At 45.9% G+C, this 144,179-nt stretch overlaps 1 protein-coding gene across 2 annotated transcripts; it reads right to left on the reverse strand.

The window, feature by feature from the left end:
• Positions 1 to 1,410: 1,410 nt before the first annotated feature.
• NRP2 (neuropilin 2) lies at positions 1,411 to 118,880 on the reverse strand. Of its 2 annotated transcripts, XM_004459897.5 has the most exons (17): positions 117,877 to 118,880; positions 104,052 to 104,229; positions 84,200 to 84,381; positions 78,628 to 78,858; positions 77,394 to 77,549; positions 74,543 to 74,712; positions 72,537 to 72,692; positions 59,806 to 59,950; positions 56,902 to 57,251; positions 54,691 to 54,835; positions 49,980 to 50,096; positions 46,870 to 47,007; positions 35,351 to 35,613; positions 33,679 to 33,775; positions 32,513 to 32,533; positions 7,034 to 7,084; positions 1,411 to 4,682 (listed from the first exon to the last, which is right to left on the reverse strand). In XM_004459897.5, exons 1-17 carry the CDS (start codon positions 117,947 to 117,949, stop codon positions 4,378 to 4,380), a joined length of 2,778 nt encoding a protein of 925 aa, XP_004459954.1. In that variant the 5' UTR covers positions 117,950 to 118,880; the 3' UTR covers positions 1,411 to 4,377. The 2 variants fall into 2 exon arrangements, with proteins under 2 accessions (XP_004459954.1, XP_004459957.1); XM_004459900.5 differs by lacking the exons at positions 1,411 to 4,682; positions 7,034 to 7,084 and adding an exon at positions 20,094 to 23,577.
• Positions 118,881 to 144,179: the final 25,299 nt, after the last annotated feature.

A 144,179-nucleotide genomic window follows, 5' to 3' on the forward strand; every position in this document is an offset into this window, starting at 1 on the left:
GGGGCTTGTAGTAAAGCTTGTCCCTCCTCCTTGCTTGTGAATTAATTGTACTAATGAGGAGTGCATTTGGTCTCTTTTTGCTTTCACTGACCAAAGCCTGGCTTGTTTTGAATCCAATAACTAACAGGCGGAAAGAATTCTAATCACATTGTGAAGCCAAGCTTCTTTTCATTTCTCCTAGACCAGTGACTTTTTTTTTTTTAACTTTTTAAAACTTAACATTTTTATTCTCCTTCCCACCCTCCCCTGCTTCCTGTGCTCATTGTCTGCTTTCTGTGTCCATTTGCTGCACGTTCTTCTGTGTATGCTGGGAGGCACTGGGAACTGATCCTGGGACCTCCCACGTAGGAGAGGCACTATTGCTTGAGCCACCTCAGCTCCCTGGTTTTCTGTGTCTCTCGTTGTCTTTGTTCTGTGTCTCTTTTTTGTTGTGTCATCTTTTTGTGCCTCTCTGCAGCACAGGTCAGCTCTCCTTCACCAGGATGCCCCCGAGACCGAACCTGGGACCGCCCCACATATGGTAGACAGAAGCCCAGTTGCTTGAGCCACATCCGCTTCGAGACCAGTGACTCTTTAAACTTGGACATGCCTCATAATCCCTGGGATGGTTCGTTAGAACACAGATCATAGGGCCCCGCCCCAGAATTTCTGATTCATTGGGTCTGGGGCAGTCCCAAAATTTACATTTCTGACAAGATGCTAATGCTGCTGGTCCAGGAAGCACACTTTGAGAAGCACTGTCATAGGCCCCGAAATCCCCAGAGATATTGACAAGCAAGTGTTTTGGAAGCAGCAAAGAATCTCAAATTGCAGGGGACTGATGAAGTCTAGGGAGGAGGAGGGTTTGGAGGGCCTTTCGTCTCTGAAATCTACCAGGCAAGACTTTGAGTTAGAGTAGCCCACCTGGCCAGGTGGCCTGTACCCACCCCCATCACATTTTAATTTTATGGAAAAAACAATCAGGGGAGTAGATATGGCTCAAGTGGTTGAGCACCTACCTTCCACATGGGAGGTCCCAGGTTTGGTTTCCTGTGCCTCCTGAGAAAACAAACAACAAGCAAAGCAAACAGAAAAACCAACTCATGGAAGCCGATGTGGCTCTGTGGTTGAGCGCCAGCTTCCCACATAGGAGGTCCAGACTGAATCCCCAGCCCCAGTACCTGAAAACAAACAAAAAACAAAACAAAACAAAATCCAAGCAGCCAATCAACCTCCTAGCTCCATTTGACTGTGTTGAGAAACACTGTTCCAAGAGAGAAACCAGCCATCCCAGTTTACCCAGGATTGAGGGGTTTCCCAGAATGTGGGACTTTTAGTGCTAAACCCAGGAAAGTCTCGGGCAAACTGGAATATTAGTCACCCTAGTCCCAAGTCTCTTTGTCTCCAATAAAGAATATGCAGAAAAATATCTCTGGTATAATAATGTTTATTTAAATAGTAATCTTAAAAAGGCTTTATACAAATCATATAAACACAGTTTGACATTGCTGTTTATTTTTTACATTGAAGAATCACAGTAAAAGCTCTCAAGTTCCCGTGATCTGGCTCAGCCAGCGAATGGTCGAATACCTTTAACTGCAAACCCTGGCAGAGTTAGCCTTCTGTGGAACAGTTTAACTTTTCCCCTTGTTTTCTTGTCGTTCAGGCCCATCCCATTGCCCCCACATCCCTGCCAACCCCCCAGCCCCACCAAAAAAGCAGCCCTGTGGTCCTGTGACCCTAGTCTGGGAGAGCATGGAGGTAATGTGTCATTCAGAACAAGGCAAAAAGGAGATCAATACTGTGAGGTGGGTTTCCCAAAGGGAACTTCTCAAGGAGACGGGTCAGCTAGTCTACCTGCAGATGAAGATAACCAGCGCACCAAGGTGCTCCCTGGCCAAGTTGGGATCGGCACAGCTGTTTGTCTTTCTGTCTTACAACAGACCAGCCTCCAGCCTTGGTGAGGTATCTACATGTAGCCCTGTGGAGCCTGCTTCCGCTCTGCACTGAGGGCCCACCCAGGGCCTCAAATCCGCCAGTGGTGAATGGATATGGGACTTTTAGGGGAACGCAGGTTGAGGGGTACCTAACTTCGAGGCGAACTGCAGGCTGGAGATAGGGCAGGTTCTTTGGGGAATTGTGAAATGGCCCACAGGGCATAAGAGGAGCAGGACACTTTCAGATTTCTCTTCTGCAGGACCCTCCTGGAAATCCCTAGGACTTGCCAGTTTCCTGAATACTGAGCTGCAATGGGAGGGTGAAGAGCAGGGTGGGCTAATTAAAATCTTGTTTCTTCTGCCTGCCCTGCTCAAAGGGGGCCTCAAGCTAAGCCCTTGAGCTTGACAGCTTTACCTTTCACCTCTAACTACCACTGTGCCAACGAGTGCCGAGATCAGCAGTACACTCAGGCCTTAGGTCAAAGTCACAATAACACCACTGAGTCCCACGTGACCACTCACATACACAGCAGATACAGAGAGCTCAAAGGCGCGACAATGACACACACATATGAATAAATAGCTGTCGATATGAACTCTCCCTCTCTGCATACAAAACACTGTGACATTACCATTTGAACTATAATTTCCATAAGTTAACATTTAAAGGAACCAGCTAGTCCCATTCACCCTTCCCCTTTCACCTGGAGTATGAGACAAATGAAATTGTAGGTGACCATAGCAGCAAAAATGGTCTGACAGTTATCCACTGATATGTAATAGGCTGGGCATAGTGGTTGGGTTTCAAATGTTTCCAGCACACAGGCAATCCTTATGTGTTAATACGGAATCAAGATTTGGGTCTTGATGTGGACAATCTTATCCTTTGCACAGTTTCATTCTATTCCTGATGCCTCCCTTTGTAGAGCAGTTGAGAGTCATCTAGGGCTATGGCTGCAGATCAGTAGCAGGGCTCATTCCATTAGCAGGTTCAGCGGAGAGTTGGGGGGGGGGGCAGGAGTGGAGCCACTGGGGGTGGGGAAGGAAGAATGCCTTAACTTGTGTGAAATTCACTGATTTTCACATAGAGGGAAAATATGTTTTTCTTCATTTTTCAAGGCACTTAATGAAAAACACGTAAATGTGTGTGTGTGTGTTTGTAAGAACTTAAGTCTCTCTGGGATGGAAGTAGTGTTAGCATTTTGGTCCACAAGGCTTCTGGTTAGAATCAGCGTGTGTATACCTTAGGTCTGACTCTCCTGAAAGCCTGCAGTGGTAGCTGTAACCCAAAGGAGAACTCAGTGTTTGCTAGCCTATCTGGAGAGACGAATTCCACAAAACGCCCCTCTCTGCACTCTGCTTGGCTTTTGCCATCACATGATCAGTTTGGACTTTGCTTTCCCTACCCACTGCCCTCCCTTCCATCCAGTCATCACCAGTTACAACACCTCACTGATGGAGAAAATACAACAATTACCAATATTCCCCTCACCCCACATCTGAGAGTATCAAACAATGCTACTTCCTGGGGCTTAGGGACCCGACAAATGTGTGTGTGTGTGTGTGTTAGAAGAACAAGGGGATGGGAAAAGAAAAGGCAAAACCACTACCAGAGGCCCCACAAGGCAAGCCCCACGGCCACACGGTCTAGATTTAACGAACGGCTCCTATTCACAAAGCACTTTAAGGCTTGTCCGCTTCTAACGTGGAGGTGCTTCTGTGGATTCTGATGTGTGAAGTTTCCGTTCTGGTTTGTTTCGAATCCCTTATAAGAAAGAGCTGTTTATGCTGACCCTAAAATGGTAATTTTCCCCTGGATAAGAAAAGTTAAAGGCAACAACATCCTACTCCAATGCTAGGACTGGAAGTGGCAGCTTGTAGGGTTGGCTGGCAGAACCTACACCACAGCAAATCCCTTAAGTCATAAGACGGTCAGGGGATGGGATAAGCTGGATGGGGGTTTTTTTTGTGTTTCATTTCTAAAGAGGGAAAGGCTGAAAAGACCCTTCACTTTTCAAGTGTTGATTAGAAAGAGAAAGCAGAGACTGAGAGCAATGCTCTGGTTCTATCACTGGAAAGGTCATTCTCCTCTTCTGCCTCTTTGAGTTACTCACAGACCAAAGAAATCAACATAAGAAAAAACTCACAAAGAAAATAGAACTGTGACCCCAAAGAGATGAGCTCCTGTCTTTGTCCCAGCAGAGAACGAGAGAACGTGGCCCCGTTCCTGCAATGTCTCGGCCACCACGGTCCTTGTCCTTGGTGCATGGCAGTAATCCCCTGTGTGGGCTGTGTCTCCCCTCCTCCCTCCGCTCGCCTGTCTGTCTTGTCCACACCTTCGGTATTCTGGATCTGTTTGATCGAGATTATGGCATTCAGTTTCCAAAGGAAAAAAAAAATGTAATCTTCACCAGCCCGTCTTGCTGGAATGAAACATCAGATGTGATTCAGGTGCAATCCGTCATGCCTCTGAGCAGCACTTCTGGTGGTTCATCTTGACCTTGTGCTTGAGGCCGTCGTAAAGCTCAAAGTTGTAGTTCTCCAGCGTCGTGCAGCTGCGGGAGCTCAGGCCTGAGTAGGAGCATGTGCAGTAGAGCAGGAGCCCCGCACATGTGGCCCCCAGGAGGACTCCAAGCGAGCTCAAGGCGATGATGGTGATGAGGATGGGATCGAGGGTGTAGAGCCAGCTCTTTTCTTTGTTGGCCGAGGGGATGCCAGACCCTGAGGTTGGGGAAGAAGAGTTGCTCCAGTCCACCTCGTATTCATCTACGATGGAAAACACATGTGAGATCGCAGGTGCTGCTGCTTTTAAAGCAAAGCCCCTGCCTGAGACTCCCCAGCCCAGCTCAGAAGCTCTTCAGAGCACGGCTGTAAGGAGCAGGAACTCGGGCGCTAGACTGCTGGGGTCCAAAGCCCAGCCCTGCCGTGTCCTAGCCATGGAAACTTGGGCAAGTTATTTAACCTCCCTGCGCCCCACTTGCCTCATCTGTAAAGTGGGGCTACTAATAAACATCCCCCTCATTTAATTCATAGTATGAGTTAATATTTGTAGAGCACTTAGATCCTGTGTTCTGGCACCTGTCTTTCTTTGCCTCCTCCCCCCTTACTTCCAGCTAAGTTAAATCAAAGGACAGGCTGGGACTATTTTCATATGTTGGGTTTTCCAAGTTAGCATTTCAGCCACACAAGCATTCGATCAACATACTAGACCTTGCTTGATATACATCTTATCTTACATTTCTGTAGCATGGCCAAGCCATGGCCACATCCATGGCCCATTTATTTGGGTCTCCTAAGAATCCCCTGGAGAAGACATGGTGATATTAAACATTTTTAATTTTTTTTACTTTTATTTTTTAAGCTTGATAACTTTTGACATACTGCCTTCCCATAATTGAACCCTAAATGGTGTCGTCTTTTTTATTTTTTTATTTTTTTTTAAAGAAACTAAGATTACAAAAATGTTACACAGAAAATATAGGGGATTCCCATATGCCCTGCTCCCTAGCCCTCCCACATTCCCTCATCAGCAACATCCTTCATTAGTGTGGTACTTTTGTCACAAGAGATGAACACATCTTGGAGCATTGCCACTAAGCGATGCTTATAGTTTACATTGTAGTTTACTCTCTCCCACGATATACATTTTTAAATAGATGAGGAAACTGAGGTTTAAAGAAGTAGGCTTGCCCGGGGTCACAGAGTTTGCAAGCAGTTAGACTAGGATTGGATCTGAGGCTTCCTGCGTCCTTGCCCCTTGTGCCTGCTGCTCCGCCATGGTGCTTTTGCTGCTTGAGCTCTGGCAGCTTCTCTGTGTAGGTCAGTGGTGCAGTTTTGCCCATAAAAGGAGTGTTGGCCTGGGCTTTGCAGAGAGAGTCTGCATTCAGTTAGCAAGGTGCTGTTTGGGTTAGTCACTCTAGTTTCTATAACTACACTTGAAGTTTTGATTAAGGTCAGGTTAAAAGCAGTTGCTGTACAAACGGCTCCTCTTAAACCCATCACTCTTGGTCTAAAGCTGCACTTTACATGGAATGCTGGTGTTGACTCTCTTGGAGCTCTATTCCGGCTCTCAGAGAAGTCTAGGGAGACCTCTGATGCTCTGAGTCTGGGGAAGAAATGACAGCTACACCTTTGCTCAGTGGCCTTCCAGGCAGCACTCCTGCTTCAGCCTCTTGAAGTTCATGCATTTGATGAAGTGGGAAATTACGGTTTGAAATAAATATGAAAAGAGAAGATGGGCAGTGTGGAAAAGAAACTTCAATCTTGCAACAAGCCCGACTGGGAGTTTTGGATAGTGTGAGAAAGGTTCTCTCCAAGCCCGGGAACCAGAAACCATGGCAGTCCTGGAAGAATATTCACGGGGACACTCGTTCATTTAGATCCTTTTTGAGAGGAGGCCAAGGGTTCAAGCAGTGACACTGACAGGGGAGCTAACCTTTCACTTCTAAACGATTCATCCAGATTTGAAGACAATCAGCGCACAACATTGCCCCAAGTGGGGAATATGTTTTCGATCAAGCAGAGGGGACTCAATAAACTTTCTAAACCTCTACATTTTCCCTTGCAAGAATAACTTACTATTTCTTTCTTCATTCTTCTCTAGAATCTTTCCACTTATATTTCTTACTGCTAGTTCTAAATTCTGACCTTCTAATTACCAGATCGTTTTTGTTGATGTATTTATTTTTTTTAAAGATTTATTTATTTAATTAATTCCCCCCCTCCCCTGGTTGTCTGTTCTTGGTGTCTATTTGCTGCGTCTTGTTTCTTTGTCCGCTTCTGTTGTCGTCAGCGGCACGGGAAGTGTGGGCGGCGCCATTCCTGGGCAGGCTGCACTTTCTTTTCACGCTGGGCGGCTTTCCTCACGGGCGCACTCCTTGCGCGTGGGGCTCCCCCACGCGGGGGACACCCTTGCGTGGCAGGGCACTCCTTGCGCGCATCAGCACTGCGCATGGCCAGCTCCACACGGGTCAAGGAGGCCCAGGGTTTGAGCCGCGGACCTCCCATATGGTAGACGGACGCCCTAACCACTGGGCCAAAGTCCGTTTCCCCTTTGTTGACGTCTTTAAAACCAACTTGAATTTCATGACTATCTGCTAAATCACAGCAATACTCACCATCAATTTCATCTTCATAGCCGTCTCTCCCATGAAGTTCTGGCATGTCCACTAAAATAAAAAAGAAAACAAACTGAATGATCAGTGGTCCTATCACACGGTTAAAAGGCAGAGATGCAATCTTTTGAAGATAGTGCCTTAGTATGGTGAGCAGTTAGAGAATCACCATCAGCTTCTAGATCATTTAGTATATAGCTCAGTGTACCCTTGCCTCTGCAAGTAACCTGTCTTTACTTCCGACAACAACCAGATGAACAGAAATAGTAAGAAAGGCCAAGTCTTCAGTGCCAGGTCAATCCTGTCACTTGCATCATTACAATGACTGTCATTCATTACCAATACAGACCTAGGTTTTATCTTAGACACCTTCAGCGGCATCTTATGGCATGATCAGTCACCATCACGATGACGTTCATTTAGGGTTGCACATCGCACCTCCTCATATGCATGCATCTAGTGGACACAAGGTACAAAGAAGGTGTCTCCTCTGATTTTTAAATAAACATGGTAATTTAAAGAGGTCACATCTCATAATTGTATATTTTAATGTAGGAGTATAACTGGAAAGAATGTCGTACAGCCTGTCCACCTCTATGAATGTATCTGTGCTAGCATCTTTTGCCTTTCCTCCCTTGGCCGTTTTTTCCTACTGGCTTTCTTAATGGTTTAGAATAGATCAAACATGGGCATCATCTGACTAGCCCAGGCTTGAACAGAGCTAAGTTGATTTACTCTGTGCTTTCTCTAGGATTATTACTGCCTATCTTTTTCTTTTTTTGTGGTCAAAATTTTGGGGGTAGTACAGTCCTCTCTATTTACAATGCTGTCCATCTTATAGAATTCGAAGCCCATGAAAATTACCTGTCAAAAAAGAGAACCAAAGATGCAGTGAAGAGCAGGTTATTATCTTTTTTTTTTGGTCTCATAAGCTAATTATGACTGTCTAGGCAGTCAGCTCAAAATGGCCCAAGTGAGTATAACTGGCTCTTTAGGAGTTTTGTTCAACTTAAAATCAGGTAAACAATCTCATGTTCAGCACTATAAATTGCTATCCAAATGTCAAGGCTTAAAACAAAACCCCAAGCCCCAAACCCAAATAGCTAAAGTATACAAGAGGAAAAAAGATCTTGAGACCAGCCCAAACTTCTCCCCCATCAGTGCATCTCAGGGAAGAGGTGCTTGACTATGACCTAGACGGAGGCTTGATCCATCACTGCCAGACTCGAAATGCAGTCTTTTCCTGGAAGCAGCGGTTTTAATCATGTTAGAAGTCTTCCTCATTGCTGGTGAAAGCTCTAGAGCACATTCTCACCCCCTCGGACTCTAGCAAGGGATGCACACAATAAGTTGCCTAGCCCCCACTTGAAAGGACCTTGGCTTTGCTGACCACACCATGTGGCACTGATCCTCCATAAATCCAGCCTGTTCCTGGCAGGCTTACAGCACAGCAACTGGCACCTGCAGGCCACGCCAGCTTCCCCACTCAATTCCCATCCTCTGCTTTATTCTCCAGGCCCCTATAAAGCAGGCTGTTTCCTTGGAATGAAGACATGAGCATGAATCAACAAGAGGCAGGTGGTGTCTGTCACAGGGATCAAATCAAGCTTGTGAAAGTCAACCCAGAGCTTTTTTTTTTTTTTTTAAACCCTATAAAAAATGAGCACAGAAGAAAACCATCACATTCCCAATAATTAATTATTTTGATGGGCTGCTCATATGTCTTAACACCTTCATGGTTCAAAGACGCAGAACATTGGATAAGAATATGTGAATCAGCAGAGGATAAGAACTGTGGGGCTCCTGCCAATAGCTTTTGGGCCAAATCCTATTCTTGCTTTTAGGGATTCTGTCCCTGCCAAGGATGAGATGAATTCTTGGAGGCTAGAATACCATCCTGCTCCATCTCATTCCCTCAGGGAAGAATTCTTAGGACACTACTGATAACCAGCTGGAAGGGGCAAATGTAGCATTGATCTTGAAGGAAGGTGAAAGGATGGTCCTGACTATGAGAACATCTTGTCCCAGGAGACCACAGCCTCCTGTCTCTGGGGCTTCTGGTCCATCCTTATCTGGAGGCAGGGGACTGGACAATATGATTGCTCAAAAACTGGTCCAGTTCTAAGGTTCTAGAAAACCAATTGCCTAGACATGACCGCAATGTCTGCACCTGGAGAATCAAAGGCTACTTAAGGTGAAGGAGAACATTTGAGAGGCTTTTTGGCGCAATGTCTGCACCTGGAGAATCAAAGGCTACTTAAGGTGAAGGAGAACATTTGAGAGGCTTTTTGTATAGTCATTGCTCCCAGGGGTTTGGGTGAGTGGGATGGGGTCGAAAAAAGGATAAGTTAATCAACATTTTCAAAAGCACATCTGTTCACCAAGCCTTAAAGGAAGAATGGCACGCTGGGGAAAACCCAAATAAAGGGAACATTTGTACAAAAAGCAATTTACTTTGATAGCAATTTTCGGTAGTCTCCTTGCTAATATTCCTGATATCCATGTTTGATGAAGAGCTTTCTCTCTCAAAAGCCTCTTTGCCCTTCAAAGACCACTTTCCTTTTCTGGTGAGCCGGGTAGATAAACCTCAGCCTGTTTCCTCAGGATGCTGGCACAGTGGAGTGTGATTTTCCACTAGGTCCCCATGGTTCTAGCAAAGAAAAGGCAAGAATGGAGTTTGGTAGCTGCTGGGAGGAAATCCAGGGGAGAAAGGTATCCGTCCTGCATGTGGGACAGGAGAAAGAAGTGATGAGCTAGGAGTTCAAGGCAGGAAAGAGAGGCATAACCTTCCCGGGTAGAGAAAATGGCTGCCACAGGACGGTAGACCATCTGGGAAACTGAGGCAGATAGCAAGAGAGAGTGGGGGCCATGGACTTGGAATTTTGTTTTGCGTATTTTTTTTAAATGGGGAAAAACTTGGAAAGGACCTTCTAGGACTCTGTTTTAGTGGGTGGGTGGGTGGTCTGTGAGTGGGAACTAGGCGAAGGAGGGTGGAATGGGTCACGCTTCTAGGAGAACACAGATCAGGAATGGGTCTTACCACCCACATGACTTACACTTTCAACCTTTGTGCTCACATGGCCCCGTTTCCTTCTGGACCGCTGTGTAGACTCAATCTCAGGCCAGTCTGTGTCCAAAGCTTGAATCCTGACTCTCGATACTACATTAGGACCAGAGGAGATCCCTACGACTGGCCTCAAGTTCTTCTTCTGTCGGGGAACACCGCAGCTACCACTATATCATCACTACCCCCTCCAGTAGGGAAAAGGGTCAGCCTGCTCTTGAACCACAGCTTGCTGGATACACATTCTCTGGCTGTTCGCTGCATCACTGGCTCAGAGGTGTGGTTTCTCGTGAATGTGAAAAGATGGTGATTTGAGATTTGGGGCTTCACACTTACCCCTCATAGGCCTTATTCAGAGAGGGAGGGTTGATTTACATTGGTCTTCAAAGGACAGTCCTCATTTACCAACTAACCAACCAAACATCACTTAGCGAGAGGGCTCACTACGTGTCCAGGAACCATACTAGACTCTGGCTGAATAAAGATGCCAGGGGCCAGTCTCTACCATCAGGGACCTTCAGTGTGGTTGGCAGCGAAGACTTATCCGTGCCAAGCCAGCATAAGGGAAGGTGGGGTGTTTGTGGATGAGACTCCACATGCTGCCAGAGTCCACGGAAAGGACTGTGCCAATGAGGCTAGGCTGTTGAAGGGAAGGAAAACTTGGGGAGCCTCAGAATTGAGGGGGAGTACCATTCCTTTATCTGTTCTCTTGGTAGGACTGGGTTCAAATGAAGCAACTGAGCCTTTACCATACACGGATGATTTTTGCTTGTGTTCATTTTTACCAGACCCACTAAGGAATTCAAAACGATTGCCTTGCCAGGCCACAAATCTTCCTCCCTTTTGTTCTCTCCGTGCATGTCCCAGCCCCCTCTCCCCTTCACCAGCTGCTGAAACCAGCATAGTGAGAGGAAGAGGTGAACCAACGAGGGACTGGAAGGGTGGTTAACAGTTAGAGTAATCAATCGTGGCAGAGTGGCCGCTGCCTAAAAAAAAAAAGAAAGAAAAACCCAACTCAGCAAAACCTGTCATTGTCATCCTAAGATTGAAGTCTCCAGGCTGAAAAGCCCCCTTGTTTCCCCAGGTGGGTTAGGTACATAGTGAAGACAGATTCAAAGTCTCGCCCATCTCCTATTGTCCTGATTTTTCAGAGTGAGAGACTCACAGTGACTAGTTATTAAAACACTCACCAGACTGTTTCAGGAACTCCCTCCATCCTGGAAAAGTCAAATATTCTCTATTGTCCTTGGAAATAAATTGCAACACTGCAGCACAAATGGTGAACAGCCATACCCAGACACAAACCAAACCTACTCAAATGAAAGACATTTCTCCTCGAGGGGTCTGGAACCCTGCCTGGTGTTGTAAGACCACACATGCTCTTCGGGGGCAACGCCCCCGTGACACTTCCAACCTGCAGCCGGGAAATTCCCTACCGAGTGTGATTTAGATCTCAAACAAGAACGCTTGCTCTCTCACAGCCCTTCTCAGTCTGTGTCTCTTACACACACACATACTTTATCTTTCCTCTCTCCTTCATTTCCTTCCTTCTTTTCTCTTAAATTAAAATTCTTTGGGGTTAGCATGGCTTCATTAGTTTACTTTTCTACTGTTTCTTACAATAAAAAATCCCAACTTCTTCTTTCACCACTCCTTCTATGTTGTGGTTTGCTGCGAGGGTATTGGCCTTGGCATCACTCTGTTTGCTCTCTGCATTGTAAGGGGAGGTTCACAAGATTGCTAGGAGAGCAAGAAGCCACCCCAAACCACTGTCTCCTTTTAGAGAAATGATTTATGACAGCTAGTCCTTGGGTCACTTCTATACAGACAATCTCAGGACATTGATCTGCATTGCTTTTTGGGTTTTTTTAAGAGTCCCTTCCATGCCGACTCTGAGCAGTGGATTAAGAAGCCTGGTGGAAGCTGATGATGGGTTTGCCATCCAGAATGTGGAGCAGAGACACTCAAAGACCCCTTCAGCACCAGCCTTGCTGAGCAGGGATGCAGCACAGGGTACAGGGAGCACTGGGCTGAGAGCAGGGTGCCAATTTCTGGTCTGGGGCCTACTACTTGCCCTGGTTGGAAGAGCCTGGACAAGTCATGGAATCTCTCTGAGTCTCAGTTTGGTTCTATGTAAAGTAACCTCTGATGGTCTTCCCTGTGCTAAAATCCTGCAGTTTTACAGGAAGACAGTGAGAGGCGTGTGAAGACCTTTCCCATGAGGGCCATCTGAAGAGCACTGCTGGAGCAAGGTGGACAAGGTGCCTCTCCCCAACCCCGAAACGGCTCCCTTGTCTGTCTGTTCACTGTTTTGCACTTGTTGTCTGTTTTTTTTTTTTAATCTTTAGGAAGCACTGGGAACTGGACAGGGACCTCCCATGTGGGAGGCTGGCACTCAGCTGCCTGAGCCACACTCAGTCCCTGCTTGTTTTGTTTTGTTTTGTTTTTGCTTGTTGTCTGCTCATTGGTTTGTTTGTTTGCTTTTTTCGGGCTCACTGTCTGCTTATTGTTTTTGCTCATTGTTTGCTTGTCTTTTTTAGAAGGCACCGGGAATTGAACCTGGGACCTCCCATGTGAGAGGTGGGTGCTCAACTGTTTGAACCACATCCACTCCCTGACAAGGTGACTTCTAAACAAAAGGGTTCCATTGTCCCACACTGCTCCTTGCCCCATTCTTCACCCCAGGTCTGTCATATTCCAGAAGTAGCAGCTCCCTGAAGTCTTTTGTCTAAGGTGTGTGTGGAAAGAGAAGATCATAAGAACAGGTGAAGGAGAGGCATGAGGGTCCGTATTTTCAATACTTGCCATTTTTGCTTAGGAACTAATCCTGGTAACTGGTAATCCAGGAACTGATAAACAGGCTAAATTGTGTCCCAAGGTTCATGCCTCCACCTTAACTGAGGTTGGGCTGATAAAACATTATGAAAAGCTAGTCTCAACGTGCCCACTTAACCCACCGAACTTCAACTAGTCTTTAGAACCAGGATCTAAGAGCCTCTTATACATAGGAAACCATTGAAATCACTTACTTTCAACGTACCAGGCATCATCACTTCTATTTTAAAGGTGAAGAAATTGAGGATGGAGGGTAGAAAAATGCAGTAAGTCATTTGAAAAAATCATCGGTAGAACTGAGCGTAAAGCACAGATTTTCAACACCTTGTTTAGGGCCTGTGATTTATTTGGGATAAGTTCTTGGCCATGTAGAGCCTTTACTGAATGTCATTCTGAGTTCCTGAGACCCCTGAGTCAGCTAAATCACTGGCTTATTCAGATGGGAGTAGCCTTCAGAAAATTCTCTCAGCCATTTTGTTTTGATCCCAGCAGGAAACCCAACACTGAAACCTAAATAAATGAGAACTACTGAAGGACTAAGGAGCTATTTCTTGGCCTTTCAAAGTGTTTAATTCAGTTTAACATTTAGTATTGGCTGAAGTCCCCTCTCCCTACCAACACACACTTAATTTCCCTAATTCAGTTTGTTCATCCCCAGTTGTGATAAGGAGCCAGAAGTTCAGATGCTGATCTCAACTTTGCCAAGTCTCCTCCATTAGAAAGTCGGGCTATTTGAGAACCATTCATCCCTTGCTGGGTTTGGCTTGAGTTTAGAAACAGCATCAGAAGAAGCTTTATCATGGGTTTTTATATCTTGGGACACAGCCATATCTATGCAAGGTCATGGAAAAAAAACATTTCAAATGTTTTCAAGCTGAAAAAGAAAAGGGGGCTTGGTTGGAGATTATTGAAAGAGTTTGATCTTGAATCTAGCCATTATATTCTATTATTTCTAGTTGGATAACTAGAAGGAAAGACAAAAAATGGATTGGAAATACTGACTGCAAACAAGAAAGCTGTGAAATGACCTAATAATACTTTCAAGTGTGGAGGTGGATGAGCAGCTGAGGCCAGAATGGCTCCACTGAGTCCCAACAATGGCGTGAAAAGAAGAAAAATGCAGCCAGAGAAATGTTTAGCTAGAAAGATAGGCTTCATGATCATACGAGCTGGAAAAACCCAGCAGCACTGATGGAGAAAAGTCCTGGAATCTCTCTTTTGCCTTAGGTCTTTGAAAAGTCAGAGACGTTCTCTATTGTTATAGATAGTCCTGTCAATCAAAAATAGGTTCTTTACACTTTCGTTAAGGAAAAACAGCAAATTTCAGGGAAAAGTTTTCCCCACTCCCCCTCTGTGGTTGAATTGTGTCCCTCCAAAAGATATATTCAAGTCCTAAACGTTGGTACCTGTGTATGTGACTGTATTTGGAAAAGAAGGATCTTTGCAGTTAGGAGGAGGTCCTACTGGATTAGGAGGAGCCTTAAATTCAGTGACTGGTAACCTTGTAAGAGGAGAGGACAAAGAGACACAGATACACAGTGGGGACATCATGTGATGATGGAGGCAGCAACTGGAGTGATGCACCTGCAAGTCTGGCAGCCACCAGCGGCTGGGAGAGAGACAAGGAGCTGGCTTTCCCTCAGAACCCCCAGAAGGAACCAGCCCTACTGACATCTTAATTTCAGAGTTCTGGCCTCCAGAACAGGAGAAATTTCTGTTGTTTTCAGCCACCCAGTTTGTGGTACTTTGTTACGCAGCCCTAGAAAGCTAATACACTCTGTAATCTTATTTTTTCCCCCATGAGATGTTAAGATGTAAGTTTTATTTCTTTATATTTCAGGGAGTTCTTCTCAGAGGGCTTCGGTATGTCTCTTCTCTGCCAGTGTCAATATTCAAGAAGACGTGTGCATACTAGAAATACTGCTCAGGTGGAGTAATTTGGAACTACCTAGATCAAGGGAGAGCATAGAGTCAAAGAAACAAAACTACACCCACTTACACTGTGGAAAATGATGTGAATTGCCTAAGTTCAAAAGCCAGACTCTTTTTTTTTACCCCTTCTGGACAGGAATGAATGAATGAAAAGTGGTAAGATTTTAGAGGTGCCAAAAAGGTACTCTCTGTGCCCATGCAAGAGGAGATTTCTCCAGCAGATTGCTGATGACCAAAGGACTGAAATTATACCACATTAGAATAATCCCTCTGGCTTTAGGTTTGGAAGAAATGACGAATTAAGTCTGCTCAGACATTTACGCCTTCGTAAAAGAATCTAACCCAGGCTTTTCTGAGAGATGGCTTTGGAGGAGGGAGGACAAAGAAAGGGTTAGGATGGCAAGAGCAGAAGAGAAGAAAAGGGATCACCTAGAGAGGTGGAAGGTGGAGAAAGGGGAGGGTGGTTGAAGCTGAACTACTCTTGGCACAAAGGACAGAAGACCATGGTCTTCCCTGGTGGGATGGTGGCCCTACCAGGTCCAGGGTGATGCCAGCGTGTGGGATTCCCAGGGATTTCCATGAACACTATTATTATTGAGCATGCACTTGGCCTGTAGTTAACCAACGCTAATGAGGCACCTCTGGGGCCTCGACACACCTGTGCTGGCCCATCCAGCTCCAAATGACTGTCTTTCCACTCTCAGTAACAGCTGCCCTAGAGAAGCACTGGCTAAGCCCACACCAGCCTTCACTGTTCTTAGGCAATAAGAAAACACAAAGGGACAAAAAAGGGACTTTAACAGACTGTGCTAAAATGAGGCCTCACGAAGCAGCAGGCCAGCTGGGAGCTGGACGTTGGTCAAGGCCATCCCTGATCAAAACTTTCTCCTCACTCCCAACATTACTAGAGCTGGCTACTCTTTAAACGTTATAGAGAACTCTAGTCCAGGCATCCTGTTAATGAGTCCTGCTGCCTGAGAATGAAAGTGACTGCTGTTGTTGAAAGTCAAGACATGGGACACTATCGTTCCAGTTCTGGACCAACATCTTTGCTTTTGAGAATGTTAGTTAATCGCATTAAAAGGGCTCAATTTTGTACAACTGGCTTTTTCTTTTCACAAGTTAGAGTATTTCTAGTCCCTCCAGACCACACACTCACACTGCTTTCTTTCCCATGCCATCCAGAATTATACACCTAATCCTGATGCCCAAGAGTGGCACATTCTCCTGATCCTCTCATCTTGGTGCACAAGAGAGATTAGGAAGTGCTCTTGGAGCACTGTCGTTTCTGAAGAACAGGTCCTTTGGCTTCTCCTCCACCCATTACTCCTTGCCGGAGCCGTTTGGGGCTAGTAGCTTTGCCTACACATATAAATATCCCACCAGAAAACAACCTCGCTGCCTGGCGCATTTCCTCGGGGGACAGCAGCCCTGAAGCACCTCCCAGATGCCTTCTTTCAGCCTGGAGGACCTGCTCCTCTGGAGTGGGGCCAAAGGAATTGAGACTTTCTCTTGACCTGTGGGTCGGCCTGTGGCTGCTAGAATATTTTAGTCTGCAGCACAATATTGTGCACTGACCTTACAAGATGTTTTGTACATGAATTTTTTAGTAGAAAACATAAATAAATAACAGTGAGGCACAGCACAGTCACTCTTTGAAGAAACCAACCGAGTGGAACTCATTAATCATGGAAAACAGGACTGCCCGCTGAACCCGGGGAGAGAATGAACCACTGGGCCACAGCTGCCACAGCTCTGGTGAGCTGCCACACAGAGCCAGGCCCATTTTCTCCACAAATTGGTAGTGTAGGAAAAGAAAACAACAAGTCCTGGAAAAACACGCCCTGTGATTAAAATTCCCTTCAGCTAAAACCACTCTAACCTTCCTTGCCCATTTAAGAGAAAGAGAAATAGTCACAGAGATGATGTGGCTTGTGCAAATGTTGCAGGAGACATAATCCAGGATGTCCGCAAGTCTCCTTTACCCTCCCAAATGGGGGTAGGTTGATTTTTAAAAGTAAACCTCAACCATTTGCAGCATCTATTAAAATAGAAACAGGTATGCCACCTAACCCAGAAATTCTCTGCTAGGGAAACAAGTGCACAAAGAGGCAAATTCAAGGATGTTCATTGCAGTATTGTTTATAACAGCAAAAAAACTAGATATAACCTAACTGTTCACCAATAGGGGAGCAGTTAATAAACTCGGCACATTAACATGACAAGAAATGCCATGCAACAGCTTAAAAAGATGGGTAAATGTATATTATTGAAGTATCTTCGAGAAGTTGTCAAATGAAAAAAAGGAAATTGCACAACAGTGAGAGTCAACACTGTGATACCATTTATACAAACAAAACAAAACCCCAAACATCAACCAAACCACCTAATTCTAGATGAACAAAATGTTTTGTAAAGCAAAGACAAAGGCCTGGAAATGGATTAAACCATCTCCCAGGGTTACCTCTGAGGAGGAGAATGGAGTTGGTTAACAGTAAAGTGGAGTCTTGCTTTTTCTTTATTATTTGCACTTTTTAGGGATGTAGTCATGTTATCACTTGTGAATTGGAAAAAAAAAGAAACCCAGTCAATTACTGTTCTGCAGTTTTCCACAACTTTCTTTAGTATCAATAATCACTATGGAAATGGTCCTCCAAGAAAAGTTATTTCCCCACCCAACATCCAGTTCTGTCTCCTGCTCTACTGCTGGAACTGTTTCCTATTTCTTCATCCAAAGCCCCTGGGCCTTGACTTCATTTTTTGGGGAACGGGGGATGTTCAGAGGTCAGTGACAGCAATGACTAAGAACAATTACTTTGCCCACAAGAGAGGGGATTTTCTGGGTCTCCTGCCCCCTGGGGCAAGAGTGGCTTCTGCTGGTTAACCTGAAGCATTGATTCTCCATTGTCCCACACCATTGCCAAACGGGGTTTTGCTCTCTGACAATTTCCCCAAATCTTATATATGTTCAGTGCCCAGGTTTGGGGCCAAGCAGACTTCCTCCAAGTAGTCAGTGCAAATTCTGACTGGGGCTTTTGTCCTGATGCCTTCTAACAGCTTAGGTTTCTGATTGTATCTAACCTCTCTATATATCTGGGGACTTGATCTGCATAAGGCATAATTAAATCCTAAATTATTCCTAGCTCTTACTTTATTTATGGTGATTCTTTCCTCAGCTTATTTTAAGACCATTAGCTGGTGCCCAGCTACCCCCAAATTCCCCCCTCCCCTTTTTTTCCTCCGGTGGATTTGTTTTATGTTTTTTTTTTGAGCCATCATTGAAGTGGATGAAAGGCAAATTACAGCTGTAAGAGCCCCAGTGGTTTGCACAATTAAAGAGAAAAAAGAAGCCCGCACCTACGGATCTTCAGTTTGGCTCAGATGTGTAGCCCACAATGCAGACAAATCAAAACTTAAAAAATGAAGCCCTTTTCATCATGGATTACAGAATGGCCACACATTTGTGCAAAACAACTGCAAAGTCAGTGAAGAAGGGTAAGGAAAACAAGCACAGAGCCACATGAGGTTGGCTGGGCTCCTGTTATTCTGACTTGGAGGGCAGTGGTTGAAGCAGGCGTGCACATTGAAATCACGGTGGAGGACCTGGTAGGAGCAGAAACAGATTATACTGAGCCTTGACACCTGGTATGCATGATTCATGGAAAACCCAATTTCTGTAATATTTATGCTTGGGCTAGGTCTGAAATACTACCGTGAAGGAAATTTACTGGTAACAATTCTGTGTTTGCTGTGAAAGACTGCAGCCTGAACAGTCTTTGTCCTCTTGGGGGAGAGAGAGTACCTGTAAAATAAGCCATGGGACTAGAACAAAGGTGGGAAAAGCAATGATCAAATTCCCCAGCGTGGCTCAAAAGAGTCATGTGGACAAAGCATTCCTGATGGCTAATTTAAATCAGCCTGGCAAATCTGGTCCCAGGTCAGCAAGTGTTGACTGAGCCTGGGTCTTCAGAGGAAATAAATACATTTGAAATGGCCTTCATTTCATCCTTTAGTAATAGGGACAAATGCCTTTTAAGAAAAGTCAAATGTTACGTAGAAAAAATGGAGGAACAAACAATGCTTTAAGCATGGATATTCTACTCTCTTCTCCTGCAGAGGAAAGATAGTGACAACTATAATGGGCCAACATCACTGACAGGGCTTCCTATAAAGAAGATTTGAGAACCAGAAACCTATCTCCATTTAGTACCACTTGGACCAGTTTTACAAGCACTTCTCCCCAGACCTCGGTTTGAATAGGAAGAAAAGCAGGACCCTGGTAAAAACAGGGTTTTCTGAACATTATCCTTTCCCTGGGTCCTGCAGGGATAGTTCCTGGCTTCTGGAATAAGACTGCTGGATTAATGGAAGGCTCTTTCATGGATGGGGGGTATTTGGAAAATCCTTCTATGACCTCTTCTTGACCACCACCTAGAAACCTAGAACAGCGGGGAGGTGGTCTTTTCCTATTTATCCTAATTCTCCTCTGGTAAAATAGTTTTTCTACTAGATTACTACCTAGCCAAAGAGGAGCAGCAAAGAAAAATGCGGATCAAAATAGGATCTGGCTTTTCGAGTAAGGTTCACCAAGCCCCTCTTTTCAAAGTGTTCCTTAAATAAAAAGTTTCATCCTGATCATTCCAGGTTCAAGGTAACCATACAATTATTTTCATTACTTGCTTTAAAATGAAGTCTTGAATATCTGTGAGTCCTGGACATGCTGCAAGTTCCCATTTTGTTTGGGAAAGGGCTCATAGATTGGAGATCAATGTCCCCGTGGAAGTAATTTGGTAGCGGAGAGTTAAGGCGTCGCCGTTTCTTCTCCAAAGGAAGCTATCTATCTCAGTAGAACTGAGTGCGTGATTCAGCTTAGCTGGTCCCACTCCCGCTGGGGCCCTTTGAAAGCAGAGACCTATCTCTAGAGATTTACCATCAAGAGAAATTTTGTGGAATCACATTTAGCAATTTAGCACTTAGCAACTTTTGCAAAATCCCACACCAATCATAAAAGTTGGCTCAGCTGCACAAATTGGATAAAACTCCTAACAAGCAGCAAGGAAAATAAAGGAAGGAAAAGCTGGCATTCAGCCTCAAGGAGAGCACCCTACCTCCCACAGAAATGCCCTGTAGCTCAGAAGGCGATGTGTAAACTTTGGAAACATTAATTTGTTCAAAGCCTACATTTCAACTTTGTTCTCACAGGCAAAGGAAAAAAAAAAAAAAACCCAGATGTTTGTATAAAAATATCATCATTTTATTAACATTCCACACAATACATTTTCAAATAGTTTCCAACGTCCACAAGTTATTTTGACACACAGGCAAGTGAGCAAATGCAAGGGATGTCACAGTTATAGGGAGAGGGATAAGAATAGGAAGTAAAAATCTTTAAGTTTTCTTGTTTTGTGGTTGTTCTTTGGTCATTTTTGATTATTTAGGTGTTTGCTTGCCTGCTAGTGGCCTTTTAAAGACAGGGTCCTTTTAAAGATGGGGTGTCAACCTCAGGAACATTACTGAATTTCCTATTCAATTCTGGCTTTAGTCCCAAAAATGTGGGGTAAGGGGAAAAGACAATTTTATTTTATTTTCAGCATCATGTTTTGCCAATGGGAATGCTATGATTATAATAATTTTTCCTTTTTATGCCTTGGCCAGCAATTAGGTGATAGCAACTGCTAGTATAACATCAAGGAAGGAATTGACACCTCAGAGTCAAGGGTCTCCCTCCTGGAGGTGTTGACATGAAACCTCTACTAAGGCAAAAAGCTTTACCAGCTCAAGCTTGGTTTTTGCGCCATTCATTCCTTTATTTATATTTTAATAGTTGCTATCACATCTTTATCTTCTGAGAAGTGACTCTAAATACATGCATGCATGCATTCACCCATCTAGCCTATTTTTCCAAGAGAGGGTGACCCTTCCCTCCCTCTGTGAAATAAAGATTTTACTTTTTGAAGCTGCAAGGCATGATGTTTCTTCAGAAGAACTGCCCTTTTAGAATAGTACCTGGATAATACTATGAAAGTTGCTGGGGAAGAGAGGGGGTGGGGAAAGAGTGGGAGAGAGAGTGGAAAGAGAGAGAGAAAGATCCCCAGCTGAACTGCTGCCTGGGATTCACAAAGATTTGAGCAGTCCCATATTCTCAACTTGTCATATATATAAAAATGATGTGTTTTCCACACATGGGGCATTAGATGAAGATGCAGCAAGTTCCCAAAGTTGTTGTCATCTTTTAAAGAAGGGAAATCCTCAAAGGTATATGGTAACTTTGCCAGTTGCCATACTGGCTAGAAATCTAGGTGTTATTTCCTAACTCCATGCCTCTATGGATATCAGTCATTTCAAGGGAATGCCTGGCCCCAAACAAACTAGATATGGACACCTGAGATCAAAGCCCTTAGTGACTTGGCATGGAAGTCATCACGTGGTATCCTGGGCTGCTGCCTGGCCCCCTCCCCACTTCTTTCTACCTCTTCAGCTGGGCTAGGACACTTATTGAAGTCTCAAGGTAGCTCATGCTCTAGCCTTTTATCTCTTCTTTCCTTGGCAGGGCCGCTGTGGTGGAGCCAGAGTAGCTCTTTGAAATAGAATAAGAGTTGGGAGAGCACAATCCTTTCAGGAGGATGAAACAAACCAGATGCGAAAGTGAGTGTGTATGCTGGAGAGACATATTTGGGTATTCCAAAAGAATGCTAGAAGTCTCTCCCTCCCAAGCAGCCAAAAAAAAAAAAAAAAAAAAATTAGTATTTTCTTCTCAGAGGGTACCTAGAGGTTTTTAGCTCAGGCAACCATCTTTGGAGAGAATTTTACACTTCCTAGTGGATTCCTAGCAGGAAAATGAGAAACAAACGCCCCCAAGGCTGTGTCCCAGCACACTAAAAATCTTGTTAAAATATGCATTTTCTGTGAATGAAACTTAATTCATTTTTAATCCATCCTTTGTACAGTATCATTAGGCAATTTCTCTCTAGCATTCATCTCCCCGTGTTGCTTAGCGAGGACAAATGGGCAGTAGTGGATTTATCTTCATTACACTTTCTCTCTTACGATGCAGCAACATCTGGATCGGGCAGGCCAGCCTGCGAGGGCGTATTTGCCAGATGCCACTAATGCGTTAAGGGTAGCACATTTGTACATTTAAAAAAACGATGACTTTCTATTCTCTCATAACATTTAAGTCAGGTGCACAGCTTTATATTTCAGTGGCTATTGATTCAGGCACACATTAACACCATGAAAGGAAAGCAAATGATCCCTTTACCCCGCTATATTTTACAAATGCTATTACAGTGACCTGGAGAATACCAAAGAATATGGCATGAAACCTTCTTACTCAACCCCTTCCCAAGGTGGGCCCAAGGAAGCCCCTGGGTGAGGAGACTTTCAAAAGACAACAATTTAGTCTTTCCCTCTCTTCCTCCCCTCCTCTTCCGCCAGCTCTCACCTTAAAACAGACTACTGCTTTCTATACATCATTCTCAGATTTGTTATTCTGTATGACTTATTCCAAGATTGAACTTAACTGATAAAAGCTAAACATTCATTATGAGCTTTTCTTTTATAAGGCAACATGAGACAGATTTGCTTCAGGGCTGGAAGTAGAGACAGTTCCGTATGCACCCAATGGCTGTTATCTTGCTACTTCAAAGACACCAGGAGACATGATGTGGGATCATGTGAGGGTCCACTGGGGGAACCGTCCTCTTGGTCAGGCGGGATGGGGGGCAGGGATGGGAGGGGCCACACTTCATCCCCTGTGGCCTCTATTTTGTTAGGTACCTGGAGATGACAATGACAGCCAACAGAAACCCAGCCGGAGCTAGATAAGGCAACAAAAAGCTTCAATCTCTTCTCCAAGTAAACAAAACTAGCACAGTATATTATTTTTTAAAAAATGTACCCCAGGAGAAGTAACACAAGAGTTAAAGAGAGCCCTCACCGAACACACCCACGCACAATGAGCCAGTCTCTCTCTCACACGCCCACACTCATAAAGAACTATTCACACACTCAACTCTAGACTATGTACATAGACACAGATCCAGGTTCCCATCAAGTCTCCTGGCAGACTGCCCACCGAGAGGAGGTATGGGATAAGGCAAGGGGAAAAAACAAGGGAACCAGTCTCTGGAACAAAACCAGCTGAGCCTTGAGTTGTGAAGCGCTTAGAAGTGTATCTCTTCTCATCCTCCAAGATGCAGCATTAGAGTTGGGTTTTGTTGGTTTGGAACAAAACAAAACACAGACACACAAACCGAAAAACAAAAAACCCAAGGAGAATGGTTGGGATGGATAAGAGAGCACAGGGTTTGGGGACTCTGGAGAGAGAGGTCTGAGGGTTCCCACAGAGACTAGGCGAGGAGAAAAAAGTGCAAAATCGAGGCAACGTGTTTGCAGTCTTTCTTGTTTGTTTTGGGTGCTGTCCTTGCTTCCCCTCAGCAGTGCGGGCCGCGGTCTTGCTCTAGCTTAATGGTTAGGGTGGGCTCCACCGCCAGAGGGGCCCCGTTGGTGTAGTGGGAGGTTTTGTAGGTGATGGAGTGGTCAGTCTTCTTGGCCGCATAGCGGAACCGGTGGTAGTGGAGCACCAGGGCCAGCGCGACGGAGACCAGCACCAGCACGGCGCCCCCGGCGGCCATTACGTAATACCAGTAGGCTGGGATGGGCTGCACGGGCACCGTGTCCACTGTGGGCTCGGTCCCTGGTAGGAGGGTGCCCCCTGGTGGAGAGACACAGAAGAGTGTTGCTAGGCTGAGAGCATGCAGACTAATAAAAAATCAATTAAAAAAAAAAAGAAGAAACACACACATGCTTTGGAGTGGACAGGGAAGGGGGCGGGGACTGAAGGGGCAGGAGTACTTAGTAAGTGCCAAGCACTTCTAAACAGTGGCTATTATTTCCTACTCACAACCTTATGAGGTAAGTACCGTCAGACCCATTTGACAGATGAGGACTCAGAGGCCCAGAGAGGTTAAATTATCAATGGTCATACAGCTGGTAAGAGCCAGAATATGGGATTCAAGCGAGAGCTGTGTGATTAGAAAGCTCCTTTCTTTCTGTTAAACCACAATTACTCTACAGTATACAGAAGCATAGTAATTAATGCACGCACACATACACACAGGTAAATGATGCTGAAATGACTTCTGGGATTCAGTAAGGTGGATTCTCCGAATGGGTGGAAATACCAAATTTGGCCTGACTGGCCAGCATTCAGAAGCACTGTATTAATTAGGCTGGCTAGACTTGAAGGTAAATTCCACTTTGGCTTGCCAAGCCTTCCATGCCCACTGAAATCAGCCTGGTCTTGTCCAAACAGGTTAAGTACCACCGTCGAGCAATGACTAACGCAGCTTCATATTTTTTATGTGGAGAGAGGAATTTAAGAGCAGATGGGCAGAGAAGTTGCAGCAGAAAATGTGTGCACAAAATGATAGTGGATACGTGAGAGTGAGAGCAAGAGTGAGTGAGTGAGAGCAGAGAGAGAGAAAGATCATTCTTAATCATGGTTAAGACAGAGCAGGGAAGAGGGGCAAGCAGAGGATTTAGAAGGCAACCACGTTCGCTGGCTGGCCTCTGGTTACCATGGAGATGATGGAGTAGATTTAAGCCCAGGCTAACTCTGGGGAAAGACTGGCTAGAGTCCCATTCCATGCAAAACAGTGCTACAACTCGATTCTCCCAAAGATTTACAACAGAAGAGAATCTGGCCCAAAATGGGGCTATGAGCTTTTGAGCCTGCCAAAACTGACATGATTTTAACTTCTGAAAAATGATGTATGCTTAACCTATGAAAAATGCCTCCCTAGCTGCTTGCATCCAGTAATGGAGGCATAAAGAAGTGTCCTCTCTACCCATGGGACACTCCGGGAGGAGAGTCGTGGGTAGGAGGTGCTGCTACCTTCTTCTTGCTCACACCTCTGCTCAAGATGCAGAAAGGGCTCATTTATATTTTCATGCCAACCCCATGAGACTCTGTGCTCCTCAGACAGAGGAACTCATTCTCATCTTGTTTTCCACCTAAGGGTATTCACAAAGAAGGTGCTCAGTAAATGCCTGATGGATAAAAAGCCTGCACTGAGCCTAAAACTCCTATTTCTAAAGCAGTGTTCACCTAAGGCAGCCCGGAGAGCAGAACTCCTCTCTCTGATTTGAGAAATAGCTGTGGGGTGGGTCAGACTTTCTAATGTCTTCTCAGAAGTGGTAGAAAAAGGAGAGCGTGTTTCCTGCAAAAATCGTTGAGGGCCTGCCCACTGTCCCAGCTCTTTGTTACTGGTTCCTGCAGATTTAGGGATTCCCCTCCACTAAGGTGCAGGGTTCCCTGTTGCCTCTTGGACCACCCACATCACCCACAATATTGGAAGAGCTTGGAGGAAGATGAGCTGTTCAGTATACACCTTGGCAGTCACGGGCCCCGGAATGGAAAAGGATCCCTGAGTCCCAGGGCTCCGCGAATGCCACTTTCGGCATCCCTGTCTCCTCTCACATCACCACCTTCTCTTATCTCTGCCCCCAAACCACATGAGGAATTTCCATCTGGTAATAATTTATTGCAGTTGAGAAAGAACTCTCTCTTTCTTGGCCATATTGGAAATTATGCATAAAAATGGAAAGAGAAAGCAAGGTGCTGAAAATGGCTCCTTGAAATGGCCAGCTTGCGAGTCACAGTGAACTGGTGTCAACTCATTATTCAGGTCACCAAGAGTATCTGCTGCCTGGCAACCATCGTGCCGGTGGATTTCCAGGCAGGCTCACAAGAACGCAGGCAAACAACAAAGTGTGCAGGGTTGGGACCGAAGTTTCTCAGAACCGTCCCTTCTCTCCTCAAAGGGTGCCCTTGGGTTTACCTCTGATTTCGACCTGGCCCCACGGTGAGGGCCATCTTTTAATGAGGCTGTGGCTCGCCCATCGGAGAAGAGGGAGGTGATAAATCCACAGGGATCAACCCCCAGCCAGAGCACCTGACCGGACCACAAAGGCAGGTGCACACATTTTTGTCAAGCAGAAAACAGTCACAACTGCCCACGTTCGCTCTGTTGCCACACATTCTCAGTTCAAAGGTTTGCCTTCCTTCAGCCCAAATGCTCGTTTTCAACATTAAACAACCACCCCCCACCCCGTCCTCCCTGCCAGGCCTCAAAGTGCGGGGTTGGGGAAGATTGAGGATGGCTGGAGCCTTAATGCTACTGTTAAAGTGTTTCCTTAAATAGAGACAAAGTTGGGGCACCGTGGGGAGAGTCTGGCGGACCCACTGGGGGGAAGGTTAAATCACAATATGTGGATCATGTATTCAGCATCAGAGATGTGACCCATCACCTCAGAATTCTGCTCTACTGTGGAGGACAAATAACTTCAGGTCTAAGATCCTTTTCCCTACCGATCCTCCCCTCTCCCCAAAATTATTACTTTGTAGAACACTTTAGTGACAAAAGCCATTTGTGGGGTATTACATGGGCTCCTTGAACATTTTTCTTGGGCATTTGTCTGGAGAAATAGACCAGAAGTTTTTCAGAACTTTCTCAGGTAGAGTCCAGTTCCCAAGGGCAGGTGGTGGCAGGTGGTGGTGCAGGTTGGGACTCTGGCCTGGGGCAGCCTTTGAGGGTTGTATGCTAATAAGGGTGTGGCTAGCCAGTGAGAGCAAAGGAAGCAATAAATCAACAGGGATCACATCTCCACCTGGAGCACCTTCCCAGACAGCAACCATCCAAGGAATGTCAAAGGGATGGACAGAGGGACACAAGAATGTATTTTGGATAGACATTCAGAATTCCTGGGAAACACTGATGATTCACAGGTACTTCCTAGAAGTTACCCTTGGAAAATGACTGTTAAGAGACTCTGCTAGCTCACACCATGCCTCTATGTGAAATGGGAAAAAGGTGCCCCCTTCGGACAGATGGACCAGGTCCCCAGGTTGGTGAGTGGCTGAATTTTTGCCCCACTTGCCCTGTCAGCCATAGGGTGTGGGCAGACCACAACAAGGTAGCCTGGGCTAGAGCCCCCAGCATGGGAGAAAGAGCATAGAGATAAGACTTCTAACTTTGCCCAGATATTGTGATGTGCTGACCTGAACTTTCCCTTTGATTATTCTAACTTCAGCCACTTACTCACATTTCTTTCTTTTTTTTTCAGTTGGAAAATGCTTTCAACTCCTGAACTCTTTTTCATTAATTTCTACCCCCTATTTCTCCACAAAGTTTTCTCATTGCATGAGATAATGAGAAACATATTTAAATAGTCAATAACTCCAAGAGTACTTGCAAGGTTGAGCAGGTTCCCATCTGTAAAAGTTCTGAGCCCCCTGGAGAAAGGGGCAATGCAAACACAAAGAATTTGAATTTTAAGGAACAGTGAATTCTGAGAAGCCATGCATGGGAGAATATAAGGAAAAAAATTACACAGTAGGTCGTTTTCCTTCCATTGCCACTATAGAAAAAGGGTTACTTAATTCATAAATGGGAAATGTGGTCATAATAGCTACAGTGAGTGGACATTTCTTGTATTCTAGACATGGGGCTATGGGCTTGAAATAGGTCATGCTTACTCATGATCACCTATGAGGTAGGTACTATTATTATCCTAATTTTCTGACAGGGGACCTGAGGACTTAAGAGGGTAAGTAATTTTCTTCTGGTTTTTCCTGGAGGAAAACTGCCAAGAAGCAGACAGTAAACCTAAGAGAAAGCCCAGAGCCCTCAAGGGAAGTTCACACCACAAGTTAGTGGCAGAGCCAGTTTGGAAGGTGGGGGACCAAATCCTCAGGCTAAGCTCTAACCCAGGGGTCAGCTAACTCTGGCCTGCAGACCACATGTGGCCTCCTGCCTATTTCTGTAAATAGAGTTTTACTGGAACACAGCCAGGCTCATTTGCTTAGCTATTGTCTCTAGCTGCTTTCCCACTACAATGGCAGGATTGAGTTGTTGCAATAGAGACCGTATGTCCCACAGTAAAATATTTACTACCTGACCCTTTCTAGAAAAAGCTTGAAGACGCCCACCCTAACCAAGCAGGGATGCAGCAGGAAGCAGCCACCCCTTTTCCTGCCTCCTACGCCTGCTCGAGAGGATTGCCATGTCACGCTTGAGTCAGAGTCTCAATGAACCACTGAAAAGAGAAAGCTTCTCCCAAAGGTAAATTTATGAAGTGGCATCAGAACCCGGAGGCATCACCCAGGTCTCCAAAAGAAATGTTTTAAAAGACATCAAGGATGAGGCTTCTCTTTCAGAAGACAGAGAGAAGGAAAAAAAAGAGGCTTCTGTGCCCTTACGATGATGTTTCTGGCCTGGCGGATCTGCAGAGCCCTCTCTGTGCAGGTTGAAAATGAAGTGCCAGTGAAGGGGCATTTCAGATAAAGTTTTATTTAATTTGTGAGATTTAAGAAAAGAAAAAAGATTGGCTCCTCCAGAAAAGTTTACAGAAGATAGTAGAAGAATGCGTTCAGGCCCACTGATGTGTTTGGAAAAAGAATGTACAAGTACAACACATCCCTGAGAAATGACTTGCTGGATTGGCCTCACAAGCTGTGGACGGAGGGTCATCAAGAGGTTTCCCGGAGGCTGGCAGAAACCGTGCTCATCTCCCAGGTCTAGCTGAAATGCCTCTAAATTCAGATCCACGGCCGCCTCAAGTCTGGGACCCTTCTCATCCCTTGCGTGGGGCTTATGCTACTTTCTTCAAACCATGATTTGTCCTTTGTGTTCTTCCCTCCTTAGCCAAGTTGAGGCTTAGATTGACGTGCACTTGGTGGGGAGGGAGCGGGTCAGGCCTCGAGAGCAAGCGCACCTCACCAAGGAGGCAGCAGGTCCCGAGGCAAGCAGCCGAGCCCTACCCGGTTCACACACTTCCGAGCTCCAGGCCTCCCTGCTCAGCAACACCTAGCCTTAATCTGGCAGCTGGAGACCCACGGTGGGGGGCGGCGGGGGGCCACCGAGCAGGAGGATTCGCACCCCACAGCTGCCTATCTGGAATTCTGGCAGGGCTCAGGAATACTTCTCTGCCTTTCATCAGAGGATTGCGGGCAAGAACACGGTTTAACCCTCGCCGCGGCTCAGGGGCGCTGCTCGCCCAGAGCGGGGGAGAAGAGGGCTCTGAGCCCCAGGTCCTGCGCCCTGGGACAGACCGTTACACCCGGTGGGCAAGGTTTCTGGGAGGCAGCCCTAGGGGGTGGGGGTGGGCTGGGGGAGGCCGTTGGCACTGAACGAACGCCAGAAGCTAAACAGAACCTGAGGGATACAGTCAGCTCCATCGTGCCCCCAGATGGGTCGCTCAGGACGGCCCTCCCTTTCCCCCAGGCGGCCTTTGAGGTTCACTGTCTCCTGGTTTTACCTGGATGAAAATTGTGGAGGACTGTTGAAAAGCCCCCCAGGAAACTCAAGAGATGGGCCCCATTGCAACCGTCAGACATGGTCCGAGCCACAAACCCACGTTCACAACTCTTAACGAGTGGTGTGGACAGTTCTTTCAGCGTCCGTGGGTGGTGTGTGCGTCTCGCCAACAACCACCGTCCACAAGTGCGTCCGAGCCAGCCTCTTCCACGGGGCTCTATGGGGAGGCTATGAGACCCATTCAAAGCCCACAGCCTCCAACCTGAGCAAGAACTCTTGCCTCTATTAGCTGATGAAAGTAACCACCTGGCCAACAACTAGAGTGCTCTGATTATGGGCTTTATATATTTTTACTGGCTTCTTTATTTTTCTTTTATTGAAAAAAAGAAAGTATTGGTTAAGGGGAAATAATCCATCACCTTAATTACACCACTTTTCGTTTTTTTCCTCATTTTTTTCCCCTTTACATACAGTTTTCATTTGTTAAAGCTCAAATCCTGGAAACAGATACATGACGGCACAGTGTTTATAGCCACTGCTTTAAAAAAAAAAAAAAGGAAGAAAGGAAAACAATGCATGCGCAGGCTACATTGTTTAAAATGTGACTCATAACAACAAAAAGGGTATTTTTAAAAAATCACATGACAACATAGCTTATTCATTCTCTTTTCTTCCTTCTCTACGCAGTTTTCTTTTTCTCCATGCCTTATTTCTCTTCATTTGTGACTCACACCCTGGTATATAATCAAAGTATACCAGGTGAGAAGAAAACATAAGGCGATTTAAATAAAAATAAAATGTTTTATGGCAAAAAAAGAGAAAAGGGCAGAAAATGAAAGCCACTTCAAAATCTGAAAGATCAAGAATACCTACTAAGTTCAAGCCTGAAGGCCACCTTCATTTTCGTTTCCCTGAAGATTGGTTTCTTAGAATGAGGTTATTTCTGCCTCAAGGTTAATTTGTAATGGAGAAGAAAAATAACCAAAATTCAAAACATACTAGCAATGCAAAAGCCTATTGTTTACAGTGTCCCACCTTCAAGTGTCCATATCTCACTTGCCCAAACCTGAAATCTCTTGAAATGAAAATGGTGCTTGAACCCTAAGGCATTCCCAGCCTTGGGGGAGGAACTCCATGCCAGCCACCTGCTCAGCCGGAGACCATGGCTTCTTCTTCCTCTTCCAAAAGGAAAACTTAGCTTGACACAGAATTGCATACCGAGGTCAATTAGGTCCCATGCTAGGCAAATTCATATAGGTGACTACCAACTTGAATAAAATGTAGAACTTGCCAATATGATCAAAATTGCCCATTCTCGATGCCCATCCTTTTCTTGACCCTGCATTTCTTGGCCAACTTACTGCTCCCCAAGACTTGACTTTCTCCTTCCAGAGATGCTAATTATCCTCCAAGACAACAGCCACAGACCAGTCTATTCACCTCCTTGCACTGCCTTTGCTTCATCTCAAACCAGCCCATCGTGGGCGCAATGGAAATGCTTACCTTCAAGTCACTAAGCCCTCTGTTTATTTTGGCTAAATGAGCACTACTGCTCTGATGATATATTATTTATATATTTTTAAAAAGAGAACATGACTGGACTGTGAAGCCTCATGGCAAACACAGCTTCAAGGAGAGCACATGTGCCCTGGTTTGTTTTTTCTCTTACGGAAGCAAAGCACTTAGCCACTGCACTTGTCAGTCAGGGACCAAGACATGCATGCTCCCATAAGAACTGTGTCTGCAGCAGTCGCCGGCAAATTTTGGGCCAGCTTTTCCTGGGAGCTTTGAGTCTCAACAACCCAATAAGAGTCAGATGAAAAAACCATAAGCAGGTTTCACTTCACCAACACAAGCATTACCTTGGGTCCTGAAGGTTAGAACTTGACCTCAACTGTAATCCCAGTCGTTCAGCTTTGATCTCAGCTTTGCTTTCAATACTTTGGATTCACAGTAACATAGATCTCACACCCAAAGAGTACCAACATATGCACGTGAATACTCTGAATACTTTAAAATGTGGAATGGGGAGAGGGGATGGGATTCAGGGAGATGTGGTAGGGTAAGAAAGAAAAATAATCTATTTATAGCTGTCATGCTCCATTCTGCTGCTTTCTTCCTCATCTATTGTCTTCGAGCTGTGGGTGATGAGTGGTGGTTTAGGCAAGATGATTTGGAGTCAGAGAGTACATTTAGGTGGCAAACCAGGAATTCATCTCTCTCTAGTTGCAAGCCGGACAGATTAATGAGCATCAAGATAACAAGTCTAGACTTCAGATATAAAAATGACTTCCCTTATCTCTGAAATGATATCACCTATGGGGTTAAATCCAGTCAATACAAACTGGGCCCAGCCACCCCTTAAAATTGTTTGTTTGCATGAAATGGGTTATGAAAATTTCATTCACTGGGTGAGGTGAATAGCTCCAGTGTGGTTTTACACTCAGGCCAACTGAAATAAAGCAGTTAGAGTGGCTTCTGATAATATTTAGCATTAGAAATCTGGGTGAAAACTTGAGCAGTATCAGTTAAGTGGATTGCAAAGACGGGAAAATGTAAACTCCATTGCATCACAACAGCACAAACCTTTACCAACACCCAAGGTTAGAAGTCTTTTTTATTCCTGGGTGAGGCAAGCATCCCAAATTCTTCTCTCTTTTTTGCAGTGTTTTCTGTTTCCTTTATTAGAGAGACAATGTCCTTCTCTGTTGCTTAGTCCTGTGCCTTAAAGTGCTCTAACTGTAGCCATCAAATGGGCCTCCTTGTTCCCTTTACCAGACACTGGCTCCTGAATTCTGCAACTCTTCCTCCTTACAATTATTCTTTAACTTTCTGCCTTCGCAAAACTGCCTGTCACTGTACCTCACTGAGGGTTAACTGAGACGCTGCCTTGGTACCCTGGAACTGGAAAGAAACCATCTTCAGGCTAAAATAAATCATTGCCACCTCATTTCACTTTTAATTTACTACTGATTTTGTTGTTGTTTTTTTTCATTCAGTCTTCCCACAGCCTCTCCTTTCTCACCACTCATGCATTTTCAGCCTCATTGCTCCCGTTGGACAATGCAAGGCTGAAAGGTTTATCTGTAACCTATTTGTCTCTATTATAGGTTTCTAAACTTTAATTAAACAAGAGACAGTGAGGATCTCAATCCCCCTTTCCCAGCATCTACAGGTGTTGTTGGTGCCATCTAGTGTTGGGAAGGTGTGGAGTTCCTTTTTCTTTTACCAGATTTGTCAAATTTGGAGGTTTAGTCACCCCACCAAATTCATAGCACACGAGGGGAAGGAAAAGGCATGCAATTTTTTTTTTACCTTTAAAATTCTCACCTGCAAAAGCTGACATGGGTTCTGGGGGAAAAAAAGAAAAAAAATTAAGTTAGTTGAGGGGGAGAAATAGGTGAACATAAATTATGATGAAGGTGACATGTTAGATTTTTTTAAAAAAATTAATCATTGGAAATTGGCCTATGTCCTCTACGAGGTCTACCACAACATCACCAATGGAGTGGGTGGGGAGAGACTCTCAAAGTTATTTTGGAACAAGAAGTCCTTCCTAGAGTAATGGGTCCCTGAAGCATTGTAATCAGTCACTTACCACCGATTACTTTCTCAGAGCCTGGATTTCTTTTAGACGCAGGGGGCCTGAGAGGGGCCCGAAGAGACTGGGGTGGTCCCAGGTGCTTCTGACATTACCAAGCACACACACCTGGGACCCATGTGCCAAGAAAAGCATTTGGTAAGTTATTAAAGTCCTTCTGCCGACTGGAAGCAGGACCCTCTCCTTCTCAGGATCCCCCTCTTGATTCGGGGAATGCCAAGGCTCAGCGAGGGTGACTTTGAGTGCCTGCTTCTGCAGGAGGAAGGCTCTGAAGAAAACGTGTACGTCTCAGGCGGCTGTCAGTACAGGTGTCCTTCCTGAGTCGGTCACCTGCACACAATATTCACTCTTCCAGCCACCCTGGGCTCTTGGGCATCCGAGTTATTAGCTTTAATGCAAAATCTAAAGTCTTAACATCACATGGGGTAGGTTCGCCCTGCAATTCATTCATGTAAAAGAACTACTCCAGTAATTGTGTTATCACTCTTATATAACATATGTACCATTTTTGCCTACCAGTGAAGGCTGCCATTAAATCCGTCAAACCTTCCCAGCATGTAATTCTGACTGGCAGTTGCTCTCATCCTTGAGCATTTTCTTTGCTAAAAGCTGGAGTTTGATGACAGGGTCTCTGCACCCTGGATCTCCATATATTTAGCACATATTTATTTCCGATTTGGAACAGGGATATAAGACTTCGTCTCATCTCACACCCTTTCTATCCTGAACTCAGCTTAAGATGCTACAGCACCCACACTTCGCCTCCTCAGGGACTGCTGTTGCCCCACCTATGGTGAAGCAACCGTGTCTGAAAATGGCATGCTGCCTCCTCTGGCATATCCCAGCCCTTGGTGTCTCATTTGGAAGAGCCAAGAAGACATGGACATTCACGTACCCATGCAGTTCTCCAGTGGGACATCAGTGCTTATCCGAATATCGTCAATGGCAATCTCTCCTGGGCGTCCTTTCCCTATCACTCCCTCGAAGACGATCTAGAAGCAGAAAGCAAATCAGTCCTTGTTAACGGAGTTTCCTGCTACAAACCGGATTTCCAATTTTCTGTTAACTGCAGCTTAAAATGTATGTGTATGTGTGTGTAGGTGTAGATGTATATGAATGTGTGTGTAGATATATGTGAATGTGCGTGTACATTTTATTGCACCTTGCAGACATCTGTTGAGCACATGGCTATAGCACTTGAAATCTTAATTTTAAAAGAAGTGGTTCAAATCAAACGCATAACCGAAGGGATAAAAAAAACATATAACAAGGTGATGGATAGTGTTGTCCAATAACTTGAATGTATTGATTAAAAGGACCACAATCAGGGAGTGTTTAAAGGAGGGTTGAAATTTTCCAGGCTATTTCTGAGGTTCCTTTCTCATCAATCATTAAAATGCCCAATTCAGGTATGTGAAAACTCAGAGGGCCAGAGCAGGTGGGGGTAACTTGAGAAATACTGCAGGCAGATTTGCATTGCTTTGGCTTAGGAAATGTTGCCTTATGGCTCCATTACCACCACTAGGAGGGAAAGGATGTGCTCTATCACCAATAGTTTACTGAGCACCTCCTATGTATGTGTAAGGCACAAAGACAGTTACAAAGAGTAATAAGGGAAACAAGACCCTCTGTTGGGAGCAGCTCACCATGGGGGCGGGGAGGGGGGCGAGATGAAGATGCAAACGGGTGATGACAACACAATGCGTTAAGGGGCAAATCTGAGTCAGAACCCAGGTGGGGGTGGGAAGGGTCTCCAGACACCTTCCAACCTCAAGAGAGAGCGACTGCAGGCTGCACACAGAAGCCCCTCTGCTCGGTGGTCTTAAATCATTCCTCATTCTCTCCCTCCCCAGGTTCTCTCTGCAAACTAGCACATGTCCTCTGGCAAGCTGAGCGAGCAGTTGGCTGCCTCACCAGCCATCTGTTGCTGCTTCTCGTCTGGGGAGGAGGAGGTTAATGCTTTGGCTGGTTCTCAGTCACCTCTTCAGCAGCATGCCCTATTCCCACCCAACTTTTAGCCACAGCTGCTCGTACCCATCTGTGCCTCAGGCTCTTGCTCGGTGGGACAGAGATAATAGGACCCAACTAGTGGAGCTGCTGAGAAGCCACTCGTTTGGGACTCTTTCAGGTCCGTGGGCTACAGAGTCCCTGGAACCCATCTGGGAGGTAGCTCCCACTCCCTCTGATGCTGAGGGGCTAGACAGGCCTCTTTGCTTGTGTGTGGAGGGTTTGTTTGTGTTTATTTCCTTGGCATTGCTGTCCCTTTGTCAGTCTACCTGATAGCAATCTAAAATAAATGGAGAGAAGAAACATTTGTTGGAGAAGATTTCAGCAATATAAAAGGCAATAGGAAGAACAAAGAACTAAGTCTGGGTGTAGAGATAGGCACATTCTGAATAACAAATAAGAGTTCATTCAGTTGCCATGGCAACAGGAGAACCACAATGAAAACAGCAGCGCTTAACCAGGTTCCCTAATGATGAATGGGCACCGCCCTTTGAAATATTGAAATACAGATCACAACAATTCCCGCGGACCTCCGCGCCCAACTCCCTTTACCACCCCACCTGATATTCCATGTCGTAGCTGGGCAAGATGATCCGCCCGTGTTTCCACTCGCCGCCCTGGTCCTCGCGGATGACCCACAGGAGCTTACTCTCCTGGCTGGCTTCCCGCAGCACCTGCAGCGCCACCCCGCGGCCGCCCGTGGCCTGGTACTGGAACTCCATGCACACCGAGCTTTGGGGCAGGTGGACGGGCGGGCTGATGAGCCGGGCATACTGGCCCTCTCTCCGGTCATCGTTCTGCAGCCGCAAGAAATTCCTGTCATCTGGGGGAAACAAACCCAAACAGAGGTTCTTGGTAAAATGCTTGGGCTGTGGTCTCTTTGGGGAAAATTTGGGACCCGAACCTGGGTGTGTTTCTTATTCCATGTCTTTGCTCTCCAGGCTCCTTGTCCCTTTGCTAAGTCTCCTTCCAGGCCTTGGTATCAATGCTGTGTCCTCCTGAAGCCATTCTTGGGATCTGAGTCAAATCAGTGTGCCTTGCCTATTCCTCTATATCAAGTTCTCACATGGAGCACTTGGCACAGTGTGGCTTATATCTTGGCCTGATTGTGTAGGTGCATATCTTTTCCCACTAGTTGCTAAGAGGTAAGACCCACATCTTGTTCATCATCGGCTTCTCCCAAAGCCAATGAAGTCTGATGAATTGAATTATAAGGGAAGAGCTTACAGATGAACAGAATTTGGCAGATGAATTGGAGAATCACCCTGACCAAGTGGTTTATGCATCAAGCCTTTGTCAGCTTGGCTGGGTATTGCTCAAATGGAAGACATTTAAAATTTTCTGTCTTCATCAGTGCTCCTGATGAGGAATGGAGGACGAGTAAGGGTGATCCTGGGAGCCTGACACCCCATCTTCCTTCCTCGTCCAGCCTGGGGAGGCCTGAACCTGATGGCCTTTCTCCCACAGACAGGCACACACAGCTCCAAGGATAACAGGCGCTGTCGTTATTGCACATGAAGGTACTGCGTGTAGCAGAGAATGTACATATTCTGGGAACACCAAGGATTTTACCCATCCAAATGATCGGGGAGTGGTTCTTTTGGCTGACTGGCTTCAAATACATCAAACACAATGTAGAAGATTGAGTTCCCATTACTGCTGGCAGACCCATGCCTTGCAGACACAGGCCAGGGCCAGCACCTGCAAATCCAATTTGTACAGGAGCCCTTGGGCCACCGGGATGGAGGGCAAGGTGGCATTTTAGGAGGAAATCTCACTGCCTCTTCTTGGCCCTGACATTGAGGGGGGCATCTTCCTCTGAACCCTTTTGCAGAAACCCTTCTGCAGATGGTAGGGATATTTTTCATCAAAGTCCCAGCATGGAAGGCAGGGCACATCGGACGCCTTCGCACTGGCTGCATCACATTAATCTGAGGCATGTGCACAGAGGATTTTTACTCAAGAGGAACCACGACTGTCCTGGGCTTGTCAGGGGAGGCAGGGTGGGGACTCAGGAGTCCTGACTCACCATGGCACTTCTTAGTTACTGGTTGGTGGTTACTATGCCTGCTGAGATCATCTTGCTAAGGGAGAAATGAGCCTGTGACAGACCTCCCCAGTAGTGGTGGCACAGAAGCAGCTCCTCCTTCCTCTCCTTCGGCCCCCTTCCCCACCCCCTCCCTGCCACCTGGCCCACCTCCCTGGCTTCCTTAACTCCTTTCCTGTTAGGCTCTCTGGGATTACTGCTCCAGAAGCCATCCTCCCCTGAGGTCCCATTAGACCAGTTTAGGATGCATATTTGGGATTCCAGTTTGGTCTCTTCAACCATCCAGAGCCATGTCTGTCTCTATAACTCCTCCTCAAGGCCCAAATCAGCACAGATTAATAAAAGGGAGTTAGTATCTACAGAAGAACATTTTGATGGTGGTGGTCGGCGGAGGGAAGAGACACTGATGCCACAACCAGACACTAGAAGACCTTCTAAATCTGTTCTTTCCCCTATCAGATCTTATTACTACCGCTCTGTTAATGATAATAATTACAATTCATATTTGCATAATGCTTTGCAGGTTAGAAAGCACATTTGTATGCACTATTTCATTTAATCCTTGCAACAAGCTTGTGAACAAGATATTATGAATCTTACTTTGCTCCTGAAGAAACTGGTTCAGAAAGGCTAAAGTGACCTATCCAAGGCAGGGAGGCCAGTAAGTGGTAGAACTGAGACTTGAGCAGATTTCCTACCTTCAGACCAGAAAGAAGCTCCTTGTTTCACTGTACCCAGGTGCCTTGCCCCCCAGTTCTTGTGGTCACACTCTGTTCAAGGAAAACTGGCTTCCCCACTGAACCCATTGCCCCCTTTTCTGCTCTAACCTGTAATTCTGCACAGACACCCCCCACACCACCCAGCCTCCCTCTTTAGCTGGCACATTCAACGTCCACTCCCTCTTCTCCCAACCACTCTAGCACATACTGCCTGCACCACTAATTTTACCTTGTTTTTAAAAGAATTTGGGGCCATTTTCTCCTGTGGATTTCCACAGGTAACTACGTACTGTCTTGCACCATCAGTTAACTGTTTGATGTGTGATTTTCTCATCCCCCTTATACATGTACGGCTTAAGGCTGATTCTTCACCCCTGCCCCTATATCGTGTCATATATATGCCACTACTCAAGAAAATCTAGTTCCCGGGAATGAATGAATGACAAATGGATAAAGAATGATATGAGGCTAAGTGTTGGAAACAGGGACAGAGGGAGAACCAGCTAGCCTCTGGTAATCCCTCAAATTTATATAATTTCTCCACAATTCATGCCACTCTCTTGAGCCAACAGCCCTTTCAAAGGTGAATAAATAATAACTGGGTGTCCTGTGGAAGTATCCAGTCCATAGAGCCACTAGTGAGAAGCCCCCCCAAATGCTCCCAAGCTCCTGGTAACTTCGAAGCTTTAACTGCTGCCACCTCATATATAAAGAAAACCAGATTTCAGAGACTTATTATTCAGCCTTCTTCCTTCACAATTTCACAAATAAGACCTACTTGCTGACTGAAAATTGCTTGGCAGAAATACTGTCACTTGTGTGAATTTACAATCTTTAATGGCATGGGAATCATAGCATAATGGTTAGAATTTAGTAAGTAAAACGTGTGTGGAGGTGTGAAGAACCCAGCAGACTGGATTTTATCTGGGTTGGTTCTGTTTACCCACCCTGTTACTAAACTTATGGCACAATTCCGCCAGGTGTTTCACCGACTGCATCTCCCAGGGACCCTGGATAGCCAGTCTCCCTTCTTACTCCCTCTTCTCTCTTCTGTTGCTTGCAATGAGATGATAATCGCTATGCATGATTTAAAGGACCACGGGAAGACCAGGGAGTTAATGCTAGTGGCGTGCTAAGCACGAGCAGCTGAAGGATCATAATTCAGTGCTGACATCTGAGCTAATCCACTAGTTTGCAGAATCTCAAGACAAGCAGGCCTCTGAATTTCACTTCGTTAAATCATTTGTGCCCCACTTGTCTGTTAAGTGCTATGAGCTCCAGGGAAGAAAGATGATATGTAAATTTCAAGAATTAGCAGCAGCCATCAGTCAGAGGGAGCCGAGCTGCAAAACGTTCCCTCCTGCCTGTCCCTGAGAGAGGCCTGATTAGAACCAGGGACATTGTGAAGGAAAGGCTCCGACAGGTAAATCAAAGCCCAGGAAAGGAGGACAAAAAGCAGAGGAAAGAGGACTGACATTAAGGAGCACCTACTACTATGTGCCAGGTATTGCACTGGAGCAGGGTTTCTTAACCTTTTTTGTCCCACGGACCCCTTTGCCAGTCAGGTGAAAACCACAGACCCCTTACTAAGTTCACACTATACTGTGTAGTATTTAATAAATACATCACACCCATACCAACACGTCCCCACGAGAAGGTTTTTTTAAAAAATTCAGTTCAAGCTCATGGATCCCTTGTTAAGAACCCCTGCACTGAGGCTTTAGCTACCTCGTCTTACGTAATTCTTCCAATCACCCTGTGGAATAGGGATTTTTTTCTCCGTATATACTGTTAGTAAAATGAGGTAAAAATAGTAACAAAAAGTAAAGAAAAAAGAAACTGAGGCTCAGAGAATTGAAGTAATGTGTGCAAGACCACTGCTAGAGCGAGCTGGAAATAGGATATGAGCCTGAATTGGCCCGCATTTAATCATCATAGCATGGGCTCTCACCTGCAGTGGAATTCTGGCCTAATGTTCACTAACCTTTTTTTTTTCTCTCTTAATTCAGTTTGGAGGGAGTGGTCTCTAAACTCTTTATTTATTTTGAAATATTTCAAAATTACAAGACAATCGCAAAAAAATAATACAAACCCCACACAGAGAACTCCAACATACCCCCATACCCCCTCTTACACAGACACAGCAATCTAACGTTTTGCCACATTTGCCATATTCTATCTATCCATCTAGCTATATCTGTCTTTCTATGCCTTGATCTATTTTCTGAATATATGAGAGTAGGTTGTATACATCATGCCCCTTGAACACTTAATACTGCCTAAGAACAAGGCAGTATGTAACCACCTTAAGTGCAGCTATTAAGTTCCAAAAACTTAACACTGCTATAAAGTTTACAGTCTCTATTGCAATTTTTTTCATATATCCCAATAACATCCTTTTGAAATGCTCACTAACCTTTGAAAGCCTCAGTTTCCCCATCTGGAAAATGCATATAGTGACAGTATAACTGCCTAGGGGTATGGGGCGAGTAAATAGAACCAGCAATGGAGTGTGTTTTGCACGGTAATAGGTACAAAGTAAGGGCACAGGAAAGATAATTATCATTACTATGACTACTGTCACTATACATACTGCCTCTTGCACCTGCCTTTATTATACAAAAAGAACAAAGGTAGAAGGAAAACAAATGACCTGGGAAAGGCAGCCCAAGACTCAAAAGGAAGTATGACTTGGTCTGACTATAATAAAGATAGTCTTCTGAAGAAGACTGCATCACCTCAACTGCCCTCACCCCAGAAACCAGCAAGCCCCAACTTGTTCACCACGCACTGTTTACCCAGATGCCTTCTGTGTCAATCCACAGTAGAGGAAGTAAAATATCGCATGATCCCGGAACGAGAGTGGATCTTAAGAGATTATTTTGAGCAAGCCATCCCTGCATCCCAGAGGAACCAGAGCTATAAACATCCCCAATTGTCTACCCTTTGCTTTAAATTCTCCAGAGGTTTCACGTTGGCAATGTGTTTTCTGGGTTACAACCCTAATCACCAGGAACTTCTTAAACCCAGTTTTATGTTTTCCTGCTGCCATTTAGATATATTTTCTGCTTCTGTCCCTGATGGAGCAGTTTCTTTCCTCTGAACTAGAAACATTTTACTTGTGAAGACGAAAACTTTCACTCTTCGCTTTGCCAGGAAACACTACTCTCACCCTATAAATGTCTACCTTCTGTGATTTTGGTCAGGTGGTGGGTCTCCATTGACCTCTTCAAGCTTATCGTTTCAACACTTTTAAAGTCAGTCATGGCACCCACATGTGGACATGTGCTTCAAGTGAAGTTTGTTCTTCCAGAATATCCCAGCTTATGGCCCACCACTGAGGAACACAGAGGTAGTTCTAAGCACAGTGACTATTGATTGCTTGATAGAGAACAAGGAAGCATGGGATGGGTGGGCTACTTTATTGATTTACTTGGACCTTAAGGAAAAGCCCTTTAATTATATCCAGAGGCTGCCCAAACATGACAACTGACCAGCTAAGCATTAGCATTGTCTGCTGGAAGCCAATCTTTTTGTTCTTGATTGTGATGCTGGCAGTGGATAGACCAAAAAAAGACCCTGGAAAGCAAATATGTTCAGTTGCTGAAAGAGAATTCAGAAGGAAATGTCCCAGAGATATAACCCTTCTCCTCCAAGACATGACATACTTGGGAGGTGTGTTGTTAGGTCTTTGACTCAAAACATCTGTTGTTACCCCTGATAAAGGGAAAAAATCACATGGGAATGAACAACAGGGGTTCAAAAGGGTGGAGAGGAAGCTCAGGACAGGGTTGTTCAGGCATTTCAAACTGCTGCTGTCTCTGGAAAGGGTCTCCTGATACTTCCCCTGGCGATTTAAGGCTACCTCTGGCTCCAGCTGAACAAGTGCAGTGTGAACATGTGACTGCGAATGGTCAAACAATAATGGAATCAATTGTGTCTACACCTTACCAAACCCTGAAATAAATCACCAGCCTGATCTTTCTGGCTATCACAAAGCCAAACATACCATCTGTCCAACACACACATCTCCTGGCTAGCATCTTGCCCTCCTACTAGAACAACCATCTGAAAGAATATTTAGTGCTGCAGGAGATGCAGTCTCTTTGGATAGGTCATGCTTAAAATATGAGTCAGTTCCTCAGCTGGCCTCCCAAGGTCAGTTTGTCTCTGCTAAGGTCCTCAAATTCACAGCCAGTTAAGGGAAACATTGACTTTGGAAGAACTCAGCAGGATGTTCCCGAGGTTTACAATAGACCAGTTTGTGACGTCTGAGGTGTGAAGCCAGGTCTTTGCAGTCTACCTATAGCTGTTTCCGGTAAGCTAGGTTTTCATGAAGGTTTTGCAATTGAGTCTTATTATTATTCTGCCTCTATTATCAATCCCACACTGCTGGGGAACTTGATCAGTCGTGACTGGAAAAAAAGGGGTAACAGCTTCTATTCTTGATTGTTTTCTTTTTTATAAAGGCAGAGATGTTTCCCTCCTTCCTTAAAGAAGGGCCTCTTTTCTTTCATTTTCCACTTGAAAATATTCCTTGAAAATTGGCTTTCTTTTAGCCAAGCTGTTCCTGGTCTTTAATTATCTCTCACAGTCCATGGCTCAAGAAATTCCTGCCTCTGTATTTGGAGTGGCTGTGCCCCAGCCAAGCCACAACCCCCTTCTGAAAGCAATTCACACTAAAGCCTATCCAGTGCCTGCATTGTCTGTTGCCATCAGCCCCACCTATGGGCAAGGTCTTTTCAGCTCAGAGAGTTGTTTTTTTAATTCACAGAGTCACCACTAACTCACTGTCAACAATCAAACCCATCATAAGCCAGTACACCCATCAGTTATTTCCTTTCATTTTTCTGCCACCACCCACTCTCACCCACCCATACGTAGTTTTCTCTTGCGCATGTCCCACAGTGGCCCATTGGCCTTCTCTTCTAACGGAGTTTATTCAGTGGCCCAACCTGTATCAGAACAGCCCCAAAGAAGAGTCAACCAGCCTACCACTTATATTTGAAGAAACAGCCACAATTTGTAAAATTCAAATATTTTAGAATGTTAGGGTTCTTGACCTACACCCCCTTGAGCTTCCAGAGTAAATGTTCTGTCCTCTCAATCATAAATATGTAAATGCTAGGCAGTCAAAGCTCTGTCCTTTGATAAGGGGTGCCATTCTAAATGAGCTTTGTTTCTTTATAGCTCTTCCTATCTTGATTTAAGGTACTGAAAAGAACTTGATTAAAGGTACTGAAAAGAAGCAAGACTGTGATCATACTTCATGGTATACAATGTATAGAAGAGCACACATGTCAGGACACTGCACACAAAGGAATTCAGAAGCTGACCTGCTGTGGTTTCCTTTATCTCTATTCTTCTTGTCTCACGCCTGACAACAATCATAACTATTATTTACATAGGATGCTTTTCTGATGGAAAGAAATAGTTCCCATATCATCGAGTACTATTTTACGTACTTAACTTTATTACAGTTGCTCACTGAAGTTCGAATAACTCAATGATAAAAATGCCAGCAATGGAACACTCCCACCAGGGGATCACAGAGAAGACACAGGTCTTGGATCATTGGCTTCTTAGTCTATACCGGAGCAAAGAATGATCTCATTAGCACGGGTCCTGGGGAGTGGCTCTCAGGCTGATGCCCAAAGGTGCTAGAGTAGCACTATTCAGTACAACATTTGTTCTATGTCTGCCCTGTCCAAGACAATGTGGCCATCAAGTCCTTGAAATGTGCCTCGTGTGACAGAGGAACTGAATTTTTAAATTGTATTTAATTTTAATTAATTTAAATTTAAATCGCCACATGGGCCTAGTGGCAACTGAATTGGACAGTGACGCTCTAGACACGTGGACTCACCACATCATCTCAAGGAGCTTCTGCCTTGTTCCTGAAAGACCTGAATCTGAGCTTCCTCTAAACTGCTTATGATCAAAGCACCTGAGAAAATAGGTAAAAAATAGGCTGGCTCCACTACGAGGCCACTTTCTCTGTCATTGCAGCTACAGAAAAGGCAAAGCAGCACCTCAAAGAACGTGGAGCTGGTTCCTCGGCCACCACCTGAGGTCTCTGACATTGGAACAGGGTCTTTGGGGCTGGTATGAACACACTCCAGGCAGCTGCGCCACAAGCAGAGAGCTAAATCAAGGACTTGAGCGCGCCTCAAAGACTATCTCAGAAAAACAAAAACAGTGGAATAAAACCAGTGGGGGTCTTGACTGCCTTAAGCAACCATTATCACTGGCCAAAAGAACAGAACTAATTCCTTACTTAAAAGGAGAAAAAAAACCAAAACAAAATCAGTAAGTATCTGAGGAATGTAAGTAGTTTCCACAGACACTTCTAATCAAATAGCCTGTGCCTGATATTTCAACATGGCTACTTCCTTCCTTTCCTTTACTCCCTTCTCTTCCACCCCTATTCCCTGCGCACTTGATGCAGACACCTCCTTTCTTAAATTTAATTACTATTGTTTACCCATCTAATAAGGAGATAAAACACGGCACACTTCTCTTAAAAGGATAGAACGGTCTCCTCTTTGTGGAGTGGCAAAGTTTGGGGACATAGCCGGCTTTCAGGTTTGGCTTGGAAGGCGCCAGCAACTCTGAACCCATTAGCATTTGCCCTGCCCCTAACTAAGCACAGCTGTTTCCTTTCTCCCAACTGCTCCCCTCAGGGTCCTTTTTTTTTTTTTTTTTTAAAGAAGAAAGGACCACCCTGTACAGAAAGGGCTTTCTATCCTCTTCTGCTTGCAGTCTGATATCCACTTTTAAAAGGAGAAGGAAAATAGGAAATACCAAAAATGGTTTGTAAAATCATCAGAGGATAGAAGGAAGGGCTCTGAGAACAATATTCCGATTTTGCTTTCTGGAGGTAAGCTACAAGTGCCACTTTTTCAAACTTCAGGGATTCCTCTGGAAGTGGAAAATAATTATTTTCCTTCTTAATATCTTAAGGGAGGAAAAATGTTAGATTTAGCAGTTCCTTATGGCCCTAATTTTCTTTCTGTCCCCATCCATTCAGCCAAAGGTTGGAATTCTGCCCACTTCTCGAGCTTGCTCTGAAAAGCCCTCCCAGGCCTCAGGGTATAATGAATCAACTGGAAAGAGGACAGAGACTAGAATTCCCAACCAGTAGCCAGGGTCAGCTGGTGGGCATTCAGGTGAGGGTGAGGACAAGATGAGGAGGAGGCAAGGGTGAAAGGACAAAGGGCAGAGGAAAAGGTCAGGGTCAAGGGGAGAGAAACTTAAGCTCTCTCAGAACTGTCACTTGCTAATTGGCCTTTCTTGGAGTAAATCTGCTTAGAAAAGTCTGAGAGAGGAGTCTGGAATTATTAGAAAGAACCTGAGAACAGTAGCGGAATAAAAGCCTGAAAATCTCCCTACCCCATATAGAATGCACACTTACCCGAACTGCCTCTGCCAAACTGCTCCCTTATATACACACACCCCACAGGCATGCAGACAAACCCACACATATAAACCACAAACGCACTCATACACCACTACAGAGACACACACGAATGCACACACAAAACACATGCAGACAAACACATGCAAATGCATACCCACACAAATACACAAACACATGCAGACCCACACAAATACACGTACAAACACTACAGACACACATACCCCACACACCTTCAGGTTTGGATAAAAAAATGGGGGTTGGGAAAGATAACCAATTAATTGGACCAAGTCTCAAAGGAGAGGAAATGAAATGAAAAATCCAAGCTGGGTTATAAAAATAAGTATTTTCTTCCCAACGTGCAGGAGGCTCATTATATTAATTAAACATTATTGCAGTGAAGGAGAGGGGGAGGGTGATTAAGGCTGGGACTAGGGTAAGTGTTCTCTCCTGTTGCCCGAGGCTGCGGTGATCTTTAGATATTAATCTCTCTGAGCACTCAAACGCTGAAGAGATAAACACTTGAAATATGAAAATGTTTTTCTCTGGAGCAGACGCTGTGACCCTCTGGGAAGGCAAGTGTGGGCTGTGTCAGGAGGCTGGCCCATGGTGCCCTTAAGCGGCTGTCCCACCTCCCACCCCCACGCTGTCCCCTGGCGGTCAGGGGACACACCAGTCCTTGGGGTGAGGGGAAGCAGAGCACCTGAGGACCCCAGCTGAGGTGAGGTTGGGGAGATTGCTTTCCCTTCCCCTTCTTATTTTCTATTCTTGTCCCATTGTAGCCTGGCAAAATGGGATCTACTAATTTCCAGAACTAACCCCTTTCCTCTCAAGTGCTTATAGGAAAATTGAAAGTTGTCAGCCCGTGCTGGCTTGAGTCAATTGTTAAATTTTCTAGAATGTTTGTAGGCCAGTTGTTGAACTTGGTCATTATTAAAATTTAATTATATGAACTTAGCATTAAATAAATTATATAAAAACCAAAAATAATCAGTACTTAAAACTCATCACTTCCTAATTATTTAAATGCATTTTACCAGTATTATGCTCCTAGAGTTATTCCTATCTATTGTACCTGTATGGTGGGAAACTATATCATGCCCTGCGACTGTGCTTCTCTTCTTTGGTAGCAGGAATCAGCCATGGTAGGAGTACTTATGCCACTGAGAGCAGCAAGCATTACAAAGCAGCTCTTTCTCCCTCCCAGAGCTGGTTGTTAAACATTTACCAGGATACCACTGCAAAAGCACATGACAGTGGAGAGAGTAAACTCTTGCTTCTACCTAGTTAAAAGGGTTAAAGGCAATTCCTTTCTATCAACAGTGCTTGGAGGGGTTTCTGAAATCTACCCCTCCAAAACCAAGAGCTTAATATTTCAAGACCTCTAATATTTTCTAGAGGTCAAGTGCTGGCAGCACTTCTAGACCCCCATGGGAGTGGTGGCATTTTGATCCCTTGAGTTGATTTGCTACAGAAGCTATGCTACCCTTGGAGAAATATCAGTCTCAATGAGCCATTTTAAGAACAATACACAGCTTGGATTCGACAAGAGGCTCTGCGATGGTGGCAGTGAAATGTTGGCTATGGGAACAAGGGAATATTGACTTGTCTCATGTTCTAGGACCTCCCAGAGTCCCCCTTCCTTCTTTCTTTGTTTTCTCTTGGCCTCCCTCTGTCCTCCCAGCTTCCAGGCTGTGCTGCAGTCACAAGAGAGGGTTGGGAAGCACCAACCAGCTATTCTGTGGGGTGACGTCTTGAGCAAAGACTCTGGTGGTTTGTGGGCAAAGAGCAGAAGATTGCTCTGCGGTGGGAAGTTACGAAGCTTGTAAGGGAATCTGGGGCTGCAAAACGTGGCAGAGCCTTAACTCTTTCATTGCTTAACTCGCAGTAGCTTACCTGGAAACGTCCTGTCCGGACTGGAGCTGCTGGTCCAGGTACTCCTGAGCCACTTGGCATGGTCGTACATCCAACCACAGGGCTCCTCGGGGAAATCAAAGTTGCAGTTGAATCCTGAAGGGAGCTGCAACTCTTTGTCTAAAAGGGGGAAAAAATAACCCAGGAAGTCAAATGAAATGGGTTCAGAGAACAGCCACCATGGTGCTATTTAAATGGCTGGCAAGGCCTAAGTGGAGAGGAGAGAAAGAAGTGGCTCCCTTTGCTTATTCATGTAACTCATCCTGGTGATGGCTGGCTTTTGGGTCAGCCTTTCGTCTCATCCTTCCCAGGCCTGGAAGCCAAGTCTGTCAGGGGTTCCCATAGAAAGCAATTAAAAATGAGACTTCAGGCTCGAATCAGCCTCTTCTGTCCACCTCAGAGAGCAGGCAAGTGTGAAAACCCCTGTTCCCTAAACGCCAGGGAAGAATGTCTCCAAAGTGACTAGCGGAAGGCTGGTTCCCCAAAAAGTATTATCTCATCCCTTGCCAACCTGGCTCTCAGGAGCAGCCTGAAATGCCTGGGAGGTGCTGGGCAGTGAGAGGCAAGGAACCGCAGAAATAAGGAGGCTCGTTTGCTGCCCGGCACCTATTTGTGACACGTCTTCTGTTTCAGAAAACTGGGACTGCCCAGCACCCCCATGGGGAGGTACTGCCATTCAGGCAACTTGGCATGACAGGGGCAGTACGAAGGGGCCAGCCCAGTCATGTGCCAGCTCAGCCCTGACCAGAGGGAAAATCACTTCACCTCGTCCTGAGTGCCTGGAGGTCAGGGTCCCAGGGAAGAAGAGAGCACTGTCTTGGTGACAGTCCTTAAGAGGTGACTACACCATGGTTGTCCTATCTCCTTTGGCTGTTCACCTGCCTAAGTCAGAAGACTGAATTAAAAAGAGTTTCCTTGGAAGTTTCACCCTGTTGAAAAATTCAGTACGAGCTAGTGACAAACATGTGATTAAGTGGGAGTGGGTGTGGAGTCCGGGAAAGAGAGGAAACACAAACCCAAGTTGGATGCTTGCCGGCAGTGGCTGCAGAGACAGGGGAAAATGCTGGCGAATGCTGGTAGCAGGGAGGAAGTGGGGTCTCTGGCCTCCTCACTTCCCTTCTCAGGGTTCTCAGTGAGGAATTTCCGTGGGGAAGGTCTAGGACGCAGGTTAAGGAAGTCTAAAGGGAACAACAGACTGGTGGAAACAAACAGCTCACCACGGAGGCGAGGAGGGCCTCCTGTGAGGGGAAAGGGCCCTGCGGACCTCGGGGACAGGGTCAGCCTGCCACCAGCTCCTGCTTGTGCTCCCCCTTCCCAACAGGGAATATGTAATGTTTGCCCACCCTTGGCCACAGTCAGCATCTGACGAGAAGAAACACATGGAATCTATTACAGAAGCATCAACCTGTGGCTTTAGAAAAGTTAGCCCTTAGCCCTCACCATTCCCTCCTCCCAACAACTTCTGAATTTCTATTTTTCCGTTCAAAAATACTGAGTAATTCAATATACCATAATTCCTCCCTAATGTTTACATGCATACTGTATCTCAGGAACCAAATTCCACAGAAAGATCTTTTGCACAAAGAGAAGAGAGGAACCACCAGAAAACCTCAAAGGAAACAAATCACTGTAAATGGGACAATTACATTAAAAATAAACTTTAGAAATTTTGCAACAGAACTCTTAAACTTTCCTTTGTCATTTAGATAGAAGCCTCCCCCTACCCCATCCCCCAAAAGCTAACTCCGCAAATCCAATACCATATATTAACTCCCTAGTCATTCTGTCATTCCAATTTTGGTTCTCAAATTCTCTTAAACATATCTTGGAAGATTCTCCAAGTCTCCTTCTTCTCTTCATAAAACAAAAACAAGTTCATTAAAATGTCAGAATTCTGCATTCAACTAACCCTGACCAATGGTGTCCCCCCACCCATACAATACACAAATGAACATTCCCTAAATCATATGCATTAAATTAGCATTTTTCAGACACACAACTTCAGTATTTATTTTTGGCTTTCCTCCCATTCTTCTCTGTAGTCATGTTTTGGAACCATCCACTCAACTGTGCGGTTCCCATCCTGTCAAGTGGCTGAGCGGGCAGGTTTGACAGATTCACCATCCACCTACTGAGTCTGTGCTACATCTTTATGTCTCCATCACTTCCCAAGTCTCTTCACCAATCTTCCCTCATTTTGTCTAATGAACATTTAATAATGATCAGTAATTTACTGTAAATTGAGGCTGTCAAGCTTTAAATCCTAGCCAAAAATGCCAGGTGTTCCAAAACTTGTGGTTTATTAGGAATGTCCTCATACTTGGTGACCATAGCCGTATGATTTAAAATGTGACTTCCTTTTGGGGTCTGCCAAGTACTGTTGTTGTTGGGTTGTTTTTTTTTCTTTGATCTAACTTGGATATGCTTAGAAGATAAAACAGAGGTAATATATTTTCCATGTGAAGAGACTGATCCAAAATCGAGAAGTCCCTTCATTTGAAAGAACAGTTGAGGGTGCCTTTCTACCTTTTTTCTAGGACCTGCACTTACTTCACAGCGGATGTGCTGACTTATAGAACCCTAGTTATTATACTTTCATAAAACCAGCAGTGGTAAAGACACAGGGAAATGCAATTAAGCAATGGTTCACTGCTGAATGAGCCTATCACCCTACCAGGACCAAATCATCCAGATGCTGGCCAAATCTTCACTTGACTGTGCCGTGGAGACACAGCCCAGCAGGAAAAAGGATCACAACTGTGAATTCCAAGGATAAGAATGGTTTTTCTTTAACAGAGGACGCAAAGGATTGAGAGCTAGAAAATGAGACTTCTCAAAGTAGGCGTTCTCTTTGCATAGACCCTGTCTCAGTTCGTGATCAGTGGGCTCAAACCAGCAGTGCTGTGCTGGTGGCCACCACAGCTAAATGCTTCTTTATTGGTTGCAAACAGCCACAGTCCCAACTCCGAGGACCCACATCTCCCCAAGGCCTGTCTTGAGACCCCGGACCTCTAACCCCGATTCAGCCTCCTCCCAGACTGATGGCACCCATGCCCCCCTGGATGGACTATGCCTCTCAGCCCAATCCTTACCATCCTCAAAGCTGCAGCTCTCCCCACACTCTGTGGCCTCCTCGTCGATGGGGTACGGCGTGGTCGTCTCTTCACTCTTCACAGTGGGTCCGAGCGTCTCTACCGTGGGCTTTGAGTCTGTGTAAAGGCCAGGGAAAAGCAGTGAATGCTGGAGCAACGTGCCTTGAAACCCAGAAGGAAGATGACCAAGACTAAGGTTCTTCTCAAAGCACGGGCTTTTACAGAAGAAAAAACAGGGGGTGGCAGGAAAGAAGACACACGCATGCACACAAACCCCAAAATCATTCCTGTACACTGTTGGTGAAGTCGATGAGTTGAAGGAGGATGGTCCCCGAGCTCTAGAGACAGCACAGAGTCGTGGACAAAAACTTGTGCTTTTAACTTCACAGCAGAGGCCAGAGGCCAGCACAAAAGCCATGCAGTACAGTAACGCCTAGGGAAGGTCGACCCCAAGGCGGGGAGAAACCATGCTTTGGGTACTCTGTTTAAGACAGAAGAGTGGCTGATGCAGACACACCAAGTGATAGCGCCTATCAAAAATGGTTCAGGGGAAGCGGACTTGGCCCAATGGATAGGGCGTCTGCCTACCACATGGGAGGTCCACGGTTCAAACCCCGGGCCTCCTCGACCCGTGCGGAGCTGGCCCATGCGCAGTGCTGATGCGCGCAAGGAGTGCCCTGCCACGCAGGGGTGTCCCCCGCACAGGGGAGCCCCACGCTCCAGGAGTGTGCCCCGTAAGGAGAGCCACCCAGCACGAAAGAAAGTGCAGCCTGCCCAGGAATGGTGCCATACGCACAGAGAGCTGACATAAGAGAGCGCAACAAAAAGAAACAGATTCCCAGTGCAGCTGATAAGGATAGAAGCAGTCACAAAAGAACACACAGTGAATGGACACAGAGCCCAGACAACTGGGGGGGGGGAGAGGGAAGAGAAATAAATAAAAAAATACATCTTAAAAAAAAAAGGTTCAGAAAGCCTTGATAGTTAATGAAAGGGAATGCACAGCTGTGGGCTTCCTCGAGTGGGTGCTGGCACTTCTCTAGCCCCCCCCCCCCTTTCACGTGGAAGAGATTCACTTGGTTTTCAGCCTTTTCTGGTCAGACAGAACTTTCCTGAACCTAAGCCAATCCTACAAAACCTTCTGACCTACGGGGTCCTCCTATAATAAGATCATCAGAAGCACAATGGCCAAAGGCATGGCGAGGCCAGGCAGCTTGTGAAGCTGGACCCCTGGCGCTGCTATGCGTGTTTGTACAAAACTGGATGGGAGGGGCTATGGATTTAAAGAACCTCGGACTCCGCTTTGTAAAGTAACTAGTTCCGGGGCTGTGCCTTGAGGCAGGGTGTGGCAAATTCAAAGGCTAAATTGGATTCACACAGCTATTGCCAGTGAGAGAAGTGGACTGGGATTTGGGGAGAGAGTAAAAGAAGCCTAGAGGTGGTTTCGACCTGCCTGGTTTTAAAGGGGCTGCCATGACTTGCCCCAGCAGATTGAGGGCTGAGTGGAGGTGGCCCAGTGTGGCCAGATCTTCTGACTTTCATTCTTCCACAAGAAGCCAAAAATCCAGATGGCTAAAAGTTGGCAGCTTGGTCAACATGTGATAGAAAAGAGCTTGTAACAAAACCCGGCCGGGCCCAACCCAGCCCACAGGCAGTTGGTTCAGACCTCCGCTCAGGGTGATTCAGTCACCCATTCATTCACTTTTTTATTTGCTCACGGCATTCATTCATTCATCAACCATTTATGGAATGAATGACTGCTATGAGTCAGGATGTGGGTGGGGTGAAAGCGGGTTCTAGCAACAAGTTTAGGGGCGGTGTCTTCATCGCAGAGCTGCCCTCCAAAAATGCACCCCAAATAAGCCCCTGCTTTTTTCCTCCCGTTTTCATACCTTCTCCTTTGCACTGCTATACCTGTTTAGGTGCCTTTGTCAGGCTCCCTTCAGGATACCATTTAATAAAGCCAGGAGTTGAAGGAAATCACTAAATAGGCTGAATAGCTTTTTCATGGTCGACTTCCCACCTTTCTGCTATTAAACACAATGCACATAGCCTTCCATACTTCCCCTGGCCAAGTCTGCCTCTAGCTCGCAGTAAACAGCAAATAACCTCCGAGCGTCCTAATTTTTAAGTTCAAATTTGTCATCGTGTCATAGAATCTCAAACTCAATTGTAAAGGAAACTATGGGCGGCAAGGTAAAAAGTAATCGCTTGAAACACAACACACCAACTAGCAAGTAAGGCTCCCTGTCAATTTAGTTGCACCAACTCAACCCAGCTTTTTCCTGCTGTCCTTCTCGTTTCGGAACGAAGTGAACCAAGGATGAGTTGCAGAAACTGACAGAAATTTGAAACGTTTAAAACAAGCCGCACGGCCTAGGGAAACAGTTTCCAGAAATGTTAGGTAGAAAAACGGGTAAGTTGGTTGATGGAGGCAAAAGTTAAGTCCAGGAGAACAGGGAGCCGGTGAGGAAATGAGAGGGCAGGGCACGCAAATGAAAACAAGGAAACAGCAGACAGCCTCCGAGGCCACTGTGTTTGTCCTGGGCGCACAGAGGTAAACTGCCCCTCAAACGGCAACGTTCCTCAGCAATTGAAACCAGATGTCAGGGACTTCAAAGCAAGGAGGCTGAGTAGAGGGTGAGGCGCCACAACTCTGATCTTCTGAAGGAACGGGCAGGCAGGGCTTTGAAATGAGAAACCTGTTGCTGACCATCGCCGCCATGATTTGGGGCAGGTTGGGGGGTGGCATGGGGCACTGGGGGAAGTGGCCATTAGCAACTGTCCATAAAGCAGGCCCAGGCTGAGAGACGCCTGCTGCACAGGGGCAAAGGAAGAAGGCAGGCTTTGGGTCGGCCCCCAACTAGCTGAGCCACCTTTGGCAAAGTGGTTCCCTTTCTCTAGGCCTCAGTTTCCCCATCTGTCAGAGGAGTAGGCTCAGACGCGTGTTTTTCAAAAGCGCATCACAATCCATTAGCAAATGGTGAAATCAATTTAAAAGGTCATGATAAACATTTCTAAAATACGGACTACATATTTCAGAGGGGTAAGGATGAGCACTGCCGCTGGGAATACACATTATAACATGTTTGCTGCGTGCTAGGCAGTGCGTTAAGTATTAAGTATCAGTTTGTTTAATCCTCATAACGACCCTTGGAGGTGTAGACCTAAAATTGTTACCCCCATCTCTCAGCTAAGATAGCTGAGGCACGGGGAGGCTAAGTAACTTGTCTGAGGTTAGGCGGCCACGACTGGCCTGGGCAGGACTTGAACCTGACAATGTCTCCAGAGTCAGAACACTGTAATGCATATACTATACACGTACTTGTGAGTCTGTGGGTGCTGGTGTGTGCATGCATATGTGTGTAAATAAATCAGGTTGTGATATAAATTTATTTGTAGCATGGGTCATGGTCCAAAAAAAGCCTAGAAGCCCCTGGGCCCCTGCAGCTCTGACTCCCCGAGCCTGCGGAAGCCATAAATGAAGCCCGCTGGGTCACTGTTGGAGACAGGTTTCAGCACCCACTGGAGGACAGGTCATATGCCTTGAGCTGGCTGCAGGGGCGCTCGGCCTGGCCCTGAGATGCTGGAGAGTCAAGTGTCTTACTACGAAAACATCTCCATTGGGGCTGCCATCACTCTGACAGTGAGAGAGGCTAATTCGGGCCAAGTTTCCAGCCTGCACCCCGCGATGGGACTCCACTGTTGCACCATCGTGGCCAGAGCACGGGCAGCACTTTCCTCCCCGGGAGGTGAAAGCGCCTCTCTGACATGCCCATATTAATCCTTCATGATGTCCTGCTGCTGGAGCTGGTGACGGGGACAGCAGCAGGGAAAGCGGGACCCTTGGGGTCCTGGTGGCAAGGGGCAGGACGGCCCGGCCTGCTGGCCCCCTGCTGTGCCGGCTGGCACAGGATCAGGCCCTGGGAGCCCTGGGTAGCCCTGCTGAGCTCTTTTCGGCAGGCATGGGGTGCGCTGGGCACGACATGGTGCCAGCTCTGCTGAGGAGGAGGCCAGGCCCGGGAGAGGGAAGGCCTGAGTCCGAAGGACGGGGGGAAAGCGGGGGGCGGGGATATGCTCAGAAGGCTCGTCCTTGCTAGGGAGCATCAGAAGTGCTCCCCCAGGCCCGTGCCACCTGGCAGGAGCAGGGACAAGCGAGACTGCTGCCGCACACTGGGAAGAAGTCCCGTTCCCATCGGCTCCCCCACCACAGGGTCCCTCTTGAGCAACTAAATGCCTTTTACAGATGTGGCTTCGAAATGAAAATGAAGTCTTGTAGCCACTGACATCTGGAGGCCAGATTCAGACATAAACTGATTATTTTATTATCATGAGGGTTTTTTCTTAGGCCTAAATCAACAGCCACAGCCCTCTGGCCTGAAGAGTCAGGGTCTAATTGAATTTGGGTGGGTGGTGGGTGGTTATGATTTATTTTTGAGAGACTCGGGTTGGAGAACTGAAATGATCCTTTCCAACAGACAAAGCACATCCCTTCAGAAAGTGTCCTGAGCCCAGAGGCTGGGGTAGGCCTGGTCTACGGCAGGAGGACACGGCAGGGCCCAGGGCGGACAGGGGTGGTAGGCAGGGTTTCAAGCTGCCAGGCCTCCCCCAGGGATGCCCCCCAGGCCCCCCACCTCGCTCTCGGCGCATCCTGGGAAGCCAGGGTTCTAAGGCACCTGAGCGGGGCCTGGAGGGAAGAGTAGAGGCTTACCTGTCCAGTCACAGCCCAGCACCTCCAGGCGCAGCCCGATACCCGCCGGCGACCACCTCTCTGGGTACACCCGCACGAACTGCGCAGGAATTGGGTCGAACCTTCGCATGTCAGGGGTGTCGTAGTGCATGTTCCCCTCAAACAGCTGCAGGGAGACAGGGTGCTCAGCCCTTGCTGTGTGGGCCCCCCTCCCTGCTTCTTCCCTCTTCCCTTCCCAGCCCTTCACATCCACCCACAAGGGTGGCTGCTGATTCAAGGTCCCTGGGCTATTATGACCCACGGAACACCCTACCCCAAAGCTTCATTTTCAGACCCAGGCTTTTATTCAGTTGGAAGGAGAGCAGGTAAAAGTGGCAACTGCCAGGTTCTGTCTTTTATTCTGGGAATGTTTAAAACTGGGATGTGGCTCTAGTGGTTGAGCACCTGCATCCCACATGGGAGGTCCTGGGTTCAGTCCCTGGTGCTTCCTCAAAACAAAAACAAACAAGCAAACAAACAAAAAAACCAACTCAGGGGAGCCAATGTGGCTCAGTGGTTGAGTGCCAGCTTCCCACCCATGAGGTCCCGGGTTCAATCCCTAGCCCCGGTACCACAAAACAAACAAACACACACACACACACACACACACACACACACACACGCACACAACCTGAGGGTTTGGGGAAGTATTAGGCTCTGGGTCTTAAGCTAAACTTTGCTTGAGAGAAGAGAAGGGAGTTTAGGCTGGCTTGACCCTTCCGAAATCCTCAGCTTAATGAAAAAGGGATGTTCCTTTCCCTAATGCAGGAGAGTGGCATCTTGCAAGCCTGTAGAGTTAGAAAGTTCCAGTTGACTGAGAGCCTGAAAGGGAAACGGCTGCCCCTTTCTCCATGCTACTGACAACATTCCCCTGTCACACACTGATAGCTGGAGACAGCACTTCCCAAACCTTTGCTCAGCAGAGGTAATTCTCTCAAAGCAACCTCACCAAGAACCCTGGTACATGAAACTGATGGCACTGCAGCCAGGTGCAGGACCCCGATCCAGAGTACACTCTGGAGCCAGGGATCTGGGTGAATGGTAGGCTTGGGGGTGGCCAGGGGCCATGGCTGGTTAGCCCCAGGAATGCCTCAGGACCACCCCATTTTGCAGGATGGCATGGGGCCACAATTCCAAAAGGGGGCACTGTCACAGGGAGGGCGGACTCTGGCGCCGGTTAACATCCTCCCCATTTCCAGGCCCCCAAAATGGTCAGGAAGAGCCAGAGTCAGAGAAGCCCAGGGTCCAAATTCTGCTCCATCCACTCAGAGTTCCTGTTGCCAAGCCCCAGGCCTTTCCAAGCCTCTGAAATTGGGCAAAATCTCCAACTCGGCTCTTGTCTCTGCATTCAGAAAGAAAGCAGTTGCTTAGCCAAGGAGGGCTAAACAGAGGCATGCAGTGCCCCTCCTTCCCTCTTGTGAGGAAATTGAGAGGGAACTTGGGGATGAGATTCAGAGGAACCCGGCTGACCAGGACATGAGACAGGAGAGGGACGGAGGCGCTGCACCCTCTCCTTCTCGGGGTCCCTCTGTGCCCTGCATGGGGCGCCGACCCGCACTCCAGAGAGCAGGAGGGGTGGGCTGACCAGCCTGAACGTCTGGCCTGGCTCTGGTTCTTCCCAGCCTCGGGCTAGAGGTGGGAAAGATCTAAGAAGTCAAGAGTAGGAAAGTACAAAAAGGAGTGCAGCAACGTTCAGAAAAACATAGTTATTTTTGGAAGTAAATCCTTAGTTTCTATAGTTTAGCCTCCAAAAACCACATCCCCTTTGAATATCTGGCCAATTTCAAGGAAACTTTATCTCAAAGAGGGGTAGGACTTCATCAAAAGGCAGTGTCGAGGAGCGGCTTAGTGTTTAGGCTCTGGAGTCGGACTTAACGGTGTCCGAATCGTGGCCCTATTAGGCAAAATGTGTGACCCTGGGCAAGACATCAAGCCTCAGTTTTATCATCTGCAAAATGGAGGTGACAAAAGGTTCTACCTTACAGAGATGTTGTGAGGATTAAAAGAAGAGTCTAAATAAGGTATTTAGCATTTTGCCTGGCACAAAATAAATCTCCCAGTCGATAGTCTGCTTTCGTTATTATTACTGGACTGTAGTTGTTTGATGATGACTGTCTGTCTAGATGGGAGCTCTGCACCCCCAATGCTCTCTACCCCACCACCCTTCCCTGTCTGGGGCGAGGAATGGCCTACCTTTGGCTGCTGGGTCCTGGAGTCCTGTATGTATTCCCAGTCCTTGCCGTTGAGGCTGTAGGAGACTTTGAACTTGCGCACAAACGCCCTGGCTTCCACTGCGGTGATGCTGTCTCCTCCGCGGGCCCCCTGGATGATGATGCCCGTCACTGACTTGGGTGCTCCCAGGTCCACCTGCAGCCACTCCTCGCCTGGCTGGGCCTGAGGGATTCTAGGGAACCAGCCCGAGCGGCTGCTGACCAGGCGGGCCGAGCTGGGGCTCCAGAGGTACTCGCGCGTGGAGGAGGCGGAGATCTGGGAGTCTGCTATGAGGCCCGAGAGCATGCCCAGCATGTAGGAGCAGGGGGTGTCTACAGACAGGGAAGAAGATACAAGAGGTCACTGCTGACCCCCTACTAGCTGGGACCACCCCCCGTTAGAGGGAAGCTGCAAAGTAACCCAATTACTGAGCACTTTAAGTCTGCACTGATGGCTTTGTACTTTGAGGCTGTACAGCACTGTGGTTAAGAGCACAGACTCTGGAGCCAGACTGCCTGGGCTCATGACCCACTCGGCCACTTAGCAGCTGTATGACCTTGGGCAAATTATTTCATCATGCTGTGCCTCGGTATCCCCATGTCTAAAGAGGGGAGAACAGCAGTACTTACCTTGTAGGGTAGTTGTGAGGACTCTGTTAGTTACCATATAAAAGCACATAGAATTGTGCCTGGCATGTGTAAATATCTAACAACTGTTATCTATTTGTATTTACAGCATCTAACTGGGTGCCCAGGACTCTTTGGAAAGGGTGTCGGGCATATCTTTTGGGGGACATCAGTTCATCAGTTGCCTCTGATCATCCCTGGGATGATGTATGCAGTGGAACTTAGCGGAGCATTGATTTGTTTCCTGGGTGATCATTTTGCCAACGAGATTGAAATCTTCCTGGGGGTTCACTATCATGTCTTTTTACTTCCACACATGTGATCACAGCTCTTTACTGCCTTGGATCCACACATCTGTTACTGCTACCCAAAATGTTCTCCCTTTCAATCATCACCACACTCACCTTTACTCACCCTAAGCTCAAGTGTCACTTGCTCAGAAAGGCTGACCCAACCTTTCAATCAATGTTAAGTTAGGTCCCCTCAGCCACTCTATTCCAAAGCACCCTCTTCTTTTCCTCTAGACACACATCTGAATTTATCATCATCCAGTACTTACATTTGTTTTTCTGTCTTGCCCACCAGCCTGAAAGTTCCATGACAGTAGAGACCCCCATCTGCTTTGTTCACTTTTCTCTCTCTTCAGCTCCTCAGTAAGTATTTGTGAAGAGAATGAGTGAGTGGAGAATAAATAGTGTCCAAGGAAGGGCTAACACTTGTGCTAAGTGCACATTAAACACTTGCAAATTGAGTCATAGATAAAGACAATCTTCCAGGTTGTCTGCTTCCTCAAATTCACTGGCTCTTTCCTTTTAACCTCCCAGAAAAATGAGTCTTAGCTAAACCCTTGCGAGTTAGTGTTTTGCAGGCCTATAAAAGCCACATGGAAGGGACAGAACATAGGTCCCTTGGTATTAAAATAACCACACCCATAAGAGGGAAGCTGGGTCTTTGTGTCATAACAACAAGGGCAGAGAATTTGTATTGAGGAAATGTGGGTTCAGTTTCTGGGTCTGCTATCTTCTAGTTGGATGACTTTGGGCAAACTGCTTAGCCTTTCTGAGTCTTGGTTTCCTCATCAGTCTTTGCCTTGCCTGCCTACCACACTAGGAAGAGTGGATGAGCTATGTACAAGAAATTGACGTGAGAGATGTAGAGACTATACAAATACAAGGTGTTTTAACTCAAAGCTTAAAACAGTGTCACACCATGAGGCAATCTATAAGAACTGCAATGACTAGGGTGCAGGGCAGTGGGTGCAATGTACACTGCAGACCCTTCCAGGCCAAAGAATCCATCTGTTCCCTCTAGGATGAGTCCACAAGACAAAGGGATTGGGCTGTCCACCATCACCTCTCATCCACACCAGTTTCATAAACTGCACCAGTTTCATAAACTGTGCCCCAGCTCCCACTCTAGTCCTCTCCAATCTGCCCTCTATATTACAACTTTGGGGATCAGCTCACATGCCATACACACCCCCTTCACTTTCTCTTTTGGTCCCTCTGGTCATTGTGCTGTTGAACACTGCCTGGTGTACTTCCCTCTTCACAACAAAGGTCTATCTGCCAACTCAGCTCAGACTCAGCTCAGTTGTTAAGAAAGTCCTCCCTGTCTCACTAGGTCAACTCTCCAACAAGGTACCTCCAAAGACCATGGGCCTTTGCTTTGAGGTATTTTATCACAGTTATGATTTAACATTTATTGGTGGGTTTGCTTGTTTATGAATATGTCTTCCCAACATAGCCATATGCCCACATAGAACAGGTTCTGTTTTACTCACCGTAGTATCCACAGTGCCTAGCATAGCTCTTGGTCCCCAGTTGAAGCAGTAGAGACCATTATTTGAGAGCAAGGGCTCAAGACTCAAACTGCCTAGGTTCAAACCCTGGCTCTACCACTTGCTGGCTGGATGACTTAGCTCTCCAAGTCTTGGTTTCCTCATGAGTAAAGTGTGAAGAATAATAACACCTACTTCATAGAGTCCTGAGGATTATAAAAGTTAACATACCTTAAGTGCTTAGAATGGAACCTGATAGACAGCTTAGTTTCAAAAATTGATAGCTAGTAGAAATAGATCCTTATTAAATACATATATACTGAATGAATGAATGAAAAAAACTCTGGGAGGACTTGAGCCCTTCAACCAATCCTCTGGTAAGATCAGTTGGTGCAATCATGTTGTTTGCAGAGGGCTGATGGAGGGAACAGATCCTAGGACACAGTCACTCCCCAACCTCACTGGAGCACCCTTCCTCACCTGTGACCCGACAGCCAAAGAGCTCCAGCCGGAGGGCGATGCCTGAGTGCCAGGTCTGAGGGCGGATCCTGACGAACCTCGTCAGCAGTGGTGTGTGCAGCTTGTTCAGAACCACCTCGGTAGCATCACTGTTGGCTTGAAATACCTGTCACACGAGATGGGAAACCACATTATTGAAATCCCTGTTTGCTCATGCAGTCTTCTCTGGAGGGGGTGGGAAAGTTCTGTTGAATTTTATTTCCCTCAAGCTTAAAAATAATCAGAGGGCTTGTTGTTTAGGGCTTTTTTAGAAATGCCATGGAAAAAATTTAATTTCTCACAGTGCTCTAACTTGAAAACAATAAATGGTTTTCACAAAAACTTTTGGAGGGAAGGAAAATTTTGCCTCTGGGCTGAGAGCAAGCAGAGGAAGGAACCTTGAAAAGAAAAACACTTCAGAAGCTCAGACCAAAAAAAAAAAAGATGAAGAAGAAAAAAGAAGTTGAATATCCTTGAAAAACAGAGCAGAAATGTCCATCCTTTAGGGTGGCAGACCCCTTATTCACTAGCTTGAACTTGACACTCTCTCTCTGTCATGTGGTTGGCATATAGGAAAATTTTCGGGACATTTTATAATAGTAAAGTGTTTCACAATTGTTTTTGTTAGTGACTGAGAGGCTTCCCCCACTCCAGAACGAGTGAGTGGGCACTGTCTACCCCCAATGCCCCTGTGTCAATCAACACACTCCCCCGTCTCTCTGGTCTTTGTTGTAGGGTCAGGGTTGCAGACAGTACCTCGGAGGCCTGCTCTGGCTTCGCTGTAGTCCCGCCCTGCAATGAAATTCATCCCGGTCCCCATCTGACCATGGGAGATCTTATGGGAGGAAAGGCCTTTTGAAGTAACTTCTGATCCACTGTGGTAGAAGCAAGTCCTACCTTACCAGATGGCCTAAATCAATAACTGCCATATGGACCTTATGCTGCTTTGTGCTCTCCATTGGAAAAAAAAAAAAAAAAAAAAAAGAATTGGAGCAAGTGTATGTGAGTATCTCTCGGTCTCCCAGGGTAAGGGTGGAGGGAAAAACCAACAACTAGTCAACCATCACTTCTAAATTACACCTGCCATAGCCATAACAACCAAGTGACTAGACATCTACTCTGCACAACCAGCAAGTTCTCCTAGCTGGGGGAGTTATGTACTTCAGCTCATGATACCCAGAACACACCAGCTGTCAGAGGGCACTCAAAAGATAGGGACAAGAAGACTGGGGAAAGTGGCATATCTGAATATCTTTAAGCCAGTCACTGTGTAAACACAATTATCTCTACAACACCCTGGGAGAAAAGTATTATCATCACCATTTTATTGATGAAGAAACAGGCACACAGATGTCTTTCTGGACCCAAAGCTCTTGTCATGCTTTTAGGCTTTAAGCTGGTAGTTTCTCATCTTTTAAAATGAATCTGCAGGATTTATATTGGTGGCTGAGTCATGGGACTCTTATGGTCTGCAGGCTTGAGTTAAATGGAGGTAGAGTCACTGGCCATATGATCCCACCTTAGCATGGTTTTGGGTAATGGCAAAGAGCAGCACAGAGGCTTAGAGCCAATCAACCACGTAGTCCTTTCTTCTCCATGAACTCTGTCCAGGAACTCTGCTATGTGGCCACCTTGAATGCTCCAAATTTCCCGTTTGGAAAGGGCAAAAGTTAAAGCCATTTAATAACACATCACTGACAGTGGGGGTAAAGAGACATCACACATTTTACAGCCAGTGAAGGGAATTGGCTTGCTTAAGATAAACAGAGGAGGAGAGAAAAGGAAAGAACCCTTAGTTCCTGGGCCCTGCCCATTGAGTCTCAGGCTCCTGCCCAGCCCTCTACCTTACTACCTTCTCTCCTGCCCTGGGGAGCCATCCTATGCCTGGTCCTAAGGCTGTCAGTTTTCTCCTCTGTTGCAGATCACTGTGAGCCCAGGGAGAGGGCTGGTTCTCTATTCTCTCCCAGTTTAGATTGTGCTGCCTCCTTTATAGTGATTGAGGATGAAGAGGTGCAAGAAGATAAAGCAAACAAGGGAAGGCGAAGGGCTCAAGGAACAGAAGGCAAGAGGGATAGAGCTGGATGCCCAGGAGAAGGCCTATGGGAAGAAGTGCCGAGAGGGATGACTGGAAGGGAGCCCAGGAAAGCTTTGCCCTCACCATTCCCATCCCTTGGCTGCCCCAGTGCTGGTAAAGAGCTCTGCATTCTGCTGAAAAGGAGGGAATTGCTGAATCCATGAAAAAAGATTAATCAGTTCTAGAATTCAGCAGAAGGCAGAGGTTATTTGTTTTTTTGTTTTGTGTGTGTGTGTTTTGCTTTGCTTTGTTTTGGCAAGGAAGAAACAAATACAGCACTCTGCTTATTTAGGATGGGTGCTGGGAACAGCAGGGGCCACGGCTAGACTGGCCCTCTCGGAAGAAGGGGATGACGGCTGTGTGTGTGGCCTCCATCAGGAGACGCTACAGAGTTCACATGGGGGTCGGAGCAGGCGCAGGGGGCGAATATGCCATGTGAATACATAATTGGAATTTTGAGTGGATTTGAACTTTAACACAGCTGCTAACCCACAGCACACATGCCACACTGGCACCGTTTAGAAACACAGCATGTCTTATGTGTTTTTAATATCCTATTTTTTCTTATCTGACCCCTTCATTTCTCAGCCTTGGCAGACAACATGAAGAAACCTTTTCTTTTTCCCCCTCAGTCAGGAACTGATATCATCTGCGGGCAGCCTTTGGGGACGCTGGCATGTGTGTGGCTGCACGTGGGCCTGTGGGGGCCCATGTTTGGTGCCCCTGCCCAGGGATGGGTGTGGCCTTCCTCGGGATGGGCGTGGTCTTCCTGGGGACATGCATGCCTATGGCCACAGGCTTCTGGTGGGCTCCCCTGATCTCTGCTTGCAGTGGCAGCAATCAGAAAAGAAGGCAAGTTCATGGTTCATCTACTCTAGACAACTATTGGACTACTCAAATTGAACTCACTTCTGCCATTCCATTTTGCTCACTCTTCTCCCATACCTGGAACCAACTGAAGGCTCTTTTCAACTTGCCTTCAAATTACCCTTCCTGTTTCGAAGCCTAGTTCCTTCTTGGTTTCTTGCTTGCTCTTGACCTTGTGTTCCTATTTGCTCTCTGGACCCTTCACAGAAGGAGCACCATCCTATTATTAAACATTTCTTAAACCCTTCACTGTGAGTGTGGCATAGTGGGAAAAAAAAAAAACAACCACTGAGCAAGGAGCCAGGGAACAGTCCCTGCTGCTAATTAACTCGTATCCAGGACCCCCATTTCTTTCTCTGTTAAATGAGAGGATTGTATGAGTTGATTTCTAAGTCCTTTCTGACCCCTAGATTCCAAGGCTTTCTTCAAAAGAGTTTTCACATCTAGCTTGCCATTTGAACTGCCCCGAGACTGTCCACTTCTATTGGGGAATTTTAGTCAGAGCTGTCCCTTATGGTCTAAGTGCTTCTGAAGACAAGTGCTGTGGATTTTTATACAATTTTAATAGTGCCCAGAACGCATCGTGAATGCTCCACTCATAGGGAGAATAGACCTTGTTGATGTGTTGGTTCAATAACAATTCAAATTATTAATAACAAAGAGTAATGAATAACGCCTTAGTCCTTACATATTGTCTTTCGCCCAAAGATATCCAAGTGCAATTTATGAAAATCCATTTTTAATGAAATATTAAGCAGTTTCTATTTCTCCTGACCCAATGGATTTACAAGGTCTCTATTTTTCTCCCTGCATCTCCCTATTTATAGCTGGTAGATGCCATCATATATTATACATCTTTATGACTTTCTCAATGCTTCTGTGGTTTCCAAATCACCCTTCATATGTTTTCTGATCAAACTCCCTGAGATGGATTCTTGGCTTCCAGTCTAAGCATTGCAAAGTAAGGGGTTGTATGCATGGGAAATGATGCCAGGAAATTGGTTTTATTCCCTATTCCCTGCCGACTCCTGAATCACTATAGGCAAATCAATAAATCTTAGATACCTTGGTTTCTCCTTCATGAAAATAAAGTTGATAATAGGCTTGCAGATAGCCTAAAGTTTACCAGACTTCCTTGCTGGCTCCAATGCCTACACAGGCTAGATGCTTGAATGGAAGCTAAGCCACAAATAACAAATGGGTCTTTGGACAATTGGGAGAGTTCAAGTTCTGAAAGCCACTGGCTCCCAAGTCCCACCTCAAGGTCAAAAACTTTTAGGCCATAAGTTTGCCATGAGATGTCCCTAATAAACCTGACATAGAGGTATATCTATGGGTTGTCAGTGTATGTTACACCCAGATAGGAACATAAAAAAAGATGATGATCAAATTTTAACATCTTCTTCAAAAGTTGGGTGTCATGGGGGACATGCACTTTTATTACCAGGTTACCCTAGGCTCTTTTCAACTTGCCTTCAAATTATCCTTCCTGTTTCTGACCCTAGTTCCTTCTTGGGTTCTTGTTTGCTCTTGACCTTGTATTCCATTCTGTTCTCTGCTGAAGGAGCACCACTTCTTAAGAGATAGGGGCAGTGCTGACTATTTTGTAATTATTAAAAATACCTATATATATGTGTGTGTGTTTGTGCATGTGTTGTGTTTGTTGTCAAAAAAGAAGCTATGCTGAACATAAAGATTTCTTCCTGCTCATCTCAATATAGAAAACTTAAAAAAAATTCAGGGTACCAAGTGGTCTGGATAATCTAGTTGGTGCCTTGCTGAATTCTGAATGTAAACCAACATTTTCCAGTTGATTGTTGAGGTCTTTGGCTTATGTTCAGTAAGAAAGACTCTAAAAAGCAGCAACATTTCATGGACTTTCTGATTTGTACCTCTGGCAGGGAGGGGGTACCTGCCAATTAAATCAGTCATCCAGTTTTGTTATTTTCTATCCACCCCCCACCAGGAAAAGAAAACCATGTGCTTTGACCAGGCTTGCATATCCATACAGAATGGACCATATAATATCATGTAAACACTAAAAGACAATAATATATAGTCTAGTAAAAACTATCTAGCCAGAAAGCATCACTGGTGGTTTGAGGTCATCTTTTCTCTGTCCCTCGCCCCTTTCTAGATGCAGCTTCCTCTCCCCTGCGACCCCTCCTTGAATACTTTTTAAAGACCATGCAGGGGCGGCGGACTTGGTCCAGTGGTTAGGGCATCCGTCTACCACATGGGAGGTCCGCGGTTCAAACCCCGGACCTCCTTGACCCGTGTGGAGCTGGCCCGTGCGCAGTGCTGATGCGCACAAGGAGTTCACCCCATAAGGAGAGCCGCCCAGAGCGAAAGAAAGTGCAGCCTGCCCAGGAATGGTGCCGAACACATGGAGAGCTGACACAACAAGATGACACAACAAAAAGAAACATAGATTCCCATGCCGCTGACAACAACAGAAGCAGACAAAGAAGATGCAGCAAATAGACACAGAGAACAGACAACCAGGGCAGGGGGGGAGGGGAGAGAAATAAATAATCTTTCAAAAAAAAAAAAAGACCAGGCAGGGACATCAGTTCCTGCTGCAAAAAAAAGAGTGAGAGCTATGGCCTGCCTGCCTTCCAAACCTCTAGGTAAGGGGCTTTCCTGCCGGGCCTAAATCCCTCTCTTATACACCATTAATCTTTGCCACCGACATCCAAGTACCCAGGATGGTAGAGACTCCACCTGTCATTATCCCTGCCTCAAGGGGCCGAAGTGAGGGTTTCTGTCAAAGTTTTCAAGCCCCTCGTTGCCTAGCCTTCCTAAACGAGGAGGGCTTTTGGCAGACAGATGCAGTCTTGCGTTAGGTGCACTGCCTCCACTTTGAGCAGGGCTTTGGTATTCAGTCCGCACATGCCTGTCTCTTCATTACCCATGGTGTGACCCGCAGTTTATTTCTATTTTGCTGTAAATATCTGAACGTGGCCAGCTCCAGGGACTGCAAAGAAAGCAGGAAATTTTTCAAAGACAACACAGTGCTTGCTAGAGCCCTGAGGTAGAAACTGTGCATGAGATCTTCTTCCTTTTTAAAATAAATATTTCTCTCCACTAATAAATGTTTCATTGCCTCCAAAATTCTCCTTTTCAATCTACTTGGCATAGATGCTCAAGGAGGAGCAGAACAAAGGAGGCAGAAAAGAAAGGTGGCAAGGGATAGAGGGTGAAAACTGGGGAAACTGGCAGCATATTTTAAAAATGTGTCTCAGAAACCATGGTACTGGCTCATTCTGACTGCAGAACCAAGTGCCTGTCCTCCCTCTCCCATCCCCTTCCCTTGCATTTTCTCTAAAGCCAGCTCTTGGGTCTACACGTAAAAATAAATTGTTAATCAATGAATGCCATCCTACTTAATTAATTTGTTGCAAAAAACAGGAGGGGGTAGGGGTGGATGTTGCACTTGGGGGAGAATGATGTTAAGGTAATGGGCTTTTTTTTTCCTATTTGTAAATCATGGGTCTGACATTTCTCTCTTAAAATTCCGTCTTAAAGATCATAAAAAAAAAAAAAATTAAAGCTGCTTTCATTCTAGTGGATGTGGGAACTTAGCCAGATGCCGAGTCAGAAGGCATGTACCTATGCATATATACACATACAGGAGAGCGAGGGATAGAGAAAACGAGCAGCGCTTCAGGGAGGAGAGGTGGGGGAAGGGCAAGGCAGGCGCCCTCACAACGAAATGCTCATTCGTGACCGCGATGACCTCCTCTCTCCTCCTCCTCCAATTTAGGGCTGTTTTTGCCATCAAGCAGTCTTACTGACATAAAGGAAGAGGTAGAGGAGCAGGAGCGGGCGGTGGCGCGGCGGGCGGGAGGCGGCGGGCTTCTCTCCGGGAGTGGGGTGGGCGCGGCGGGCGCATCCCCATCTGTGCGTGCCCTGTGGGGCCGCTAGATTTACCGCGGGATTAGGTTACCCCCATCGAGACGCTGAGCCCTAGAACGCAGCATCCTAACAGGATTAGGGTTTCAGGATTTGAGACAGGAAAGCATCAGGGAGGAGGGAGGAGGACAGCTCAGGGATTTGGGGCTGGCGGGAAAGGGCAGCTTCAGAGCAAGGATGGGGCTGGACGGGACCGCGATACCCTCCTGGAACGGTGGAGGGAGAAACGCCGACCCCCAAAGTGGGCGGAAAGGGCCGTCTACACCCGACAAACCACCCAAAGCAGGCATTTCAGCATATTTTCGGGAAATGTCTTTACCTCTCCGGAGGGGCAGAAGAGAGCAAAGGGGCCCGAAGGGGCCGGGGGTACCTGACACCTGCGTGCGTATTCCAGATGGAATCTCAGCTAACCACAGAGCAGGGAAATGGTGACAGCAAAGGGCCTGAGGATCACCCAGGTGAGGCTTGTAGCCAACTCTCCTCTGGACATGCTGGGGTTGGGGCGAGGAGAGCTGTTTCCCCAGACCCCGCAGCATCACAACCCCTTCCACACCCACTCCTCAGCCCTTTCCCCAGAGCGCTGGCCCTGAGAGCAAAGGGAATTTAGCATCAAGGCTGTGAGCGCCAGGGAGGCTGTCCTCGGTTCCTGGACACAATTCAGCACCCACGGGAGTTGGGTGAAGCCAGCTACAGGAGCCTGATGGAGAAAAGGTCCCAAGCTTATGTATAATGAAATTTTCCCTTGAGCTTCCTAAGTGGCGGGGCTAAAGGTCTGAGCTCATCCCATGGCAAATGGATAAGGGACAAACTTAATTATCCAGAGCACTGGATTCTTAGTCATGATTGAGGTGAGCAGATAAACTCAGGGACTTTAACTGGGATCGGGCATATGCCCTCTTCAGAACATACAAAACCATGGTTAGAGGATGCAGTCATATCCATGGCTTCTGAAGGTTGATGCCCATTACTAACTCACGGTTTGAGTCATTGTCCTAACCTTACACACAATGAACAAATTAATACCACAAAAGGGATAAGGGGAAGCCAGTCATCCACCAGGAAGTAAAAAAAACAATGTTTAGTTTGAAAACTCAAATTATTACTTGAAGGAATAATTTCTTCCCTAATGGAAGACTGAGGCTAGGGTGGGTAACACTGATCTGAGGCAGCTCAGTGGCAGGCCTCATCAGACACAGGGGAAGGGCCCAGATGACTTATCGCAGTCCCTTCCAGACCTATGATTATAAAAGAGGCAGATAAACATCCCATGGGCTCTTGTTACTTTTTAAATTGATAACTTGCTTCTGCTCAAGAAGCGATTGTAGGTCTAATACATTAATTATATCTTCAAAGAGACTTCTACCCACAGATCTCCAGGTGATTTGCCAATAGTAGCTGAAGCACCATTCCATTTGGGCAGACAGAAACACTGCAGCATGGAGCTGTTAAGAGAAATTTCCAGGGTCACAGGGTGTACCATCTGAGCTCTGAAAATAGAAGTCATGTGGTTCTAAACATTAGCCCCCTGATTTGGGGGGTTGCTTTTCTGATACCACTCTCTCGCCTCCCAAGGCTCTGAAAATTTCAGAGGGTGGTAAACTCTCACAGTGGATTAAAAAATTATTTGTTTTAGTTTAGAAAATAAGTATAGGACAGAGGGTTTTCAAGGGAGCTGTTTACTTGTTTTAAATGGATGTGGCCAAATAAAGCAAACAGCAACTTCTTCCACTCTACATTCTTCATGATTCTATGATGAAGCATAAACTCCAAAATGATGGGCCCAATTTTCCAAGCCATACTGTCCAAGCGCAGCTTGCCTTCAGAACTCTATTACAGCGTAGGCTTTCCGTGAAAATGCATAGCTTAGACTGAACATCTAGGAAGCCAATTTCCTCAATGTGAAAACACAAGCGAGGCTTGCATCTGACTGTCAAGAGCGCCAGCACAGAAATCAGAGCCCCACACCCAGGTGCCTTCCAAGGGACTCCCACGGTTTCCTGAGTCCCTGGGGCAAATTATATCATCTCTGAAAGCTTCAATCCCACAGTTGGTAAAATATTGTTAAATTCTGAAGCAAATAAGCTTGGTGCCTCAGGGTTCTCTGAGCCCCTTGGAGATCATCATTACATTAAAATGTTGAGCTTAGTGTATTTCTGCCATTCATTATGGGGTAATTCTGAAGGCGCTTGGACCCAAACCTTACCTTACCCCTGTCCTCACCCTTCCATCCTCATTTGGAAAACAGGATATATTTAGCACCCTGTAGATTCTCTCTTTTATCCCAAATTTCTCCTAAATACATTATAACAACTCAGCAACATGTCACCAGAATTGTGTCAACAAGGGAGACAGATGCCCATGTATAGCGAAGAAGGGATACCTAAACACTAAGGGCTTTTGCTTAAATGTAGAAGGACAAAGGCCACTCTGGGGGCCCAGTTCCTTGTCCTTCCACTAGCCACGGCACCACCTCAGGAGTGGCCCATCCCTCCAGTGAACACTCCTGGAATCAGCATCTCAGATGTGGGCAGGACCTTAGCCAGGATCTCGTGTTTTCGATCTCCCCATTTTTCTCCATGTGTCTCTCGGTATCTGTATCCATAGTTAATTGTAAATATAATTATACATCCATGAACTTCACCTATTGTCTTTACAGCACTATTATGTCTATGCCTAGGGTATTATTAATGCAGCTGGTGAAACCAAAAGCAGTAGTTTCTGCCTGTGGTTTCTGGAGAAATGTATGTAAAGCAATTTGTATAAACTAAGTGAGCACATGGGCTGGAAATGGGTTCCATCAGGGGAAGAGCTCTCTGCCTTGTGGTTACGCCATAAATATGGATAAGGAGGTCCGCCCTATATGAAAATCATAGGTTCCATATTTATAGCATGTGGAATTGGGACTCATCCATGTGGCCCACATAAGTGGGCTGCATTTTGCCAGGAGGCTGCTTCAATACTCTGGTAACAGTGAACCTGCCTTTCTCATAGGCAACCTCATGATTACCTGTTGGCTGAAAAGAGACTAAGAAGGCCTTCCTCACACCCTGGCAGCAAGAAGGAAGTTGCTCCCCCAGAGGCCTAAGTTTTGCGTTGGCCCAGCCTGGGTCTAAATTGTAAATCATGTTTTGCAAGGAAAGAGCATAGCCATCCCCCATCACCTTAAGCGCTCATTAATCTTTATCTTTTTTTTCTCCCACTTCCCCAAATCCTTGGTCCTTAGTACACTGCACAGGTATTGACAGTGACTGGGGAATGGAAATTTATTTCCCACATTTCTGCCCCAAACACTTGCACCTCCTGCGCGGGGAAAGTGTTTTTTAAATCTCCCCTTGATGCCACAGAGCAGAAAAGGCCGCTGCCTCCACCCCTGCTTTGCTTTTCTCCTAGGTCCTGCTGTCTGCGCTTCACTTTCAAGCCCTCCACTTAGCACCAGTTAGCTTGGCACAGCGCCTACCATCCAGCGGCTACAAAGAGCAACTCAGTGGTGGCACCCAGCGTGGACGCGGCCTCTCCCTGCACCGCCCCGACTCCCCTCCTCACCCTGCCTCCCCCTCATGGCATCAAATCAAACTGCGGCAGACTTGACAAATCTATTTGGCATGGTTCACGCAACTATTTCAACCCGAACAGTGCAGAGCGCCACGCTGGCGCACCGTGAACGCTTCGGAATCTGCACGTTGAATGCAGACATCTGGGGGATGTGCTAATGAAGGGGCAGAGACCACACTTCGAGGGGAGGGCTGGGCAGTTCTCTTCCATCTCCCACCACACCTGCTGTGGCGGGAGGGAGCGTGTGGCTCCTTCCTGCCTCCTTCTAGGCACCCCAAGGATGAATTTCTAATGGGGACAGAAAGGACCTTTCCTCTGTCCCAGCTCCCATAATTTGGACAGGACCAATTCACTAAAAAATAAAATAACAACAACAACAAACCTAAGTTACCCAGTGGCTGCTGGGGAAAGAAATTTAGCCAAAGATAAGAAGAAGAGAAAGAATGAGAGAATGAGAGAGAATTTACTCAATATGAAAAAGTTGAGAAGACTGATTCAAAGGAGACCAAAAAGCAAAATTCAATTCTCAGGACTATCTTCCCTGCAGAACGAACACCCAGGATAAAGCCAGGGAGGAGAGCATTCTATCAAAAATGTGCAGTGCTAAGGTATTTCTATGAACAGATTTCCTACAAATGGTGTTTTAAATAGCATCCTGGTCCATCCGCATGCTTTTAAAATCAGCTTATGCTACAGTATCCCTCTGGCCAGTGCTGCTTAGTCATTGAGGCTGGAGAGGGAGACAGTCAGGTAAAATTCCTTCTTCTCCCCTGGGACCCCTCCCAACCCAGCTGCTGGCCCACGCCTGCCTGGCGGAGAGGCCAGGTTCTACCAGCCTCTTTATTGAGAAGGGTGGGTGCAGAAAAAAGGCCTGAGTGGAAAAGGAGTGGGGTGGATAGGGACTTGGCCCCTTGGTGCTCCCAGCGCCCTCTGCCATCAGGCTTGCCATTCCCAGCTGATATCTAGCAACTCTTCTTGAAACCAAGTCGGTGAGGAACCGGACGTCAGCCCAACACATCCAGCTGGGGAACTCTTTCAACTGCTCAGCACCTCACTTTCCGTATCTGTGAAATGGGGACATTTTTCTCTTGGATACCTGGTAATACCCAGAAGCCAGGATTTTCAAACAAATGGTGCCACGTTCATGTGGTGATTTTAATTAAAAAAAAAAACCCAAAAAACTACCCCCTTGAAGACCCATATTTCCCTGAGTGAGACAATGCTAACCTTATAATTCAGGATTTTCTGGGCCAAAGGTCTCGGGTTGTACTAGCAAGAGGAAGCTGCCTGGGGCGGTGATGGGATCTGAGGACACTCCCTTTTGGAAAGGATCTTTGGCACCCCCAGGCGTGGCCACACACACACATTCTGATAATTCACAACAGGACAGACCAGGGCCCTGGTGGAACACTGCGACACCAAAAAGGAGAGACCCCTTTTTCTCCCTCCCCAATTGCCTTCCCAGAGAATGGACTGTGCCTGAGAATCCACATGACATCACTCTCTCGGACGTGAGAGTCAGCCCTCGATGAACTCAGCGTCTGTGGCCCCATCACAGACCTCTCTGTCCAGGTGAGACTGCCTGCTCTTTCTAATAAGCCCCCATATGCTCTGTGTACCGTACGACCAGCACCAGCTGCAGGCCTGTTCGCCACCAGAGCACCATGTGCCTTAAGAGAGCTGAGTGCCAGACACTCCTCCAGATGTACAACAAAAACCCCATGTCACCCACGCGGACCACACCTCCGGGAGCCGCAGATGCTAGAGGCACCGGCCAACGCCGTTCAACGCCTCCCTGCCAAGCCCCATTGTCAGTTCAGATCCCCACTCTCTGACAAACGAATTGCTCCTCATTATTTAGTGTCCTCTGTCTTCTCTGGGACACTGTGATTCCCTTTCAGGATTTGTGCCCTTTCATTTCCAGACCTCGGTAACTCCTGAACTGCAGTTTCATGCGGTTCTGTGATTGTTAACCCAGCATGGGGAAGGGACTCAGGCCATAAATGCTCAATGAATCCTGTACGGGAGACACGGATTGGGAAAGCATTTTCTCCTTCATTTGCAGTCAGAGAACACACTGCAGGCCTGCTCTCGCTGTTGTGCAAGACGCAACAGCAGCCAGGCTGTCAAGAAATAGCGTTTTCCAATCGCTTTATCCTAAGAAAGAATATTTTCAGGCCAAGTGTCTCCCTTGCCTCCATCAATAATTTGAGCCTGACTAGACAAGGACTCCGCCCCTGTGTGGAGTCGGGTTGAAGCACTTTTTGTCCCAACCCTTGTGTGCCAGGGGGAGAAATGGATTTACCTTGTGGTTTTTGCCATGCCGGTACATCATCCAGTCTTCACCATTCGTGCTGACCTCCAGCTTGTAGGATTTGACATAGTAGCCATTCTGGGTTTCCCTGGAAATTGCACCCTGTGTAGCAATGGCTGTGAGCACAGTTAGGAAGCGTAGGTCCACCTGGGGAAGAGAGGTGGGTGAAAACGGGACAACTGGTTCTAACACAGGGCAGCATCTTGTTTTATCTTCAAAGGACACTCTCATTATACTTAGCTCCCTGCATCTGATTCACTCGGCTGTATCTGTGATTAGTGTCAGTTTGCAATTCTACTGGACAATCAAACAACTTATCTGACACTCAATCTGATGTCCTGAAAGTGTAGCTTGAGTCTTTTTCCTTTTTTTTTTTCCAGATCTGAATGGAACAGTATTAAGTTTATTTTAGAGTAATCACTGACCATCTAGAACTATGAGCCCTTCTTATTAAACCATGGCCTGCCTTGGATGGTGAAAGCAGATTCTATATTAAGGAACAATGGCTAAATCCAATCCAATCCAATCTACTCCACTCCACTTCACTCCAGTCCAATTCAATTCAATTCACTTATGATGCCCAAGTTGCAAGAGCCAAAGCTCATGGCTTCACCACCCCGCCTCCAACCCCTCAGACCCTCACTCCATTGTGTTTTTAGTTGCTCAGGTCACTAAAGGGTCAAAGGGCATGCAGAGTCTGCCCAAGTAATTAGGTTTATGCACCAACATTTTGAGGCACATCACCTTCCACAATGCCAGAAGCATTTGGAAATTGCTGGATGTTATTCCTTTACTGGCCAGTGTTTCTCAATGGCTATTTTTATGTGGCCAAAATTTAGCCAGAGCACACTGGTAAAATGCAATTCTGCAAGTACTTACGGGCCACTTAATGTCTGCCCAGAATTATTACGCATTCAAAGGAAGTCCAAAATATATGTGGGAGAAACAGGTGGATAGCAATAAGAGAAAGTACATGATTAAGGACCCAAGTAAGGAGTATAATTAATGGAATGCCTCAGAGAACTCTACTCCTAATTATAAAGGAGAACTTTCTGGAAGCTTTGCAAGATGGAATGGATTTTGGAGCGACACAGAGGAGTTACAGTGCCCAATAGCCTCAGAGTTGTGCTGCTAGGATCTCTGTGGACTCCCTGGAGTTCCTCAGCCATCTTTCTCCCTTTCCTGTCATCTACTCTGCAATGTCCCTCTTAGAGCAGAGGTCATCATGTCACTTCAGAGCTGGGACAGGCTTGCCAATGGGTCACAGGGCTGTCTGTTGTGTGACATAAAAACAGGAGCTGTTGTAGTCTGGAACTAGCAGCTTGCTTTCCCCCTGCTTACTTCTTCCCAGGGGATGAGAACTAGACCTGCCTGTAGCGCAAGGGAAGATTATTCAGCATGAACTGCAAGTCTCTCTCAGAAGGAAAGCAAACAATAATCTGGAAAGATGCTGCAGAGCATCTGGGCAACTTGAGTTTCATTCCTGGTAGTGACATTTTCCCATGTGTTGTTCTGATAGTTTTATACAAAGGAGCTTCCTGGAAGGGTTGTCTCCAAATAGCAAAGATCAACAGAAGTTGGCATGCTCAGCTAGCACCACCACAAGCCTACCCTGAGGAAAATGCCAAGTCTCTGATGCTACCCTATGCCAAGAATGAGGATGATCTGGAATAGATTATAGAATATTCCTTAGATATCTATAGCAGAAAGGCAAAGAGTATCTCTGGTCAGACAATTTCTCTAAGGCCTGATCATCTCAATGAGGGCAGGGACAGCATCTGTCTTACTCATCACTTAATACTGGTAACTAGCATAGTGCCTAGCAAAGTGTATTTGTGCCTGAAACTCATATTTTTTGGATGAATGAATGACAGAAAGGAGCTTTCAAGTATGATGTGTTTATTTTCTTTGTGCCTCTCTTCCACTTTAGATGAGGAACTCTACCCCCACTCCACTCCCCCAACAATACATACATACTCTGGTATGCATATAAGTACCTGGAGATACTCTTTGTTGGAATCCAAATTGGGGGTCCAGCCATTGTCATCACCATGGAGCCGACTTTGCTGAGGGGTCCACCTCCCATCTGAGTAGGTAGATGAGGCACTGATCTGTTCATTAGCAATCCGGCCAGACTCCATTCCCAGAGGAAAATTGCACTGGACATCTGGAGAATGGAGAAGGTCAAGGGCAGAGTCAGGCCTCTCAACCGCAAACATCCAGGGCCCACAAAACGCTGTTCCTTTCCAGGGACAAGTCCTTGCAGGCATTCCCTTATCTTAAACACCTAACTAAACATGCCCATTTTTAAAACAACTACATCAAGTCAGAGAGCCTGACAGTCCCTCTGTGTCTGAGAAAATCTAATTTGGACCTAAAAGAAATCAGAGTGTAGATAAATAAGAATCATAATGCAGATTAAAAATACCATCTAGGAAACGGACTTTGGCCCAGTGGTTAGGGCGTCCGTCTACCATATGGGAGGTCCGCGGTTCAAACCCCGGGCCTCCTTGACCCGTGTGGAGCTGGCCATGCGCAGTGCTGATGCGCGCAAGGAGTGCCGTGCCACGCAAGGGTGTCCCCCGCGTGGGGGAGCCCCACGCGCAAGGAGTGCGCCCGTGAGGAAAGCCGCCCAGCGTGAAAAGAAAGAGCAGCCTGCCCAGGAATGGCGCCGCCCACACTTCCCGTGCTGCTGACGACAACAGAAGCGGACAAAGAAACAAGACGCAGCAAATAGACACCAAGAACAGACAACCAGGGGAGGGGGGGAAATTAAATAAATAAATAAATCTTAAAAAAAAATAAAAAAATAAAAAAATAAAAATAAAAATACCATCTAGAGCACTAGTACCATGACTGCTGCAGGCTACAGATGCTCACAGATACCAGATGCACTATTACTGCACTACAGGTAGCATGAGATAGACTCGTGGCAATCTGGGTGGGCTAATACAGCATGGGAAGTCTGCCTTATTAATAACATCCAGGAGGTACTTTTGTTTTTTTCTTTCTTTCACTCAACTGTCTCATGAGTTCTGGCACAGAAGACAGACATTAAAAGCCTAAATACCATTTGATAATGGATGGTGGTGATGGGAGCTCAGCATTGTGAATGTAATTAACATCACTGAATTACATATTTGAGTGTGGTTAAAAGGGGAAATTTTGGGTTGTATGTTATTAAAATAAAAAATAGAATAAAAACACACCACCACCACAGGACTGTCTAACATAAACAGTGCACCCTAATAGAAACTGTGGACTATGGTTAATAGCACAAATATAATAATATTCTTTCAGCAATTTGAAGAAGGTACTACACTAATGCCAAACGCTATTAATAGGGAAAACTGTATGTGTGAAGGCAGTATATGGAAACTCTGTTTTCTGCTTGATTTTTCTGTAAATCTATATCCTCTAATATTATTATTAATAATAAGTGTATGTAAAGCCTAAATACCTGTATTTTAGAGACCTCTCTATGAGCACATGCATGTCATGCTATATACCTCTGTACCTCCTGTCTGGACAAATAGACCCAGAAGTCAATTACTTTGGCCTTGTGCCATCAGTTAAATTGCTGTCCTTCCCATGGGTACCATGGACACTGATCAATACTTGTGTGTGCATGTGTCTGATAAGGACCAACAATCATTTTCAGGTATCAAACCTATTCTTTAGCTCAGTGACTGCCATGGCCATTTGTAGAACCTGGTGCAATTTGCAGTGTTGTTGCTTTGTCACTTAATCTTCACGAGGTCTTTGATAGAAAAACAAAGGCAAAACCCAGAAGAAAACCTAGCAACTTTCCTGCAGGCCTGGCTGCTGTGTCTGTATTTATGCATGTGGTGAGCTGTCTGCAAACTTGGCCACATTTCCACAGCTCTAATCATACTTAAAGTGATTCTTTGGTCCTAAAAGTTGTCATCTGGGATTTTCCAATGGAAATGAGAGTACATTTGCAGCACATGTCTAAGAGGACCTGATTTGAAGGTGGAGTTCAGGGTCATACTTTGACAGCCTATATGGCAAGTTTCATTACAGCTGGGTAGGAGTTACATTTTCAACGCTTTGCACAGTGCCTGGCACATAGCAGAAGCTCAAAAAATGATATTTATCGGAAGTATGAAGTGAAAGTCCAAGCAGCTGTACCAGTCTAGCCAGGGAAACTTCATCCTTTACCCAGGGCCAGAAGTGTTTCATGTCCATAAAAAGAAAGAAATATATATATGGCAAGAGGAAGGACTTTAAAATTGCTGAGTTTTATGACAATGGCCACTGAGGTTTGGAGAGGGAGAATGCTGGCCCTGGACTGAAAAAAATGTTGCATAGGAGGGGACACTGTTTGGCTCATCCTAACTATTCTCCCTTTCATTCATACATGAGGAAACTGAGGCTTGAGATGGTCTTGTGATTTGCCCTGGGAATAACTACTTCTTTTTAAAAACTTAAGGATTTATTATGTCAAACATGCAAAACATACGGTTAATTGCATTAGCAAAAGATCAATGGAAAAACACTCCACAATTCTGTAACTCAATTTTTAAAAGTTAGTCCTAGTAGTTGAAAGGTTCAACATTGTAAACATTGTAGGGAATAACTAAGTCATTGTAGGCTTTTTTTTTCCTTTTTAAAAAGAAATGAGCACCATACTCCCAAATTATCCTGTTCTTTTCTCATTAATATCTTCCTGGTAAAAGAATACAGCTCCCATTTTTTGAGCTGTGAGCCATGGAAAATTTGGGAGAGTTCCCATCTCCTCTCACCAGAGGTCAGCCTCTCTTTCCCTGCACTTCCTCAAAGCCCTGATGACAGGATGGGTCAGAGCTTCCCAAGTGACCAACTCACTCTCCAGCGGCTCTTGATGAACCAGGTAGTAGCGTGCAGAGAAACCATCCTTGGCTACCGCCATGTCCGTGTGAAAGGTGAGGGAAAGGATCCCTGTCGACGAACGGAGTTCGGAGGGTGTTTTGGTTCCACAGTACTTGCCAATCAGGGGGCCAACTGCACACACAGGAGAAAGAGAAGGCAGCGGAATCAGAAAGGTGAAGCTCCTTGCTCAGGATGCTCTCCCTTTCCACCACTGTGTGCCATGTAATCGTGGTGCATCCCTGTGTCTGCCTTGATGCAGAAGGAGCAACCAAAGAGACGTTGTAAGAACAATGTCCACTATTCTCCCGCCCCCCCCTCCGTGAAATGCACTTGACTGACAAGTTCTCATTCTGTCTTCACAGCCCTAGGGGTTGGACTGGAAAGGTATCATTATGACGCCTGTTCCACAGAAGAAGGAATTGAGGCTCTGAGAGGTCAGATGACTTTCCCTTGTTTGTACAGTTAGAAAATAGCAGAGCTGGGACTCAAATCCAGGTTTTCTGACTAAATCTTATGCTTTGCCCAGGAAATAAAAGCACTCTTCTTGCTTAGGCATCAAGCCTCCCTTAGATTGGAAAATTCTTAGAATGACTTCACAAGCGGAAGATTGATTACCTTGCTGATACTGCCTATATACCCAAGATCTACATTGGTCTCTACTTAAGAAGTACTGTTTCCTGCTGGCCTTGGGTGATGTGCCTTTTCCACATCTATGGCTACATTCACAAAAATAATTAGAGTAATAATGATGATGATAATGGCTAACTTATACAGATAAGGCACAGGTAGGTTAAGTAATTTGCCCAAGGATGCACAGCTGTCAATTGGCAGGCCAGGATCCAAATCTAGTCAATCTGGCTCAGCAGTCTTTCTGTTACGGCATCGGGCTTGATCACTGAGTCACTTTCTATGTAACTCCTGACAACCGGGAGCAGAAAAGAATATCATCTATTGGCTTTCTCATTCTCATCCACATATCTACTCAATTTCTCCTATCTTTTTCCAAAGAAAAATCTCTAAGAAAGGAGAGTGCCTCTCTGTAGTTTCCTCAAACTGTCTTTGGTTAAGAAGAAGAAGAAAAAGTCATCATGGGTCATGTAAGAACCCGAAAGAGCTTTTAAGTCTTTGTTCTTCTTTACTGTTACTAGAGCAATTAACTGGCAGAGGGCAAGCTCCCGAGAAGTGTCTCTGTGACAGCCACATCACTCACCATGTGGAATGCCATCCCAGATGTCCAGCCAATCGTATTTGCAGTCTCCCTCTCCCACCTGCAAAGGGTCATGCTCCAGGTCAAAGGTCAGAAACTGCAGGATGATCTCCATCTTGGGTTTGGCCAGGATGGTAAAGGTGCAGTCCAGGTTGTGTGGGTACTTCTCGGGAAACCCAGGGGATTCAATGGTCCCGTTGGGACTTGTGAAGTTTTTGGAACAATCTTCAGAGCCTGTAAGTAAAAGAGAACTGTAGCACCGACAAAGTAGAAGATGATGTCTTTCTTTGCTGCCGCTGTTTCTTAGGTTATTTAAATATTTGGCCCAAATCTCCCTACTCATGAAGGTTTTGTTTCCACTGGAGTAGCGTTTGAAGCAACATACTCTTCACATCCACATTTCAAGCCCTCAAGCCAGTCCCTCTACAGGATAGAAATTAGGGCAGCACGGCTGGCTTGCTCTACATATTAGAGTAAGAACAGCAATTGAGGAATTTGGAGTGTGTGTGTTGAGGGAAGTGTGTGTGTATGTGTGTATGTGTGAGAAAGAGAGAGAGAGAAAGAGAGAGGCAGATTGAGTATGTTGAAAAGGAACAGAGTCTTCTTTCTCAATTACTCAGCTGCTTGCTCCAGAAATGTAAGTTATTTCAATCCTTAAGGAAGACTTGCTGATTGCCAGCAGGGAAAACAATGTTACCCCTTATTTATTGCTGACCTCAACACTGGCCCCTATTGTACCATAGCCAACTAAGTGCCCCCTTTTCCCTCCAAGATCCAAGGTGCCTCAGGGGAGGGGCAAAGGGGAGCTTGGGGCTCATTCATGTCATGACTATATTAAAACGAGCTGCTCTGTAGTGGTCAGACAATTAACAATCGGCGTTTTTAGCCGGTGGATCACAGCAGGACGTTTGGGATGTTAAAGGCCGCTCCGGCAGCAAGTCTGGAAAAATGCAGCAGTGTACTGACATTTGGAGGGCTTCTGGTGCCTTTGTGGTGGGGCTGGCCTTGTTTCCCTCCTAAGCTCCTGTGCCTCCTGATTTCTTGGGATTCACGGAGGCGTCCTTAGTACACGCCGCAGGCATTCGCATCCTGGGGCAGGCTTTGACAGCTGCGGGAGAGATCGGGAGATCGCAAGAGGGTTACAGCCACCGTATCTGCCAAGGCCTCTAGTGGAGTCATCTGGAAAGGGCCCTTAGTGTGCTTTAATGGAGCCACCATTTGCTAAGGCGGATCCAACCTGGACCCAGGGACCCACGGATATTCAGGGAGCAAGAACTGAGGCGAGTTAGCACAGTGAATGCAAATGCTGCACAATTGGAACTGATTTCATTTTGTTCAGATAAAAAAAAGTAGCAGGATTTACGAGGAGAATAATATACGATCTAAACACGAAGGAAAAAACCCCACAGAAATACTCAATAAACCAGGTGTTTACTGGCAGGAAGTGTCCTCTGGGGATCACACAGAAATATAACTGTGTGATGTCAATATGCTGATCTTAGCCCGCAGCGATGTCTTTATCCTTGGCGCCCGTAGCAGGCCCCTCCTCTGGTCTCTTTATTGATGAGGGCTTTCTGGAAAGCAGCAAATTGGAAAAGGTGCCATGCAAATAAGCAGGGGAGGGGGGGAGATGGCACCTTTCTTTAGCACAAGTCAGGAGATTCCAATATCCACTTCCTACCCATCCATCACCTCCACCCTGCTGCCCGGTGCTGCATGTTGGCAGGGTGGGGACCAAGGACACATGAAGAGTGAGAGCTAACCTTTTCCTAGGTTCTGTGGAGGCTCTCTAAGTGCCACATCTCAGAGACTCTGTACTCCATCATTTAGGGGCTTGGGGGTGGCAGGGCAGGCCCGGGGGAAGCAACCAGGCTGGCAGGGAGGGGCTGGGGCAGCCTTCACACCAGCTTTGTTTACTCTCAGGCCCCCAGCTCCTGTGGGCTTCCTCAATGGCCCTGGATGAGGCAATTCGGCAAAGCCAAGCCAGCTGGCAGGTCTTCAGGGGGCTGGGAAGAATTTTGAAAAGGTTAGAGTTTATGGCTGCTGTGCAGCCTTCTTCTTGTGGACCACTTAGCCGAGTATCACACAAGACGAGCGAAATTAACTCTCTATTGGCAACTTGCTTGGAGATCTAGAAAAGGCATCCGGACATCCCCTCCTAGAGTTTGCGCTATTGTCATTCTCTTTAAAGGCTAGGGCCGGAATCTTTACAGTGGAATCTTTCTTTAGTCTCCTATCCAGGGGAGACAGGTGTTTCCAGAATGGACATCTAGTTAAGTCCAAGAGAGGCACAGAGAAAGTGAGATTTTAATGCACCCACAGACCCAGTTTGCAGGGTCCTGAGGTCCTGCATTTGACTGGAAAGAGTTCTTTACCCTTAGTATTTAAGCCGTGCACCAACCCCCAAAGTGTGCTTCTCTGATGTATGACCATAAATGAAAATATTCTCTGGATAATTTTGAATGAGGTCGAAAAACAGTTTTATCAAGTTTGTTGTGTTTTATGCAGAAAAACCTCTATTAAAATCATGCACGGTCACAGTGTCAGATGAATAAGCTGAAAAGTCAAAAGCCAAGAAGAGATCTCAGAAAAGGGTGACCATCCTTAGGACAAAATTTGAGTCTTGTAAAAAATCTACTTAATGCAAGATCCTTTTCTGAGATGTGTTAAAAGGTTAAACAAACAATCTCAGTCAACAAATACTCAAAAAATCATCACTCAAGATAATGCTATGATTATCCATAGAAGCTGGGGGATTTCTGTTGCAATGAATGATTCCATAACATAGGGTTCTGGTATAAAAAATGTCCACCCCATGTTTTTTCACGCAAATTTTAAAATAACTCTGCAAAGCAGAAGAAGACTCTACATATATAAAGATATCAGAAGTAGAGTGGATTTATTCAAAGCCGAGTTTGGCCTGACCACAAAGGTTAACTCAGTTCCTCAACTCAGGGAGTGGGGGTAGGGGACACTCCAGGTTTTCTCTATCTGTGAATGACCCCAGAGATTTCAGTTTTAGAAATGTCCATAGGCACCAGGGGAAAAAAAGCTTGATGGATCTTGAACTCTGGTCAAAGGAACATCAGAAAAGAAACACATTCTTCCACTGTCTCCTTTCCCAATGTTAAAACTTTTTAAGTTACTTTAAAATTTCTCTGTTCTGTTCATAATGGGTGATTTGAGTTATTTTAAGTCTACAACTTGATTTGGTTTACCTTTTTATATGCCAACAGCCCGGTAATGTAACATAGAATCTTTTGTGCCAAGGGTTAGTCTTCTGGATGGATGTGGTGGTGGCTGTGAGTGGCCCCGAGAAGAACATGGGTCTCATTTTTCTCACATTCCCCAGAAGTGTGGTTGGTCTTGGTGGCTTTCTGTCTCTCACCCCAGCACCCCTTCTTCCCTCTCTAGGCAAGGCCAGTCCTGGAAGTAGGCCACCCCATTTCTCCACATCCAAGCCACCTTCCCTGGCTGGCCAGTATTGTTTGTAGGTGGCACAGAGACTTGCTGCCTCATTTGAAATACTACTTCAACCTGTTCGCAAAATAGCGATGCTGAATTATGACAGCCTTTTGAGCATTTTATTCCTCAATATCCTCTCTTCAAATCTGCATGATGGATAGAATTAACAGTGACTTTTTCTGTGGCTTTTTGAAGAATTTGGCATCATCCCTTATGAAATACCAAGTTGAGAGGTATGAAACCAGAGGTGAGCTTTAAAGGCTTGCTCACCGATGCCCTGACTTCCCTTGACCGGCTCCCTCGGTAGACCCCTTACAACCCATTTCCTTCTGTGGTGAGCACAATGAAGGTGAGTGACAGCTCTTGCACTAGGGACCTAGTACCTTGTTATCTAATATAAACTTCCCAGATTCCCTTGCTCCCCACCTTGCCAAGCCCCTCATTTGCTTCACCATTTTCATGTTAATTGTATCTTTATTTAGCACTTAGCTTATCCTGCCTCATGTTATAATTCTCTGTTCAATTTACATATCTGTATACTCATCTAGCAACATCTACCATGCATCTGTTATGTGCCGAGGGTAACACATCTGTCTCCCCCAGTAGAGAAGGGCAGATTCCCTTCTCTCTTCTCTCTCCCCACTGCCTCCTAGCAGAAGACCGTAGAGTGTGTATTCTGTCAATGCTTGTGGCATTAACCTGAATCTTGCATAGGAATCAAGGACATGTGGATCAGGAGCTTCACACCAGACCCGAGCCACTGGATACACAGACTGTCAGTCCCTGCAACCTCCCTGTAGTCAGGAGCATGACGACCCAGACCGCTCACTGCTGTAGCCGCTCACTGCTGCAGCCGGCGGCCCTGCTTGGGGCTCATACCCTGCGGCAGCTGCGCCTCCAGCCCTGGCTCCACAAGGTTCCCTCTGCCTCTCCACCCTTTCATTTGATTGTAAGTTCTTGTTCTCAGGCAGACAAAGCCGACAAATATTTGGACAGAGTGGGTATAAAAACTGCTTTCAGCAGCTTCCACTTCCTTTCAAGAATTGTTTAGTGAAAAAGAAAATATATATGAATAGTTCCCCTCACACTGAACTCAACAGGCACCCGTCTTGGGCCCCTCAATGACAGTTCTTTAACCCAGTTGTAAAACTTAGGCTGCTGGAGGGGGGAAACACACTCACACATGGAGCAGGGAGAAGGGCCATGGACAAGGGGAGAGTTGAAGCATAAGCTTCACTTAGCATCCAGATATTGAGCTCCACACGTATTGGGCGGAAAGAAAGAAAGATGTGCTACTGGAACATTTAGGTGTAGAAGCTGAACCAGCATCTTGTACCAGGGAGGGGAGCGGACAAAGTTCTCTATTCCCAGTCATGGAAATAAGTACTGGCCCATAGTCTCAGGGACTGGAGTGATCCAAAGGGGACCTAGCATAAATTGAGGAGCCAAAAGAAGTACAACATTCTCTGTCTCTTTTCTTGCTCTCCTTTGGACTCCTTTTCGGGGAAGCAGGTTCACTGGCATTGAGGAAGTAGGGGTTCAATGGATTGGGGTGGGAAATATGGATCACCAAGGGGAAATTCTAGGAGCCAGATATGAATTTTAAAAGCTTCAGCCTGACCCCATTTGGGGGTCATAGTAATATCTTCGGAGGCTCTAAACACTAGAAAGGTTATGTCTCCAACCCCATCCAATTCCAAATAAAAGCAACATGAACCTAAAGTAATTGTGAGGATGTTCAACCAACTTTTTCTTTTTCCCATGAGGATTACGTTGATCTTGAAAAACAAACGAAACTCAAATTCTTTCAAAAAGTATTTCTGTTGTTTATCTGGTGCCCCTGCTCTGTTGGTGCCACAAACAATGCTTAGCTTGCCTACTGGGAAGCACCCAGCACTAACCCTCAACTGGCCTTTCACCTTCTGACATCTGGAGATTCACCTTGAATCTCTCTTCCCTCCATCACCTTGCTCATAAAATTGTACCCTTTACCAAGTGTTAAGGCTCATCTCCCCACCCTCCCCTTACAAAACCTTCTAAAGCCAGACAGAGATGACCGTGAGCCATCTTCTCTAAAGACTGCATCTCCCGGGTCCACCACCACACTGACCTGTCTTGAAGATCTCATAGCGTAGGGAGAAGCCTGCCCCCTGCCGAGCATAGTCGGAGGTGAACTTGATATAGAGCACGGAGCCAGAGGAGATGATGGTGGGTGGGGCGATGTTCCCACAGTGCTTTCCCAGGAGGTCTGCAGATTCACTGTCCCCGTCCCGAATTTCAATGAAGTCATACCTAGGTAAGGATGGCATAATACGGCACATATAAGAAAAGATCACTCTAAGGAGATAAAAGGACTGTTGTCTCATTCCAGTTGATGTTCTCTCCATTCATTTACAGATATTCAAGTGTTTCAGACTGAAAAACAATGGGCACTTCAAGTTCATTTGTATAGCCTGGCAAACAACACCAACACATAGGAAGTTGAATTGCTTTATTAAAATCAAGGAGTTTATGAGCACATCTGTGGAAGGCTGGAATTTCAGCCCTTATCTCTTGCCCACCTGAGAACTGTAGCATCATTTTATCAACTATCTCCAAACACACTTTTTTCTTCTGTCAATAGAGCCATCTTTCTTTCTATTATGCTCTCTCTGAATGTCTCTTCTTAGTTGTGTGTCCTTATGCATTCCTTAACCCCTTAGAGCCTCTATTTCTTCATCTGTAAGATGAGGCTAAAGATATCCACCTCAAGAGGGTTGGAATGGGGATGGAAAAATAAAATGTAAGTACAATGTTAGGCCCAGTGCCAGGCATGCTGGGGATATTTCTGAGATAGTCGTTTATTTTTGTGCCCCTCCCTCCCCCCATTTCAATTTTCTTCTGGGTCATCCCCTCTTATCTTTTTCTTTTAATGACAAAGACTTCACAACCCTGGGCCACCTCCCTCCCTGAGATGAGGCTGTGAAGTTCAGATTAGCATCTGGCTTGGAGTTAAGTACTCCAGAAGAACAGTTCTTAATCTTTGTCCATTCCTGTGAGTGTCAATCTATTTGTAAATAGGGGCATTGTAGATGTTGTCAGTAAAGGTCGCCCAAACTAATGAGAGTGCTCCTTAATTCAATATGGCTGACCTCCTATAAGCAAAGAAAACTGGACCCAGAGAGAAGCCACGGGAGCAGCCAGAAGCCTGAGGGTAACAGAACCTGGAAGGAAAAGAAGTTGTCGCCTTGTGCAGTGCTTTGTGACAGAAGAGCTACGGAACCCCAAAGACTGTCTGCCAGCCGGACCGTACTGGGAAGAAGCAAGCCTTCTAGCCTCTGAAACTGGGAGCCAACAAATTCCTGTTGTTAGGCCAACTCCTGTACGGTACACGAAATGGCATTTGTTTTATCAGCTGAGAAACTAAGACACTCCGTTTTAAAAAGGAATCAGCATGATATGAGATAAGGCAATAAAAACCTTTCCACAAAAGCAGAGGGTGAATCCCCAGGGATCCAGCATCTACCAGCACTTTGGCCTCTGCAGGAGACAGGGAGGGGCTGCCGTCCTTAGGCTGAGGTCTCTGCTCACTTCAGAGCAGAACTGGCCCGCGGTGAAGAGGAAAGCACCTCAAGGACTTCCTTGCTAGGGGCATGGGATGGTGCACAGTAACGTGCCATTTTATTTTCACAGACGTGCATTTTTCAGGCCGGTATGTGCTCCAGCAATTTTCACTGTGCTGTTTATGCTCCCTTTTGCCATCCCCAGTTAATATAATACTCTTGTCAGAACTGCTTAGGTGGGAAGTCCTTGCCACCAGCTCCCTTCACATTGCTAGCCACCATAACGTTTGCTGAAAACCATCCATCTCCCTCTCCCTCCTGTTATTTATCTTACATCAACCTGTTTAAAACAACATGTAACAAATCTCTTCCCTGAGGGTAAAGGACCGGGTTGCAAATGCTCCCCACCCTAGAACGCCCCATGCCTGCCCCCGTGGGGGAGCTGGCTGCCTGCAGAAGTGGGGTGTTGTTTAGGCCGATGGCCTGGGGTCTCCCCTCAACCCCGGGAGCCGTATTTCAGATTGCTCAGCCACTTCAAAATAAATCTGCCTGCAAGGGAAGCACAAGGAGTGGACCAGGATTAGCTCATTCTCAGACCCCAGAGGGCTGGAATCCGACAGTCGAAAGAATTGCTGAAGCTCTTCAGAGTCCACAGAAGACGAGACTGCCGTGTTTTCCCCCAGGAGCTTGAAGGGCTGGCCACAGATTGAGACAGGCCGTGGGGGTGGGGGAGTCTGTTTAGGTCTGTGATTTCAGTGTGGGAGATGGTGCTGACTTTGAAAATGTGCTTCCTCACTTTCAAATCAAAAGTGAAAACACGCTTAGTTCATTCCTAGCGGAAACTCCCCAAACCTTCTGGAGTTACTGCTATTTCCACACCGAAGTGAACATTGCTGGACACTCTGCTGAGTAATGGTGATGCTATAACAATGTGTTTAGGCTAAGAAACACTGTCACCTGTATTCACTGGTCAGACCTTACTGCGCTCACCTGGAAGAGGGAATTCACAGCCCTGGGTGTAGAGGCCCAGGTTCTGGAACTAGACAGAGCTGGATTTGGAAACCAACTCTGCTAGTATGAGCTGGGTGCCTTGGGGTAAGTTATGTCAAGCTTCCGAGCCTCAGAAGTGGGGAATACAAGAATAAAATGGGAGGGGAAGCAGATTTGGCTAAACAGATGGCGCATCCGCCTACCACATGGGAGGTCCGCGGTTCCAACCCTGGGGCCTTCTTGACCCCTGTGGAGCTGGCCCGCAGTGAAGTGCTGCTGCGAGCAAAGAGTGCCATGCCACACAGGGGTGTCCCCCGTGTAGGGGAGCCCCACGTGCAAGGAGTGCCCCCCGCAAGGAGCGCCACTTCATGCAAAAAGAGTGCAACCTGCCCAGGAGTGGTGTGGCATGCACAGAGCGCTGACGAAGCAAGATGACACAAAAAAGAGACACAGATTCCCAGTGCCGCTGATAAGGATAGAAGCGGTCACAGAGGAACGCACAGCGAATGGACACAGAGCAGACAACTGGAGGGGGGGGGGGCGCGGGGAAGGGGAGAGAAATAAATAAAAATAAATCTTTAAAAATATAGTAATAAAACGGGGATATTAGAACCTTTCTCACAGGGTTGTCATGGGAGTTTAATGACATAAACTAATAATCTGTATACATAGCACACAGCCTGTCACTTAGTGTGTGCTAAATGAATGTTAAATGTTATTTGTAGTATCCTCACTCCCATTTCAGAGATGAGGAGGATGAGTCACAGAAGCAGAAGTGGCTTTCCTTAAGAGATTGAGTGAGCAGAGGTGAGCATTAAGTGGGAATATGAATTCATTCAAACATTTTGGAGACATTTTGGCAAAATTTTGACAAGAGTTAATACGTACAGACCCTTTAATCTAGCAATACTACTTCGAGGAATTTTTCTTAGGGAACTAATCGGATAGTTGTGCAAAGATGTATATGCCTGTTTATAAAAGCTTTTCAAAATAGATGCTTTGTGTGTGTGTGTGTGTTTTTTAAAGATTTATTTATTTTATTTCTCGCCCCTGCCACCCTGCCCCAGTTGTCTGTTCTCTGTGTCTATTTGCTGCGTGTTCTTTGTCCGCTTCTATTGTTGTCAGCGGCACGGGAATCTGTGTTTCTTTTTGTTGCGTCATCTTGCTGCATCAGCTCTCCGAGTGTGCAGCGCCATTCCTAGGCAGGCTGCACTTTCTTTCACACTGGGCAGCTCTCCTTACGGGGCGCACTCCTTGCAAGTGGGGCTCCCCTACACGGGGGATACCCCTGCGTGGCACGGCACTCCTTGTGCGCATCAGCACTGTGCGTCGGCCAGCTCCACATGGGTCAAGGAGGCCCGGGGTTTGAACCGTGGACCTCCCATGTGATAGACGGACGCCCTAACCACTGGGTCAAGTCCGCTTCCCAGTTGCTTTGTTTATAAATAACAATGTCTGAATGTCCAACAATAGGGGACAAAGTAAATCAATTTTGGTGTATTTATAAAATGGAATATTCTACAGCTATAATGAGCTATAATGAGCAGATATTTAATTGTTATGGGAAAATGCACTTGATATTACTGTTTAGTTTTTTTTTAAAGGCAGGTTAAAAAAACAGTATGTTTTAAAATCTATTACATATATCTTCTTGTACATATGTACAGAAAAAAACCTAGAACACTATATACTAAAGTGTTTTTTAAAATTTTTATTTTGTAAATTTTTTCTACTTATTTCTTTTTTATATACTAAAATATTAATAGGGGTAGTGGGATTACTGGTCATTTAAAATTTCTTCTTTGTTCTTTTTTATTATCTGAATTGTTTACCCTGAGCCTGTATTTCTTTAACCAAAACTAAGATAAAGGCGCTTCCATTTCACAAACATTTTTTAAGTAGAAAAGCTGAGGGAAAAAAATACAGTGCTCATGATTTAGCAGGTGAAGAAGTAAACTTGGCATCATCCATCTCTCAGAGTCAGAGGGAAGATCAAATAAGACACAGCATGTTAAAGCACCTAGAACTGTGAGTCCATGGCACATGCTCTATAAATGCTTTAAAATTTTTTTTAGAGACCACCCCATAGCTCCAGTCTTTGTGTTGCCAATTTCTCAAGGAAATACAAGAAGGACAAAGCAAGGTCTTGACATCCCACTGGCTTGTTCATTAGAAGTGGGAGGGTTTTATCTGGTTGCCTAATCACCCGTAGAGTAATTTAGGGGATTAACAAAATCAGCAGTGAAACAGGGCTACCCAACAAATGTCACATCCACAAGCTTGCCTCAGTTTACTCCATGGATATATCGCCTCAAATCCTTTCTGGTAATAAGGCCAGTTACAAATACATCCTTACCATCTACATACACATAGAGTGAAGGGATGTGTTCTTGAAAAGAATTCATATAAATCAAACGTATTATAAATTTCCTCTCTGCGCTTGTTAGTTCAAGGACCCCTCTGGTGAACCCTTTTGTGAAGCAAATCATCAGCCCTTACATGAACTTCTTAGAAAAACTGGATTTTCCTATCAAGTCCCCTTAAGGGGAAAACAACCCAGAGTTAACAATTTGCTCTCTGAGATCCCCCTCCCTCCAGTGTGCTGGTTCTGCCCTTTGGCCAAGACCCACGTAAACACAGGGTCTTCTGGCTGGGCTTTTTGGAATCCTGGGCACCCTCTGAATGCCATGCTGACTTCATACAGAATGTCTCATTTACCTCCTGCGTGACTGACTCATTTGGGGAAATTTTTTATTATTAGGGATTTGCTACAGCTGGAGTAAATCTCCGTGGCAATTTCAGTGTTGTCAGGTTAATTTGTGAAGAGCTCTGCAGAGCTTAGAAAGTTTGTGGCCTTGGAATAAATATGGTTTTGCATGTAGCCTCTGATGTTCAGTTTGCTCGGTGGAGAAATGTGGGGTACAAACTCAGTGCTTGCCCCAGTAACAGTCAAGTAGAATAACCTGAAGGGCTACCCCTCTTACAACACGTGGTTCATTTTCCGGATGGAAACATAAGCCAGCTAACAGACGTATTAACTATTGTGTTTGCCTTTCATTATTCATAATCTCTCTCAAATGAAAAAATTCCTTTTAAAGCTTTAACACTACTTTTTATTATTATTACTAATATTATTTCTTTTCCTGAGCTCGAGTAGCCATCTCTATCCCAGGTTTGTTTTTTCTCTCTCAAATAGTTCCCTGGATGCCTTTTTACTTTTCGCCTCACAGATTCCGACATCTGCATGTTGAGCATTTGTCTAGAGAACACTTTCTGTACTTTCTTTTCTGAACCTCAAAGTCTTAATCTCTCTCCCCAAACCCACATTTGGGGCGTGGGAATCCTGACAGTGGAATTAATTTTGAGAGTCCACGGGAGAGTTATGAGAAAGCAACAATCTCATCTCTTCTCATCACTAGGCAATCATGAAAAGAAGCTTTCTAGTTTCCATAACGCTATCCATGCTAGACACTTCCCAATGGGGCACCAAAGCAGGGTTCGCCAGCCGAGCCCGTGCCAGGGAGCATCGCCACGCCGAGGTCCTTCACCAGCCACAGTAGCGTCCAGCCCATTCCTGAGTCTACCTCTGGGGATGCTACACAGCCCTGCTTGTGAGGGGCTTCTATATCACAGAGGCCTTGGGTGCTCCGAGGAAGACTGCTGTGCCCAGTCCACACATGTGGGCCCAGCAATCACAGCGGCTGCAGCCGCCTTTCATGCTACCTACATCCTAAAATATTTTAAGACATTACACTTTGTACATGGTGAGCCCTTTCCAGCCTCAGGGCCTTTACACTTGCTGTTCCCTCAGCCTGCAATAGTCCTTGTTAGCCCTTTCCATGGTTCCTTCCTTTCCATCCTTCAGGTCTAAGTGTAAATGGCCCCTCCTCAGAGAGGCCTGCCCTAAACACCCCATCTCAGATGGCATGCTCCTTTTCTCTATCTCACCATCCTCTTCTTTCCTTAAATTGCCGTTATCATAACCCGTAAAGGTCTTGTCGATGTATCTGTTTCTTTGTTGACAATCTGTCTCCTGCATTAGACAGTAAGCACCATGAGGGCAAAGACCTTGCCTTTTCCCTGCTGCATTTCTAAACTGCTTGGTGCCTGGCACAGAGTAGGGCTCATTAGCTGTCTGTTGAGTGAATAAATGAATGAGGGAGTTGACCTTGGTGTTATACGTTAAGAAGAATGCATTCTGTAGTGATGATTCCAGAGCGATTTGATGGGCCTGGTCCATTTTCTACTCACTGCCCTTGTGTCACAACACGTTTGCTGAGCTATTCTGGTTGTATCTGGAAGCCAAAATGTTGCCTTGTGACTCAAAAACACAAAATATAACATTTTGAGTGGAAGAAACATCTCAAGTCATGCTGACAGCATTTTCACTATTAGCGGCAAACAAATCAACTATAATTAAAATGCTGTCAGAGTGATTTGAGATTTTTCTCACACTTTCAAAGTCCCATATTTCATGCGTAGATTATCCAGGCCACAGAATTTATCACCTCCTGGAGTGCCTTTCTTCCAGGAAGCTCAAAGACATCTACAAACACTGTCTTATTAATCCTTACATTAAAACCTGCAGGGAAAACACAAGGGGGAGAAAACACTGTTGTGTCCAACTTCCCAATGAAGAAGCTGCCTGAGATGCCAAGAGGAAGCAGGGCAGATCTGCACAAAGCCAAGTCCCCGGTCAGTTCAGGCTCAAAGCCAGGCAGTCTGCTTCTTGGGCCTTTTTGGTGATATCAGCTGGCTTTTAGGTAACTAAGAGTTTTAAGTAACTAATTTGACCACCTTGAAATTCTCTGTTCATCAGTACTGCCCATTTAATAAGAAGTTGGTATCTCAATGGAAAGATATCGAGGGCCGGGCCCTTGTTAGGATTCCCATTTCATTTGCAGATACAGAAAGACTAAGATACAGAGAGGTTAAGTAATTGCCCAAGGTCACATGACAAGGGAAGGGCAGAGGCAGGCTCTGAACCCAGGCAGTCTCCCTCCCAGGCACAGGCGTCCCCTTTCTCCCTTTGCATCACTGATGAATGAGATCTGAGAGTAATGAAAATACCAATTTGCCACAGCACACTGGCATTAGAAGGCATGAGGTGCCAAGTAACCTCTAGGACTCAGGTTTCCACAAAATGGGTATAAGGTATGAAAGAGTCTTAGCATCTCGCTCTTCTTATTTGGTGGGGACTCACAGATAAAAGACATGACAAAGGACAGAGTTGGGGGTTTTTGATATTGGAATTTTGATGTTGGAGTTTGATGCTGAAGCCTTAAACTGAAGCCCTAGGAAGCAAGCTCACAGAGGAAAGAGAGGCAAGCCCCAGGAAAAGAGTAACCCTGAGCCCAGGAAGAAGCAAGCCCTGGGAAGAGATGAACCCTGAGCGCAGAGAGAAGACCCCGGAAGGCAGGAACCCAGGAAGCCTGAACCCTCGCAGATGTTGGCACCCATCTTGCTCCAGCATGTGAAAATAGATTTTGGTAAAGGAAGTAAATTATGCTTTATGGCCTGCTATCTGTAAGCTCCTACTCCAAATAAATATCCTTTATAAAAACCAGCCAATTTCTGGTATTTTGCATCAGTGCCCCTTTGGCTGACTAATACACACACATATACCCATATGTAAACATAAGGCCCATAGAGTGAGGAAACAGTGCCCTGTATATTTATAAGATCCTAAAGTATTATCTGCAGCACATATCCTTTGAAGTCCATGGATTTCCAGTAGGGTCCAGAGGTAAGTTTCAATAGGTTGAGAAACCTCTGTGATTACATGCAGAAATCTTACACATGCACATTTTCCTAGGGTAGGGTTCTGCGGCCAAAAAGTTTTAAACCACTCTTATACAAAAACATATCACATACCTATTAGGGTGCCATGTCTGTCAATTAGGGAAGTATAACACATGGCTTTGTGGACAGACCTTTCCAGTATTTGATAGTGGTGTGACTGTGGGCAAGTTATATAACCTCTCTAAGTCTCTGGTACTTTTTTTTTTTTTCAGTGTTGAAACCTGCAATCGAACCATGAGCCTCAGATTTGTCATCTATAAAATGGAAATAATAATAAGTCTCATCTCGTGGGATTGTTGAAGGATTGCAAAGGACATTAAAAAAGCCCAGGACAGCACCAACTGCCTTAGAAGCACCCTATAGACACTGGCTCCTTCTGTTATTATAAATGTTCTACAAAACAGGATTGCTTTAGAGACAGGTGCATTTGGAGGAGAAAAGAGTTACACACATGATGCTTTGGAAACCAGACACATAAAAATAAAATGACAAGTCATAAAGTGTCAATGCCTCCCAGCCCCCCAACTTTGGTACTAGGGAGGGTTGTTTCTAAAAGTCCCCCTCCTCCAAAAACTTTAGTTTTTGAGATTTTATTTCAATCCTGTGTTTCTGAACCCAGGCACTGAAACCAGTTAACCTAGCTGGGTTCCAAACTAGTCCCTCTCTATTAGCTGAGACTTGAAGAGCAAGGTACTCAACCTCCCTGACATTTGCTAAGTTAATGTATATCCAGTGGCTCGGCACAGTGCCTGGTGCATAGTTAGTACTCAATAAAAAGATACCAGCTGTAATCGCTATCACCATCATCATCGCCATTTCTTAAGTAACTGCTCCTTCATTTATTTCTTAAACTCAGTGCTCATGTGTACATTTGTGTCGGTGCCAGGTATCTTTTTAATAGTGGCTGTTGACAGTTTCATTTTCCTCCTTTCTTTCTTCCCACCACAAATCTTTGCCATTTTGAGCTTCTTATTTGCAATCCCCTCACAGCCAGGGTCACCAGAACTCTTCAGAGGGAGGAAATCTGACCACCCAGTGAAGGAAATATGCGGAGAGAATAACCGAAAACAAACAGAAGGAATTACTCCAAAAAACCTTGAAGGCAAGAAAATGGGAACCACAAATAACATCTATTTATAATTGCTGGTTGTTTTTCCGCAGAAGCCCTGGGATGATGGCGAGGGCCCCGCCGAGCTCATTGTTCCTCCCGGAGCAAGCTGCCAACAACACCTCTGAACGTGAGGAAGGAGGTTGCCTCTCACACGGGGTCTGATGCGTCTTGCTGTAGATGAACTTTCAGAGAACTGAGGGCACACAACAGAGCCTCCGCCACTCCTCTGACCCTCCGGCTGAACTGTGCTTCCTCCTCAGGGCAGCAAAATGCATTCCTGAGGCTCTGAGGCGCAAACCCTTGGAAAGACAGGCTGGGACGGAACCACATTTGCTCATATAAGGAATGATTCTCTAGGTAGCCAGTGCCAACGTGAAGTTCAAGGCTTTTGGGCAGGCTGTTTCCAGCGTGACTGTTGCAGCTGTCCTCTGCCTGCTGTAAAAGTGTCTATAAAATCCACACCCTCTGCAGTCACCTTTGAGGGCCTCTGGCTGGTATTTTGCAATGATACCAGAGTCGAAAGCAGGTGAGAGTAGCCCACAATTTATTTCCGTTTCTTTCCTCCTTGGAGGCAGCAGCCACAGCGGCAGCTGTGGTATACCGGCAGACAGGGACGCCGGTGTGCACGTGAATCCCTGCAGGGCCACAGAGTCACTACATTGTGCTGAGCTTGCCTAGGCCCATCAGGCTCTCACGCCAGAGTAAATGGGACCTGGATCATGTCTCTGTGCCTTCCAGGGTCGACTGGAAGGGGCATTAGCCACAGGCAGCCATTGAGGGAGACAGCCTGGGGCCCTGGTGTGCTGCCAGGGTTCCTCCACTTTGCCAGGTGAATGGCTTCCTTCCAGGCAGGTGAACCCAACTGTGATGGTGACTCATAAACTCCCCATTTGTCAGAAAAAAACCAGGAGCCTGCTGGGAATAGGGGTGTACTGGACAGTAGGAATGAGTCGCTGCCTCAGGAAAGTCCTTGTTTTTCCCGGGAATTCACCTCCCAACTCATTTTCCTATCCCCCTTTGCTGGCAGCCAGGCTCCCTAAAAAAACTTGTCTGAAAAACGTGCCAAGCAGGGGACAGTTTGGGAGTAGGTGGCAGGTGTGATGAGCCCTGCTCTTGGATTTCATTCTCTTGGAGCTTCGGGTTACAGAGCTCACAGCTTCTCCTGGCTCCAGGGAGCAAACTTGTCACTACTATGCAAAAAGCACTGTGGTGTGGCAATGATGGGCTTGCGCTAACGTCTTAGGCAGGAAGGGGCTGCTGCCACGCCAGGGTGGAGATTCTGAATATAGCACTCAGCGGGCAGTCGGCTGGAACGCATCCGCCTCTCTCGACCACCACCCTGCCACTGCACTTTGGATGGCCACGCTCTGAAGGCGCCAAGGCTGTGCACGGTACAAAGGCAGCCCAGGACACACACTGCACGTGAAAGCCCTGGTCTCCCTGTCATAGCAAGGCCCCTTCTATCTGAAAGGTCCGGTGCAGGCTGGTTTGGCAGGGGGTGGGAGCAACGTATGTTTACGAATGTTGGGTGCTCTTGGCTGGAGGTTCCCAAGACCATGAAATATGTTGACAAAGGACACTAGCTTCTTCAGGAAAGGGAACCAGGTTGCAGGAAGTCCCCAAGCAAGATGGGAGCAGGGTGACTCAGAACTTAGGCGCCTTAATTTATCCCACAGCCGTCAGCAGGCTGCTGGTGTTGTGCACAGAGCAGCTAGCAGGCTGCCTGTCCACCACGTTGCAGCGGCCAGGGGGGGCCTCAAAGGGCAGGAGGAAGCACTCAGGCCAGGCAGTGCTGTGGGAGCCACACGTTCATAAGGGCTGGGAGTGGGGCAAGCAGGAGGGGCCCCCAGAAGGAGTCAGGACCCCACCACTGAAACTCTGTACCTAGGACTAAAATCCTGTATCTGCTTGTGCCTCAGTTCCCCAGTGGATAAGACCCAAAAAATAATAATACTTTCTTACCCTCCTACCACTCTCAAAGGGATGACACATAGACAAATCACTTTGAACTTTTAGATGAAAGGTGCTGTATAAACCTGAGGTCTCATCAACTGTAATTGTTACGGTAATTATTTTAATGATAATAATGATGATAATGGGAGATGGGGGTGGGGTGGGAGAGGAAACCTCCTACCCAGAGACAAAGAAAAACTCTTGGGTTAAAACCCGCCTCATGATTCCTCCTGCTCTTAGCTCTCAACCATCTCTTTCAAACTGCCAATTCCTGGGCTGAAATATTATTTACTCCTTTTCTTTCCAATAAAACAATTATTTGTTCTATTGTTATCCCTCTCGCCCACTCTCTGGTGTGTCTAGCTTGGCCCTGACAGCTCAGCCATGGACTGTTTACATGTCTTGCTCACTCTCCAAGTCTCTGGTTCAGCTCCATTGACACTAAAGGCAGGAGAATTCTCCCCGTGTGAGGAATCAATTACTTCCGCTGACACTCTATTACTGGCCCTCACATCTTCTGATGCCAGAAGGAGGGTGAAGGTGGTGATGGGGATGGCAGGGAATTTGTGGAGGATCAGGGGAGGTTGAGGGGACAGAGGAAGTGGAAGGTGGATGACAGGAAGGTGGACAGAGACAAGTGACTGAGAGTCAGGCCTCCAGCTTTGTATTTAAAGACACAAAAAGATACCGCTCTCCTTGACTGCTCTGCCGGAATCTGGAGGTGACTGCATGGCAGGAAGAGGCAAAGAAAAGGAATAAAAAGAGAAAAGGAAAAAAAATAGGCTTGTCGAGGGTCTCTAAAGAAATTGGAGAGGGCCTAAAATACCTCAGAACTGGCACAGCAGATGACAGCCCTAGAGATCAACACAAGAACAAAGAGTGAGCTTTTGGGGTGGGTGGGTGGTGGCAGTGGCATTCAATAAGGTTAGAAAAATCATCCACTGCCTGGATTCAAATCCCAGCCCTGCTATTACTATCTGGTGATCTCTCAAGGCCTCGATATTCCCATCCATAAAATAGGAATAATAGCACTACCAGCCCCATAGGGCTGTACAACATGGAAAGTTCTTGGCGTATCTTCTGACATATGGTGGGAGCTCAATAAATGTATTGTCTGACAGCCCCTTTGCACTACCTGCAAACATGCAGTTGAATCCCTAATGAGGCAGAACAGAAAAATATACATAAACTGCCAAAATGCTCTGCTACAAACCTAGGGGAAAAATGCATAAAAAAATGTGGATTTTCCTTTATCATGTGGAGTCCTTTGCTGCGCACCCCCCCAACCTAGGCCCAACTTGAATTTTTTTCCTTTCTTCTTCTTCTTCTTTTTTTCAATTTAATTTTTTACCCAGCTAACGTTTTTCAGGGATATTCATTCTAGGAAAACATTTTTTATTATGTAAATTAAATACAACTATCTACTGTGCAATCAACTGAGATGAGTTGTGAGGCACAAGGTCCCATTATGAAGGACGATTATGGAGGCTCTTTTCTAGAAGAAAAGACAAGGGCAGATAATATTTTCTTTTCTTGGGATGATTTATCCAGGCAGAAGCAGAAGAATGGAATTAAATTATCTCTTGAATTTCTCTTAATCTAAAGGTTTTAAGTCTCCCTGCCACTAAAAAGGACAAAACAATTTTTTTTTAATCCTACAGGACTCAAAACTACAGAAAAAACACATAAATCCCTTTTTGTGAAAAGTATTATTTCCTTTCTTTGTTCATTTCTCTTCTATTCTTTGTCCCCTCCACACCTCAAGGTCCCACTGAACTTCTTAAGACAGATTCTCACCCGGTGTAATTAGATGGGAGAATTACATGGAGTTACATGGGGTGAGGTACTGGCCCTCTGGGAATCTCTGGGTTCAGAGAAGGTGCCAGGCTTGAGAGGCAGAACAAGTGGGATTGTGTATTATAAAATCTCAAGTGATTTTCTCAAACAGAAGATAAAATACACTGTTAGGAAGGATATCCACAGTGAAGCTTGCATTTAGAAAGCCATGATTGCAACATCACATATTTAAAAGCAAACTGCCAAAAATAACCATTGTCCCAACTGCTCTTTAACCTTGGTGGGAGGAGAACAGTCTGTGTGTTGTTTTTTCCCACTTCTTCAGCAAGCTGAAGTTGCTGGGTGGAGTCCTTGGTCAAGGTTGGTGAGTGCTGGGTCAGCTGCCAGCTGAGCTCTAGTTAGCAGGACTGTTCCCGTTTATTGCACCATGTACCTGGAGGTGGGTCTGTTTCTGCCATTAGAAGGATTGTTGCAATACAGAAAGGTATTACCACTCGTCATTTCCTTGGGGGAATCAGGATATTTCTGTGGTTCAGCGGGCAGTAAATCTGTAATAAATTCATGAGTAAGCAACCTCAGGGTCCCTCCTAAGCACAAGGCACCCTCTTCAACCACAGAGAACTCTCATTCTGCTCTGTCGGGATTTCCAGACTCCAGGGGACACCAGCTGAAGCCACAACTCCAACGAGACAATCTGCCCTCCAGCCCTCTATTTACAGGAGATGGATATTCAGGGAGTGTCCAGCCTAGGAGTGTCAGCTGATGCCCAGAACTTAGTCCGAAGGGTTACTTGGATTTTCCCGGATTAAATTCCACATTCACGCAATAAAATGGGAAGTCTCTGGCAGAGGGTATGAGATTGTAGAGACTCTGGCCAGGGTGGTGGGGGCAGCAGAGAGTCCGCAGACGCTCAGTCTTCCCTGCTTCCTCACAGCAGCCTTCTCCCTACGGAGAAGGTGGAAGTCGCCTGGCCAGGAAATAAATTTCGGTGGACGTCGCCGGGCCAGAAATAAATTAAATAGCATTGCTCAAGCATCCCTTCCCTGGGAAGAAGGTTTGTATTGGCAGGTCACAAGGACTGCCCTTATTTCTGCCCTGATAACCCTCAACAGGGAAGGAAACTGAGTCAGCCAGGTTCAATCACTATGGTTCTCAAAGGCGTTAAACTCCTTCCCCTTCTTGTCTTTGAACATGTTGCTCTCTGACTGGACCACCTCCGAGACCCACTTCCCCTTTGCTGGGCTAACATCTTCTCCAGGACCAGTTCAGGCGTCACCTCCTCCAGGTAGCCCCTCCAGGGAAGAGTAAGTACTCTGGCTTAAAATCCCTTCCCTGCCACTTCCAAGAGTGGGACCTTGGGCTGGCTGCTTGGTTTCTTTGATCCCAAGCTTCTTAATCTGTAAAATGGGAAGAGTAACAGCAACTTCACAGGTTTTTGTTGAGAGGATTAGATAAGACAATGTATGTAAAGTGTTTAGTAAAATGCTAAACCCAGTGCCCTCCCAGTGCTTCAGCTGTAGCAGCTTTATCATCTGTAACCATCTTTTTACTTGTCTCCTCCCCACTGCTTCCCAGCCCCTACCCACACCCCCAGGCTCTAAATTCTGTATCGGCTCCGTGATTTACTAACCACTCTGTTCTCAGCGCTATCACCAAGCTTGGCACATAGCAGGCGTTTCATAAATATTTCTTGAGGAACAAATGAACGGTCTATTGCTATTTTGCTGATAAGAGACTCAAGTCACAGAGAGGCTGGCGATTTCCATCAGCCCGTGTCCTGTCCCCACTGTGTCATACCATAAGACGGACGAAGAGGGAAGACAGATGACTGCCTTCCAGTGCAGGTTCATTCCATGCTGGCCTATTTGCAATTAAAGACAACTGCAAATTAAAAACCACTAAATAATTCTCTACACACACCTGCTTAGCACCCACTGGGCCTAGGCACTAAAGGCGTATCAAAATGAAACACGAGGTCCCTGCTCTTAGGGAATTTATATTCTCAGAAACCAAACACACAGACAAAAAGCAAGCAAATCAAGGGGGTCTCGAACTCCTCTGGGAGTTGAGCATAGGGGCAGATACAAGAGTGCAGCTGGACACTGTGGACGGCGGAGGGAGGGAGCAAGAGCAACAGGAACTCATGGGGTCACGTGCAGATCACAACTGTTTTTGGTTGTTCCACTGGCATCGAGGGCATTTGTAGAAGCGCAGGGAACCCTTCTTAGCTGGGATGGGAGGAGCCTGATTACTGAGGTCAGGTCTGTTCTGTCTGTTTACTGTACTTGGTTTACAAGCCTGGGGGAAACTTTCACCTTCCTAAGATATCCTCTCCTACTTGGGAAGAAACAGATGCATCTGTGAAATGGGAAGAGCAACAGCGACTTCAAACAGGTTCAGGGGGCTCCTCTGGCCATAAACACAAGAGTACTTTGTTCATTCAGAACCCTTAGCCAGAGACCAAATAGCCCCTCACCTCAAATATCCAGAGCCCAGGAGGGAGCTCAGAGGGAAACGTCCTGCACAGCTACAATAACTGCTGAGGACTTTGGGTGCTTTTTCACGGTGACTGTGGGGGAACTTCCCATAGACAGGAAGACCTTCTGAAACGAAATTGATAAAAAGTCAAGGAGAAAAATGAATCGGAAGCAGTAGGTTACTGAGGGCAGGCATTCCGACAATAGGAAATGACAGCAAGATTATGGGAAGAAAAAGAAAACCCTGGCCTTTCCTATAACACAGCACAAAAATGATATCACAGTTGCATATTTACCGTGATCTACCATAAGCAAGGCACGGCGATCTTGCAAAGTGGTTATCATCATGCTTTTGCAGATGAGGAAACCAGGGTACCGTCAGTTGAAAAGGTTGACGAAAGATTCTAATTTAAAACTGCCTAGTCCAAATATGACATTATCCAGGATCCGTCATAAAAACATGTTTAGAATTAGAAGCCTGAATCATTAAGAAAAAGGTGTCTCTCCTTAATAGTGGCTGTGTTTAAGATAGGGAAGTGTGGCTCAGGGTTTCCAGTGGGCTCATCAGGAATCCTTTTTAAAAAAGAACTTTTGGGACTTTGAAGGGGTATGTTTTAGAATCTGGGCATTTCACTGAGCTGGAACCCTGTTCTTCAAGGATGTGTGGCAAATGAGGTAGTGCTGTGCTGCAAAGAACACGAGGGCATCAGGGTAGGCTTCCCGTGAGAATTTTGGCCTAGGAAATACTCGTTCGAGTTTTCCTAGTGAATTTTGCATTTTCTGAAAGAAACATGTTTTTCACGGTCTCCATCTGGAAACGACCAATTCTTAAAAGGACTCATACTCTGGATTTTTATTTTATTTGACTGAGCTTCTGGAATGGGGCAGGATGCCATGCCTGTTTGAGGGCTCGTGAATAAGCGGTGTATCGTAGGCAGGTCAGTGTTTTAAAAAACAACAGAAAACACATATATTAAATTTCAGAAGTGGAAAAAATGCTCAACTTGGTGTGTGTGTTTCTAAAACCATAACAGTCAGCCCCTTGGCTGATGACTCAAAAGAAAGGCCTCTGGCTGCCGGAGCAGCGACATCCACTTGACCACCACAAGGAATGAAGTGGCTTCTTCCCGTTTGCCCAGACAGCCCCCCAGTCCTGCCCTCCTTATCCCCAGCCACACGAACCTGGCAGGACCATGGCGGCCTCTGGTTTCTACCAGCAACTGACAAACAGGCCCCAGCGCAGCCTGAAGGTGGTGGGGGTTTGGACCTCTGCAAAGGGCCGGAGGCAGGAGCCAGTGGGGGTTCACCAGATGGTGCCGTGGGGTGCACTGACTCAGGCAAAGTGGAGGCTGGTGAGTGAAACGCTCCAAGCCTCCAAACAGACCGCAGGCTTGAGTGCAAGCTTGAGTGGAACAAAATTAACAAGCGACCGTCAGGGGAAAGGGGCTGTCTGGGATTTAGTCAGCCATGGCCTTGACCTTTGGGATGTCGATTTCAAAGCACGGAGAGCAAAAGGCTTAGGGGCCACTGTCCAGGAGCCTTCCATATCAGGGCCCTGCTCCCAGGCCAAGGGCAACTCTGCAGTTAATCCAGCACACCGGAAGAAGAGTGGAGAGCATGAGGTCAGGCACACGGGACCACCAGTCTTTTGTCATAGCTGGGAAGGTTTTTTTCTGCCTTTTTTCCTCACTTCCCCTTTCCACTAGGGTATTGCTGGAGCGGAAGGACAGTGTAGGCAGTTTTCTTTGGGGAAGGATCCACCCTATGGGCATTGAGAGCCAGATCCAATTTGAAACATGCCCCCAAAATGAAAGGAGAAAGGAGGCCAATTTCCTTTGATAGTAAGTGCTTTGCAAACTAGGAGCTCCCTTGAAGCGAAAATGAAGTCCCTGAGAGACAGGGAAAGGGAAAGAGCAAGAACAAGACAGAACTTCCAGGACTTCAATTAGATTAATTGTTCCTTTCACCAGAAAGTAAAACAAGGCAGAGGGGGAGAAGAAGCCAGTTTTTTTTTTCTGAATGCAAATGGCCAGGGGAATATGTTAACAATACCTTGAAGAGTGAGAGAGTGAGAGAACCAGATGTGTCTTTCTAAATACAATCATAGGAGAGAGAGAAATGGAGAGTAGAGGAGGAAGGGAGAACGGGTGAGGACACTGAGGACAAGGTTAAGTAGTCGAGGTTTAACCGCAATCGAGCCTTTCTGACCATTTGGCACAGGTGGCTATACAGCCCAGAAAGTTTTTTTTTTCTGACCCTCCCGAACTTTAAGGTTTAAGTCAGAAGCAGGAGATAGGGGAGTGGGAGAAAACAGGAAGTTACTTAGTAAAGATAAGCCAGAAGATCAACTGTAACTGGCCTGCTTCCCCCTCTTCAGCTTCCGCCAGAGGCAGCTGCCTGGTCCCCTCTGGCAGCTTGAGTGCCCCCATCCCCGAGACTGAGGCTCGTAAAGGGAAGGCTTCCCCTGCAGTCCCTCGCTGCGCAGGAGCATGTTTCTCTGGCCTCGTGTACTTTCATGTCTCAAGCCATGCTCACTAGCTCCTGAGCTTCTCCTTCCAAAATCTGTGCCTTCCCTCTCTGCCACTGTGGAGAGACACATGATCGCTTAGCAATTTCCCTGGGAGATTTGCTGGCATAAGCAAATCAGAATTTGGCCTCCGGTCGAGAAGGGTGCTCAGTCAAATTTCTCTTAGCTCAGACCCAAGCACTCTTGCACATTTTGCTGCAGTTTGTGCCAAGCCCCTGCAGCTCAGCCAGAGGAACCAGGACCAAAAACACCTAAAAAGAAGCTGTTCGAATAGAACTACTTGGTCAAGTCCACTGTCAGGGGACCGGAAGCCTTCCGTAAAGTGTTGTGCAAATGTATCCAGTGTGTGCATTTAACAGAGACAAAGAGGAAACGACGGAGCTACCCTGTGTCATCCATCGAGCTGAGAATGAATCTGGGACCAGAAACTCCATCTTGTGACTCCTAGTCACAAGAGGCATCCGGAAACCCTTTGGTTTTCAACAAAGACCACCTCTTGTTCAGAGAAAACCATTATGTAGGTGCAAAGTAGTCCTAGGAGGATAATAATGACATCGATTCACTGAGCCTCACAGTCTAGCGTTAGTTAAAGGGGCCTTGTTTCTCCACAAGGGAGCAAGGGCCAGACCTAGGCCTGCTCTGAAACGAGGGTTAGGAGTTGCGCCTGCCCCTTGCACCTTCCTTAATTTTCAGTACCCCTGATGCCCTGGAATGCGGAATGCGGACTATTTATTAATCACAGGGGAGCCCTGACCATCCATCGGCGGCTCGTTGTAGGCACTTGTTTGGAGCAGAATATGATCAGTAGCACCTTCTTTTCTGCACAGAAACCCTCAATTTTGTTTCAAAAGGAAAGACTCTGTGATAGAGCCTGTACAAAGCACACCCATATTCTTGGCATGCCAACCCTGCTAGGCTCTCCCACCTTAGCCTCTAGGGACTGTGGGGTTATTAGCTAGGCATTCCTAAAGCACTTTCAAATGTCTGAATGTCCACACTTGGTGTCTCCTAAGTCACTCACGCCCAAGGTGTAAGTTGTAAGACAAGCTGGGTCACCACAGGCAACTTACTTAACCTCCCTGGGCTTGTTTTCTCGTCTGCAAAATGGACATTGTCATGGCACCAATCCCCCAGGGCTGTTGTGAGAGTTTATTATATTTGCAAAACCATGAGCACATTGCTTGTTAAATAAATCCATACAACCAACTTGGAGGCTCTAACCTGTGCAGCACAGGTATCAAGAATCAATATGAATCTTTGACTTACGAGTAGAGTCCTAGAGCTTTTACTCTCCCTTACTAGAAGGCAATCAGCTGCCTCTTCATAAAATAACAACTTGATCCTCCAAGGCCGGGAGCAGAGGAAGTCTCTGCTTGGGGATCTGGCTATTATTATTTTAAGGAAACTGGTGAGATTATTATACGTGGTAGCAGCTGCAGAATGGGGCAGATCTCCCAAAGGAAGGTAAACCCCCCCAAATAAGAAGTGGGGTTCACAACCTCTGCCCCCACATGGAAATTCTCCCTTCACTGCCAGGATAGAGTGTTATTCTTTATACTTTTCGGGAAGGCTCTTCCCTCCAAGATACGGGATCACTTAGGCCTCTGTTTCCCCTGAAAGAGAATGCCAGGTTGAGGTGTCCCTCTGGGGTCAGGAACTACAACGGTGAGCGGGTGCTGGGGTCACGGGTGCTGGCATCTGGGGGGGAGGTGGGGCAGGCAGGTCAGCCTCATGGAACTACAGTGGCACCGCATGGTCCTTACTTGCAGTCGTGCTTCTCAATTTCGAAGTGAGGGTTGAAGTTGAGGACGATCTTCTGGTTGGGTTCAGGGGCATAAACAATCCACTCGCAGTTCTGGTGGGAGGGATAATCCTGGGGGTAGCCTGGGGAGGTGATGTAGCCAGCATCTTTGGAATTCAAACGACCTCCACAGGATGGGTCTGAAAGAGAAAGCAAACAACCCGAAGAACTTCAAATATGTTCCAGCGCTCCCCGCCCCCTTTCCGTTTTTCTTCTCTACCAGTAGCGGATTAAAACATTTTTACAGGCCTTTTATGGCAGTCCACGGGCTAAACGACTTACTCATCCAGGGGAAGAGACGACTCCAGCTCATCCTCCCCACCCACCCCTAACCATGTGCACACACACACACACACACACTTTCCCCAAATGAAAATAGGCCAGAAAATGGTCATAAATATTCCCAATTACATGGTCTGGATTTAAAAAAACCAAGAAGGCTGCAAACTTAACATGCCTCCCTGCCTTTTCCTGTCTCCCCTCCTTGGCCCATCTTCCTATCCTCGTTCAAACCTCCCATCTCTCTCTTTATCTCATAAATCCTTCATTTTATATTTTATTCTGTGTCTCCCAGCCCAGCCCAGGCAGCCAGAAGCCAAGGCTCCAGGAACTGACAATAGTGGTTTTGTGGTGCCGACCCACAGGCGAGCCTGGCAACAATTACAAGTGATGTGGAGGAAGCACTTTCAGCTTTGGGCCAGAACAGGCCCTGGAGGGTGATTTCAGCCTTTTTCCTTTTTTTTTTTTCCAAGAAAGAAATAGCAAAAACCCCAAACATTTAATTTCACATACACCACAAAATTTGATTTATTATTTCATTAAACACCGAGTGGAAAAATCTGCATTGGAGAATCCGCTCACTCCAACCTTAAGAGTCTCCACAAAGGTGCTTTGTGCTGAATGGACTTCTGTGTTTTTCTCCATGCCTTTCTGCCCTCTGTCCCTCCTGTCTGGTCACCACCGCCAGGGTGTGCTGCTGCTTTATCCAGCCCTAATCAGCCACTGGAAAGGTAGCTGCGGGGGAGAAGCTGACGCTCCCCTTTCCAGCAATGCCCGGCTAGAGGTCAACAGCTCCATGTGGCCAGCAGGGAAGGGGGCCATCTTGATCTTCAAAGGCAGAAAAGGTGGGTGATGACATCTGAAGGGTCTCATATGTCGGGGAATGAAGTTCTGCCGTCCCCAGGAGGGGTTCTTGGAGGAATGGGGCGGAGAGGGTCGCTTAATACGGCTCAAGAGACATGGAAATGTTCAGAAGCCGCTTGGAGACCATCCTGAGATGTGTGCCTCTTTTAGCATCAATCACGATTTAATATCGCCATCTGCATGGAGCAGCATGGGCCCGTGAATTATGTATTACGGCTCAGCAGCCACCCTACAGGACGGGTCTTTCTCCTGTGCTCACTCTTTGAGGGAAAGGGTCATGCATTTTTTAACTCTACAGGTGCACTTTACAATTCCCCGTGTCTGTCGGCATTACCGACTTCCAGACCTCTGCTTTCGATTACCAGCTTGACAGGTTTTAAATGCATGAAAGATGGGCAGGAGGCACAATGCTGGTTGGGACACACAGATCCACACAAGTAGCCTTTTAGGCATCACGCCTTCAAGAGCTCAAACTGTGCCGTGCTGAACTGCCCAGAATCTAATGGATTCAGGTTCCATTTCCTACTGGGTGGAAAACAAAAGCAAGCCATTTCCTCCGGCTAGCAGAGACCACATCCTCCTCCTCCTAATGACCGTGCACCCTCCCTGGCTCAGGAGCCCAGTGGGCCCATCCCTCACACCAGCTGCAGATGAGGCCTCTGCAGCCAGTCCCAAGGCCCCGTAGGCACTGCTCACCCTTGCCGGGCACCCAGCATCTTTGAGCCAGTCAGATCGCCGCCCACTGCCACTGGCTCATGAACGTGAAACACACAGAGAGCGGCCCTCTGAGAAGGTGGAGGTGTTAGCTGCTCCTACCAAGAGCAGAAGAGAGTGTTTTCTCCTGGGCGCAGGGACTTTGGCAGTTATTTTGCAGAAAACGGCAGCCCTGCCATCATCTCACCCCAAACCAGACTTTTTGCCATAGAACTCAGCAGAGGAAACCTGAGCTGAACTCCCGTTTAGTAGGCATTATGGTTTCCCCAGAATCCAAACTCTCTCCCTCCTTTCCCACCCGGTCCCTGCTTCTCTCCAAGTACTCTTGAAAGAACTTCTTCCCTACAACTCGCCACACCTCAAGTTTAAAGTTTTAGTAACAGTAATTAGTCCAGGCACACATGTAACAATGAGCAATAAGCACGGAAACATCTTTATAGGAAGCTTCTATTTCTCAACCACACAGGCAGTGATCAGTGCCTCGCTTCAAAACAAATTTTAAACTATATATATCCCATGGCAGATAGTCTGTGTTTTCTCCTGATAAAAATTATTTAATCAAAAGCAAAAGGAGTAACCATTTCTTTTTTTTCTGTCTTTTATCTGAAGAAAGGCAAGACACTATTAAAATATCTGAGGGCTCATAAAAACATGTGCTCGGGTTGTATGTGGGTAACCTTTTCAATACCCAAACATTTACAAATTCCCATTCTTGCTTCGATCGCACTCACACTCAGAAACACACACAGATACTGAACATACATCACTTACATACACATATTGGTAATTCACACTTTAATTCTGTACACACTTTCACACCCTCTCAAAATATCACATATCATTTGCACAGACATATATTCACAAAGATAAATACTAGAATTTTTGTCTCTGTTTTTCTTGGAGAGAGCTGGATTCTTGAAATACATAAGTAAAAAATGTAAAGAAAATACACTTGATCCTCCTGCACCTCCTCTTAATCATCCATCTTTCATTTCTAGGTTTGGGACCCTTCGTTTCTGCAACACAAATATAGCCCCAGTAGAAATTAGCTAGCATTTCTTCTGATGAACTATTACTTCAGAGGGCTTTGTGTTCCAAAATGAACATAAATGCTCTCTGCCCCGTTTCAGGCGAGTCAAGCCAAGCCAAAGGAGAGTTGAACTCAAGGGCAAACCCCTTAAGGCCAGTCTTCACATACAAGGGATGTTGACCATGCTGAGGTTTGAACTACTGAGCCTGTTTGGTGAGTTGACAAGGGATTTCATTCTCCAGCTATTTTGTGAGTACCTTTCACCTGGGGCTAACTCATTTCCCAAAGAGAAGTAGCAAAATCCAGGCCTGGACTGTTCACAGCAGGAGTCCCCTCCGTCTGGAACAGAAGCCTAAGGGATGGGCCAGTCATAGAGGCGCAAGGATGAAAGTGTTAAGGTGACACCTCTAGGTATAACCTGAAATAAAGAAAATTCTAAAGTAAGAGTGTGGATGTCCAACAAAGTTCTGATTCTTATCTCCCATAATGACTCCCCAGGGTGCTTTTATTTGAAATATAAAATGTCAAAATTTTTCGGGTGTTTTTTTCTTCTTCTTTCTTTCAGGTGCCCTAAGTGCCTTCTGATGGGACTGTATACCCAGCCACTTATAATTCTAACCACTCTGCCAGCTTCAGAAGGCGCTCACCCTCCTACAGAAGTCAATTTAAGAAAACTCATGGGTTCCTTGGCAATATTTAAATTCTGAGAAGTATTAAGAAGGACTGAAGGAAGTTTGTTTTTTTTTTTTTAAATCGGGTCTGCCCTCTAGGAGAATTCAATTGGAGTTGTTTTAAAGGAACACCGTACGGCCTGAACTTGACAATTAATTCTCGCCAAAAACCAAACCCTGACAGCAGTGAGGACTATTAAATAATCCAAATTACAAGGGCTTACCTCCTCACAGCCAGAGGCACTGCTCGGTGGCACCGGGCAAAGCCTGGTGGCGGCCGGAGGTAGGAAGAGGAGCATTCTGATTACTCGGCTTAGTGGGACTGAATGGAAAAATTCCTAGGCACAAACAGGGGAACTTGGCAACTGGCTGGACGTGGGGCTAGAGAGTCAGGTTGTTGTTAAAAGCAAGTTGAGGGTAATGAGAGTGGGTTACCAGGAAAGGGAGGGGACGACATCAGCAAGGAGAGGGGACGCAGCGTCTGGATTCTTAACTCGGCATGGCTTTCCTGGGTCTCAGGTTCCTAAACTGTAAAATGAATGGGTACTTTTTTTTCCCTCTCCTAAACAAAACTGCCCAGAAGCCCAATGTCCAAAGCCGAGTGGCCAGGAGTGGTGGGAGCCTCCCCTCATCCAGGAGGGGCTTCTCTGCAGGACCATCCGGGGCTGCATGAACATAGTTTGAAAGCCACTGCACTATTAAAAGTGAGTAAGAAGGATTAGAGGACATTTATTTCTTATATATACCTGAGGCACTTGGCAGAAAAAAGTAGTCAGCCTCATTTCCCCTGAAATAATACACTTTATTTACATTATAATTTAGCCTTTATCCAGAGCCTAATCCCATACTGTCCCTACTTCCACAACAGAGTTTTCACTTACTTTTTAGTAACCAGACAAACAAGATCTTCCCGCTGGAAGGTTGTTATCTTGCCATTTAACTTCCTCCTCCTACAGGGCAGTTTACTAGAAGTATTGGAGAGGCAACAAGAAACCTCATGTTCAAGTCTGGTCTGGCCATAGACTAGCTGTGTAACCTTGGATAAGTTACCAAATGTCTCTGAGCCCTTCCCCCCACCCCCGCCCCCACCCCCGCACCAATAAATGAAGGGGAATGATTCTAAAGGACAGTTCCAATGCTAAAATTCAAAGCCTTTATAACGAGGTGAAGAAAAGACCCTATAACCCATAGATTGTCCCCCAAATTAAAAAGATTCTCTATCGTTCTAGACAACAAGACAGTTATTCCAGGTGTGACCCGCTTTTTATTTGCTTGATGAGCCTGAAACAAAACGTCAAGATTCTTTGGATGAACATGTCTGTCTTGCATTATGGAGAGTTCAAATGTCTCTTTTAATCACATTAGCTTTACTGATCTGAGTTTCTTTTCTTAACTGAGTCTGTGGCTGTGTGTTTGTAAATATTATGGAGACACATTTCTGTTGTGAGCATGTCAACAACAGTGATGCATGCAAAAAAAAGGACAAAAAGAGTTTCTTCAAATCCCTAGCCCAGATCATCTAAGTCCTTTGTTTGAGGTTTTAACCAAATTTTGCTCACTCACCCCACATAAGCTGCTTTTTAAGAGTAATTTCTGTGATCTGAGGCTGGATTTTGTTTTATTCAAAGTGACTTCAGCCTGTCACAAGACAGTCTCATAAAATCTGTATCTTGGCTTAAGCTGGGAAGAAATGAGCCAATCCATCAGCCCAGGAATGCGGCTGTTTGACCACTTCCTAAGGCAACTGGGAAGGGATGCAATCTATTCAATTTATGGGGCTGGGTGGCAGTGAATGATGCACTCCTGAAGGCACAGCAAATGGAAATCCCTGTGAACTTTTGCAATGATAAAGTTCAAAATCTGAATAAAAGAATCGTATAGGAGGGAGGGGATGTAGGAAGAAAGCAGAGAAGGGAAAGGAAGATGGCACAGGAACACGAGTACCAGTGGGGAAAAGGAGCAAGGAATGAAGCAAACCCCTTCTAAAACACCTCCAATGAATTCATGGAAGAGAGAACTGGAAATTGGGCCTCATAAAAGTCTCTTCCCCTCAATCTGGATGCTAAAAATGAACCCTCATTTAATCGTTAAAATGTAAGTTTGATGCGATTACCTCCCTTGACCTCGGATCATGCCACCTGTGGTAACCTTGTTATTTGTCATCTTATATCATAAACAAATGCAATTCCAATAGGGCAGCTGATATAATATCATTAGTTTATATTTATGTCTGCTCTTTTCCAGCCCTCATTGCAAATGCAATTTTGATGCCATTGATGAGAGATCTGGGATTACAATTCCTGACCATTTCAACAGACATTTGGGGAAGGAAATAGAAGAATGATTTTGAGGTCTCAAAAAAAAAAAAAAGAAAAGGGGAGAGAGAGGTAATACACTATTTTTATTTTGATTAACTGAGGGCTTGTGCTGAAATGTCAATGGCTCCCCATCAGCTAGCAAATGAAACCCAAACTCATTGGCCTAACAATCTGAGTTTTACATTTAGCCCAAGCTATTATTTCGAACCTTATTTGCAATCATTCCCTTCCACATTCTAAACTGCAGCTTCAGACTATTACCCAAACAAATCTAATGTCCCTTTCTCTGCTTCCACCTTCCCCTTCACCTAGGATGCCTCTTCCAGTTCTACAGCCTCTCAATCCCACCTAGGATGACACCTCTCCTCTGGACCTCCCCTGATCTCCCACCCTGGGAGTAACCTTTCCCTTCCCTGTACCCCAAACCGCTGAGCATCTCTGAAGACATATGAGAGATCTGAACTCCCTTATTCACTCTGCTGAAAATTTTGAGGGCATGCTTTCTTTCCAATTCATCTTTGGCAAACCCTGTAAAATCAAACACAGGGTCTTTCCGAAAAGTCAGACCCAATAGGGTTTGATAAATTAGTGAACTAATAACTGACCACCACAAAGAAAAGTATCAATAAATATCACAAATTCTAAGGAACCCTTATCATAAATTGTTCTGTGTCTCCAACCACTACCCTTACTTCCTAACCCACATTTAATGGTGAACTGAGTTTTCACCTATTCACAGGTCAAGGTGGAATTAGTGTGAACTATTTCTATCAGGACACCCAAAGCTTAGGTAATAATGACAATGTTCAAAGGACGCTTACATTTTAAATAGAATAATACTAAAATTCATTCATCTGAGGGTTTTCTTGCCCACTAACTTCAACCCCCACCCACCCAAAAGTCACTTCTAAAGCTTTGTTGCCAGTAGCAGCAGGAAGACACAAACTATTGTTTAATTGCTCACCCATGAACTTTCTCTTGCTTGATTTCAGCTCACCTCTCTGTACTCAATCCCTCCCCTCGTCCTTCCCCCTGGTTCACAACATGCCTTTTGGGCACATCTGTTTTATTTTTCCCCTTTATCAAAACAATTATTATTGCCATTAGGTCTAGTGATTTGCAATTCCCTTTATCCTCTTTGTTGAAAGGCTGGCCAGAAGCCGGACCATTGGTTATCTTGGGATCTTTGGGGGCTGTGAGCAGGGTAGCCCCCTGCACGTGCACTGCACAGCCCATCCACTGCACGCTATGAGAGTGTCCCTTTTGTTATTCCCAGCCCCCCACCCCCTTTTTCTGGATTAGATGGCTCTTTTATGAAGACCCAGAGGGAAATGGGATTATTAAGAGTCTTGCTGGGTAAAAGGCATTTTGTCTTTAAGATGACTTTTTTGAGTTCAGCTGCTGAGAGGCCTTGATGCCAGAGTGGAAGTTATTACACATTCCAGAGAGCGCCTTAAACACGGTGTTCCCTGCTGAGCACACTCTCAGAGAGGAAGGATGGACAGGGAGGAAAAGGAAAGGAAAGAAGAAAGAGAGACTATAAAAAAAAGTAGAGGCAAGAACACTGAAAGCAGAACAAGGAGGGGAAAAAAATGCAAAGAGGACACGTAAATCTAAGATGAGAATCCAGCACAGTATATCTATCTCTGAAGAACAGTATATTGGGATAGAATCTGATGCCAAAGGTTTCATGAGGCAAGAGCTGAGAATGAATACTTATTTACTTCTCAGAAAATTCTCATAAAAACAACACAAACTTGCCACAGTGTATCTTCTCTGATCGTGAGAAACACCCACAGAGGGTGTTTTAAAAATGAAATGACTTCAGAAAAGGCTTAATCCGTGCCAAACAGTACCCTATGTAATCTGACATAGCACAATGATCTTCTGAAGTAGGCGTTATCGTCAAACACTTTGTACAGGCAAGGAAACTGAGGCACAGAGACAGTAAGTAGTCGTCTCACACAGAGTACGTGGGTCACAGCTAGCAAGTGGCTGCACTGGATTTCAAAGCCAGGCAGTCTGGCTCCAACGCCTCCGAAGCTAGAAAGGCGAGTGAGCATTGCCCCCAAAACCTTCTCAACGACAAATTTATTCAGTGGCAGTTAGGGAAAGACCAATGTTTTGCCTGTTTGCAAACCGCTTTTTCTCTCCCAGTGCCAGTAGTGGATCTGTGTGAACAATGAGAGACGTGTGTCCAAGGCTGGGGTGTGAGCAGGCTGGAAACACTTAACACCTTCTCTGCTCCCTGCACACACAGGCTCTCCTTGTCCTCTTGGCCCTCTTTCCCATACTCTGGAAACCTGAGGGGATAGGATGCTGGGGTCTGGAACCATGTGTCACCACATCAGAGGATTTTTTTTTGGCAATTCCCATCTCTCTCTTTTCTTTCCAACCCCACTCTTCCCTATACTAAATGCCACGTTGTTATTGTTCTGCTGGATAGGAGCAGCATTTTCAGAGATGGGGGATTTATTTTTATAGCACAGCTGGTCTGCCAAAGGTCACATAATTTGGCAAGATTCCCAGTGGTTAAAAATTAATTTCTCCTTATTAATACAACCAAGGTCCCATAGGATGGGAGCTCAGCCTTATCTAAACTTGACAGCTTCCTAAACCTTTAGAAGATGCTTTCTCCTGGAGGGACAGGCACGATACCAGGCTGCTGTGTCCTGGAATCCAACCCCACTGAATCCTGTTAAGTCATGAAACCGTTAAACCCTTGGGCATTTCTCATCAAGGCAGATAAAGCTTTGGAAAAAAAATGCTTGAAGATCTCCAGGATAAACTTCCACAGCATTTTCCTGGAATGGGTTAATTCAGAAAAAGAAAATGTAAATTCCTGATCTGGAAGGAACAGCATAAAAACTAACTTCTGGGGATTAAAATATGTTTGCCACTCAAGGAAAACAGCACAAAGATTATCCAGAGGCAAATGGTCAGATGGGGGAATACCTCAAATATGTTAATGATTCTACTAACAACTGCCCCGGCTTCAACTTTCGAGTCCCTTTACTGTCAGGAGAAATTAAAAAGGTATTATTCTTCTGCTCCATCCTTTAAAAAAGGGAAATCTCATCTCTATTCCCTAAAGTCTTTCCAAACTGGACCTTTAGGGAATATACACTAAAAACCCTTTAACAGTGAACCTGGCTCTGAATTGTCCCACAGTGGGGTCACCCAGAGTCAGCTCATTTCCTCCACTGCCTTAATGAATTGTTGAGTGAGGTGAAAAACATCAGAGCAGAGTTCTCCGCATCATCTACCCCACGGTCTTTCTCCCAGCCTCCCCCTCACTGGTATTTGCATTTATTCCTCATTGCATATACATTGGCTTTCGGACTCCTTGCCTTTTTATACCCAGAGGGCAGGATCTGGCCTTGCCCTGCAGAACGTGGCCTTGCCGTCCAAGAGCGGGGGTGGAGAGCCACCTGGTAGACAACTGGAGTCCTGCCTGGGTAGCCTGGATTCCAGCCACTGCCACCTTCTGGCCTCTCGTTTTGCCACTTGGATGCTCTGTGGCTTAATGTCTGATGGCTCCACAGGAAGACCTCAAACTCCAAAGCCCCAATGCTGCCTGGGTCTTCACAATTTTACCAGGTACATCTTGGACAAGCAGAGGCCTGCCCCAGACCTCTCCTGGGGAGCTCTCCCCATTCCTCTGATTGGCACTCTGTGCTTTGTTGGCAACTGGCACAGCTTCACTACCTCCAGTGGCTGCTTATCATGGAAAGTTTATTGGGTACCCACTGAATTGGGTACCCAATGAATGTGGGCATGAGGCCAGTCCTCAGAGCCCAGAGCTGACTCTGTAGAATCTAGGAGCTTACGGTTTGGCCTTGCAAATTATGATGCCGGCCGGTCGCCATCCCAGAGTTTGGGGAAACAGACTAAAAGAAGCTCTCTACAAAACTGGAATGGCGCCCGGACCCTCATTCTCTCCCTTTCTGGATTTGTTTCAACCAAGACCTGTCCCCCACAGCCAATTTACACCTCTTATCTGATCATTCAGTCCAGACAGAAGGTAGAGCTGACCACGGTCTGCCCGTGTCCATGGCAATGGTGTTAAAATCCAAGCACAGATCAAAGCTCCGCCGGCGGGGCGGGGGTTGGTGGCGCGACGGGGCTGGGGGCTGGGGAGTGGCGGTGGTGGTTAGAAGGCTCGGAACCTTTTGGCCCAGAGCGGTGTGTCCAGGAGGTGGGGACGTTGGGGCTGGGAGTTGCCACCACCTGAAGAAACCCATCGCCAGGGACTGAAGGATTTCCTGTGCAAAACGCAGTCTCCCGCGGACTACGATTAACTCTAGGAAAGGGGTGGTTCGTGGCCTGGCGGCTGACGCGGAATGGCTAGCGCCAGGGGGCTCTCCTCTCTGATTGAAACCTAAAGAAACCGAGGCGGAGGGAGTAGCGGAGCAGCCGGCACTCGCCAGTAAACCCGGGCGCCGATCCCCTCCCCTTCTAGAAGAAATTCAACCTGAGCCGCAGAAGCTGCAACAGCGAGGGGTTGGATCCCCGGAGCGTGATTCCCGCCACACTTGATTTCCAGAGGGGAGACCCCCCACTCCCCCGCTCCTCTCCGTACTTCCAGCCCTGTTGGTGCCCCCCCACACACACACCCAGCGGCCAGGCGCCGGGGTCCCGGGGGGGAACGACTGCAGCGCAGTCCGCCCGAGGCGAAGGGTGGGGCAGCCGTTTAATCACAGCTCGCCTCGTCTCGTTTATCTGGTGTTGATATTAAAAAGAAATCAATCAGTGAAAATGAAGCATTGGCCGTGAATACTGCTTTAGCCCCAGGCGGCGGGGGAGGGGGGGAGGGAACTCGCGGGCAACTGCATTGGCTTCTCCAGGGGACAGTGCGGCAGCCTCGACTTAACTTTCCAGCCTTCGGCACAATCAAGGAAATGCCGCAAGCTTCTCCCTGGGGGTGTCCCAGTCAGGAGGAGGAGGAGGAGGAGACGCGGCTGGAAGAGTTGGAAGCGGCCAACTTCGCCAAGATCTTGAGCCCCGGTTTTGCTTTCGCTGGGAATATTTTTGCCTAATAGAATGTTTATGGATCGCTCGGCTCTGTTTCTGCTGCGTAGTCCAAACAAATCGATGCGGCGTTAGAGACGGCGCTGGGGGAGGGGGTGAGGTCAGGGTAGGCCTGGGCCCAGGGGCTGGGGTGGGAGCGACCACGTATCTACCACGTGGATACCCGCGCGCCGCGTGCTCTTCACCTGTTCCGGCGCTCCAGCAGGCGCTCCCGCGCGCTGCGCTTCTAAAGACTGTGCAAGTTGCGCGGCGCAGTCCCCAGGCTCAAGCTGGCTCCTCTTGCCTCTCCCCACCTTGAGGCCTCTCCCGAGTTTCACCCCGACTTGCCACCACCCAGCGCGCCCGGCGCCGGGATCCCCGCAACGGCAGCCCCGGGCCGGTCCAAGCCGGCTCTCCAGACACTGCAGCGGGCTTTCGACTCAGAGCCGAGCGCAGGGGACGGGAGGGGGCGCTCCGGGCATGACCCACCCAGCAGCCCCGGGGTCGGTGGGGGAGAATACAGGCGCAGCGCGATCCGGCCAGGTGGCGTGGCGGGGAGATTGGGAGCCGGGTGCGCGCGGCGCCCAAGCGGCCCCTCAGACGCCGCCAGCCCCAGGTCGCCGCAGTCAGGTTATTTACTTAGTTGCTTCCCCGAGCGCACCTTCCGCCCTCTGACTCTACTTCTCGGAATGGGTTCCCTCCGCCGCTGGCGGAGGTTGGGTCAGGTCCCCTCCCGGCCGGCGCGCACCGGGTGAGTCAGAGGTCTCGTTCGGCCTCGCCCTTTGCCACCCGCTGCCAGCAACCCGGGTGTCAGTCGACCGCTCCGGCTGAAAGCCCGAGCGTTCACCGCTTGCGATCGGCTTTTTGGGGCCTGGAGAATAGCCACCTAAGCCCTCTCCTAGCACCCCCGTTTACCCTGACGTCCGCGGCCTGGTGATAGGTGCCCTCCCCGCACCCCACGCCTCTGGGCTTCTCTGGAAGTGACGCAGCGCGGACCTAGGTTGAGTTGGGAGGGGGCTCTGCGGCGAACGCGGGAGGCAGGTGGCTGAGCGGGAGTGGGTCCGAGTGGTGGTCGCACATACAAGTACACCTCCATGCAACGCTCGGAGACAGATGTGCGAACATCTGGAATGGGAAACAGCTCCTGTGTCTTCAGTATCCTTCCTGCGCCGCACAGCTCACGAAACCTGAAGTTGCATGTGCGTGTGTGCCGGTGTAATGCCCTGTTGTGTGTGCTAGCCAGTGAGCGCGCATTCGTGCGCCAGGGCCTACCGGAGTTCACGCCTGAATACATAATGTACGGTGGGCACCCTCACCGCGCGCGCGCGGACACGCCAGCAGAGCTATCCCACAAACATACATAATTTATGCAGCATCCAGGGCTGTGGGAGGTAATTTAATCTCGCTTCAAGCTGGGAATTTAGAATGAAGGCAAAAGGGAATGGGAGACACAGGAAACCTCCCCAAGTCCTGCGCCGATCCTTTGATAAGGTTTGCGGCTACCCTGAAGACCAGTTACTGCAGAGAGGGAGCCGCGAATGCGGGGAGATGGTTGGCAAGAGCATTCTTGAACCATCCTCTCCCCTCAAATACACACCCAAGCGTAAAGTGAGGGGGGCCGGGGCAGTGAGAACTGGAGTACGCAAACCTAAAGGGGACTTTGGTCACTCTAGGCACCAGGCTCCTATGTTAGGAGCCGATTTGTCGGGAGGATGTGCAGGAGGCCGCACGGGGTGCGTCCTTGCCACTATGAACATCAGCCATCGCCTTCCAAGTGCCCTGGAGTAAGGGGACTTCTGAATGGGTTTTTCCTCCTCTCTTCTTTTCCTTGTTTCTTTCATAGCTGTTTTTCACATCCCCGAGCACCTGCAGCAGCTACTAAGAGTTTGTCAGATTCTAAACGCTGTTTTCAGAGGGGGAAGAGGCTCACCCTGGAGAGTGGTCCCAGGCATGGAGGACCAGCCCCCACTGCACAGCATTTCGTGAAGCCAGAGAACCCTTCTCAGGTGGGCTGCCTCTTGCCACTCCCCACAAATGCTGGCCCCAAACTGTTCTGGGCCTCCGTGCTTATCTCCTGCAGTCTGTCCACACACCCTTTTTGGCAGTGGTCGAGAACAAATTCCACTCAAAAGTTTCTAACCACTTCAGAAGAATGAGAGACTTTACAGGGCCACACGGTTTGTTTTATCTAACAATAGTTCTTAAAAGAATATACGATTTGCTTTCCCAGAAAACACACGGATGCAAGAGACAGCGCGTGCGGGAGAGCAGTGATGATCAACTGCTTTGGCTGCCAGAAGCGCCAGGCCCCAAGTCCCTCTTAGCCGCAAGCCAACTTGCTCTATCAACCCAAGCCTTAGGATTTGGGGGCACATCCACCCTTTCTCCAAAGCAACCACAGTATTTGAAAACGCCAACTAGACTCTTGTCTTTCCAAAGCCCTTCAGTTAACATTGCTCAATGTGGCTAAGTGGAGGGAATGCCAATGATTTATATTTCGCTGGCTGGGTTGAAGAAACTCAAGGGAGATGTGTTCTGCTTCAAGACGGGGAAAAAATCCCCAAAAACTGCAATGCTAAGGCTTTGTAGTATTTTTAAACCTTTGATTCAGTCCATATGTGACATCTGAACACCGCCAAATTCTGTCTGTGTTTCAAAACACACACACGCACATACATACACACTTCTACCAGGAGAGAAAAGTTGGGTTTTTCACAGCAGTGGTGGTGTAGGGAGGGCCCGCCTGGGATCTCTCTTTAAATTATGAGGGAGCCTCCTTCTGTGCTCTCCCGCAGGTAGCCCTCCTGCATTAGCGCTGGCTTTCAAAGGGGGGGGGGGGAAAGGAAAAAAAAAAAAAAAACGTGTTGAAATGGATAGAAAAAATAACTTTCGGGGACTTACCTGGCTGGCCTCTCACTTCGTGTCCTGAATAGTAGAGAACTAAGAAAATCCAGGTGAGAGGAGACAGATCCATTTTGGAGAGGGAGGCTTCCTCCAGAACTGGACGTACAGCCTTCTTTATATTTGTAAGTCTTTGTGTTTTTCTCTTTCTCTTATTTTCTTCCTTACAATGTCTTCTGTAAAGGTTTCTAATGGTCAGTGTTTGCCTCCTGGGTCTTGGCGGCCTGTCTTCACCTTTATTCTTCCCGAAATGCCCACCTCATCAAGAGGAGGGTAGCTCCTGAAATCAGCAAGGAGGGAGCAAGCCGGGAAGAGGGGACGGGTTTCCTCTCTTAAAAACAAAACGCATCTATGTTCTCTCCAGTTCCTCAAAGTGTCATTTCCTTTATCCTACAACATCGCGAAAATTTCCCGAAAGCCAAGCGTAAAAAGAATAATAAAAATAAAAGCCAAGACTTGCCTTGGGCATCACACGGCCCCCCAGGCAGCCGTGTGGTCTCAAAGGCGTGCACTGACACACATCTCCCGGCACCCAGGACCGACCGGCGGGCGGAGGCACCGATAGACGGCCGGCCCGAGTGCAAGGCGGCCGCCCAGCTCTTGCCCTCGCCGGGTTTCCCCAGCGGCAGCCTCCCCCAGCGGCGACACCCGCTTGGCCAGGCTGACGAGGGGAGGCTGAGGAAGGAAGCAGCGGCGGCGGCGGCGGCGGCGGCGGCGGCGCGGCGGCTGGGATCGCCGGGGAGTGAGCGAGCCCCTCGCCGAGTTCGCTCGCGCCCGCCCTCACCTCCACCTCGCCCAGCGCCTCGCCGAGTGTCTGCGCGTCTGAGGAGGTGCTGGGGGCGGGCTGCGGGCTGGTGCCGCGCTCGCGTTCTCTGCCTCCCCTCCGGCTCCCCCCTGCCTTTTCAGGCCGAGCAGCATGTGGATGTCAGAGCCGCGGCAGAGCTATCCGATTACGCGCCGGCTCAGGGCCCGCCCCTTCTGTGTTCCTGATTAAAGCGGCAGCCGCGGAGACGCGCGGCGCAGAGGCGAGCGCCGCGGCACCCAGCTCGGGCGGGGCGGCGGTGGCGGCTGCGGCTTTCCCGGACGCCGCCTGATCAAAGTTAAGCAGCTCGCACCCAGACGCCCCTCTCCCACCTCGCACCGCCCGGCCCCCTCCCATCCCTGCGCACCGCTGCGCCGCGCCTCGCCTGCTCCGCGCCCCGGGGAAGGAGTGCCGCCGGGCACCTCCTGGGCACGCCGCCTTCGGCCACCTCGCCCCTGCCCCGAGGGAGGCTCCGTGGGGAGCGGGGGGAAAAAATCCTTGCTCTCCCTAAATTCCGCGACTCCGATGCCACCCATGCAGAACCCAACACAATGCCGCGCGCGATGCGGTTACAGGAGGAGCTGGGTGGCTTACGGTGTTTGGGGTAGGGAGCCAGGCGGCAGCTCAGCCATGCGTTCGCACAGGCAGCAGTGCGTGGCGGCGACACACACCGTCGGCCCCCGGCTGAATAAAACCCCAAACACTCCTGCGTTTACTACTCAGATCCTTTGTTGTGTCCCAAACATGCTCTTCTCCTGGTGAGGATTTAGCCATCCCTGCGCCCCTAATTTGTAACTATCAGAAGGAAAAGAGGAAAGACTCGCTTCAGCAAAGAATTGCCATGTAATTAAATTGGATTCTCCCCAATCGCCCCCCCCCCCCCAAAGTACAGGTACGTGAAGAAGGTATCTCCTCGAAATGCCACCGTACCAACCATGGTTCACATTCCTACCCCCCACCACCCTGTGGAAATGTGGTCACAACGCCAAGGGAAAGAAAACTGCATTATGCCAACTATTTTTAAATGGAGGCGTGAAAACTGTTTAGAGGGAGCTGCTAGCTAACAGTTGGGGAAACACTTGTATCTTTGTTTCTGAGGATGGGTTTGTGAATTCCGAACTGTCTTGCCTCACTAGGCACCTATCACCACGTTATCATAAAGACTCTAACAAGAACAGTCGAAATAACTCCTTGCGTGTACCTTTTCTGCCACTCTGCAGGTTAAGAAAAATAAAGTTTGGGTGACAAGAAACACACACATCTGACTATCCCATTTTCATCTTGGCTTGTACTGGTGGATTCTTCTGGGTGGTTTCACTCCTTATCTGGTCTCGCCATTAGCTTTGTTTATCACTCTTAGTGTTTGAACAATCTGTAACTCCCACTTAACTGTTATTTACACCGAGATAACCAAAACAAAATTGAATCAGAAGTGATTTGCAAACAGTGGAGCCAAGTCCTAAAGGATTTTTACAGTGCCACGTAAATCTGAAGGCTGCATATCACACTGTTAATCTTAGATGCCTGGTTTGAAAGGATTTAAAACAGGGGCCCAGTGAATTCTCCCAGGGAACATAGCCTCCAGCAGGCCTAAACACTACCTGACTAACTTTTCTCCCCTCCCCAGCTCTGCTCTTTCTTATCTTTTTCTTTTGTGAGGCTTGAGAGCACATCCACATTATAAAAACTCCAAATTTACATCTTCTCTGTTTAAAGTTTAATGGTAAAGAATGGCTCCCCCACCCCCCAATATTTAAGGCAATAGGGAGTCTGGATAAGCAGAGATTCCAGGTTCTGTCTTTGCCAAGATGCCAGTCTAAGGACAAATAAGACTATCTGCAGTGACAGTCCCTGGACGAAGAGGGTCACTTAGTATCACCTCCCTCCATCACTCACCAGGCATGCCAAACCATTCTAGCAATTGTCCAACCTGGGAGAATTCTGTTTCTGCAAATGTTATAGCTGGGTTTAAGGTGAAAGACATGGGAGAGGGGAGAGGAGAGAAAAGGTAAACCTAAGCTCATTGGGCAACCAAAAGAATAATAATTTTGGTTTCAGGGTTGAGGTTCCTCCCAGGGCCCTTGGTCTGGTGGAGAGCTGAATATCAGCCTTATGGATTTTAAATTTCCAGAGGTGTCCTAAAGGGGGAGCTAGATTACTTCCTGTGACTCCTCTAATGCAAAACTCAGCAGTACACTTTGGTGAAGTCTTGATTTTTGCTAGGGGTCTTCAGTTCAAACCCTGGGGACTCCAAACTGACAAGAGCATTCTTAATCCTCTAGGGGGCAGCACTCAATAAATAATGGTAACACCACTAAGGCTACACTTCCAGTGGTGGTTTCACTTCCAGAAGCTCAAAGTCCTTTGTCAGATCAGGGAAGCTTCAGTGTGAGACCATATCTCCCATAACCCACTCTGAACAAGACCCTACAGGCCCAGGAAGGGCTTAGAATTGTTCTAACCCAGGACTCCCAAGGACTCTTGGGAACTAAACACAAATCCCACATGTGCCCAATGGAAAACGAACCTTCAGGGAAATTCTCCAGGCTGGGGCTGGCTCAGACCTGCCAGCAGTGTTCTCGTCTAGACTGGAATCTCAGGGGTTTGACTGCACTTGAATCAGTTTCACCAAAGGTACAGTGTGTGTATGGGGGGGTAGGGTGTGAGGCAGGCACCTATACTTTTCAGCATTTTGTGAGTCAACATCCATGACCTTTGGGGAACTTGAGAAGCAGGTAGCACCATCAGACACAATGGGCGGGTTAACCTAATACCAAACAGGCTATGAAGCAGCTAACTAGTGAAGGTGAGACTCCTGGCAGCATATTGACTCACCTAGGATGTTTTTAGCCTTAATTGTGAAATAATAATAGATAATCCTAGCCTACATTCCATTCCTTTGACAGAAAGGGATGTGGGGAACATAAAACAGATTTGTAAATGATGCTAAGAGAAAGCTGTTACCTAGCCACAACCCAGTGGAAAGTTGGGTGTTCCTAGCTAAACAGTCCCTAACCTGAGGGCACACCAGAATCATTCTAGGGCAAGTGTTCAAAATTCCGATCTCTGGGCCCCATCCTCCTGCAATTGGATACCTTAGGTTTGGAGCGGTGGGTGTCTGGGAATCTGCATTTTAAATAAACATTTAAGGTGACTGATGCATAATGTTAAACAGGCCATTGGCTGGGAAACTGTTCTGCTGTATTACACTTATGGACTTTGATATATACTCATCTATTGATGGTCACCTGGAAAAGTACTCCTTTTCAGATAGGGGGTAGATGTTTCTGGGAAAAGGCACCAAGAATGTGTTTTTTAAGGTACCAGAGTGGCAGGATTCCCAACCTTACCTTTGACTTTTAGCAGCAACAGCAGAGAGCCTACTTGGAAACCCCAAGAAACCTCACTTCACAGAAGGGGGCGGGGTGGTTTGCTGGAACATGTTTAAAGCACCAGCTGATGGAGTTTATGCAGCTGGATTTCCCCACCAATCCCCTCAACCATTGGTTACTAGAGGTTTGTTTCAGGTATGGTTCTCCATCTGTGTTCATCGCGTTGTACTTATTAAATGGTCATGGATGCGTGACTGTGCAGGAGGTGTGCAAGCAAATAAGACATTTGGGTCTCGCCTCCTGGGAATGCATGATCTAAAAGCTCCAGAAATTTCATGCTTCCACAAAGGTTCAGTAGATGCCACCTGTCACATGGCACATTTCTTTATCTGAGCCCTGTAACATTGACAAGCTCTCACCCTGAAACAGGGAGGTATGAGGCATAATTGCATTTTAATCTGTAATTTACTACACTGCCCTAGTTAATGTTTAGCGGCATCTGTCTCAGAGGCAAAGCTTCAGTTAAAATGTAATAGGGCCTCATTTTGTGTTCTCTCTTTTCTCTGAAGCGGAAGTCCAGGTTTCTGGTCAATAAGGTTGTTTATACCCTGCCCCCCACTCTTCCTTTAAACAACTAACCTTTTTCTTTTTTCCAACATACTTGACTTTGGTTAGTAGTCTTTAAATATTCCTGTTTGTGGGAAATCTTTAAAAATTTTCAGAAAATATTGAAAACTTTTCACTCCAAAGTATCCTGTCTCTTTCTCAGACACTAAATCTGATGGGAGGGGACCTTATGAATTAAAAAAAAAAAAAAAAAAAGAGCAAATTTGCAAAATTCATTCAAACATCCTTGGAATTCTTACAAAGGAAAGGTCTGCAGAAGTCATCTTTTCCCTCTACTCTGCTGGGCTTCAGAGTGTGGGGGATCTCCCTCTGCTATGCTAATTTTGAGGCATTAGTGCTTCAGAAAGGATTCAGTCTCTGCTTGCTGTGAGAGCAACACTCTCTAATAGAACTTTCTACAGTGTTAGAGATAGCTGTGCTCTTCCTGTGACTACTGGGCACTGGAATTATGGCTAGTGTGACTGAGAACTGAATTTTGAATTTCATTTAATCTTGCTATTTTAAGTTTAAGTGACCACATGTGCTTAATGGCTACACTATTGGAGAGTTCAGCTTAGATACTCAAAGGACCAGAACCTGAGCTTTCCCATAAAAGCTCATAGAAATTCATACCCTTATCAGTCTCTGAGGCTACCACACTTGTTCTCCAAGCAGGGAACCCCTGTAGCAGCAGAAGCTCTGATTGCCAAGGTGTCATTTGAAAATGCCTGGGGTCTCCTGGGCTAAGGAAAAGAAAGGCTAGCTCAAATGATTGTCTATCAGTTCTTTGTCCTTTCTGTGCCCTTTTGGATGCCTTCCCCAGAGCACTCACCAGGTATCAGGGTCTTCACGGTGCTTCCCAGGCTCCTGGTCTCCATTCCGATCTTGAGATTATCCCAGACAGGCAAGTAGGGGCAACAGAGAGCTTGAGGTCAGTGCAGACGGCCCTTAGGCGCCTGCTGCTCTTAATAGAATATGCATCCTTGAGAAGGCTTTTAAGTAATTTGGGATCAGTTTCTTCACCCAGAGAATGAAAGGTTTGGTTTAAATAATATCTATTCTTTTCCAGTTTTGAATTTTGGCTAGGACCCTTTCCTGAACCTGTTCTCACTCATAAATTTAAAAGTGTGTTGGGTCCTAATTCCATAGGCCACCCTAAGTAATTGAAATTAATAATCATTTATCCCCCAAGAAGTTGTTAATGGATGGGTGGGTCTTTACTGGATATCCCACAGTATTTGCATTGGGTAACTTTCTCAAAGAATGAGCAATAGTTAGCATTTTAGGTATCCTGGCAGGGCTTTCAGAGGAGATATTTTTGGACTAAGGCCTTTCCAAGCCCCTCAAAAAAAAAAAATACATACTTCATTTGGCAATAATGAACAAGCAACTTCACAGCATTTATAGTTGATGTGATTGGAAATTTTAGGGTTATAATCTGGATTTTTAATTTTTTTTTTTTTACCATTCCAGAAAATCTTATTTCAAGCTGAAAATTCCCATTCTTTTACTAAATCCATAGACTAATTTTCTTGGAAACTTGAATCTTCCATCCATAAGAGTATTTTGCTTTTTCTTCATTTGCATTCACACAAACTGTTTCAAACCTCCATAGATTTGTAAGGTTATTATTATTATTTTTGGTTGCTACTATTGCTGTTTTCAAATTTGTAACCTGTGATTTTCTGTGCCTTAATTAGACATCTACACGTCAGGTGACTGTTACATTATGATGGCAATAGCTGCTAATTTGAGCATGAAATCCATAATGGAAAGGCAAGAGTCACAGAGTGGACCTTTTGCTATTGAGAATACTCCAGAGTTAATTCACACCTACCCTCATCATTAGTTCCCGGTTTTCTCCTTCATATTTACTTCTTGGCAGTTTACTGAGCTGCCAATCAACCGTTAGCATGCTGAGGGGAGGGGCCTTGGCATTGTGCTTATTTCCTGCAGGAGCCAAGGCGTCCTTTGCAGAGGCATTCTCCTTTGCATTCTTCAGATGTAGATCCTATTTATTTTCTAAGCTTAAAAAAGGGAATGGGGAAGTGGATGTGACTCAAGTGATAGAGCTTCGACCTACCATATGGGAGGACCTGGTTCGATCCCTGGGGCCTCCTGGTGAAAAAAAGAGAAAGCGTGCCCGTGTGGCGAGCCAGTGCCTGCACAAGTGAGTCATGTGGCAAGATGACTCAAAAGATGCATCAAAAGAGAGACAAGGGGAGAGTCAAGGTGAAGTGCAGCAGAAACCAGGAACTGAGGTGGTGCAATTGACAGGGAACCTCTCTTCACATCAGGGTCTCTAGGATTGAATCCTGGTGAATCTTAGAGAAGAGAAAATGAGAAGAGAAGACAACACAGACAGCAAAAACATCAGGATAGGAGGAGGGGAAGGGGGGAAAAAAAAAAAAGGGAATGAGTAGTATACATACGTCATTGAAATTCGGTCAATACAGAAGGGCATTTATGCAGTTAAAAATTAAGCCTCCCCCACCCCACCCCTGCCCTTATTCTGCAGTTCACCTTCCCACTGATTCAGGTTTGGGTATCCCTCCAGAGATGTTGGGACTATATTGCAAGTTAAAAGCAAGAACACATTTTGTGTCTTTCTCTAGTTTTCTTTCTCCAGTTCTCTGTTCCTCCCTCTCTCCCTCTCCTCTAGCCCAAAGCAGTAATGATCTTAAAAACCATTAGGGGGCAGCTGTGACCAAAAAAGGAAAAAGGCTAAAATGAACAACTGAAATCCAAGAGGAAGAGATGCAAAAGGAAATGGAAAGAATGCCAAGGAGAGAGATCAGCAAAAGAGAAAAGTGAAAAAGAAAGAAGAAATAAGCAAATAGGGATCATTACAAAATAAAAGGAAACAGAGAATGAAGTAATAAGATTTAAAAAGCTAGAGGAAGGGTGTGTGTGTGGCGGGGAGCAATTTGCTTTGCACAGGGATTATACGTGTTGTGTTTGTGTGTGTGTGTTTTTAAAACTAACCCGTAGAACCTGAATTGACTCAATGTTAGCAAAAGTGGGAGGTTATCTTTTCCTGAACCAGAAGGTATTTATCATGCTGGACTTTACATTCTTAGGACCTGTTTGAAACTGAACAGTTGAGAGCACCCTCTGTACAACTGGGCTCTGATTTGGGGGTGGGGGAGGGGAGGAGCAGCCCTTTTCCTTGCGCCTTCAGAACGCTTAGGAATGCTTTCAGGCCTCAGCAAGGCAACAGCATTAGCCTGAATATAAAGGTGCAATTCTATTTCTCAACGCAGCGGAGCTCAGAAATGAGGAAACTGGTTTCTTTTGAAGCTGATGCCATAATCAAAGTGCTTTCAGGTGTACTTCAGGCAAGCCTCCCTGGTTTCTGCAGGTTAACTTCATTAGAGCTCCGAGCTACTGCTTTAATGTTTTCTAGGCTTTCCCCCCGGGTACATTAGGCAGAAACAAGCCCTTGTGGGAGTTCTGTACCCTGATGTTTTGCATTGTGGATGGAATTCAGGGGCAATATTTATGCTGGGATAATATGAAATGGAAAATTGCTCCTAGAGCACAATAAATATGATCACTTTATTTATTTATTTATTTTTTAAGATTTATTTATTTTAATTCCCCCCCCTCCCCTGGTTGTCTGTTCTTGGTGTCTATTTGCTGCGTCTTGTTTCTTTGTCCGCTTCTGTTGTCGTCAGCGGCACGGGAAGTGTGGGCGGCGCCATTCCTGGGCAGGCTGCTCTTTCTTTTCAGGCTGGGCGGCTTTCCTCACGGGCGCACTCCTTGTGCGTGGGGCTCCCCTACGCGGGGGACACCCCTGCGTGCCAGGGCACTCCTTGTGCGCATCAGCACTGCGCATGGCCAGCTCCACACGGGTCAAGGAGGCCGGGGGTTTGAACCGCGGACCTCCCATATGGTAGACGGACGCCCTAACCACTGGGCCAAAGTCCGTTTCCCAATATGATCACTTTAAATGTCTTCCTTTCTCTTTCTAATCCAAACTTTCTGTCCCCAACTATAAATAGTCAACAAAAACTTTAGGAAACCCTGGTTTAGGGTTAATGATAAAATATAGGACTGCGGGGCATCCTGTATTTTCATTTATTACATCTGGTTTAGAAGACAGCATACTTTCAGGCTGCCCCAAATTCTATACCCAATGTCAGCGATCAGAAACCAAGGGAAAATTTTGTTTTAGAATCAAAGCCACCCGCCCTCTGTCATCCATCACAGTTGTTAGACTCATATCTTTACTGAAGACCCAGGATGGCCAGAAGACACCTTGGGCATATTGGGGGTCAATTAAAGAAAAAGCCTGCAGTGCCTTGGTCCTAAAGAGCCCCTAAAGCCCTTGCCAGATACTGGGGCTTTCTCAAGTGGGCATTGGAGTAGGTTGCAATGTGAACCATTTCAAACAGTGGTCATTTTACAGAAATTGGTTTTTTTCCCTGAAACTTAAAGTCAGTAGTCATCTCCAGTCCTGTTTTTCTCTCTTATCCCGTTTTTCTTTGACAAGGATTCCTGGAGTTTAGTCTCTACGAAGTTTCAAAATTCAGACTGAAGACTTGGCCAAGCAAAAACCTCTGTGACCAGAGCAGTTTGCTTCTCTTTATATGAGTTGCCCAAGTTTAAATACAAACTTCTTGAATTCTTGTCTGCTTGCTAGAATTTGGCGAGGATCAAGGATGTGAAAATTTTTCCCAATTCATTCATAAATTAGAAGAAAAAAAATTAATTTTTGACCTTTCAACATACCTGGAAGTAAGTTTTCCTCTTGCTTATCTGACTGGCTGTGTTTTCACGAAGAGTGTAACTTTTCTGACACTGAACTGGCTTAGTCCTCAGAAAATGGAAAGGTTGCTCTTTGGAGGAAAGCAGCATTCTGAGGCAAGTTAGTCTAATAAATATCAACAATTAGGTGAACTATAAGACCTCATATTGGAGGGAACTCATGGCCCTGAGCTGGGGTCAGGGGACTTAGTTTCTGGTTCCAGCTTTTGTGTTGACTCTGTGTGTGCCTTATGTCAAATCTTTTAATCTCTCTGTGATTATGTTTCCTCACTCATCAAAGGCATGTTGTTATTCCAAGGTTATAGCCCTATTAAACTATTCAGGTAACATTATAACGTGATATAAACTAAGGTCCAGTTTAGAGTCCTCTCATTGATTAAAATAAATATTAATTGAGCATGTACTATCTGCCAAACTCTCCATGGGTGGTTTAAAAGCACATTTGGGAAGATGGCTGTTCTCAGGAGCTTTACTGCCTAGTGGGGGAGACAGATAACAAACACCTAGGCCAACAATGAGCAGGATCATTTCAGATGTGATAGCAGTTCTAAGGAGAAAATAAAACAAGATAAAGTGATAGAAACCACTAACCTGGCAGAGAGGAAATCTGGCGCAGCCCTTCTACTAACCAAGGATCTAATATAAACAAATAACCCAGCTCAGGCTCAATCTCTCACTTTTAAGATAAAGGGTTGTGTTACATTGATCTTTCAAAGTTCAGGTTGAGATCAATTAGTGGGTTATGAAATCAACTTAGAGGGTTGTGATCAGCATTTTTTAAAAAATGCAATAGATTAGAATAAAATAATAGTACTTTTTCATGAAACATTTCCATTTATATGTAAAATATATATTACATATATACACAGAAGTATATTAGGTGACATGTGAAATCTATTTCTTTCTGTGAGTTGCAGTGGATTAGATGACCTCCAAAATACTCTAAACTTTCAAATTCTATGATTCTATTACATTTTTATGGTAAGGAGTCCAACATAGCACAGTGTTTGCTTGATTTTACGTATTACTGAATAAGCAATAGTATTCCTCATCAGAAAATCACAGCTTTTTAAACTCAATTTCAGGCACATTATAGGTACTTGATAATATTTTTCGAACTAATGGAAACATGAGATTTATACATTAGGTTTTTAAGTAAACACAGCAACCTAACCTGAACTACCAAAAAAACTCACCAGTCTACGTCTTAAGATATTTTACTATGTTTTTCCAAATGTCAACCTTACAAACCAATTCAGAATTATATTGTCCCTTCTCCTTGTGGCACTAGGAACTGCTTTTTCTTAGAATTTTCAGAAACTCTGCTAGGATTTTTTTTTAAGAGCTTAAAATGTTCTCTCAAGTAGGGCTGCCTTCTTTCTACTTAGATCTGTAATGCAATAAACCTTTAGACTGTTAAAGAAAGAAAAGAATTAGTAGGGGAATTATTCTGGTTCTTGTCCTTGGGGATCCAGATAATTCTGCTTTCCTGAAAATTCCCCTGACCTTGGGAGTTTTCCTTTCTTAAATCACTTTTTTTAGAATGGTGATAGACTTTTTAACACAGACATTTCCCTTAGTTATGGCTTAAGTAGGAGGCTCCTCAGTCTCAGAACCATTTTTTAAAATTACACATTTTATTAGAAATAGATGACTGAAGTCTTCCATCCTTCCTTGCCTGGAATCCTTGTTGGTGTCTAGGGGTTGTGAGAGCCAGACCAAGGCATTCGCATTGAGGAATCGATGATCCATCATTCTTAAGAAAGGCAACAGTCAATGGACCCTGCTCAGAGTCCAGTGCACATGCCGAGGAGTTAATTTTCAAGTCCATTTCCTTAATTGCCTGAAAATCCACAGCCAAGCAAATTGATTCAGAGTTTAGGATGGCTACACCCAACCTTCTACATCCATCTCTCCACCTTTCCCCCAAGCAGGGCAGTCACACACATATACAGAGAAGAAACACCAGCTCCCTTGCACCACCCAGTCATATCGCAACTGCCACCCAGCGCTGGCCACCAGCTACAGTCGTGTTTGCATAAAAGGGCACCTTGGTTCATGCAAAAACAGATTCCTGGCAGGTGATAGAGGATATTGCATTTTTTGTGAATCAGTGTGTTTTATAAATAATCTAAGACACAGTTTGAAGGAAGTTCACATTTGTAAAACATATAAGAGTTGATCAGCCCTGTAAATTTAGTTTGACATGGAACTAACTAAAGAATTTTTTTTCTTGAAACCACTACTTATACCAAAATGTGTAAAATCTTGAAAGAACTTTGGTCTTTTTTATATTGTTATTATTGTTGTTATTTCTCCCATTATTGGTGATGAATTTGGCCACTTCAAGGAAATTCAGTGTATTCTTACTTCTTTTCTTCATATTGTCAAAGGTAAATCACATCAAATGCAAAAACATTCCATGTATTTCCCTAAGTAATTCCAGTTTTTGTAGATTTTCTCCTCGCAGAATCTCTCATAGAATCATTTTAACAATGACACTCTGCTGAAGACACGCATAAGACACGTAATTTTTTTTTGGTAGCTGAAGTTAACTGTGCTCATCATTCTGAAACTCAGCACCCAATAGACATTGAGAAGTGGCAGCTTTCAGTTAAACAAACGCAAAACTGTATTTAGACTCTTGCAACGTAATGATGGGAAGAAATCAAAGCCTGTTCTGCTGCTATTTTGAAAAATACTCACTAGGGAAATTCCTCAGAAATACTGTTATGATAGCTTTTGTATTTTGATCCTTTCTGTTCAAGGACAACATGTTTGAAGAAACCCCTAGATCCAGTGAAGACAATTCTAGAAAGTCAATTTAAACAAATGCTCCTGTGGAATTTGTTACAATTAATGCAAGAATTCTCAGAATCTCTTAAAATGTGGTGGTGGAAGGATTGTTTAAAGAGAAAGGAGACTTGGACAGGCAGTGGAAGGAGTGTAAAGCCTGGGATACTGACCAAATGTTTCAGACAAGACCCTTTACCTTTTGCTAATTGCAAAATAAACAGATTCCCCCTACTTTAGAGTTGTTTGGACAGTCTTTCTGCCTACGGGTACAGGGTCGCCAGTTTATTTATCGCACAGAGTTGTTGGTGGAGCAGGAAATTAAACTTTAAACTTCTGACACTAAGTTCTATACTCTCACCACAGGGCAACGTTCAGGCTCCAAACTCCACCTCTTCTCAGATTTCTCCACATGATCTATTTACTCATGCACCTAGAAAAGAACTGTACTAGATTCCAAAAGAAATTTTGCAGCCCACCACAAATCAACATCAGCTGGCCAAACTGGGTCTGTAACCAGGATGTTGGTTTTTTAAAAAAAAACAAAAACAACAGTTATCAGCACTGAAGTAAAAATATGTCACCTTACAATAATAGCATTTACTACTAATTGTTCCTCAGACTTCACTGGTGCAGTGGATGCAACTGAGTTAGACTGCCCATGAGCAAGAGAGGGAAAATCGAGGCACGACATGCATAGGTAGCAGGTCCAAGCTCCTGAGTGAATGAATGAATACCTGTCTACCATTAGTGGGGCATGTCTGTCCAGGGGTGAGCAAATAGGGTTTAATTGTGTATCAGAGTTCTCCACAGAAAAAGAACCAACAGTATATATATATGTGTGTGTGTATGTATAATGTACATGTACTAAGTATAATATAGATTAATGTATCCTTGACATATTATCTATATAGCTATATAATATAGTAAGAGATGTATTATAATTTATTATAAGGAATTGGCTCACACGTTTGTAAGTGCGGACAAGTCCAAATTTTGTAGAGCTTGCTGCAAGATTGAAATTCTAGTAAAGGTGGTGTTGAAGTCTTAAGTCCAAATTCCCTAAGGGAAGCTGGAAAGTTGGAAATACTGGTAAGAGTTGATGTTCAGGACTTGAGGCAGAAATTCTTCTAACCTCTGGAACCTTCAGTTCTTGCCAACCGATTGGCTGGGGCCCGTCTACGAAGGGTAATCTCCTTTACTTAAGGCTAACTGATTGTAGATGCTAATCCCATCCATGAAATACCTCCATGGTAATAATTAGGCCAGTGTTTGACCAAATAACTGGACACCATAACCGGCTGACACAAAATTAACAACACAAAATTAACCAACACAACTTGGGGTGGAGGGCCACTGGATATTGTTTCCACTAGTTCTGATGGGAACTAAGTTAAATAAATGAACTCCTGTGTAACTGGGAACAAGTTGCCTTTATTTATTATGTAACATTCTCAAAAATCTAAATATTTAAAATATCTTTTTGTGGATTTGTTGTCTCTTACAAAATATTTACTGTATTTAGCTTAAGGAGGGAACGTGGTAAAGCAAGAAGAACATGGTTGTATGGGGTAGGAAGTCTAACTTTTGTCATTCCCTTACAAGCAAGTTTTACTCTGCTCTCTGGGTTCCTGTTTTTTTCCTCTACAAAATTGGAATAGTTGGCCTTCTAGTTTCCTTCTATTCCATGTTTTTATGCAGGCTGAGCTCTCTGGACATTTGTATCTACGGCCCTCTCTCAGAGTGTGTTCTTTCACAAGACGCTTGGCTTTACATGATATCAAATGGTTGTCCATACTTTAAAAGAAAGGGCCTAGTAATTTATAGGTCAGCACCTTTTGTCCCCAAGCAGTAGGATTAGGCACAGGGGCAGGAATGCAAACATCATGGGGGTCAAAGGTCATGATTTCTCTGGGTGGAAACCAAGAGAATTGCATACCTGAATGACACTAGGATCTTGATCTGGACCAGCAGCAAGATGCTTCCCCCTGGAGTATTGTGTGAGTGACGAGGCCCTGGGTTTGGAAGTGTCAGAGCCAGCAGAGATGGCATGCCATCAGCGGAGATCAGGCTGGAATTCTTTAAGCTACTGTAGAAAGAATTTGGTAAACTGAAAAGTGAAAGGCCTAGTGAAAAAGTGAAAAGGCACATCAACATTGGTTTGCAGATGATTTAGAAGTACCAGTGCGTGACAACAACCCCATGCCCTGTAATGTAATGCCCTCAAATAGCGATGTGAGGGACAAGCGCCAATGATCAGGGACAGTGTGAAACTAGGAGAAGCACATGTGGACAGAGGACTTTGAAAATGCTAATTTGTTCCTGGAATCTTCTGGGCAGGAGGAAGGTCCTGAGTGATACTTTTAGAAGACAGGAGAAAATGTGGTGGCAGTGGAGGAATGAGATAGTTCAACAGAGGTGGACGGTCCCCAGCTTGTGCCTCCCATTTGAACATGGGGCTGAACTGCCTTTCCCCCACCTGCTGCAGTCCAAATAAACAAACAAGCAAAGAACAAAATACTTACACACACTGACATCTTAAAAGTACAACAACTGGGCACATCTACCAAGGATAAGTTAATAGTAAAGTAATTTGTATGCAAACAAAGTTGTGAAAGAGACAGATAACCTTTTAGCATAAGAAACTACAAAACCTTTGCTACCAGAAAGAATATGGATCTCATCTATAAAATCCAGGAAATCCATTAGCAGAAGATAAACTCTTGCAGTATGAGATATCTGATTTGTTTTAAATATGTGACCATTTCTAAAGAAATTCAGACAGAGGGCAAAAGAAGGCGAGCTGGCTGCTAATGTGAAGACCACACGTCTTTCCTTCCTTCTTTCACCATAACGACTTGAGGCTTTCCCTTTATCTTATTCATCAGAGGAAATGGGAAGATGCAAGAACATCTGTGTCTCATATACCTAAAGATTTCCAAGGCACAAGAGGAGGCTTTGGGACAGGCTATAGCCTGGCTAAAGCAAGGCTAAAGTGAGAGAGGGACTTTGGGAGGGTGAAGTAAAGAAGACCCAAGTTTTGTGTATATGGGGTCAGGAGGAAAGCAGGGAGTAAAGGATATGACATGAAGAAAGGATGGGGAAGTGGATGTGGTTCAAGCAGTTGGGCACCCACCTACCACATGGGAGGTATTGGGTTCAGTTCCCAGTGCCTCCTAAAGAAGATGAGCAAGACAGCGAGCTGATGCAGCAAAGTGATACAATGAAGAGACACAACAAGGAGACACAATGAGAAACACAACAAGCAGGGAGCAGAGGTGGCTGCTCCCACATGGGAGGTCCCAGGTTCAGTTCCCAGTGCCTCCTAAAAAGAAGATGAGCACAATAAACAGACACAAAGAGCAGACAGCAGTGCAAACAATGGGGGAAAGGGGATAAATAAATAAAATTAATCATTAAAAAAGACAGGAAATTCTGTGGAAGACATATAGTGCTGCCTGAAGAAATATCAATGAGCTGCTGCCTCCAAATATGGACAGTGAATCTCTTCTGTAGTTTATAGTTGGAAAAACAAGTCAGCTCTTCATAGGAGGCTCCCACAACCTTTAATGAGATAGATTATTGGTCCCAATTTTGGTCCCAATTTTTCACCTCACTCACTGTGAGAGGATTATATATCCTCACCTTTGCTCTTTGACGTGCAGTGCCTTCTTTAAGGAATGGTATATGTGCCGACTCCTTTGACATCAGATTTAGCCCCATGACATGCTTTGGCCTACAGAAAGTTGGTGACATATGCCACCTTTGAGCAGAAATGTGGAGGGCTGCTTTAGCTTCCTCATTGCTCAAGCAAATACCATAAGTGGTAGGAATTTATTGGTTCATGGTTTTGAGGTAAGGAGAAGTCCAAATCAAGGTGTCATCGAGGCGATGCTTTCCTCCTGAAGACAGCTGCCAGTGCTCCTTGATCACGGGTTTCTCTGCCACATGACCATGCACATGGTGGTCTCTCCTGGCCTCTCCCTTCTCTTCCAGGCTCCATTGACTTTCAGTTTCTGGATACTCCTTCTGTGGCTTTCTCTCTCTCTGTGACCTTCCCTAAAAGGCCTACGTAAAAGGATTAAGACCCATCCTGGGCCACACTTTCTCTGCAGTAACCTCATCCAAAGGTCCTGCAAGGATTCACACCCACGTGAATGGATTGAGTTTAAGAACATCTTTTTCCGGGGTGCATACTGCTCCCAACCACGAGCATCATTATGAGGTTTGGCCATTGTCCTTTCCCTCTGCCGTGAGAACAGCATGTCCCAGATAAAACCTGCCAGTCAGTGTGGATTCCAGCATGAAGAGGACTTGAGGAGCAGAGTGGGCCTGCAGCAGAGTCACTGATGATGTGTGCTGTGAGCAGGACCACAGCCTTTGAGCTGTATATAAGTCACTGAGATTTGGAGGTTGCAGCGTCACCTAACATCCTTATGACTGCCCTAACAACTTTGAGTCGTGAAGATACTCTTTACGACCCTGAGACAAAGTGATAAGTGAGGCTTGCTAGGCTTCTAAGTGAGGGGGTGTCCTGGGCAGAAGGAGGTGCCCCTGGCACCCTCTGTGTGGGCAGCCAGAGATCATGAGTCATCACTGTCACTCAGCAGACCAGCTAAGCTGCCAGCTCAGTGTCTCTGCCCACTTCTTCCCCTTTGCAAAGGAGAGCTACAGTCACCATTGTGGGCCCAAGAGAAGGGCCTGGCACCTTTTTCACAAAGTCTTTAAAGCAAAAATAACTCAGGGAACTGATCCACAAAAGGGGAAGTTGGGGCGAGGGGAATCTATGGACAAGGTCCAAGAAATTCCACTGACTCAAAGCATGGGTGATGATCAGATGAATAGTTTTCATCTGGAGATGGGCGTGGAGCTGGAGTTCAGAAATCAAAGAATCCTGCTTTTCTGCAAGAAAAGCTAGGGTTCCCCAAGGTATTGCTATTGTGAGAAAAATACTCTCTTTCTTCTCTGATAGTGACAGTGGGAAATTATCTGAGTAATTGGTGATGGAATCATCAGTTCACCCACTGGGAAATTCACCAAACTTCAAGTCATAAAAGGGGCTTCTCCTGGGCCATTTTGTGGGAAAAGGTTTGTCCCGTTTCTTAGCATTATATTTTAGAGTTGAGATACAAATATCTTTTGATTTGACTGGACAGGATATACTAGAAGCTACATTAGGTGGGAGATAGGACCTCTCAAACTCTTCCAACTCAAATAGATTAATATTTATTATTTAATGCTATAGATTATGATATTAAAATGTCAAAATTGACCTAATTAGGGCAAGCAAGTAGAGTTAAATCTGAAATGCAAATGCAACATTTTATCCTATTTATTTCTGTAAGCTATATCGAATTACTTATAGGAATAAAGCAGGATATAAATAAGTGAATGAATAAATGAGCAAATGGATGAAGAAATAAAATATTCTATGGCAATCTCATGCCATTGGCGTTATAACTAGCCAGACCAATATGAGTGAGCAGCAGCAAGTTTTGTGAGGTGTAAGAATGTGAAAATGGGCCTTTCCATCATGGGGAAAATTCTAATAAATTTCCAGGGGGTGGGGCAAACTGATAGTGTTTGTAATATTCATGAGTTTCAACACTTCCACCAAATGCTAGAAATGATTCAAGGGAGAAGGGAAACATCAGGTGGTACCCAGCAGGCAAGGTGCATTCCAACAAGAGACATGCTGTGGCTGTGGCTTTACGTTAATTTCTTTTTCACCCCAAATATTCATTTTGGTCTCTTGAGAGGTATTTTCTCCCCCAGTGTGACAAATTTTCCAATTTTGTAATGGAAGCCAGGAGAAAATAGGATTCTCTTTATAGAAATCCATTTTGTAACCAACTTTCTTGAGATGCATCTATCCTGAAAGCAATTTCCTTCATCCGAGTATATGTGGCTGAGGTGTTTAGGTGCAGTTAAATGGATCGCTGACAATTTGCTCCTAGAGCTTGTGGGAGATTTAACAGCAAGACCTTGGGGGGAAAGAAAGTGAAGGTCATCCTCTCCAGGTCCTTTCTTCTCAAGCTGCACTAGTTCTATTTTGGTTAGAGCAGCGACTTCACAAGGGCAAAGGCAGCATACAAGAGGCTGAACTGTGAGTTATCTCCACACCAGAAGGCGTCAGTGTCAAGCACCCTCTCTGTATTTCACCAGCATGCTTTAGAATCTGATAAGCCACACACCCCACCAGAGAAGTATGTGGAAGACAAATCAACACATGAGAGTGATATGAAGGTGTGTCCCTGTTAGAGATCAGAAAGGCCACCGAGGATTTGTGGGAATGTGGAAGGGATTGTACAACTAGGGCCGGAACTTGTGTCGGCTGGCTCCTTGCCCTGGCATACATTCCAACACTGCCTCTTTGGGGCACATTTGTGATTATGTAATGGCAAAATCAAGGCATTTGGTAGTAAATTAAATCAGTTTTATACTATGTGGGTGACTCGCAAAGCAGTGTATACCGCCAGGCTTTGATGCATTCCAACGCGGGAAATGTACTTGAAGCATAACAACTGGCTCTTCTCCATCTGTTCATGTTCCCCATTTGACTCATCGCTGCTCTGTAAATACTCTCCGACTTGTTAGCAAGTTGAATAAATTTCAGAGCTCCACGAATGAAGCGCATGTAGGTCAGAAGTTACCATGTGGGAGACCTCAGAGAACCCATAAACTTGCCTCACGTGAGAAACGTTTTGACACTTGGGAACACCTATGTTTCTCACGCAAACAAGAGCATGCAAATGAAGACCAGATGAGGGCTAACGCAGCATACTGGTGAAAAAGAAATAGAGAGACTGCACGCCTACCTTTGGGTATATGACAAGGAAAAATGAATGTTCCCAAAGGCAACAAGTCAGAAAAAACACAAGGACAAGTGCAAGAAGGAAGCATCCGTGAAGAACTGTAATTCTGAACTGAATCCTGATGGGCGTCCTTGGTCTCCTTTCACTGGTTTCCATAACAGCACTCTGGACACCATCTGCAACTTGCCATGGCAGTGACACACCGTCGTAGGCTTTCATGAGCATGCCACCTGCTGTCCAACCCCACGGGACAATGTTTGAGTGCAGAGAGACAAGCATCTGAATTTCACAGGCAAAACAATCAGAAAAAATATGAAGGACACCTTGCATCGTACAAAGGAAATGATCAATTCTTCATTGACATACCCACCATTAAAAGAATACTTACCACTGACCAGATTTCACTCATAATAATACTGGCTTATATCTACTGAATAGAGCAGTCTTCTACCTGATCTATTGGTACAAGTCAATTTAATTTTCACAATATCGAGATAGGTGTATTTTTTGCCCCTTTTTACAGATAAGGAGAATGAGGCACAGAGAGGTAGTAACTGGCTTAGTCACACAGAGTGACAGGATTCAAACCCAGGCAGTCTGGCACAAGAGATGGAACTTGTACCCATACACCATAGTACATGTATACTCCAAACCAGTCAAAAAAAGCCTGTGAATGAGTTAAACACACACACACACAAACCAGTTAAGCTTGAATGCTTTGACTGACCTAGCCAATTAAATTGACCTCAGAATAAGAAAGTCACTCTTTTGTGCCTTTACCTTCCCTTAAAAATGGTGAATGTGAAGTATGTCACAACCAATACCCATTTAGTAAATTCAGGATCCCACTACATATCAGGCAGTGTGCTAAACACTCAGGGGTTCCAACGTTGCCCCCAAAGAACTTCTCTTTATGTGGGATGATAAGGATGGGTAGGAGTAGAACAGGGGAAATCACGAGGGAGAAGCCCCAGGAGAGGAGCTCATATTAGGAGAATAGTTACTGATTGATGATCTGGATTAAATTATGAGTAACAGTCGAGAAAGGAGCCCAAACTTTTAATGATGCCCCACTGACCGTGAGGAGGACAACTATATTCCCTTTGGAAAACAAGATCATTTTAAACCACTTTTCTACCTACTTCCACAAATGCTTTATCCAATCATCGAGTTGGAGGTGATGTGGCTCCCCTTCCCCCAGAGGTAAACTGATAACTCTTGTTTTTTCTTCACTGATAAATTCATGCCTGTATTAATCAAGCTTTTTACTATTGCAAGGAACAGATAGTCAACTCAAATTAGCTTAAGTAAAAGGGGAATTCACCGTGGCCACCAAAGGTTCTGAAGGGAGGGAGAGGGAAGAATAGGTGTAACACGGGGTACTTTTGAGACATTGGAATTGTTCTGCATGTTATTGCAATGACATATACAAGCCATTATACATTTTGTCAAAACCTATAAAATTGTGCAGTGCAAAGTATAAACCATAATGTTAACTATAGACCATGCTTATCAGCAATGCTTCAATATGTGTTCATCAGTTGTAACAGATGTATCACTCTAATGAAAGATGTTAATGGGAGAAAGTGTGGGAAGGGGAGGGGGTTCAGTGTATGGGGATCCCCTATATTTTCCATGTAACTTTTATGTAATCTAAAGCTCCTTTAAAAATAAAGAAAACTAACTATATAAAGGGAATTCTTTGGCTTATGTAACTGGGAAATCAGGAGTCTAGATATTGCTAGACTTCCAAAATACTGTTGTCAAGGCACTAAACCATTGTCATCTACATGTGTGCCCCAAGTAATCATCTTCTTTTTTTTTTTTTTTTTTGTATCCGCTTGTCTTTGCTTAGTGACATTCTCAGGCAGGCTTTGTTCAAGTGGCTGGCAACTCACATCCTCCAGCTTAGCAACTTCAATGGAAATAGTTCTTCTCTCTCTCAACATCTGTATATAAATCACTGACAAGTCCCCAATTGGTCATGCTTGAGTTGATGTTTATCCCTTAGGCCAGAGGATGAGAAATCTGATTGGCCCCCCTGGTCATATGCCCACTCTCATATGGGAGTGTAGATGAGACTCCACACGTCGAAGCCCACCAGCGTTACGTGGTGCTGGAGAGGAATTCCTCAGGGGAACCAGGAGCTTAGGAGATGGTGCGTGGGAAAGAAGCAAGACCAACAAAACCATAATTGCTATATAGTCATCCATTTGATACTGCCCAATGTTGTCAAAGTCTTGGAACCCTTCAATTTCCTTTATCAGTGATATTTAGCACAAATAATAAGCACGTCACGACTTAGAGATGGGTATCTCTGTGTGATTTATGACTAGGTACAAGTTTGTCTCCCTTTAACTGTGGGGTTCTTACTGCTGAGTCCTGCTATTAGCAGCCACTGACATTTGTCTAGCACTTCAGGGTTTACAAAGCATTCCCACATAGAACTTATCTCATTCCACCCACGCAACGTGAGGCGTGAAAAGCAGGTAGGGTTGCCATCACTATTCCCATTTTATTGATGAGGAAATGGCTCCACAGAGAAATGAGTGGCTTGTCCAGGGTAACATGGCTGGTCAGTGGTCCCCTCAACTGGAAACCCTTGTCTCCTAGCTGCAAGTCGCACACAAGAGAAATTAGAAGCTTTATGTGAGCTTAGGGAAGGTTACTGAGGCCACACAGTGACTCAACCCCAGGGAGAGGATTAGAGTTGGAAATCATGATTTTCCTCTCATATTTTCATGATTAGAAAATTGGCCTTCTGTGGAAATTCCTGTCTTAAAACCTCTCCAGAACCGATGCCAAATACTTGTGTTTTTTAAAGTACATTTGGTGTAGACTCTGAGGGCTGGTTAGTCTCCAGCACACACTGTGCTGCCGAAATGCTACACGTGCTCACTTGATATTCAGGCTCCTTTTAAAAGGAGCCAATATGAGAGATTTGTGCATATGAATTACTGCACTTGTAATGAAAAAGGAATTACAATACATGCTTGAGACGCTCACATGTGGTGACGAGCATGCAGCCTCTAGCTTGCTAATACGCTCACTGTCCATCTTGTCAATAACCCCATTCAAGTTTTTTCCTATAGGTAACTTCTTTTGGGGTGTGTACGGTGGGGAAAGGGTGAGGGCTGCAAAATGCAACCTGTTTCTGTTATTACAGATGCTAAGGAACAGGGTTAGACCTAGGCAGAACACTGGACCTCGTTACAGCTGCTAATTGGGCTCTCCTCTGACAAGCACCTTCTTGCTTTACAGGGAGGGAAAAAGTCAAACAAGCAGCCTAGACAATTAGGGACCAAACAAAATTAAACAAGTCCTTATGGCCATAGGTGTCTGCGTACAGTGCTCTGCCTTGCATTGTTAGGGGCTCATGTATTATGAAGCACTTAGTGATGCTCACTAATGGAGCCTCTCTCCCTCCTGGAGGGCGACTTGAACATTAGACTCTGTGACTCAGGTGCAGAAACTCGGCTGTATTAGTGCAGGCAGAAGGAGGCTTTCCTCCCTCACAGGGGTGTAGTGAGGCTTAATTAATTGTTGGGGAAGCACTTTGAGATTCTGGGATGAAAGGCGCTATATAATGATAATAATTTGCATCGACAAGGTACATTTCTTCAGTGGAATTCCAAGCACTTTACAAACATTAATTAATCCTCGTAACACCCTGGTGAGGCAGGTAAGTTTTCCCAGGATACACTAAACAAATCCACAGTGTTATGAGTAGGAGGGAGGCTACTGCTATGAATTCCCTTTATTATTTATTCTTGGTGGGAACTTCCAGAAAGGCTGATGCGGATCCTGCTTCCCATTAGTCCAAACGATTTGCCGTTCGCTCTTGATTACCCACAAATATCGTATTCTGCTGGAGCACTAATCATTCTGCTGGGGGGACACGTGTCCTGAGCAAAGCAAGTCATAAACAGCTGTCATTCCAATGGATGTTAATGCCTATTGTCTCCCATTCGGGAGCTCTGTGCCTCCCCAGTGCAAAGAGAATGGCGGAGGAGCGGGTGACATCTGTTTCAAAGACAGTCGGCAGCCATAGTGGAGAGAATGCACCTGGCTTCCACTTTCAAACCCAAGTAACCAGTGGCTTCCTAGCCCTTCTTTGTCACTAGCACATTTTATATTTTGTCTCTGGGTTGTTTTTTGTTTTGTTTTTTTTTGAAATCTCCATCCAGCATGGAGAAATGACTTGGGGGGCAGGCAGAGGAGGCATTCTCCACCACGTGAAGCAGGGGAGCCGGCTTTTCCTGCATCAAGGGTCTGTTACGTATCAGCAGCAGTGCAGGGACCCAAACAGCTCCCCCACACCCCAACCGTTCTCCAATGGAAATAAACCCACAGGGAAAAACTACCGTCCAGACAGGCAAATGGCTTCACCACGCTGAGGTTGCCTTGTCGGTTGTGAGTGGCTGGCTCCACGGTTATACCTCTGTTCCCACCCCTCTGGTTTTAATTCTGCGCACACTCATTGACTGCCATTTCCCAGATTGAAAAGGAGAAGGGAAAGAGCAAAGAAACGCACTCGCTGTTCCTCTGCAAGGGCACCCACACTTCAAGGCTCTCCAGCCGTCTCCCTAGGTAGAGCCCACACGTCAACGTGCCGTCCAGGGTGAGGTGAGATGCCCTGTCAGGAGACAGGAGCGTCCTTTCACAGCTGCCCTCTGGTCAAAGGGAGGTGAAGGAGCCTGCTGGCCTGGTGTTTGACAATCCCTGACACCAATCCAGCACTTTCTGGAGTAAGCCTCCCTGCTCCTCGAGCCTCAGCTTACTCCTCTGAGAAATGAGAGGGCTGAAGTAGATCATTTTCCAAGGTTCCTCTTAGCTCTCATAGTCTGTGGTGGAATGACTTGGCAAAAGTTCTCCTCTGCAAAGTCCCCCAACTAGCGTGCCTCGAAACAGCCACGAGTACATATAGATATTGACCTGCTCCACCCTCGGGATGGCCGAAGCTCCTCAGAAGCCCTTCCTCGTTGACTTACTCCAGGATGCTTAACAAATATTTTTTATTTTCTCTGTGTGCCATGACATGCAAAAATTTGGGAGGTGCTGCTTTACTGATACATCAACAGGTGAATAAACTGAAGCAAGGAATGCCAGGTAATTTTTTTCCATTGCTACAAGCTAGGAAGTAATGAATGCAGGTCTGTCTGATTACAAAGACCGTAATACCAGGAGTTCCCAAGCCTGGCCATACCTTAGTAGCAGTGGAGGAACTTGTAAAGAATATCCATTCTCAGCCACAAAGACCCTGATTTCACTAGTTGGAGGTGGGATCTGGGCATTGATATATCTTTTAGGTTCTCCAAGTTGATTCTAATATGTAGCTCTCTCTGAGAGACACTGAGCTAGACTATTGCTTCTGCAGTAGCAGTTATTACTAAGGGATTATATTCTGCCCTTCAAAATGAAGACAGTGAAAATAGCTATTAACCACCTACCTTATGCAGTAGAAGCAATCCCCTTTTCATACACATGCAATGAGAACTGGAAATGTGTTTCAAAGTGAAACAAACAAAAATCAAGCAATTGATTTTCATATTATAATTTCCAGAGAACTAAATAGTTTAAAATCCCAAATTATGGTTTAAACAATTTGGTAGGCGGCTGGGACACTTTCTTTTTTTTAAAAAAGGTGTATGTGTGGTTTTTTTATTTAAGATTTATTTTTTATTTCTCTCCCCTCCCCGCCCCCCAGTTGTCTGCTCTCTGTGTCCATTCACTGTGTGTTCTTGTGTGGTTGCTTCTATCCTTATCAACAGCACTGGGAATCTGTGTTTCTTTTTGTTGCATCATCTTGCTGCATCAGCTCTGTGTGTGTGTGTGGCGCCATTCCTGGGCAGGCTGCGCTTTTTTTGTGCTAGGCAGCTATCCTTATGGGGCACATTCCTTGTGTGTGGGCCTCCCCTATGCAGGGGACACCCCTGTGTGGCATGGCACTCCTTGCGTACATCAGCACTGCTCGTGGGCCAGCTCACCACATGGGTCAGGAGGCCCTGGGTTTGAACCCTGGACCTCCCATGTAGTAGGTAGGCGCTCTATCAGTTGAGCTAAATCTGCTTCCCTAAAGTAAAGTTTTATTGAAATATATCATACATACACATACATACCTAAATAGTAAGTGTATAGTAAAAGTTGTGAACTTACAAAACAAACATGCATATCATCATACAGGGCTTCCATACTTCACCCCACCACCGACACTTTGCATTGTTGTGAAACATTTGTCAGAAACTATGAGCTAACTATAGCCCTTATCTTACATTTGGTGTATTTTCCCCAAAACCCATCCAATTATTAATACCTTGTATTAAAATATTTATTATAGTTCATGAGAGGACATTCCCATATTTGTTCTGTTAACCACAATCATCCACCACTGGATTCCCTGTGTTATTCAGTCCCATGCCTTTTTTTTTTTGGAAGTACCAGGGATTGAACTCAGGACCTTGTACGTGGAGAGCAAGAGCTCAATCACTGTGCTACAGCCTCTCCCCCCATGCTTTGCACAATCTACTGAAAGTGTACCCTTAGTGGCTCTATTTCATCAAAGAGTTGTGCTGTCATCACCTCAGTCAATTTTAGGACATTTTCATTATACCAAAAGTAAACATCCCATACCCCCTTATACCCTTATAACCTATTGTTGTCCCTTAGAATTGATATATCTCCTTTGCCATTGTTGCAAAAATATTACATTACTGTTAACTATAGTCTGTAAGTTAAATTAGTTGTAATTTTCCCACATATCGACATATTCTTAACACATTCCAATACTCTTTCTTGTTTTCTGGAGCTGGAATTAGAGGTTCCTCTTGGCAGCCTCCTTCCTCCTCATTCTTGGGCTGGAGAAGCAGTAGAACCTTGTGGTATTTCTATTTCCCAGGAACTAGAACTTTCTCTCTCACCTCAAACATGAAATTTTCTTAGCATTTAAGTCTTTAAATCTCCTTCTGGGACTGGCTAAGTGCCTGGAACAAAGCTAACGGAAAAGGATCAGACCAAGCAGCAGCCCCCTGCTGCCACCCCGCCCCCATGTGACCCCCACCCCCATGTGACCAGGTGTTGCTGCCAACACATGTGGCAATGAGACCCCAGTTAGGGAGTGGAGGGAAGGAAGTTGGGGCAGGTGATGTAACGCTGTTACCCATGAGGCAGTAATCTCCATCCCCTCTC

This window comes from Dasypus novemcinctus, chromosome 7, assembly GCF_030445035.2.
Source record: "Dasypus novemcinctus isolate mDasNov1 chromosome 7, mDasNov1.1.hap2, whole genome shotgun sequence".
Taxonomy (NCBI): domain Eukaryota; kingdom Metazoa; phylum Chordata; class Mammalia; order Cingulata; family Dasypodidae; genus Dasypus; species Dasypus novemcinctus.

Coding starts and splice junctions, on each gene's coding strand:
- NRP2 (XM_004459897.5), bottom strand. CDS start 117,949: ATGGATCTGTCTCCTCTCACCTGGATTTTCTTAGTTCTCTACTATTCA. Junction 57,252..59,805: donor CTTTGGCTGTCGGGTCACAG/GTGAGGAAGGGT, acceptor CCCTGTCTGTAG/ACACCCCCTGCTCCTACATG. Junction 4,683..7,033: donor CTATGAAGATGAAATTGATG/GTGAGTATTGCT, acceptor TTTCCATCGTAG/ATGAATACGAGGTGGACTGG.